General features: G+C 25.9%; 21 protein-coding genes across 35 annotated transcripts; 7 read left to right on the top strand and 14 right to left on the bottom strand.

The window, feature by feature from the left end:
* Positions 1–7774: 7774 nt before the first annotated feature.
* LOC129607396 (uncharacterized) lies at positions 7775–9997 on the bottom strand. 2 transcript variants are annotated; one of them, XM_055518393.1, is made up of 6 exons: positions 9908–9982; positions 9780–9817; positions 9439–9718; positions 9233–9360; positions 8856–8970; positions 7775–8215 (listed from the first exon to the last, which is right to left on the bottom strand). In XM_055518393.1, the coding sequence occupies exons 2-6, from the start codon at positions 9786–9788 to the stop codon at positions 8070–8072; spliced, it is 678 nt and encodes a 225-aa protein (XP_055374368.1). In that variant the 5' UTR covers positions 9789–9817; positions 9908–9982; the 3' UTR covers positions 7775–8069. The 2 variants fall into 2 exon arrangements, with proteins under 2 accessions (XP_055374368.1, XP_055374367.1); XM_055518392.1 differs by having other exon boundaries at positions 7776–8215; positions 9780–9997.
* Positions 9998–11079: 1082 nt separating this feature from the next.
* LOC129607353 (pyruvate dehydrogenase E1 component subunit beta, mitochondrial) lies at positions 11080–12839 on the bottom strand. Its single transcript, XM_055518308.1, has 6 exons — positions 12501–12839; positions 12177–12338; positions 11707–12118; positions 11529–11648; positions 11395–11475; positions 11080–11284 (listed from the first exon to the last, which is right to left on the bottom strand). The coding sequence occupies exons 1-6, from the start codon at positions 12678–12680 to the stop codon at positions 11181–11183; spliced, it is 1059 nt and encodes a 352-aa protein (XP_055374283.1). The 5' UTR covers positions 12681–12839; the 3' UTR covers positions 11080–11180.
* A 1524-nt stretch (positions 12840–14363) lies between these two features.
* LOC129607358 (GTP-binding protein SAR1b) lies at positions 14364–17634 on the bottom strand. Its single transcript, XM_055518318.1, has 6 exons — positions 17528–17634; positions 17226–17336; positions 16357–16476; positions 16204–16269; positions 15034–15269; positions 14364–14719 (listed from the first exon to the last, which is right to left on the bottom strand). The coding sequence occupies exons 2-6, from the start codon at positions 17266–17268 to the stop codon at positions 14603–14605; spliced, it is 582 nt and encodes a 193-aa protein (XP_055374293.1). The 5' UTR covers positions 17269–17336; positions 17528–17634; the 3' UTR covers positions 14364–14602.
* A 928-nt stretch (positions 17635–18562) lies between these two features.
* Positions 18563–21485, bottom strand: LOC129607339 (microprocessor complex subunit DGCR8). The gene is made up of 8 exons (XM_055518286.1): positions 21133–21485; positions 20931–21080; positions 20736–20878; positions 20596–20674; positions 20282–20519; positions 19758–20217; positions 19443–19700; positions 18563–19390 (listed from the first exon to the last, which is right to left on the bottom strand). Exons 1-8 carry the CDS (start codon positions 21359–21361, stop codon positions 19109–19111), a joined length of 1839 nt encoding a protein of 612 aa, XP_055374261.1. The 5' UTR covers positions 21362–21485; the 3' UTR covers positions 18563–19108.
* A 689-nt stretch (positions 21486–22174) lies between these two features.
* Positions 22175–25825, bottom strand: LOC129607333 (integrator complex subunit 4). Its single transcript, XM_055518272.1, has 8 exons — positions 25686–25825; positions 24945–25633; positions 24058–24890; positions 23454–23898; positions 23043–23227; positions 22842–22984; positions 22460–22700; positions 22175–22411 (listed from the first exon to the last, which is right to left on the bottom strand). Exons 1-8 carry the CDS (start codon positions 25734–25736, stop codon positions 22245–22247), a joined length of 2754 nt encoding a protein of 917 aa, XP_055374247.1. The 5' UTR covers positions 25737–25825; the 3' UTR covers positions 22175–22244.
* Positions 25826–26260: 435 nt separating this feature from the next.
* LOC129607280 (BLOC-1-related complex subunit 5) lies at positions 26261–31134 on the bottom strand. The gene is made up of 4 exons (XM_055518166.1): positions 30710–31134; positions 30476–30645; positions 26667–26855; positions 26261–26593 (listed from the first exon to the last, which is right to left on the bottom strand). The coding sequence occupies exons 1-4, from the start codon at positions 30936–30938 to the stop codon at positions 26375–26377; spliced, it is 807 nt and encodes a 268-aa protein (XP_055374141.1). The 5' UTR covers positions 30939–31134; the 3' UTR covers positions 26261–26374.
* Positions 27099–30134, top strand: LOC129607279 (GATA zinc finger domain-containing protein 14). The gene has a single exon (XM_055518165.1). It carries the CDS (start codon positions 28876–28878, stop codon positions 29929–29931), a length of 1056 nt encoding a protein of 351 aa, XP_055374140.1. The 5' UTR covers positions 27099–28875; the 3' UTR covers positions 29932–30134.
* A 1024-nt stretch (positions 31135–32158) lies between the features above and the next one.
* Positions 32159–33292, top strand: LOC129607335 (40S ribosomal protein S8). Its single transcript, XM_055518275.1, has 4 exons — positions 32159–32195; positions 32346–32452; positions 32507–32915; positions 33132–33292. The coding sequence occupies exons 1-4, from the start codon at positions 32192–32194 to the stop codon at positions 33239–33241; spliced, it is 630 nt and encodes a 209-aa protein (XP_055374250.1). The 5' UTR covers positions 32159–32191; the 3' UTR covers positions 33242–33292.
* Positions 33293–34321: 1029 nt separating this feature from the next.
* Positions 34322–47607, bottom strand: LOC129607499 (uncharacterized). The gene is made up of 28 exons (XM_055518528.1): positions 47519–47607; positions 46892–47031; positions 46581–46805; positions 46349–46512; positions 46129–46287; positions 45923–46060; positions 45686–45754; positions 45197–45285; positions 44847–45130; positions 44523–44739; positions 42440–42543; positions 42127–42351; positions 41900–42063; positions 41527–41685; positions 41315–41452; positions 39474–39542; positions 38943–39031; positions 38591–38874; positions 38261–38477; positions 36905–36945; positions 36599–36823; positions 36342–36505; positions 35967–36125; positions 35761–35898; positions 35369–35437; positions 34943–35031; positions 34604–34887; positions 34322–34542 (listed from the first exon to the last, which is right to left on the bottom strand). The coding sequence occupies exons 2-28, from the start codon at positions 47019–47021 to the stop codon at positions 34322–34324; spliced, it is 4314 nt and encodes a 1437-aa protein (XP_055374503.1). The 5' UTR covers positions 47022–47031; positions 47519–47607.
* A 5561-nt stretch (positions 47608–53168) lies between these two features.
* On the bottom strand, positions 53169–60109 carry LOC129607414 (protein Skeletor, isoforms B/C). Of its 2 annotated transcripts, none has more exons than XM_055518431.1 (13): positions 59830–60109; positions 57787–57863; positions 57578–57729; positions 57336–57447; positions 56856–57071; positions 56577–56780; positions 56493–56513; positions 56099–56432; positions 55824–56035; positions 55505–55767; positions 55132–55262; positions 54912–55072; positions 53169–54566 (listed from the first exon to the last, which is right to left on the bottom strand). In XM_055518431.1, exons 1-13 carry the CDS (start codon positions 59933–59935, stop codon positions 54426–54428), a joined length of 2130 nt encoding a protein of 709 aa, XP_055374406.1. In that variant the 5' UTR covers positions 59936–60109; the 3' UTR covers positions 53169–54425. The 2 variants fall into 2 exon arrangements, with proteins under 2 accessions (XP_055374406.1, XP_055374407.1); XM_055518432.1 differs by having other exon boundaries at positions 60054–60077.
* A 770-nt stretch (positions 60110–60879) lies between these two features.
* Positions 60880–61834, top strand: LOC129607541 (uncharacterized). 2 transcript variants are annotated; one of them, XR_008696817.1, is made up of 3 exons: positions 60880–61051; positions 61111–61216; positions 61272–61834. XR_008696817.1 is itself a non-coding variant. In XM_055518587.1 (3 exons), the coding sequence occupies exons 1-3, from the start codon at positions 60951–60953 to the stop codon at positions 61543–61545; spliced, it is 477 nt and encodes a 158-aa protein (XP_055374562.1). In that variant the 5' UTR covers positions 60880–60950; the 3' UTR covers positions 61546–61833. The 2 variants fall into 2 exon arrangements, 1 of the variants encoding a protein (XP_055374562.1); XM_055518587.1 differs by having other exon boundaries at positions 61111–61212; positions 61272–61833.
* A 1137-nt stretch (positions 61835–62971) lies between these two features.
* LOC129607430 (arfaptin-2) lies at positions 62972–66268 on the top strand. 2 transcript variants are annotated; one of them, XR_008696813.1, is made up of 7 exons: positions 62972–63143; positions 63195–63266; positions 63323–63815; positions 63879–64023; positions 65069–65212; positions 65401–65508; positions 65993–66022. XR_008696813.1 is itself a non-coding variant. In XM_055518453.1 (6 exons), the coding sequence occupies exons 1-6, from the start codon at positions 63119–63121 to the stop codon at positions 66032–66034; spliced, it is 885 nt and encodes a 294-aa protein (XP_055374428.1). In that variant the 5' UTR covers positions 62972–63118; the 3' UTR covers positions 66035–66268. The 2 variants fall into 2 exon arrangements, 1 of the variants encoding a protein (XP_055374428.1); XM_055518453.1 differs by lacking the exon at positions 65069–65212 and having other exon boundaries at positions 65993–66268.
* A 1189-nt stretch (positions 66269–67457) lies between these two features.
* LOC129607324 (SH2B adapter protein 2) lies at positions 67458–72063 on the top strand. Of its 5 annotated transcripts, XM_055518250.1 has the most exons (6): positions 68125–68248; positions 69538–69751; positions 69809–70116; positions 70294–70416; positions 70479–70730; positions 71028–72063. In XM_055518250.1, exons 1-6 carry the CDS (start codon positions 68216–68218, stop codon positions 71916–71918), a joined length of 1821 nt encoding a protein of 606 aa, XP_055374225.1. In that variant the 5' UTR covers positions 68125–68215; the 3' UTR covers positions 71919–72063. The 5 variants fall into 5 exon arrangements, with proteins under 5 accessions (XP_055374223.1, XP_055374224.1, XP_055374225.1 ...); XM_055518248.1 differs by lacking the exon at positions 68125–68248 and adding an exon at positions 67458–67575 and having other exon boundaries at positions 69538–70116; XM_055518249.1 differs by lacking the exon at positions 68125–68248 and adding an exon at positions 67726–67886 and having other exon boundaries at positions 69538–70116.
* Positions 72064–72313: 250 nt separating this feature from the next.
* On the bottom strand, positions 72314–80415 carry LOC129607214 (uncharacterized). 5 transcript variants are annotated; one of them, XM_055518019.1, is made up of 11 exons: positions 80301–80415; positions 78760–78846; positions 78296–78387; positions 76436–76456; positions 76265–76374; positions 74534–74688; positions 73822–74204; positions 73432–73767; positions 73175–73375; positions 72631–72744; positions 72314–72549 (listed from the first exon to the last, which is right to left on the bottom strand). In XM_055518019.1, the coding sequence occupies exons 2-11, from the start codon at positions 78839–78841 to the stop codon at positions 72427–72429; spliced, it is 1617 nt and encodes a 538-aa protein (XP_055373994.1). In that variant the 5' UTR covers positions 78842–78846; positions 80301–80415; the 3' UTR covers positions 72314–72426. The 5 variants fall into 5 exon arrangements, with proteins under 5 accessions (XP_055373994.1, XP_055373996.1, XP_055373995.1 ...); XM_055518021.1 differs by lacking the exon at positions 80301–80415 and adding an exon at positions 80166–80183; XM_055518020.1 differs by lacking the exon at positions 80301–80415 and adding an exon at positions 78907–79043.
* A 566-nt stretch (positions 80416–80981) lies between these two features.
* On the top strand, positions 80982–82748 carry LOC129607346 (cyclin-H). Its single transcript, XM_055518299.1, has 7 exons — positions 80982–81302; positions 81366–81562; positions 81620–81821; positions 81895–81999; positions 82055–82178; positions 82242–82353; positions 82447–82748. Exons 1-7 carry the CDS (start codon positions 81180–81182, stop codon positions 82511–82513), a joined length of 930 nt encoding a protein of 309 aa, XP_055374274.1. The 5' UTR covers positions 80982–81179; the 3' UTR covers positions 82514–82748.
* LOC129607347 (leptin receptor gene-related protein) lies at positions 82688–83702 on the bottom strand. Its single transcript, XM_055518300.1, has 4 exons — positions 83588–83702; positions 83295–83527; positions 83210–83241; positions 82688–82877 (listed from the first exon to the last, which is right to left on the bottom strand). Exons 2-4 carry the CDS (start codon positions 83491–83493, stop codon positions 82767–82769), a joined length of 342 nt encoding a protein of 113 aa, XP_055374275.1. The 5' UTR covers positions 83494–83527; positions 83588–83702; the 3' UTR covers positions 82688–82766.
* A 1278-nt stretch (positions 83703–84980) lies between these two features.
* Positions 84981–88360, bottom strand: LOC129607334 (ATP-dependent Clp protease ATP-binding subunit clpX-like, mitochondrial). Of its 2 annotated transcripts, none has more exons than XM_055518273.1 (7): positions 88204–88360; positions 87637–87750; positions 86517–87408; positions 85964–86240; positions 85746–85895; positions 85448–85669; positions 84981–85387 (listed from the first exon to the last, which is right to left on the bottom strand). In XM_055518273.1, exons 2-7 carry the CDS (start codon positions 87713–87715, stop codon positions 85166–85168), a joined length of 1842 nt encoding a protein of 613 aa, XP_055374248.1. In that variant the 5' UTR covers positions 87716–87750; positions 88204–88360; the 3' UTR covers positions 84981–85165. The 2 variants fall into 2 exon arrangements, with proteins under 2 accessions (XP_055374248.1, XP_055374249.1); XM_055518274.1 differs by lacking the exon at positions 88204–88360 and adding an exon at positions 87806–88141.
* A 1668-nt stretch (positions 88361–90028) lies between these two features.
* LOC129607229 (E3 ubiquitin-protein ligase RNF220) lies at positions 90029–92167 on the top strand. Its single transcript, XM_055518054.1, has 2 exons — positions 90029–90537; positions 90835–92167. The coding sequence occupies exons 1-2, from the start codon at positions 90244–90246 to the stop codon at positions 91693–91695; spliced, it is 1155 nt and encodes a 384-aa protein (XP_055374029.1). The 5' UTR covers positions 90029–90243; the 3' UTR covers positions 91696–92167.
* A 147-nt stretch (positions 92168–92314) lies between these two features.
* Positions 92315–94386, bottom strand: LOC129607230 (protein jagunal). The gene is made up of 3 exons (XM_055518055.1): positions 94116–94386; positions 93229–93601; positions 92315–92953 (listed from the first exon to the last, which is right to left on the bottom strand). The coding sequence occupies exons 1-3, from the start codon at positions 94202–94204 to the stop codon at positions 92822–92824; spliced, it is 594 nt and encodes a 197-aa protein (XP_055374030.1). The 5' UTR covers positions 94205–94386; the 3' UTR covers positions 92315–92821.
* A 1965-nt stretch (positions 94387–96351) lies between these two features.
* LOC129607411 (E3 ubiquitin-protein ligase Iruka) lies at positions 96352–101769 on the bottom strand. 2 transcript variants are annotated; one of them, XM_055518426.1, is made up of 6 exons: positions 101639–101769; positions 101446–101574; positions 101270–101374; positions 100534–101127; positions 100370–100478; positions 96352–99637 (listed from the first exon to the last, which is right to left on the bottom strand). In XM_055518426.1, exons 2-6 carry the CDS (start codon positions 101524–101526, stop codon positions 98991–98993), a joined length of 1536 nt encoding a protein of 511 aa, XP_055374401.1. In that variant the 5' UTR covers positions 101527–101574; positions 101639–101769; the 3' UTR covers positions 96352–98990. The 2 variants fall into 2 exon arrangements, with proteins under 2 accessions (XP_055374401.1, XP_055374402.1); XM_055518427.1 differs by having other exon boundaries at positions 100534–100940; positions 100998–101127; positions 101446–101748.
* Positions 101770–103603: 1834 nt separating this feature from the next.
* LOC129607456 (NADH dehydrogenase [ubiquinone] 1 alpha subcomplex subunit 2) lies at positions 103604–104324 on the bottom strand. The gene is made up of 3 exons (XM_055518487.1): positions 104110–104324; positions 103949–104055; positions 103604–103782 (listed from the first exon to the last, which is right to left on the bottom strand). The coding sequence occupies exons 1-3, from the start codon at positions 104205–104207 to the stop codon at positions 103706–103708; spliced, it is 282 nt and encodes a 93-aa protein (XP_055374462.1). The 5' UTR covers positions 104208–104324; the 3' UTR covers positions 103604–103705.
* Positions 104325–105196: the final 872 nt, after the last annotated feature.

The following is a 105196-nucleotide window of genomic DNA, read 5'->3' on the forward strand; positions in this document are numbered from 1 at the left end:
AGAAAATGTAGTACACCTCTGGGAGAAATTAAATGTTTAAATATGTATGGATATGTACATGCATACAGAATATATATGTATGTATGTATGGTAGTATGCATGTGAACTTTGAAAAATGAAGGAAAAAAACGCTAATATTGTATTAAAAATATTCAATTATAAATTGGAAAATGCAAAAAAAAAAAAAAAAATTCAAAAAAAAAATACAAAACTGACATATTAACCTGCTTAATTCGTATCGAGTATGTGTGTAAATAATTAAAGCTCTGTTTCTACATATAAGGTACGAGTACATAAGTACAAACATAAATAAATAGTAAATTTTTTTTTTATTGAAGTTGTTTTCATTTTTTTTTTCTTTTTTTTGTAAATTACTGATTTTCCTTTTAAAAATTTGAAAAAAGAAACCAAACGCATAAAATACATATTTTTTGTTTTTTTTTTTTTTTGTAAATATATTCAAACATACGTATTAATATTTTACAGAAGATAATCTTAATGAAGTTGTGATAATTTTTAATGCGCTTTTAATTTTAATTTACTTATTTTATATCCATACATACATATATGAATATCATAATTATGTATGTGAGATATTATATGTGCATAATTATAAAAACTGTAAATTTTAGGTACACACAAACATACAAATGTATATATAAGTAACAATTTAATTTTTAAATATAATTTCGTCTTTTTATTATTATTAATTAATAAATATAAATTTAATGTACAATTATGTATATCATGTATATATATATATATATAAAGTATATATTGAAATAAGAAATCTGAATTTTGTAAAACAAGAACTATATTTTTTAATAACGGTAAAAATTGGAATATTCATGATTCCTAATTAAGATTCTGTTATAATAACATATTATGTATATCTATATGTATACAATTTAATTTGTTCTTTCTCAAAAGCTAAAATTACATAATTGATAACGAATATGATAATTTACCGTCAGATTCTCTTATTTTGAATTTATTATAACAATTTTCAAATTATATGTTTGCATAATTACTTACACAATATGTATGTACATATTATATTAATTCTAATTATCAATATTAGAAGTAACTATACGAACAGTAAAAACAAAAAATGTACTACCAAATTTTGTTCATATAATTCAGAGTTATACTAGCTATTATAGTAATATTAATATCAAAAATTCACTAAAATCAAATTAATCAAAATAAAATAAAAAAATAAATGCATTCATTTAAATCTAAAAACAAAAATTAATTAATTAAAAATTTTCGTAGTATGAAAAGTTTATTATTTAGAGATATTACTGTGCATATACAATGCTAATAACACGCAATAATAATATAATGTTAAACTAACTAACCTTGTATTACATTGTAATATATATTAAACTGATACAAATTACGATACGCTGCGTTCATGCCCAAACTATACTTATTATGAGTAGTAAAGACTGAGCACAATTTCAAGATAGTTATACTTTATCTGCGCAGCTATACGTTATTTTGATTTGTTTTTGAACGCATTATTTTTGATTTATACAACAAATATAAATTTGGGTATTTAATTAAATTGACATTTGAACAAGAAAACAAAATTCCCAAAAAAATTAAGGTTATATTTTATTAATAACCGAATACTACGCATACCACGCATACATGACGGATCTATAACTGATTTTAAACGATAATAATTAGTATTACAAAAATTGTTTATAATAGTCATCGGCAGCTTAGGGTTAAAATTTTTAAATCTGTTCAAAATATTTTATTCTATTTTGTAACAATCATTGTCGTATACATGTATGTACTCGTATTTATATTATTATCCGAACGTGTAAAAAAATGCAATTTTATTTATTAAAAAAACTTTTGACAAAATTCAATTTAAAAAAAAAAGAAACAAAAACAAATTTTTCAATACCATACAATTTATGTGTGATTTATTAATGCGGTTTTAAATTTTTTTTTTTTATAATTTTTTCATTTAATCTCAATGCACACATAAGAATTGTTTATAAGTAAATACAGTAAGTTGCTAATCATTTGCAATCATAAATGTATGTAACTAAGTAACTAAGTAAGAAAGCAAGTAAGTGACATGCATGCTTGGAATGCAAATATTCTATATAAAAGTTGTAAGATAAAAAATTTTTTTGTTTCCTTAAGATTTTTTTGATATTTCCTTTTGTTTTTTGTTTTAAAATGTAATTTAAAATTCACAAAGAAATAGGAAGACATAATTGATTTTCATAAGTTTTTCTACTCTTTTGTTCCTTTTTCTTTTAATATACAGTATTATTTAAAACGTGCAATTAATTAATAAAATTTTTATTGAAAAAATTTATTTAATTTTCTTTTCAATTTTATACCAATAAAATATTGCGGTATTGTTCGAATTATACTAATTTTGAGTTAGAACAAAAGAAATACATATTTGCTAGTGTAAAATTTTGTATATAATGTAATGCAATATGAAAAAAATGTCCTTAGCATCCAAACTGCAGTATATAACATTGAATAGCTGCACGATTAAGCTTATGTGTTCATTGCTGATCTGTTCAGCAATAAAAAGAGTAACAGAAATTTCAGTGTCAAAGTGTGTGTCACAAAAGAAATTTTTCTCAAATTTTTTTTAATTTTATACTGCATAATATACGAGAATGTTATGTAATTTATACAAAGTAAACGATGCATGCAACAACATACATATTTTAAGTTAATTTTCACTACAGAAATACTGCTCGCAGAACGTGAAACCGATTTTTTTTATAATTCCAATATATTTTCCAAGTATATTTTATTTATGAAATCTTAAGAATTACAGAAGTTTTTTATATTACTATAGCATATATTTAGGTGGAAAAATAATGGAACTTTTTGCTAATTAGGTGTGAAAAACACCTGATGATGAACAATGTGGTAATTAAGAGGCGAACGAAAGTAGACTCCTGGAACATCAACAAGGCTATTACTTTAAAGACCTTAGATTATTAGACAGAAGCAGAATGGAATAATATTTATTATGTCATTTACTGTTTTGACATTAAGAGCGCAATTGTATTTAAATAGAATCATGAGTTTTTTTTTTTAAAAAATTCAAAATATTGTCTAACTTTTTTTTGGACTAAATTTTGTCTTAATTTTTACATAGGTTGTAAAAATTACTCATATATTAAAACGTTGAAATTAATTTATTAAACCATAATATTATATGTTAATTTTTTAGAAGCAGCTTAAAACTTCAAAATTTATGTTTCATTATATTTTCGCAGAACAATTTTAATTTCAATTTAATGTTATACTATATCTAATAATTAGTCTTGGGTCATGAAATTAACATTTTAATTAACAATATTCTTATGTGATTTATTATTTTTTTTATATACTAAATTTTTCAAATTTAATTTTTTTGTTTTGTTTTTAATTTTATTAAAAATATACATACATATATACGTACACATATATGTATCTAATTCTATATTTGATTAAATAATTAATGTTTAGATATTTTCACCTTAATTATTCGTATTTAATTGTTAAGTCTTGCGGAAAGATGTTCTATATGCATGACCTCTTCTAACTTAAATTTACATACATATTATATAAGTATGTATTATATTATTATAACACTAATATTATTATCTTTTTTTTCCAACAATAAAATATTTTGAACTATGAAATTTCTGATTCAAGATAATGTTGACTTTTTTCAAAGTTATTTTGTAATTGTACATTAAATCATCATGATAAAAACTTTTCAAATATGTGCATAAGTACATAGTTCAAATGAAATTAAATAATTTTAGTAAAACAAGCTCCTAATAATAACTCTATGTTGTATGGTTCCGAAGTAAGAAACATTTATTTATATGCAGGAAAAGTCCGGTACCTTTTTTTTCAATAGGATGTATGTAGCTCGAGAGCAAGTATATCAGCAACCACCACCTATAAATCCCCCCCTTCCCCACCTATACAATTTTTTTTTCAGGAAATTGATCAAAGAATCATCCCTGAAATTATTTTCCACCCTATGCGATACACCTTGTTTGCATTTTTTTATAAAAATTTCGATATTTACCATTTTTGGAATGCTCTTCTTTTATTGGATTAAATTGGAAATTGTAGTTGTAACCATTGTACAATATCAAATCAATTTAAAAATTACTGTATGCGTTTTATTCCTATGAATGTTAGGTATACTTGAGGTATGAGAATTGTAATGTAACAATATAAATATAATATTTATAAAAGCGCTTATAGAATTTAAACTATAAAAATATATTTACTTATAGAACCTACATAGAATTAAGTAAATTTTTCTTTGAATTGCGTAGAAAATAAATCGAACGAATTAAATTGTTAAAAAAATTACATTTTAGAATACAATTTGGTATTCTAATACGAAAAACAAAATAATATGTATACCTATGTATATGTACTCGTATGTATATAATGATTTTTATGTTGGTACGTATATAATTTTTAAAACGTAAGTAGGTACAAAAAGTTCTTCCAGATTTTAATTATTTTCATTTTATTTATTTTTGTGTATATATAAAATTTTTGAATAATCGCTTACTGTAACGCTTAAATAAAATTTTTTTTAATAAGTTTTTTTTTTTGCAACACGTACAATTGCAATAAATAAATTTTGTAGATTAAAGTAAAATAAAAAAAAATGAAAGAACATTATCCTTTTTAAACATCAATACATTTTACATTTAAATGTATACATATATACATATAAAATCATGTTATGATTCAATTACTTACCATTCAATTTGTCATTAAACTTAGTAATAATAATTATTGTATATGATTCATTTGCATTTCGTATTTAATACACAACCTTCGTCCCACAATATACTTTTTATTATAAGAATAAAATTGGAAAAAAAAGAAACGGAAATTTCGAAAAATTCAATAAAAGGTAAAGGTAAAATATTTCTGGATAAATGCGAGAGAAACACTTTAATTAATAATTCTTCTTTAACATTCATACATACATATATGGGATCTTTGACATATTTTTATTCTGACTATAACTAAAATTTAGAAATCAAAAAGTCTTGTAAAAAATATTGAAAAACAAATTCAAGTAAAGTACAATATATTGAATATACAGATTTTGAATTTGTAATAATAGCGGACGGAAATTACTTGCATTACTTTGAAAAAAAAAAAACGAAATATAAAAAAATTTCATTTGCTTTTTAAAATATCAAAGGCTTGAGGGCGTTCTATCCAACATAACAAAAAATTTTGAAAATATTTTGCAATTGCAGGAAAAGCTTCCTAATTCATATTACCGCAATACTACTATATAGAAAGACGTGCAATACTATTAAATACAATAAAATTTAAATTTTTTTAATTGAAAATCTATATGCATATATGTATGCATATTTGCAATGAATATTATAATAGAGAAATATTTTCGACTTTTTCCACATTATTTCACAATTTTTGAGATATTGGATAGAGGGTTTTCCTCATAAGTTCTCGACGTTTTAACAATATTATTAAGATTACTAAAAGAGAGCTCGTTTCTTTCACTCAGCATCTATACTTATGCCATATTGCCATTGTTTATATACTGTCTATTCGGTTCGCTATAAATGCTTGCTGAAATGTCTGTGACGCTGATTTAATCCAGTATAAAGTGCTGACAAATCTTAATACAATTTTATAATAATATGTTCTCCCAATTACTGAATATAATGAGTGTAAGCATGTTGACTAAATCTACCTTTTCATTATACATAGTTCTATAAAACCAAATTTGTATTCCTAAATCAAATTAATTTCAGAATAAATTACAACAAATGAATACCGTATGGATCTCGGTGCAATTAATTAAAAAAGGAAACAGAAAAATAATATTAAAAAAAATACAAAAAAAAAAAAAAAAACGTAATAAGCAAAATTATGTGAGATGTTTTTTTTATTAACTGTCGCTTATTTTTTAATTTATAGAGCAATTTTTTGTTTTCTTTATTTTTGAAAAATTACAATTTTTTCTCAATTAAAATAAAATAAAATTATTACAAAGATCGTAGTAAAATATCAACTTTTTTTTGTATAAAAAATTATATTACATAAAGAATTCGACGTCATTACCGCTAAAATCATCTAAAAGTAACATTTAATAATTAGAAGATTAAGCCATTGAATCTTAAACAAATGCGTACATACTTATGTATTTATGTATATAAGTTTGTATATAAAAACATTGAATATTTTATAAACCTTGAAAATTATATGGTAATCAAATCCATGAATTAAATTCGCTTAATTTTTAAAAAACATAAAACTAACACTTTAAACTAAATGTTAAGTTAAACATAACAAAAAAAAAGCTTTTTCGTTTAATAAAATATTCAAATTAAACAAATTTTTATTTTATTACAAATATTATTGTACGCTTAATAAATTTGTTAGCAAGTTTAATAACTTCATTGTAAGTGAAATTTTTTGTAATTACAATCAATAAAATAAAATTTATGAAGTTAAAAACTTTAAAAGGCCATTGAATTATATTGAATAGCAAAATATTTTCGAAAATGTGGCAATATATGAACAGTGGTTGAAACGAAAAAATCAACAATGTTAATATTGCAAATCAAAATTAAAAAATTTTTTATATTTGTTCAAGCATGAAATAGTTGAAATTAAAAAATTTAAAATTTAGCTAGTAAGCTATAAGATTACAACTATTAAAAATTGCAATCATGTAGAAAAATTGAATAAAATTCTAAGGAAAATATAAGATTATTATGAAAATTTATGATACTGTAATGTTTAGCTACATACATGGGTACGTAAGTATTATTTTATTTTAAAATAAGCTTAAGCTAATATATTTAATTTTTAATAAAAGTTTAAGGTGTCTTTATAAAACTTTTTGAAAGTTTGAAATTTTCTTTAAGATACTTTGTAAACTATAGACAGATAACCCGAAACATTTCAAATTAATTTAACAATAACATAAGCTTATTTAATAGATTTCAAATTAGAAAATCTGTAAGCTATAATTAAAATGAATATACAAATTAAATGCATATACATATTTTAATATTAGCAATAATAAAGTGAAAAAGTACTTTTCTTTTTAAAAGGAATTTTTCAGCAAATTATCAACTGATTTTATAAAATTCTTTATAATCAATAGAATTTCTTTATGACTTGGTATATTGTGATATCATTAGTAAATTACTGGTCAATGAGTCAATACAATAATTAATGAGTTGTAAAGATTTTAAGTTGCTGTGGTATTTTATAGGAGAATTTTATAAGGAAGAAAAATATTCTTCTTTATTCTTCTGAAAGAGGAGACAATGGCAAAACTATTAGCGAAATTATTAATTAAGATCTTTTTTAAGACTTACACCTCCTATAATCATTTTTTCTGTGTAGAAAAAAAGCGTTTATCTTGATGTAGGAATACAGAATACACTTGCTATGTATAAAAACACTCCAGAGTTTGAACCATCATCATTAATTTGTCAATTTGGGTAATTTAATAAAGGGTCAAACAGCAACTCCTTTCGCAACATTTTCGGATGTAATTTTAATTTATTACACCAGAATATTTAGAAAAATTTAATTTTAATAAAAAATAATTCAATTCATCTTTAATTCTCATTATCGTCATTTTTACGATTTTTTACGATATTAAGGTCACATTAAAATGAACACCATTGAATTTTTGAAAGCTTTAATATGTGTATAAAAAATGTACATAATAATATTATTTAAAAAACTTTAAAAATTTAAGGCAGCAACAAATATTTCGGCAATATTATAATGTACTTATGTATGTATTTTATTTTACAAAATTTCAGTTTTGTACAATTTATTGTCAATCCTTAATAAAAATTATAATATAAATTTTGGACGGATTATTAAATCACTTAAATCTAATATTAAAAATTATTCTAAACAGTTTAAAATGATTTTACTTAATGTAATAAAAAAGATTCGAAATTACAATTGCATTTTTAAACACGTATAATGTATGTCAAAATTTAATGTATATTATATTTATGCATTAACGTAAAAATGGAATGTTATGCTTTAACTTCCAATCCGAAACCAGTTTGTGATTCGCTAAATTGCCTGCGTTTTACTGTTTGTATCGAAGCTTCCACTAAAAATAGAGATGCTGAAACAAAACACATAACGGTTCCAACTACAGCCAAACCAAAAGAATAACCTGATTAAAAATTAAAAAAATTTAATAGAATTTCTATTTTGAAATTTATTTTTTATAATATTGCAAGTTTAACACAAATAAACGAATAAAAATAATTTTTAAAGAATCGAAACAAATCGTTTTAATTTTTACAAGTTGCGATAAATTTTCAAAATTGTGTTATAAATAAAAATTACTTTTAGTGAGGTTTAGATAATTTAAAAGGAGAAAATTGTAATAAAAATTTTAAAGATATCCAGGTAAGTTTATGCGAGAGATCACAATGTTTAATCAATGTATTTTAGCTCAATAACTATTTAATTATAGTAACCACTATAACGTTAGTTAACATTAGTTATTGTGGTTACTCTAACGAATGACTACTGAAATAATCACAATTATCAAAATTACCTGCGTCATAATTTTTATAAATTTATAAAGTATTGACTAAAGTTAATATCTTATAATGACATTCAATTATTCTGACTTTGCTTTTATAAATTCGAGCTTAGATTATGTATATCAATATGTAATTTATTTTGCCAACAACTGGCTCATATAAACAACAAATTTCAAGAACTTGTATGATTAAAGAAAAATAAAAATGCATATAGCAATATAAAAAACACTTGTTTTTGAAAAAGAAAAAAAATAATCTCACCAAGCCAGTTATTATCGTGTCCAGGCATCCAATCATCTAAATTACCGAAGCAAGCGAAAACTATTACTGCAATTGCTCCACATACACCACTTCCTAGTAAAAGATAACTCAATATCTAAAAAGATTATTTTTTTAAAATAAGTATTCTCGTATCAATTTTTTTAACTGCTTTAAACACTACTCATTATATGTGAATAAATAGGCATTATAAAATTCTCTTTCTTTTTGTGTGTAAGAAATTCCTTTTGTAGTTGTAAAGCCATGGGCTAAACTCTACGGTTTCGTTGTAATTGGTCAAATATTTATTGTAAATATTTACGAGAAATAAAATAAAAAAAAAGAATTTATGCACATATATTGAAATTAAAATGGTTTACCCTAATTAATAGTATAAAATATTTTTGATCAGGTCCAGCACAAAGTAGAAACAACAATGCTAGGCATAAAGACACCAAAACTCCAATAAAACATAATGTATAAAAAAATTGCGTTGTTATCATGAAAGCTACAAATTAACATATTAAAAATCATGTTAATACTCATTATTAAATTTCAACTTAAATCATGGTTTGAATATTTTTACCTGGTAGGAGGAAACCTCTTATTTCATGATATCCGGTAGTAAAAGGATCATAGACCCATCTGCATCCAACAAAAAATCTCCTATTATTATCATCTTGTATATCTGGTAACGAACGAAAACAGTGTACCCATAATCCCAGTTTATCTAGTTTTGCTCCAGTTATTCGATGATCGCTCACAATCCAACTTGGTGTTGTAAATGCTACAAGAGTTGTTACTAAAGCTATTACGAAGATTCCCAATCCACATGTCCCTGCTAAAGTCCTTCGCTTCATCATTAGCTATTGAAATAGTTTTATGATAAATCATAGAAATTCTGCAAAAAAATTTCTTGATACAAACCTCTGCCATAAAAAAATATTTGCCCGAATTTTAGTTTTCTTGAAATTTAAGTGGACAAAAATTGATAAATTTTCGAATTAAACGTCTGAGGAATTCAATTTCGTTTATAGGACCAGGAATCTAATTACCTTCAGATTTTTTTCTTACAATTTAAATCAATTGAGTTTTATTTTTCCCACCCTTACTCATCAGCCATTTAGCACAATTGACATTTTAAAAAAAAATATATCAGCTGTTTTTAAAATAGTAGGATGCGACCCTATTTCCTTCTTGCGGTAGCTCCTCATTAACAGGGTTGTACTTGATCAAAACTTTAGAACGAACGAATAGCTGTGTTTACACATCGATTCTTGAATCAAAAGCTGAAATACATTTCACGTCTGCTTTATGAATTAAAAGAAACGTCAGAAGAACGAATTAAATTAAAAATGGAAAATTTATATACATACATTTTTCTTTTAACCGTTATTAATTGTTTGTCTCAATCATATGGCTTTCTTGGTGTCCGTTTTGAACCATAAATTTTTTGTATTAATATTCATAATATGATAATCTTATATTATAATTGTAATAGATCTTTCGTCTATGTACATATAAAAAAATATTGAATAAATTGAGAGAAATGATCATGTGACACATATTTCTCCTACTTAGGTGCTATCTCATTCTCATCTTGAATGCTTTTCATTACTACAATGAATATGCATAATTGCATTATAGTAATAATGCATAATTGCGTTATACTACAATGAATATGCATAATTGCATTATAGTATTAATGCATAATTGCATTATAAAATGGATATGTTATGAATTATGTATTAATTTTAAATCAACTTGTTATGTAGCACTCAAATCTTTGCAGTTTTGTCTTTCTTTTTTTTTTTGATCAAATACATACGAAATTGATGATAAATATTGATTGAGGTTGAACTAAACAAGAGCAATATCAATTTTTATAATTTGGAAATTTAAATTTTTCAAAGTACAATTCGAATGCGATTTATTATGTAGTAACTTTTCAATAAACTAACTGCAGCTGAACCATTTATGGTTATTTCTATGGCTTGAACTTCTCTTTGAATCGAATTATAGTTATTAACATTAATATGGTCTTAATAATTAATCGCCTTACTTAAAAACAAAATTTTCCAATTGACTAATAAAAGGATTCGATCTATAAGAAGTTCACTTTCTTATGTAGAGAAAACCACTTATAAAACGTTATGTTAAAAAAAATTGTTTAATACTTTCCTGCAAAAACAAGTTTCTATTAAAAACAACATAAATAATACATATGTACGTAATATCATGTAAGTTGAATAATAATATCATTTTATTTAATAAATTAACAGAGAACGGCTGATTTAATCAAACGTTTTAAATTTTATTTAAAAAAATTTATTTTTTTCCTATAACTTTTTCAACAGCTTGGACTACATCCTTTGGTTGTGGTAAGGCATTGATTTCCAAAGTTTTCGTGTATGGCATGGGAACGTCGACACCTTAAATTTATTTTAAATTTATAATTAATTTTTACATTGTTAGAAAAAGATATTTTTACAGGAATATTAAAAAACTTATTATTATATAAAAAAAATTTGGACGGATTTACCTCCCACCCTGAATACCGGAGCATCTAAATGGAAGAAAGTTTCATCTTCTGAAACCCTTGCGCATATTTCAGCACCAACACCTAAAAAGTTATTAAAAATAAAATGGAAATTTATGTATTGAACATATGCATACCATGACAAGGCCATCCATTTTCTACTGTAACTAAATGATGTGTTTTCTTGACAGAATTGAATATACATTGGACATCCAAAGGTCTAATTGAACGTAAGTTGATTACTTCTGCATCAATTCCTAAAGAAAAACAAACAATAAGGCATTCCTTTCATAATTCTGTAATTAAAGCAGTAACCTTTTTTTTCTAATTCCTTTGCCGCTAACAAGGAAGTTTCCACTGCTTTCGAATGCGCTACTATGGTAACATGTTTTCCCGGTTTCATGATTTTAGCTTTTCCAATTGGAAGAACGAAATCTGGTTTCATAATATTTTCGTCCACAGGAAAAGGTACACCATACATAATTTCATTTTCTAAAAACACAACAGGATCAGGATCTCTAATTGCAGCTTTTAATAATCCTCTACAATCTTCAGCATCATATGGAGAAATTACTTTTAATCCTGGGCAGTGCGCATACCATGCAGCGAAACATTGAGAATGTTGTGCAGCAACTCCTGCTGCAGCACCGTTGGGACCACGAAATACTATAGGTACGTTCACAGCGCCCGCTGACATATAAAAGGTTTTTGCTGCTGAATTAATAATCTAAAAATTTTCAAAGATGTTAAAAAAGTTAAAAGTTATAAATCTTTTAAGATGTAACCTGATCAATAGCCTGCATTGCAAAATTGAAAGTCATGAACTCGCATATTGGTTTGAGGCCTGCCATTGCGGCTCCAACTGCTATGCCAGCAAAGCCCATTTCTGTAATTGGAGTATCTATTACACGTTTGTCGCCATATTTTTTCCACAATCCTCTAGTAATCTACGAAAATTATGAAACATGTATAACAATATAACCATAATTGAAAATAAACAATTCATGTCAGGTTTTAAGACGTACATAGGTATTTATTAGATAACCTCTCTTGTTTTGATATTTTTACGTAATCATAAAATAAATAAAACTAAAACTAATTTTAAATACCTTATAAGCGCCGTCGTACTGTGCAACTTCTTCACCCAAGATGAACACCCTTTCATCTTTGGCCATTTCTTCATCCATTGCAGAATTGAGTGCATCTCGAACAGTTAATTGCTTGGCAGCTGCTAAGCTTTTTGGGGCCGTAGAAAATGAACGGCGTACTACTCTTGAAATAATTGACATTTTGTATTTACAATTTTTTATTTATTTTTAACACCGTTTTTTTTTTAAATTAGCGACAAAAATTGTTCAATTCAGGCTATTTGGATCAACTACCACTATGCTAAAACCTTATCACAATAAAAAAAACTACGAAAATCGTACGACATTCATACTTTCTATATTGAAGTTATATTACAGGGTTGAACACTGATTACAATTCAATGTCATGTCACTTATTGCAATAAATATTTTGTTACGGTGGCTCTGTTCGTTTTCTTTTTTTGCCAAAATTTGAAATGATATAAAATATGTGAGATTGGCTATTCGAGAGAAATATAGGAAAAAATACAGTTTTGAGCTAATTCTCAAATTTAAAAAATAATATACAAAAATAAAAATTTCACAGATGTCATCTACATATATTTTATAATTTACAAAGAAAAATTTAAACAATCAGACTTTTGAAAAAAGGATTTCAACTGAATTTGCCCGACTGAACGTCTCACTTTCAAAAACAAAGTGAATAAATTTTGTATTTTTAGAAAAAAACGAGATACGCAATACGGAATAATTCTTTTCGCTTGAAATTATATTATACAAATATATCCTATATTACTCACTTTCTTCTCACTTGGCGAGTAAAATAGCGAGATAGATGATTAGGCTCTTAATTTCGTTATTGATCGGTATTATGTATAATTGTGTTTAAATTTTATTACATAAACGTAAATAAGATATTACATAACGGTTCGAAATGCGACTTCTAGGTGTGGTGAACCAAAAAAGATTTAAAACACTGAAATATATTAACCAGTAGAAAAGTGCAATATTACAACTAAATTACTTTGACATTTTTTTATGATTCTGATTTTAAAAGTACGAAATGTAAATAAAATAATAAATATTATTCGTTTAAATAGTATTATTTATTATGAATGAAAAATTAGTAATTTTCCTCAGGCTTAAATCAGGAAAATTAATTTATCTTGATGTTGCGCCTTCTTGAAATAGAAAAGCAACTGCATACAATTAAGAACAAATAAAAGTTATAATCGTTAGAGACCGGGAAATTCGTTGCATTTATATGTATGTATGTATGTATGTGTTTGCATATGTTATATGTAAATGTGTTTTTAGTGCAATTTGTTACACTTCGTAACTTGAATTACTGCTTTATAAAACAGATCCACATACATATGTATATGTTTGACGTACATACTTATGCTGAAGCAAATTGTTTTTCATACTTTGTTAACCTTAGACCATTCAGGAAATGAAAAAAATTACGTTTCTTGTACCTATATACATATAGATAATTCTAGTATTCTAAATAGATATAGTAAGAAAGTTATAATAAAGAAAACTTGTGACTTGATTTTAGTTTTCAAAATTCAAAGTATTTTACTAGTGTAATGATAATTTATTTGCATGTTAGGGAGTATTGTAATGTACAAAACAAAAATTTTGCATTTAGATGTTTTTTGTTTCTTATTTTTACGGTCTTTCAAAATAAGCAAGTCTTTCTACATTGCGCTTTACGGGAAATGTTTAAATACTTTTTATAAAATTACAAAATTTTCAATAGCAAATCTTTTTATTAATTTTCTCAATTTGATAATTTTATTAGCTTTTTTATACAATAATTTATTAAGTAAATTAAGTATTTAATTAACCTGTTTTAACTAATTAAAAAAATTACAAAAATTTTGCTCATATGTGTTTATTACATTTCAAATTTATAATTATTGATCAATAATTTGAAATAGGTACATTTATAATAACTCAAAAAACACAAAAAGTAAATTAATTTAGTTTATCAAATTTGATGTAAAAAATGTTTTAATTGTTTTATTCTCAACCCTCTTAATTTTCCTTACTCTAAAACAAAAATGTTCTCTTAAATGTCCTTTACATTCAAACACCTTAAAACTGAGAAAATAAATTTAATCGATATACTGAGCTAACCAACGAAATCCTTCACCATAGCCCTGCCTTTTTAATACAGAACACATAAATAATTCCAATGGACGTCCTGGTAGTTCTGATCGCGATGCTTTACCCTATAATTAAACAATATACATATGTATATATTATTATTTTATAAAAATTAATTAATTTATTTTGAGAATTAATAAGCCAGCGAAAATTGAACATACTAAAAAAGCCTAAAAAAAAATACTTCATAAGAAGGTATGGAGAAATACCACAGAAAATTTAAAATTTTAGTAGCGAATTTAGTTAAATTAATTGTAATTTGTGTAATATCAGTAATTCCATGATTTATAGTGAATTTTTCTTATACCGCTTTAAAATTAATTTTATATTAGAGTTGTAAAAGAAGAATTTTTTTTTAGTAAATAAGGCGGTTACTTACTTTTCCGGTAGTTAATTGATAAAGTCCAAATACATTTCTCAAATCCTCTTCACTTGCCGCATTTTGTTTATCAATTTTGTTACCTAATATCAGGACAGGACAATTTGACAGTGCTTCATCTGTTAATAATGAATCCAATTCAATTTTACTTTCTTGGAACCGGCCAACATCCCATGCATCTATTAGAAAAACAATGGCATCAACAGCAGGGAAATAATCTTTCCATACACGACGAGCTAAAAATATAATATTCTTTGAGATGTAGAACGTAATAAATATTTAGGAAAATTATAATAATGTTCAAATTTGCCTTTTGTTACTTTATAACAAACATTTAAATTTTAATAGTGTATAATAATTAAATACGAATAAAAGATTTTTTTTAAAATAACTGTTGTTCATTCAACGCTCTTTAAATTTCTTAGTTAAATATATGAAACACATGGTGTATATATCGGTAGAAAATTTACAAACAAGAGGACAAACAAAGATAAAAACCAAACCAAATACAATTCTCAGAGGGTGATTAAAACAGAAATTATGTTTCGTTGATGCAATTGTTATATTGCAACGTATGATATTAATATTTAAATATGATTTTATACTTTTGTTAATATTGACTCGACTTCTTATTCACGTCGAATTGATCGAAAATGGTAAGACTTTTTACATCTAGCAAATTTGTTTGTTACATAGTTACATTCTTATTTGACTCAGATTTAGAAAAATATTTTGGTGATTTGCAAGGTATCTGCAAAAGAAAAAAGTACGAAAAATTCGTGTTACTGATATAGGTAATTATTTTCTAGTTATTCCTAAAAAGTTCAGAACCTTTGAAAAACGTTGAAAACAGTTAATAGACATTTTTTCATATTCTTTGCAAAATTCTCTAATTTGAATTTTTCTAATTTTTTACAAAGCCAATTTTTTTATTTTTTAAAAATTAAAGTTTTCAAAAATCATAATTTATTTTCAACAATGTTAATAGGTGTACTTCGAGTAGGTGTAAGTAATTCAGAATTAATTACAAATTCACTGTATTACAAATAATACAGAATTGTTAAAAATTTTCATCAATATTTAAAAATTAATAAATTTTTAAATATTAATAAATACAATTAATAGATATGTATGTCATAAATAATTGTATAATAATGTGTTTAATTTTACCTTGAGTGTGACCCCCTAAATCAAAGGTAGTAAATCTCATATTTCCAATTGAAAGTTCTTCAGAAGCTATTGGTGTAATTTATAAAAAATAAAATATATACATATTTTAATTAAATTACAAATTAAAAAATTTTTTATTTCTTGTATTTTTACTTGGATGTAATGTTGGAACATGCTGCGCCAATCTGTCGTCTTTAAGCATGTGCAATAATGTTGTTTTCCCGGCATTATCAAGTCCCAAAAATAATAATTTTCCAGATTTTTTCCACAAACCTAAAATATAAAACAAATATATAAATGGTAAAAAAAAATATCTACATATTTTTATTATAAAAATAATTATAAGTAGGTAGACGGCTGTGTACTTTTTAATAATTTACTTGCCAGAATGAAAAAATTAACATAATTTAGAAAAACATCAGCTATGTATTAGGTTTTGGTTACCTATACGAGTTTATATTTCCATTACCTATACGAGTACCTACTTGTATAGATGGTATCTGTTTTTAAGGTTTTTAGAAAAAATGAATTTTTAATATTTTTATATCATTTCAATAGATCTTCCAACCTCGTAATTTTTGGTCATTTTATAAAATTATGGTTATGTGGATTTTGTAACTCATTTTATCACTTATGTATGTATATTTAAAAAAAAACTTTTGAAAATCAAAGCTATATTTTATTGTATCAAACCTTAACTCCATAAAGAAGTTTCTTTGCAGATAAAATATTTTATAATTAATTAGATGCCTAGATATCAACTATGTACTAAATTTGATATACTCGTAGGTAGGTTACCATATAATTCAAAAAAAATTTTAAATAACATTATTCTCAATTGAAAGATGCAATGTGAAAAAAATGAAATGGAATAAAACCTTTCTGTAATCAATAAACAAGAAAATAATTATTGTAGCAATACTAACAATTTTTAAATACAAATAGCCTTGATCATCTTTTGTGTTAAATATTGCAAAAATTGCTTTGTTGGCATAATTAATATAATAAAAGGGAATACTTACCTAAATATCCTAAAACACCTGTAAACCAATCCCAAATGAACATTTTTTTAAATTATTTGTTGCCTAACTTGATTGTATAAAATTTTCTTAGCACTAATATAGGTCGATAACCTAAAATATTAATTGTAATATTAGTATATTTAATTTATTAATGCTACACAATAGATGCTAAACACTTCGTGAAATTGAAAATTTATTTTCAAATTCAAATTGAAATGTATTACAAATAAAAACAATACACATTCTTCGCTATAATTAATCTAAAATTAATATGTCATTAAATTTGGTAATAAAACATTTACCCTGTTTTTTTTTTATTGAAAAATGTTGGACTTTAAACAAATTCTACACAGAAAACTCAAATCAGAAATGAAACGTCACGTCGTCTTGAATATTGTTTTATTTTGACAAACCTTTGATGAATTGTTTAAATTAACTCACATAGTCTGTTCATTTCATTATGTATATAAAATTGGATTTTGACGTGTTGTTTTGGTTGATTTAAATGCTACGTCTGTTCAAAATATATTAATTTTTTTCATTATCAATTTTATTTATTTGCAATTATTTTTTTTTTAATTTACATTCATATCTGATAATTATAGGTCTGTCTGGTATAAAACTTGAAAAAAACTTTAAAAAGAGAAACAATGACGTAATTTTAAAAGAAAAAAATTCTCACAGAAAAGTTCAGAAAACTTTTAAAAACTTTATAAATAGTGAAAAACGTCAATATTCAAAATATTTATCAAACATAAACAAATATTTTTTGGTTATGTAAAAAAGAGAAAATTTTGGTTTTGGAATATAGAAGAGTGAAACTTAGAAAAAACCATTGGTGAATCCTTTTAATTTATTAATTAAAAAGTTTTTAAAAAAAAGTTATTGTTGATGAAAAAAATTTTTTTTGGAAGTATAAAACTTTTTGACATAACCAAGAAAAACAACTGTTTTGCCAGTTTTGAATTTTAAAAGTTTTTAAAACACTAAATTTTCCTTTACAAAACTTGAAAAAACTTTAAACATTCAGAAAATGAGAATGTCATCATTTTCTCTCATTTTTGTTCAAAAACTTTCACTGTACATATTCTGGTTTGTATAGTTTGACTATACTCTTTTTTTGTAACGGCTGAAATTTTTGTTAAGCTTTATATCGCAATGCGCACTCATGCATGTAGGTACACTTACTAAAAAGGATACTCCTGCGAATGCTTCAAAGCGAGCTTCACCGTTTTGTTATATGTATATGAGGCGATTTCAAAATTTTAATATAGAAATTGAAGTTTTTGATCCCAATTTGCATGATGTATAAACAAACCAAGTAAAAGACGGTTAAATACAATTCAACTGATATATTTACAATTCATGAAATGAATCTATAAACAAATAAAAACAGTTCAATCTCTATTGCGGTGCGGCATATAATTTCATTTTAGTTTTTGTCTTAGTTCAGCTAGGCCAACAATTTTTGATTGATAAAAATGGCATCAATAAGAGTATAAACTTCATCAAGTTTAATTTCACTGTAATACAATATGTTCAATTCAAATATGTACATATATGTATATTAGGTTCACAAGAATTGAGTGAAGAATAAGTAGTTTTAACACAGACTTTCCATTCTTTTTCTCCACAGACTTATATTTGTGGTCTGTTAAAACATGTGTACATACATAATGTATATGCGAGTAATTTTTTCACTGAACCAATAAATGTCATTGATTTGTCTACTACGTTGAGCGAAATTCATATCTAATTAGAACATAAAAAGCTAACTGGGATCGAAAAAATTGAATAGCTTAAATTTATTAAATAATACTGTTTCATATGTCCAATATTTGTTTTGATTTATAAGTAAAAATCCTATTGTTTCGTGTCGTTTTTTAAAGTTCTATATTATTCAAGTTAGTTTTTGCTAAAATAGTTACATCACATGGCGGAGTAAAGGTCCCCAGTGATTTCATAGCTTTTTGAGATTCAGCAAGCTTTGTCATCTCTTTTTTTAATTTATTTAAAATGGCATAATTTGGTTGATTTATAGCAGCTTTACTTTGCAAGGCTGTAATTTCTTGTTCTTCCTGCTTTTTCTCCTTGAAACTTTTTACAGAATTATTTCCATAAAGCCTTAGTAAAGAGCCCCAAGTTTTTAAGTGTGGATGTAACATCTAAAATTTAAGATTTTATTATAAGATTTTTATTCAAATTTTATGATTTAACCTGCAGTATAGCTTGTGATGCTAGTTGTTTTCCTTCCTTTTTATTTTTACAATTTACAGTTGCAGAATGTTTCCCAACAGTCATTGTGAATTCGTTTTTTTTATGTTTTGTTGTATTAATTTCATAATTTATTTGAACGTCACCAAACCCAAAATTTCTTTGCAAACATGTCAAAAGAATAGCATGGGGAGATGGCTCTGTAGTTTTATTACAAAATTCTGCCACTCTAGGATCCTCTATTTTTATATCATCAAATATCTTAAATATACGCATTACGAATTAAACTATTTGCCAATTTAAACAAAATATACCTACAGAAAGATCTTTATATAAATTGCATTTATTTGTACTTGTTGTTTGCTTTTCTCCAGTAATTTTGTCTTTCATTTCTGGTATTAATATTTCCAAGGTCTCTCGGGCTGCTTCAGATTTAGCTTGCTTCTTACTTGTGCCATATCCAGTTCCATACTTTAAAGAATTTATCGCAACTGTAGCGCAATAAGGGGTCGCAGAATTCTCTAATTCTTTAAATTCATATGTGGGCTGTTTTTTTAGAGCATGTTGAACATATTCGTGTAAAATGCATACGTAGCTTTTGCCATTTGGGTTCATAATCCATTCTTTCCGACAACGCCCAAGAGAAGTATTAGGTTGATTCTGATCTCCCGAAAGAATTGGAAATTTAATTAGTTTAGTACCATCTGGTAATGTTGGACGTTGAAAAATTTTAATGTTTTTCCGATTTTTCGTAAATTTTCTTCTAGCTGACCACGATCTAAAACATATTGAATTAAAAAGATGTATACATATATAGTAACAAAATTTAATACTCAGTTTACCTAAATCGCATTACACGAATTGTTTTAAATTTAAATAATCTTTTACAATATTCTGTTATACTTTCTGGCGATAGAGACTGAGATTCTATATTTTCTTTAGCAGTTTCAATACAGGCATTAGGAATTTTTTGAACAAAAGTTTTTGGAACAGCAATATTTTGCTCACCATCATTAGGTTGTGCGGAAATTTCCCCCATATCTTGATTATTTTTTTCGTTTCCATTCATTTGTAGTTTATCTGTACATCGTAAAAACAATTTCAAATATCCAATGTATCTATGTAAACGTCATAGCAACAAGTTTATGTATTTTACCTTTATTAATTTCCGCTTCTTTTTCCAATGCTTTACGGTAACTTAAACATGGTATGGAAGTTAGGGGTACTTCGTGTTTCTACAAGTATTAAAGATTTTAATTTAAAAAATTCATATATAAGATACTAATAAAAAATTACTCTTGCACTACCAGGACCAAGAAAGTATGGCTTTGAAACGGAGCAAACTCTTGTTTGTTTATGCAGATAGATTGGCATACCACTGTTATGAGTAACCTCTACCCAACCTTCTGGTAATACTTCAAAATGATTATGACCTTTTACTGTATTATACAAAGAGTTAAATAAAATGTAAAGAAAATGGTTAATTCCTACCATCTAAAACTGTTTTAAATTTTTCTTCGTATTGGCATTGCTTCTTCTTGTTCTTTATTTCATCAGGCAAAGCTTCATCTAATAAATTTTCTATTTCACTTTCGTCTATATCGAGGCTCGAAGAATACTCATTGTTAGAATTTAACGCATCTAAAAGAAAATTTTTAGAATTTTAATTTGAAAGGACAAGCAAATTATTTACCATCGTCTTCCTCTGAATTTGATCCTTGAACTTCATCAAGAAGCTGAAACTCTTTGATACTGTCATTAAGTTCAATTCCTGGCTCTTCAACTTTTGTTCTTTTTAGCACTCTTTCAAATTTGGAATAATTAGATTCAGTTTGTAAATTAATTCCCTCAGAATGTTGGGATACAGTTTCATTTTTGGAGTCTTCCAGTCTTATTCTTTTTTCAGGATGTTCATAATCCATCTTCTAGGTTTTACTTTATTAATTTTGATTAATAAATTTAACGGCACGCATTCAATATAAATTACAAAACTACAAATTATATGCAAATCTCACATTGTTTTGTTTCTTAGTATCACTTTGTGCATATTCGTCACAGTATGTCAAAACTGTCAACGCTATTATCACTTTGAAAATCAGCAGGTCAATGGGCCTTGTATACAACATGTCAAAAAAATGTTTGTGCTTCAAGGCCTTGTTCAATAACTACTCTAAAAATCTCATGATGAACATAATGACAATTCGAATTGCTCGATAAACATAATGACAACTCAAATTGCTTTCAGGAGAAAAAAAATCTGTGTATGCATAATGAACAATTATTGTCAAAATTTTAACCATTTTAAATAATACATACATACATATGTATGTAATTTTTTAAAAAATTTCCTAACAAAAGCAATATGATCTATTTTCTTATTATATAAAATTGAAAATAAATCTTTTCAATACAAATTTAACTGATTGACTACTGACTTAATTGCCAACTGATTTAGCCAAATAATCAACAACTTAAAATTTTGAATATGTCAAAAATGCAAATATCACCTCAATTTTTACCAATTTTATCAATTTAAGGGCGGCTGAAAGAATTTTTGTAATGTCAACTAAATTTTGATTAAATATACCGTCACCCCAGAACCTAAGGGTCGTATAAGCATTTTTTTATTATTGGCATTTCCAATTTAAAATGTAACCGTGATAATAATTATACTTTAACTAAGATTATTAGATTATTAATATAATCCGATTTTTTTCAGCAAACAAACAAATATGTAGTTAAAAATTTCGTAGAAAACTATTTCTTTATTTCAAAGTTTCCTAAATTAAAAAAAAAAATGAATTTTTAAAATCCTCTCCGAACAGGTTTTGGAGAAAATAAGATTTTGATTGGTTTACTTAGTTCCAATTCTGTAGGACGAACAAATAAACATAAAGTAATTTCCACAAATGAGGATTCGGTCCAGACGCCGTGAGAAAGTAGGACAGTAGTTCGCAAACGCCAATGATTTTCTAAAATAGGAACCTGTAATATTTTTTATTAATGATATTAAAGTTTACTTTTGATTTCCCCAGTTTCGCTTAAAGTTCGTTTCAAGTCAGCCGTTCTAGGTGAAACGATGTGGACATTTTGATCAGGATATTTTATTTTCAATCTTAAATCTTCCCTTTGCGCTTCTTCAAGATTTTCGATTTCAGCAACTAAATTAAAGGCCGCAATCAAACCAGCTGTTACTTTGAGGATGTTTTCCATTGAAGCTGCTGTCGAAGGCTCAGTAATCCTGGCCTTACACATTCTAATCTAAAATTAAAATATCATATTGCAATTAGGTAATTGATTTCAAACGAATTTAAGTCGAAAATGAAATTTTAAATTTTCAAATTTGTCGTTAAGAATTATTATAAACAAATAATTCAAAAATTTTAAATTAGTTGTAATTACATCTATATTGATCTTTGGAGTGACAATTGGGGACGCATTTTGAACTATTGGACAAATTTCTCTAAAAACACGACCTGGTTTTGGGTCGTTGATATTAGATAGTTTATTCAGTAGTACCGTTGTCAAATTGTCTGGTGTCTTACCTAAACGAAATAAATTAGTAAGTATTCTGCTAAATATTTTTTTTAAGGAAATACATACTCGTATTCAAATGCAGAAAATTTCGTATATCAGATGCAATATGAAGTAACAATTGACATGAACTCAAAGCACTTTGAGATCTATCTTTTACAACTAGAATCAAATGAATTGCACTCGCTCGAAGACTTATTTCTTTAACGTGTAGCAAATCATCTACCGAAAGGCCCGAAAACAGATTTTGTAACCTTAAAATAAATATTTTTAATTTATTTTAATAATGTTAAATTTGAAATATAATATAATTAAAACATTAAATTTCGTTAAATTTATATAAGCTCAATGTAAGTTTACTGGTTATTAATTAAACTTCTATGAAATCCTTCTATATGTAATACTTAAAAAAGAACCAAATATGTCATATACAGAAATATGTATTATTAAATTAGTGCCGATTAATCGTTTTGTATTTACTTTAAGCAATTTTTCATAAGTTGTGACAATGAGCTTTTAGAAGGTACCCTGCTTTGATGATTAAGCGCACACATTCGTAATTGTTCTATCAATAATTGTGCTTCCAAAAATGTTGCTGTGAAAAGAGCTGCTCCTGACATTAAATAATCAATTTCAGCTAATCTACTTAATTTATCTAAAGTAGCTTTTAAAAGAGTTGACCTTGCTTTTGAAGTTTTGCAAAACGCATGAATACTGTTGGAAATTGTTTCTAAAAACTGACTTGAACCCGTTAATGTTGTTAATAAAATTGGGGATGATATTCCTTCAATTGGTAAATGAGGAACTAAATTTGGCATCGTATCTCTCAAATAAAAGTAATGTTTGATGGTTACATCAGGAAATAAATTTAACATTGCCGTTTTATGCACTGCAGCGTTAAACAACATTATTAAAATGCAAATGTCTAAAATAGTAAGATAGGTTATTATAAGTTAGAGAATAAAAATTTTAAAAATTTGAAAACTGAAATTAGCTTATACAAGTACAGACATTAAATATAGTTTCTTATACATATAAAATAATATGTTGTACTTATATAACTATATTTATGCCACTATATTACATGATGGATCCTCAACATCTCTTTCGGCGCAATCAAAGCACGGATGATCCAATAATAACTGCGGCGTTAATGTCATGCATATTTCAGAATGTTTTTCACCAATTTTCTGCATACAACCGTAAGCTGAAAATTTATCTTCAGGATATTGCGAAAGAACACTTAAAACTTTATGAACTACCATTAATAAGCATGTATGTGTTGAAACTTTACAAGACCCGAGCATTAAATGAAGACCTTCGCGAATATCTGTGGAATGATCTTCTAAAGAACTGAGCATTATTTCCAATTGATCTTCACGCAACATTATGTGATTTGATATAATAATTAAACTGTATATAGCTTTCAATCGAACATCTTCTATTTCATCATTAAACATATCCACCAAAAAATCTAAGGATTGCATTGCGAACTCTGGATTTATCAGCGCTAATTTACACATGGAGTCTACCGAAGCAGTTCTTACTTCAACGAATTCGTCCTCTAATCCGTGAACGAGTGCCCCACAGGCACCAGAAGCAATCAAAGAAACTGTGTTAGCCTCAACTTGTTCTTTGGGTGCATCATCCATCCATTTTTTACCAGTTGACCATTCCCCTTTAGCGAAATTTTCTGAACATCTTTCGTGTAAACTTTTCTTTCTCTTCAAATTACTCATAAGTTTTTTATCCAAAGTTTGATGAAGAAATTCTTGACTAACTTGAGTCATTTTACCCAAAAGTTCTGCAGCCAGAATACGCACTTGCAAAGAAAAGTCACATAAAGCAGAACAAACTTTTTCAAAAGCTGCATCAATCAGACGAATGTCACTATCTGTATCGGGTAACGTAATCATCCTAAAAATAATTATTCACAAAAATTTATTTAAATTAATAATAAAAATAAATTACGCTTCTGGATGTCTTGAAGCTATTTCAAATAACAAATGCAATGCTTCTTTTCTAACACATTCGCAGTCATCAGCCAAGCCATTACAGCATCTAGTAAACAGAGATGTTGGTAATAAGACCCCATTTCGACCAAGATTTAGTAATGAATTAAAAGCCTGTGTTCGAACTCGTGAATCTTGAGAATCGGTATACTGACCTACTAGATTTAAAATCGTGCTTTCAGCATAAGATATCTCTGACAGCGCTCCTAATATTAATAAAGAATGCCTTTGAATATTGTGGCTTTCGCATAATAACCTTTCTTGTGCAAACGCTGTTATTTTATTCAAATAGGGTTTAGAAAGTCCTTGCAGTTTTCCAATCTTGTACAAGCTATTCAAACCTTGACAAATAACTTTTGTTGATTTTTCCTCCTTCATTAGAGAAACAATTTCGTCCACAGCGTTGCACGGGTCAAATAATCTATTCAAGCAAAATTCACTGAAAATGGACAAAACTTTAACGCGTACAACTGACTCTTCTTCATTACGAAAGTGTTCGCTAAGTGTTTTAATTGACAAATTATCTGTATTTTCTCCATCTATTGTATTGATCAGAAGTTTTAAAGCCTGTTTACTCGATGTGATATTTTCTAATATAAGACTTTTTGAAGTAATTCTAATTTTCTTCAAAGGATTTTCTGTTTGTTGCTGCAATAATAATAAAATTATATTTCTGCTATGGTTAAAAAAAATTTACAACATTTATCTGCACAGTTTGGGTATCATGATGTAGAAAACGCTTCATAGCCATTTTTAGAAAAAATGTTTATTAAATTTTTCTACAAAGTTTTCATATTTCAAGAATTCAAGCTATTTGCTAATGAAATGAAATGTGAACAATTTGACAATTTTTGCTTTTTTGACAGTTACTGTCTAAGAATGTTCAAAATTTATAAAGCCTATTCTGGAATTATGACTTTCATCATTTATAAGGAATATGACATCATTGGGAAGACAAACAAATTCTTTCTCCCCCCCAAGCAAATTTCTCCCGATGACGTCACGTTTCCAAACATCAATACTGTTGAGTGAAGCCTACAAATTTTTTGACCGTCCTGTGTTAACCATTATCGATAGCATTAATTATAATCATGGTTAATTAATTATGTTAAATTTATTCAGCTCTGAAAAACCTATTGACTCGTTGAAAATTAAGATGGCACTTGACGATGAAGTTCTTACAAGCATATTTGTATATAAATAAATGATAAAGAATTTTAGGGAAATTTAATAAAAAATAATAAACAATATTTTTAGCATGTAAGTACATACATACATATGTACATACATATATTTTGCTCTAAATTTTATTACTTAAATTTATTTATAACCGTACTTTAAAATATTTTAAAATGAAAGTTGGAAAACTTCAGCTTTTTATATTTTTGTCTAATTACTTGTTTGCCAAACAAAAGGTTCCATTCGGTCTTTAATTTCTAAAACATTATTTAATTGTTCTAAACTTGCAATATTGTGGTTAAGAAAAGTGTTACATCGACTTAATTGCTGCGAGATTAATTTGGTTTTAGAAAACACTTCAGCATAAGTTGAATATGCTTTCTGAAGCTCAACAAAATTTAAAAACAATTTACTAATTTTCTTATCAACCTAAAAATATATAAAATATTTTTAAATATTTAATTTAAAGTTACATATGTATGTACATAGTTCTTAGGCTTACCTTTTTAATTTTTTTTACAATATGATTTTGTTCGTTTGTAACGTAACAAGAAGATATATGAAAGTGTGTTTGCATTCTGCAACACATGTTTTGCAAATGAACTGGTTGCAATCTGTCTAATATTTCTGGATCTCTTTTTAGTGGTACCGAAAGGCTGCCTCGCATTACTGGCAAAAACATAGGAATGCTCTGAAAGTATATGTATGTATGTATGTATGTATATACATATGTATTTTGTCTATTTGTAAATCAACCTTATAATAATATGTTTTATGGTTAGTTATCAGGTAATTGAACAATTTTGTGCAATAATTGTAAATTTTTTTAACATTCTTAATTTATATAATTAATTCAATGGAAAAGTTAAAAATATGATAATGCAGTTCATGTAATTTTTGCATTTTAATCAGGAAAACAACAAACATACTAACGTTAATTTCTTGAAAAGTTGAAACTATCGAAAAATTTAATTTAGAATGAAGTAATTTATCCTAATGGAAAATTGCATGCATATGTATGTATGTATGTATTTATATGAAACATCGATGAAACCCAGTCAAAATAATAGGGGCATAGGTACTTACACAAGAAAATAATGAAATATTTTAATCAAAATTTAATGGAATTACTTAAAATCATATCACGTAGTAAACAATAATCAAGAAGAGCAAAAATTGCTTAAGATTAAAATTACAATGCAATTTATTGTAAATAATTTAAATATGACAAAGCTTTATTAATTAACTTAACAGTTAAGTTAATAAATTGCTTTCATTTTTGAAAACTGTCCAAGTATTTATTTTCGTTTAAAATCTCCTCTAATTGGTAATTAAAGCTTTTTAGCAAATACGTATGTATGGATACATAGACTATACATAATATTGAGTTTCAAATTTCACTATTAATAAAATAACAACAACATTACTAAAAACAATATTTAATATTCTTTTGAGTACAAATTTTTAGTTGAAACAGGTTTACAGATGTAAGAAAAACTAACACAATACACTTAAAGCTCGAATGTACATTAGCTTATTAGCTATTACAATACACCAAACACATATTATGTACAAAGCTATATTTAAGTCTCGGATATAAACAAAAATTTAACTGTAGTATTCTACCTTGGAATAAATATGATATAGATTTTTTTTTAACTGAAAAGTTGATACATACATACATAAAAGTTTATGTATTTGAAAAGAGCTTTATCGAGGTACCCGTCAAAAGCTATTTAGATAAAATCCAGTAACAGAAAAATTAGGAAAAAATCTGAGTTTCATAACAAAAAGAAAAACCAACAAAAGATTTAGATTTTCCAATAAGTTCACCAAAATCAAATTATGGTCGATCGTGCTTATTATGTCTTATTTCGAATAGCTCTATATTTTATTTACAGTATCTAAAATATTCAAATAAAACAAAGCTAAAATTTTACATTGCTTGTATTATAAATTTGTCAAATAAATTAATTTTATTCTAATAATTCTTACAAAGTTTTACACACAAATTTTTCTAATAAATTTTTATTCGATCAACTAGTCATTTGGTATTTTTCTTTCAGATATTTAGACAAGGCCCCTTTTTTTGTTCAAATTATTGATCAATGATCATCATGATAACAAATCTTTTGCAATTTTTTGACAATCTTTCAGAAATACATATACCTTTCTTCAAAATTATAACAAATTTTCCTACTTCAATTTTACAATTTATAACAGAAAAGCTTAAATTTTCATTAAGAGTTTAAAATCAGTTCACGTGAATCTGTTGAAAACTTTACTACGTTGTTAATTCTTTTCCAAACTTTTATTTTTATAGTGTATTGTTTTTAATTTTTTTAAATCATTTTTGGTTTACACACTATAGCACCATAAATACGTGGGTGAAAAAATCGAGTTGTTAGCCTTGATGATGTCCGATATTTGTATTCAATTTCATCTATACATCTAAACAAAAACAGAAAATATAAGTTGGCGGAAACTTTATTTTCTTTTTTGACTAAAACCAGACACTTCCACTTAAGACTTAAACAAGTTACAAATTAAAATTATTTTAAGGTTAATGTGAATTAAAAGCTCGTATGTACATATAAACTAAAGAAAAAAATCTAAAAACTCGCAAGCACCTACTCACTTTTTAGTACAAATTAAAAACTCAACATATTCAGACGAATTTACCGAATTCTTAAATAATAAATTTCCAAAGAATGTTAAACGGGAAATTTTTCACTGGATTACCTCCAGGAATGATGAATAAATCTAACGCCAATAATAGACAGAAAACAAATTTCTTTTGGCCAAATGATTCCGATTTTGGTACTCTGAAAGATGATATAAAAGTGGAAAAAAATTTATCCAATAATAATATTACATATGCATCAGGAACAAGTAATAATCCAGAATACGAACCAGAAAACTTGTTAAAAAAACAACTTTCTTCTAGTATTAAATTTTACGATGACGTTGATAAGGAAGATTATCAACGGTCTACCCGAAATAACCGGAAAAAAATATTTGATTTACCAAAACAAGATACAGAACTCAATGACCAAATTGATTTTAAAGCTAAAAGTGCAGAAACATTTTGTTCAAAAATTCAATTTTATGATTTTCCAGATAACTCAAATGGTGCGTCAAAATCACCTCAGAAGGAAAGGAACAACGAAAGTCAAAATGAAAGTAAAAACAGTGTTAGGGATGCGAATTTAATGAACAAACCAAACCAGGAAGATGAAATTGTTTTGAATAGATTGAATAATTTTAGTAATTTGAATCTTAAAACTAAGCTTGTTAATAAATCGACAGGCAACATACCTCAAATATTTGATAAAAAAACTGATTCGAAAACGATTTGGAACAAAGAAACTGGTATTGAAACTAAAAATTCATGGAAGGGACAAAACCATGAAGCAACTTTAGAAGAAAACGAAAATTTGCAAGGATTAAGAATAGAGAAAAAACGAAAAAATAACAAAAAGCAAAATGAAAGATTAAAAAATATTGAAAGCACCAATTCGAATGAGGAAGTACTTCTTTGTAAAGTGCCAAACAATATAGGAGAACAAAAAGTTAATTATAATACAGACTATCAAAATAATGATAAGCTAAATGATAAAAATATAAATAACAAACAAGAAAATGATAGTTTGAGGCACTTGAAAAGTAGCTTTTCTTTCGATGCAGATGATGATGCAGCTAACATACAAAGAAGGAAAATTAGAAGCAGAGCCTTCACTAGGGTCACAGTTGGCTTGCCTGATTAAATTTCCACATAAATTAGTGCTTGGGATTTGATAAACTAAATGGTAAAAACTGAAATAAAATTTCAATGGATTGCATGCTCAGAAGTTAGAAGTAATTTTAACACCTCTGAAGAGAAATCAGCAGATTGACATTAACGATAGTTTGTTATATTTTAATTATTAATGATTATGTAATAAAGTTATTGAAAACTTTTAATTCTGTACATCCAATGTTTTTACCTTTGCAGTAATATGCATTTGTACATAGTCCATGTTGATATCATAATATAACTAAACATTTTTCACATTTTTCAATTTTTCAAATTTTTTCTTTTCAATTGAAAAATTTAAATTTTTTATTCCTTTCCATTTACCTATATACATACATACGTAAGTACATAGCTTTAAATGAATTTACATAAAATACAAAACGAGAATTCTCCGTCTCTCACTTTAAACATATTTTTATAAACCGAAAAATTGTTTATGGAAATAATATGATAAAGAACAAAAAATGAAAAGTATGAATACCTATTAAAATTATTTGCAAATAAAATTAACTAACTTGCAATTTCATGAAATCAGGATCCATTTCCAAATTAAACTCTTTTGCTGCAGATTTTACTACAACAATGTTATGTGTGCCAGGTAATTTTTCTTTTCTATATTTATTTTTTAATGCAGCTTGCTTTGAGTTTGTCTTTATTTGATGCTTACTTCTAATTTTTGGTGAGTCTGTTATAATTAATATTGTAGATTAAAAAATATTTTGAATGAGAATAATATGAAATTTTCCTACCACTTATTTGAATACGATCCGTATATGAAATATATGGCAAATCAGAATCAGAACAAACACTAATAGGTGGTGAATTGGGACGATTTTCCATTCGATTACCATATCCTACATCTCCTTGCACTGTATATCTTTTTTGTAATCTATTAGTTTTGCTTTCCGGAACCATGCTAGTGTCTCCAGTACCTTTTGATCTCCCATCACCATTTGCACTTGAATGCTCTGCTCCCATCCTTCTTTGTATTAATTATCTGTATTTGATTTTTGACTAAACCAATGTCAATAAATATCTACGAATTGTTCTAACTTTACAGATTTGAGCATCAAACCTTAACAAAAAAAAACTAAAATTTCTTTTGTCCGCAAAACGTTTTTAGTTATTGATTGTAAACTTTCAAAATAAAAAAAACTATGATAAAGTCAAGTCGCTATCAGGTGAGTTTAATTTGCATAAAGTCATTTTAAAACTTTAGTATGACAGTTTGTTTTGAACTTACTCTAAACACAACAACGGACAACTCAAATAATTTATGTTTACAGAAGCAAAACAAGTAGTTTAAGTATAAATAATTAACTGCTGCGTCACTTATTTCTTTCAGGTTTTTATATGACATAATTTTAATTGACAGACAAAATTCTACATTTTTTAGTCAAAATTGTGTTTTCTTTACAAGCTCCAATAAATATTATAAACAAGCTCCAATAAATATTATGAAATGTCTACTTGTTCTTAATCGCCATCAACTGTTTGGTATAATCATATTACCTTTTTTATATATATTATGTTGATCAAATTGAGAAAGAAATGATCACGTGACATATTTCTCTCAATTTTGTATTGTGATATTTCTATCTTGAACGTTTTTCATTATGATGCATGAAACTTATCTTGGACACATCTATTATTTAAATTTTTGACAAATTTTACCAATTTTAACATATACTAGCTTGGACAAACCTATTATTTAATTTTTTGACCACTTTTATAAAATTATTATTTACACTGACGTTGCCAAGGGCTAAGTACAAAATTAATTAATAGTTATTTAATATTCGTTCTTTTATTCCATTTATGTGAAAATATAGTATAATTTTTCATAAAATTTGTTTTTGTAATTTTTTTGAACGGAATGAAAATTTAGTTTTAAAATTCAATTGAGTCATATTTTACTTTTCATCTCGGCCTGAAACAAATAAAGTTTAAAAAAATTAAAAATAATCTTTACGTTGTACTTTGAATAGATTATTAAACATATCGAAATAACTAAAGAAAATTGAAGATGAATCTTTCTTCTTTTGAATATTATAAGAAAATGCTTTGAAAGTATGTAACTTAAACATAAAATCACTACCGTCAAAAAAATTTATAAAATGACACTTTACACAAAAACAGAGCCTAGTTAAACATATGACTTTGAAATTTGTTAATGTTTTTGACAAAAGGAAAAGGGTTTGTTAAAACTTTCTTTCCGGTTTTAAATCAAAATGGGTAGGATATATTTTTTATTTGAAGTAAATTAATATTAATTCATCGAGTTAAAATCATTAAAAATTTGTTTTGAATAATTAAGAAATTGAAATTTTGTTTATTTATTTATAATTCTTGCTAATATTACTATATTTATGAAATAAATTTTAGGTATTAGTCGGGACAATTTCCACAAAAGACGTGCCACGGGTGGTAAGCGCAAACCTTTAAGAAAGAAGAGGAAGTTTGAGTTAGGTAGACCTGCTGCCAATACAAAGGTATTATAAAGTAAATTTCTATTATTTAGAACTACATATAAATATTTTTTTCAGTTAGGGGCTTTAAGAATTCACCCTGTGAGAACTCGTGGAGGAAATACAAAACACCGGGCACTTCGTTTAGAAAATGGAAATTTTGCTTGGGCTTCAGAAGGTTGTGCTCGGAAAACACGTATTATTGATGTTGTTTACAATGCTTCCAATAATGAGCTTGTCCGTACTAAAACATTAGTAAAAAATGCTATTGTTGTTATTGATGCAACGCCATTCCGTCAATGGTTTGAAGCCCACTACATATTGCCTTTGGGTCGAAAACGTGATCCAAAGCATGCGCAAAAAGATGAAAATGATGTTTTAACTAAAAAGCGCAGTGAAAAAGTAATGAAAAAATACTTGTTGAGACAAAAATATGCTAAAGTTGAGCAAGCTTTGGAAGAACAATTTTCATCAGGTCGTCTGTTAGGTAAGTTGACATAAAATTTGGATATATGTTTTTGTTCAATATGATGAAAACATGCGTTGGATTTGTCGATTTATGAGAGAATATTCGTTTTGAATTGATCCTCTTGACAAAAATGTCTGTCGCAGTCATAGTTACTCTGATTACTTCAAAAACACTATGTACATTTATATGTAAGTTACCTTTATTTCTTAGAATGAACTATAATTTTTATTTTAGCTTGTGTTTCATCACGTCCAGGACAATGCGGTCGGGCTGATGGATATATCCTTGAGGGCAAGGAATTAGAGTTTTACATGAGAAAAATAAAATCTAAAAAAACAAAGTAATCTAAACATGTAAGGATTAATTAATATGAAATAAAACAAAAAAATTAAAAATTATGAAGTTTTGAAATTGAAGATATCATAAGTTGTTATACATATACAAAAGCATGTTTCTTGACAGGGAGCAACTACTTAAAGACGATAGAATGCTTTTTAAGTATGTTCTTTTGGGTGAGGTTATTATTACCCAATTAAATTTATATTAAAAACTTTAAACTATTTTACATTACATATGTACATATTTGTTATTGAGTTACGTGTGTTTGTATAGCCGACTTCAATATAACGACAGCTATCGAGACTAGCATTTAGTTGTAAGCAATTGTGAACAGAAATTCAATTAGCTGCGGATTGAAAGTTTACGAGGAAGTGGAGGAGTAAAAGTAAATATAAATGATCTACTCAGTTGTTTTGAAAATCACAACTTTTTAGTTTTCAAAGACGAAACCAAAACAGATTTTAGAGAATGAATTTAGAACGATTTTAGAGAATCCCGACACAGTTATGATAGGCCTGAAAAAACGTGCTTAGTTATATTAAAACGAAGCATGATGATTCAATTTAGGATTATCACAATCTGCTATAAGAATAGTTAGTTCTAAGCAAAATTAGTAATAATTGGACTTTTAATTGGTATATGGTAGTTATATCATGTGATAATAAAACTTTTACTTTTGTTTATTCTCTTGCGTTTCTTTTAGAATTAGGTAGGTACTAAAGAAGTGCTACTAATGCTGAATATTTTTAATCCCATAAGATAAACGGTTTAATTTTAAAGAAGAAGTTAAAGTTTCCATTTTAACAAAAACAAAATTTGGAATGGAGGGAATTATAATACTCAAATATTTTTGTTTCAAATTTATATATGAATGTATAAATAAAACTACATCGATTTTTTACCATTTCGTACATAATGTAAGTATGTATGTACATTTTAAATTATTTTTAGTTTAAAACACAAACTCATAAAGTTTTAAACTAATTAATACAACAATAAATAATTGAAACATGGTTTGTATCCAGACTATTCTAAAAGTTGAAAATTCAAATTAGCAATAAAATTAAAAAAAAAAAAGAAAAATTTCACCTTGCCAGTTTTTTTCTTGAACTGACCATGCTATCATCTTCATCTTTCAAAATAAATTTGCGGATACCGATCATATAATTTCGTATATAGTCATCATAATCTAGCTTTTCAATGTTGCAGTTAAATTCTTTCCCATCCGTAGCACCATTAATTTTATCAGAAAGCTTCCTTTGATTTTTATTATCAAAAACCCAGTCACGTAAGGTAACATAACTTCCTTTTCAATATATAAGAAATTTCTCAATTCAAATTTCAAATTAAAAAGACGTTAAAATCACCTGCACGTAAAGCAATCTGGAGTTTTCTCGCTGTTTTCATGAAAATAGGCTGATTTCCTTGTAATTTCAACATAAGATCAATAACTATGGCTGGAATGTAATGTAGTAATATTACCATTATATAATGCACAATAGGGTATTTGGTATAACGGAAACGTGGATAAAATACTAAATATTTTGTTGGATTTTTTCGGGCCCATTTTGTTATGTATATTCTTAAATTTTTCCAAGTAAGAGGTTGTATTTGGCCAGATGTGCAATTGAAAATTTTAACTGAATTCAAGCTATAGGAATAATTATTAAAAATCTTACTTATAAAAGTTTATTTAAAATACACACTTTGATTGTCCAACATCCCATGCTGCTCCTATCATACTGTTCACCACAATATCAATTGGTATTATATCACATAGAACGTTTTCATCTGCCTGCATTATAAATTTAATTACGTTATAAAAAATTCCCACAAGTGTAAAATTAAAATAAATCATTTTTAAAATATATATCTATCTTTTATTATATAGCAAATTATTTTATTATATGTATTTAAATTGTAATATGAAACAATTTGAATAATTATTTTAAATCGAAACTACAAGAATACAAGCTTAATAGTTGATATTAAAATATAAAGCTTTCAATGTAAACATTTAGCCTAAGCCCTAAATAATTTAAAACTTGCAAGACTAAATAATGCAAGTGAAAAATTCTTATCACGTACGGCGGAAATATTTTGACCAAAGACAATTATTTAATCTTACTTACCAACATAGTCGAAATTGTGCCACGACCAATTTCCATCATTATGCCGGTTAACGCTTGAACATTGTCGACCTAAAAAAAAATAATTTTTGGAACCATATTAGATATTTAGCTTTTACACTCAAATATATAACGAATTCTATATTATAATACATTTTCTAAATTAAAAAAAAAATGCAATTTCTAAAGGATTATAATATCTTTGGAAATTAAACCTTTTAATTAATTTATTAATGAAAAACTATTCGTGTTACAAAATTTTACTTTCCCATTGTTTATTTTAGAATTTTGTTCTTAAATTTGAAAATACTGCCGGATTTTTCCATTTTATTTTAAAAAAATAAATAAAATTAAATACGTATTCACCATGAATAAAATATAATTTTAAAACTTACCCATCCTGGGAAAGGTTCTTTTATAGCAGCTGTAATAATTGAAGGACGAATTATTCCTATAGGAAATTGGCAACAATATTCATTCACAATTTCTTCAGCTAATAATTTAGTGAAAGTGTATGTGTTGGGATGAAGTCCCTGAAAAATATATTTACATAATATCACAAGTATAAGATGTTATGGCAATGAAAAAATGAAAACCGTACTTTTAATTGACTGTTAGTAAAATTTAGAACTTCATCAGATAGAATTTTTGTACATTTCATCAAAGAATTTTTATCAAGAAATGAATTTAAATGATAAATAGACTCGCCAACATATTTTCTCTCTGGAAAACAAAATGCAGTTGATACATGAATGAAAACCTAAAAAAAAATATTTACAAACATATTTATTTTTGTTTTGAAATGAAGGTAATCAACTGCGGTAAATGACCTCTAGTAATTATTTGATATGATGTAAGATGTAAATTTAGTGTTTAGTTGGCTTGTGTTTTGCAATAAATAGTAAATGAAATAATATATTTATTTAACTATATAAATTAAGTTAATGAAAAATAAATAGTAAAATAAATTACTTGCTTTTAATTTATGCATTTTTGAACAAATTTCTAGTAAGCCAAATGTTCCACATGCATTTAGATTTGTCGCAGTTTTTAAATTTTCTGTAACTTTTATAGTTGCTGCACTGTGAAAAACTATATTTACGTTTCGTATTACAGTTTCCATATCATTCTTCGATAATCCTTATTGTGATGCACATACATATATACATACATATATAAATTTCTATTGTTTAAAAAAGTAGTAATGTAATTAATTGAACTATATTAAAATACCTAAACCAATTTTACTAATATCTCCTGAAAGATATTTGATTTTATTTAATAAAGAAGGTTTCCATTGTATTATTCGGTTAAAAACATGATGTTCTAAAAATTGTTTGTATCTTTGCTCTAAAGTCATTTCTCGTTTTGGACGTAACAATATATAAATTATTTTAATGTCGGGACATGATCTCAGAAGCTTTTCTACTAATGATTTTCCAACAAAACCAGTTCCTCCTAAGTATATAACATGAAATATTTAAATTAAAATTTTAAGATCTTCGGCAAAATTATTTTTTTTTTAAAATTTGCAATTACCAGTGATCAGGATTACAGAATTTTTATAAAACTCTTTAATACTATTAGCAGTTCCATAATTTTTATTATTATTATCAAAGTGGCGGCTTTCAAAAATTAAATCGTTTGCCATATTTGAACGAGTTATAAATGTGATTGCCAAAAGATTTATATATAATTTCTTTTGAAAAATAGTTTTCTGTATAAGTGTATAACTTTCGAAAAATTAAATTAATTAATTAAGTTTAGAAGTGATTGTTTCTTTTTATGTATGAACTTTGATATAGAAATCAAGAGGAATCACTTTCAGATTTAATTTATAATTAATGTACTTTTCACTATTAGAAAATATTTTTTTATTTTAATTTTAATATTTTACTTAAAATGAAAGTGCGCAAAACATATTGATAGTAGTTACTTTTATTGGTTTTTAAAATTTGCAGAACGTTATTACGGATTTGGAAAATTTTAGAAAACCAGTTTACAAAAATCACTAATAAAAACTCGAATTTTTCTTTGTTTTTTAATGAAATCATTTTTGGAAAAATTATTTCATTACTTCAAAAATCTTGTACATACATGTATGTATGAACATATTTATTTCATTTTTCGTTCATTATTGAACAGCTCTTTAAGACTTTTTTAATATTTTTAGCTCTTAAAAATCGATCATTGGTCGCAAAGAAATTGATAATAATTAGAATAATATGGGTAAAAAGAAAAGGTTTAGCTCAAAAAAGGCTTTGTGTATACTCTCTTTAAAGAAAAGCGCTCAAGTACGGAGTAGAGCGGGAAAAAAAGTAAATCAACATGTAGTTCCAAATTGGGATTCACAAATTTTTTCGTTTTACCTGTTGGATTTGCAAGTAATTTTAAATGAATTGGTTATACCTGTTTAGAGATTTGTCTCCTGCAAGTTATTTTAATTTTAAACATTACAAAAGTTAAATTTATTGTGTAACGTTTCATTTTTGTGGCCTTGCATTTGAGCCGTATCTGAATTGCGAATACCTATATAAAAATATTTTCACCGAATCGCTTTCTGTTGTCGTCTTATAGTTATTATGACACATTACTACAAAAAATGTGTCGGTATTAGAAAAAACAAACTTTTAGCCTTAGAAAACTGAATTTTAATTATATTTTATTTCATACGTACATATACAGTTTTGTATAAAAAAAGACTTGTGTATGCGTACAAATTTTTACCATGTTTACATGTATGTAAAAAATTGGATAAGTTTTTAATAAAGCTTCAAAAACTTGTAGCAAATTACACCAAAAATGAATAATTGAAAAATAATTTGAATCCAAAATATTCTGAAAACTAATTGCATTAAAAATATCAGTAATGTTTTTAATCTAACAAACTCTTACATTGTGAGCTTTCTTCTTGCGCTTGGAATACTATCATCTTCATCTTTCAAAATAAATTTCCGAATACCCATCATATAATTTAGCATGTAGTTATCGTAATTTAGTGTTTCAATGCTACAATTGAATTCTTCGCCATCAGTAGCAACATTCATTTGTTCACAAAGTTTTCTTTGATTTTTGTTGTCAAAAATCCAATCCCTTAAGGAAACATAGCTTCCTTTTGAATACATTAAAAATATAATTGCTTACATACTTAAAAATGTCGGTTTCGGATAAAAGTTTAAAAAAGTAAATAAGCAAAATGTCTGTATGTATATACGAGTATATTACCTTTAAGTAATGCGCCTTCAATTTGCTTTGCTATTTTCATAGAAACTGGTTTATAACCTTGCAGTAGTGATATTAAATCTGTTATAATTGCTGGAATATAATGTAGTACTATTAAAATGATGTAATGAAAAACTAGATTTTTTGTATAGTGAAAACGTGGATATAAAATCAAAAACTTGGTTGGATTAATTCGAGCCCATTTGATTGTGTAATTTCTTAAAGTTTTCCATGTTATTGGTTGTATTTGGCCAGATGTGCAATTAAATACTTTAGTTGAACTTAAACTTACAATAAAAATAAAATATAGGTTAAAAATTGTTATAGAATTCTTTGTCCAATTTAATTTACATACTTCGATTGTCCAATATCCCATGCTGCGCCTATCATACTCTTTACAACAATATCAACTGGGATTATATCACATATGAGATTTTCATTTGCCTATAAATACATATTTGTCTGTTATGTATTACATGCATATGTACATACATATATTATTTTAATATGAATAATGATGATGATTACGAATATTACAAATGATTTACATATGAATCTGTGGTTGCAAGCAAAAACGGACTAAGTTGACCTTTGAATTTAATTATAAATTTTTCCATAGAAATGTTTTTTGAATATCTTATAAAATTTTTATAATTTAAATTACATATATTAATTTACCATGAATTAATTTTACAATTTGTGTTATAATTTTACGTATTGAATTTGACTTTATCAAAAATCTTAATTGGTTTCCGTTTTGACGAAAATTTAAAACAATTATTTTGAAAAATTTCTCTTTAAATTTGAAGCCGTGTATGTGCATATCCAGTTAGGTACCTACATTTAAAACTTATTTAAATCAAATTCTTTGTAGTTTATTATTTACCAATACTGTTGAAATTGTTCCACGACCAATTTCCATTAATATTCCTGTTAGACCTTGAATATTATCAACCTAAAAAAGAAATTCAATTCTTAAATCAATTACAATTTTATTTACCATTATTGAATTTAATAATAGATTTTTGTAGTAACATAAACTATACACGTAGAACTTCATGTTTGTACACCAAAAAACAAAAACACTATGAATTCTAGTTAATAACTGGTAGAGGGCAAAATTTCAAATGAGTATTCTAAATATTCTAGAATTTTTCCGTTTATAGAAAATAATAGAAGGTACTGTTATAATAAAGAAGCTGATTTATCATATCCTTTATTATGATTAAAATAGACATAAAGTCTTATTATTAGGTCTTGACTACTCTCATTAAAAAACTAGCTAAAGTTATTTTTAATCCGATGACGGTCTTTTATTAATTTTGTTTTCCTTTTCTGCTCCCTTTGGGAGCATAGGGCATCTACAAATCTTCGCCATCTGACTCTGTTCTGCACCATTTCTTTTATTTCGGATCATGTTTTGCGGGCGCCCCTCACTTCTTTTTCTACTGAACTGCGCCATGTTTCTTAGGGCCTACCTACTCTCCTTTTATCCTGTGGATTCCATTCAAGGCCCCTTCGCGGAATGCTGCTTACTGGCCTCCGAAGTGTGTGGCCTACCCAGCCCCACTTCCTTCTTCTGATCTGGGCGTATACTGGTCCCTGCCCTGTTAGTTCTCAGAGATCTTTATTGCTTATAGTTCTCGGCCAGAATATTCCGCATATTATTCGTAGGCATCTATTTATGAAGGTCTGCACCTTATCTATTTAGCTCTTCCTCACTAACCAGGTTTCGCTGCCGTACACCGATTTGACGCACGCGTCGAAGATTCTTATTTTTGCGCCCCTTGCTAAGTGACGCTGCTTCCAAACCGCCCATAGTTTTCCGAATGCCCTCCTAGCAAGTCTAAGTCTGTTCTCTATGTCTCCTTCAGCGCCCCCATCTGTAGTAACTATACTACCCAGGTAACAGAACTCGGAGACATTCTCTATGTTCTTGTTATTTATCTACAGAGGGATCGTTGTTCCTTCATTAATTCTTAGGCATTTTGTCTTGCTTGTGTTTATACTAAGACCTACTTCCGCTCTATCAGAGGTCGCATGCCACTTGATTAAGCTTTTGTTTAGCCGTTCAGATATTATTAGTCCAACTCCGCCTTCGGTGTTGTTATACCTGCAGTATATTAGAGTATTTCCTTCTAAAGTTATCATTTCTCCAGTGCCAGGCCATCTCATTTCGCTCATCCCAAGAATTTCAACCCCGTAGCTTGACATTTCTCTTTCAACTTGCGCTAGTCTTGCTGCTTCTTTTAGTGTTCTTACATTCCCGTCTCATATTTATTTTTTTTTTTTTTCCTTTGTTCACTCCTAGAAGGAGCATAGGGCTAGTGCATGATTTCTCATGCACTAGTTTCATAGCGTCATAGGGTTTAACTAGGTAGGTGACTAGCCTGCCGTAGTTTTAATTTATATATTAATTATTTGAGGTTATTATTTACTGTTTATTTTTCTTAGTTTTTTTTTTTTTTTTTTTTTTAATATCGAATATTAGGAATATTTGAAAATTACTTGTATAATATTTTTATTAGTATTGTATATTAAGTTATAATAATATTGAATATAATTTTTATAGTGACCTGACCAGGGTTTGAACCCGAGACCCTTCGGTTAAAGGACCGGTGCCATAACCACTGCACCAATGGTCAGATGTCTCATATTTATACAAGATAAAAATTCATCTTACATAATATTATTAAAAAATTATACAAAATTAATTTTTTGACTTACCCACCCTGGAGTAGGTTCTTCGACAGCAGCTGTTATAATTGAAGGACGAATTATTCCTATCGGAAATTTACAACTGTATTCATTTACAATTTGTTCAGCGATTGATTTAGCGAAAGTGTAAGTATTTGGATGAAGTTCCTAAAAGTATGTACAATATTATTATGATTTTATTATTGCTTAATAATTTAGTACTAAAAATACGAAAATCGTACTTTTAATTCATTGTCATCAAAGTTTGGAACTTCATCCCATAGGATGTTTGTGCATTTCATCAATGAATTTTTATCAAGAACCGAATTAAAATTATAAACAGACTCTTCAACATATTTTCTCTCTGGAAAGCAAAAAGCAGTTGATACGTGAATGAAAACCTAAAAAATATTTACAAACATATTTATTATTATTTTGAAATGAAGGTAATCAACTGCGGAAAATGACCTCTTTAGTAATTATTTGATATGATGTAAGATATAAATTTAGTGTTTAGTTGGCTTGTGTTTTGTAATAAATGGTAAATTATATAATATATTTATTTAACTCTATAAATTGATTTAATGAAAAAAAATAGTAAAATAAATCACTTGCTTTCAATTTATGCATTTTTGAACAAATTTCCAGTAAGCGTAATGTTCCACATACATTCGAGTTGATAGAATTTTTCAAACTTTCTTTAAGATTTACAGTAGCCGCACTATGAAAAACTATATTTACGGTTTGAATTATAGTTTCCATATCTTTTTCAGATAATCCTATTAATGGTAATAATAAAATTGTTTTACCTCTCAGCGTAACGCATATATGATTATACTTACCTAAGCTATTTTCACTAATGTCTCCCGAGACGTATTTGATTTTATTTAATAAAGAAGGTTTCCATTGTATTATTCGGTTAAAAACATGATGCTCTAAGAATTGTTGATATCTTCGCTCTGGAGCAATTCCTCGTTTTGATCGTAATAAAATGTAAATTGTTTGAATATCTGGACACGATCTTAGCAGTTTTTCTACCAACGCTTTCCCGATAAACCCAGTTGCTCCTTTATATAATATATAAATAGAGATGTGTACATAATATTATATTAATATTTAAAAGCTAAACATATTTCTTGAAATTAATTATTATACCAGTAATTAGAATGACAGAATTTTTATAAAATTCTTGGATGCTGTTGACTTTGCCATGATCATTATCAAAGTTTTTGCTTTGAAAATTAAGATTTCTTGTCATTTTTTACTGCAAAAATATAGTCGTATATATACATTATACATATGAACGTATGTAGGTACATGAAAGTAATAAAATATCTTCTTATATGAATAAATGTATACATATATATATAGTTGTATATGTATTAATACAAAATGCAATACTCGTACTTACCTACTAAATTTTTAATAATTAAAAATTATTTTAATTTTTCACAAAATTTTTTTCGCTAACTAAATATTTGGTATTAATAGCTTTAGTTATTATTATGAACTGCTTTTCAAATTAAAAAGTATTAAACTTTATTTTGCAATATTATAAAAAAAAAATTGTATTTAGCTCGTGAAAATACAAAACCGGATTTTCAAAAAAATTATTTCTGCTTGTTGATATTGAATCAAATTATTAATAGTTATTGAATTTTAATTAACAAATTTAAAAAATTAATTTGCATTTTCATCGCTATTAAGGACCTAACGTCAATTCGAATATAAAAATCGCTCATCATTTTCATTTCATACTTTTTTTCATATATATTTTTTACATGTAGCTGCATTGTACCATAGCTGTACAATGCAGTTGAAGTAATATTGACCCTCTCCGCACTATTCATCTTCTTCATTTTAAGCAATTTTCAAAAAAAAAAAATTGAAAAAAAAGTATTAGTTTACAGTACGTCCGTCCACCTATTATCGGTGAATCTGTTCATAAAACTTCTGCACTTAAGCTGACATTTTGTATACAAATAGAATAAAAGTATAAATCTTTAAAAAAAAAAACTAATTTCACTAGAAGAAAATTTTGAAGTATCTGCAAACGCAGAAAAGTAGTAACTGGTTAGTATGCTGTTGAAGTTAATCGTTATCTCAAGCAAGTTTTTTTTTCAAATTTCCGATATTGATTTTCTAGCAGTTTTTAAACTCTAATAAATAGTTTATTTTTTTTTTCCTTTTCTACTCTCTTTGGGAGCATAGGGCATCTACAAATTTTCGCCATCTGACTCTGTTCTGCGCCATTTCTTTTATATTTTAGATCACACCATGTTATCTAAAATATATATTCTAACCATGGATATATTACACTATATGGACAGTGAGTTGTAGAAATTTTTTGAGGCCAGTATAGAATATAATTTATATGTTGTAACATAAAAAGTGGTTGCGAGCGTAAGCGTAATATGCATGTAGATTGTTTTTAAATGCATTATTTTCACTTGTTCAAGAAAAGCTGCTGGCTTACAAACCATTGATTTGATTCAATTTTATTCTTTCTTCATTTAAATATCGTTTCTGTTAAAGTAGATTCTTTTTGTATGTAAATATACGTGTTTTTGAAGTTAAATTTTAGAATATAAGAAAAAATGGGTACAATATTGTCAAGTTTCATTTAGTTAATAACTTGAGTTCTTTTAACTCTCTTTTTTCTCATAACAAGCATTTTGGGAAGTGAATTTCTTAAATTCTCACAAAGAATAGGAGAAAAGATTCTTTTGACACCATCGTATCGGTATTACAAACCTAACGACATTATTTTGTGCTCATAACGTAATTTACATAAATTTAATATGCAAAATTTAGTATAATAAAACCGCAATGAAAAAATCTGAAATTTTGTCAATTTGCATTTTTCTACTATCTTATAAATTTAAACAAACTTTAGTGCTACATTAAAAAAAAAAAAACAAAAATATACTATTAAAAAATTTATTTTTTTGCTGATTAATTATCAAGATTTCGCGGCTTTTTTCTTTGCTTTGAAAGACAAAATATAATTATGAAATTTAATTCACTTTACATGATCTTAGATCTATATTTAAAATAAATTTTGTAGGGATATAAAAAAAATTTAAGCTAAGTTTGTTTTAAAAAAAGTCTCAAAAAACTTTAAGCATATTAAAATTACAATGAAAAATTGGAAGATAGTTTGTATCCAAAGTATTCTAAAAGCACAAAAAAAAATTTACATTTTATACAATTTTTAACAAAAACAGAAAAATTTTACCTTGCCAGTTTTTTTCTTGCACTTGACATGCTATCATCTTCATCTTTCAAAATAAATTTCCGAATACCCATCATATAATTTCGTATATAGTCATCGTAATTTAGTTTTTCAATGTTACAATTGAATTCTTCGCCATCAGTAGCAGCACTAATTGTTTCACAAAGTTTTCTTTGATTTTCATTATCAAAAATCCATTCCCGTAAAGAAAAGAAGCTTCCTTTTTTATATACACATTTATATTATATTACAAAAGTTAAGTTCTCAATTAAAAATATTATAAAAAGTATGTTAAAAATTACAAGTTAAAATGAAAAATATCATCACCTGTGAGTAAAGCAGCTTGCAACTTTTTTGCTATTTTGAAGGAAATAGGTTTATAACCTTGCAGTCTCAGTATAAGATCTATACTTATTGCTGGAATATAATGTAGCAGTATTAACATTGTATGATGAATAAAAATGTTCCTACTGTAACGAAAACGTGGATACAATACTAAATATTTTGTTGGATTCATTCGTGCCCATTTGGTTGTGTATATTCCTAATCTTTTCCATGTAATTGGCTGTATTTGACCAGATGTGCAATTAAAAATTTTTACTGAATTTAAACTTACAAAAAATATAAAACAGAAAAAAAATTATTAAAATATTATGAATAAACTTTCATTTATATACTTTGATTTTCCAACATCCCATGCTGCACCTATCATACTGTTAACAACAATATCAATTGGGATTATATCACATATCAGATTTTCATCACCCTAAATTGAAAAAATATACGAAATTTTGTTTTGAAATTGCTAAGATAGAAAGACATCTGAAAAGATTGCATGCATAAAAGAAAGATTTCATGAATTAATTATTATTTTTTTCTTTAAAAGCACCAAATATTTTTTTGATCAACAAAAGATCATGCTAATGCTTTCATGAAATCACAATAACTAATTAAATTAAACATAATCCCTAAATTTGAATTTTTTTATTTTCTTAGGATATTGACATCGCTCTGAGAAAAAAATGGGATTGGAGTACGCTAAGATGTTAAAACTTCATTTAATCTAATTTCGAATTTTAAAGCTTATAACATTCATTGACCAGTATAAAAATTTTAATGAAATTTATTATCAACCTTAATGTGAAGTAAGGTTTCCAATTATTTACCAATATCGTTGAAATCGTTCCTCGCCCAATTTCCATCATTATGCCAGTTATTCCTTGAATATTATCAACCTTAAAAAATAATTTTTGAATCATCTTCATATAATATCATATCACAAAAAGTTAATTAAGCTAATTTATCAAACAAAATTTTAAAATGATAAGTTCTGGAAGTTTGTAATATGCAAACATAAAAAATAATTAAGTTTTAGTAAAACATATACTCGTAATTGCATTTACCCATCCAGGTGATGGTTCTTCGACAGCAGCCGTTATAATTGAAGGCCGAATTATTCCTATAGGAAAACGGCAACTATATTCACTTACAATTTGTTCAGCAATTGATTTAGTGAAAGTATATGTATTTGGATGAGGTCCCTAATAGATAAAGGTATAATGAATGTAATATAATTAATTTTATTTAAAAATACAAATATTAATTGTACTTTTAACTGATTTTCAGTGAAATCAAGAACCTCATTTGGTAGAATACTTATGCATTTCATAAAAGAATTTTTATCAAGAAATGAATTTAAAGAATATACTGACTCGCCGACATATTTTCTTCCAGGATTGCAATATGCAGTTGATACATGGATAAAAACCTGAAATTTAATAAAATGAAATTATAAAATTCCTACAATTACTAAGGTAAATATAATTTACTTTTAGTTGAGGCATTTGTGAACAAATTTCCATTAAACGTAAAGTTCCATACGCATTTAAATTTCCTGCATTTTTTAAACTTTCAGTAAATTTCACAGTTGCAGCACTATGAAAAACTATATTTACATTTCGAATTATTGTTTTCATGTCATTTTCTGACAATCCTAAAATTATAATTAAATTTTCTTTACACTAAAATTAAAAAACATAAGCATCTATACCAATAAATTACCTAATCCATTTTTTGTAATATCTCCAGGTAGACATTTAATTTTATTCAACAAATTATGTTTCGATTTCTTTAATTTATCAAAAACATGATGCTCTAAGAATTCTTTATGCCTTTGATCTGTAGATAATCCACGTTTTGGACGTAATAGAATATAAATAGTTTGAATATCTGAACATGATCTTAAAAGTTTCTCCAGTAATGCCTTTCCTAAAAAACCAGTTCCGCCTAAAATATAAATATTATATGTATATATAAATGTTAATAAACATAATTAATAATTTAAATTAATTAATTTAATTGTTTTTAATTACCCGTAATTAAAATTACAGAATTTTTATAAAATTCCTTGATATTATTAATACTACGGCAATTATTATTATCATTATGTAATTTTTCGTTTTGAAAACATGTTTTACAAATTGATTCTGCACAAGTTGTCATATCAGAAGGACTAAAACAATGAATATATTTTTAAATATTATTATAATAATTAATTTGCATACAAATACAATAGAATAAACAATACAGAATTAGAAGAAGGAATATGATTCAGAATATTAATTTTTCGTAATTGCATAACTATGAGCGCTTAATATTAATTTTCGAAATTATACACATACAAATACACATTAAATTGACTATTTCATATTCTTCTTAAAATTATTACTCGAGCAATAAATATAAAAATAACCAATGAATATTTCATAACAATTTTTTTTTCGTTTTTTTTTTATTTATTACATAAAAATGCTGTGTTACGTATTCCTTATTGCAATTTTGTAAAATTTTTTAAGTACAATTTTCAAATTCAGTGATTTAACTCCCATAATATTTTTAAATATTTGAATGAAATATGAATTTTATTGCAATTTCAATTAAATTATATACAACTTCTTTAATTTTAATAATATTTATATGAAATTCTAAATTTTACTTACAAACTAGTACAAAAAGAAAACTAAAATAAATAAGTTTTGTAATAAAATTATTGATTTTGAATTTTCCTTTCACCGATAGTGGATGTTACAACTCTACTGAATCCATTGATTTAATTCACCATTAGAAAGTTTATTTTTTTTAAGCAAAATATTAATTGGTATCTAAATGAAACTTGCATTTTGAAACCTGATCATATTTATTTACAATTTTCATTGCACTCTCGCATTTGCATTATTTATTTTAACATTTATATACATATATTGCACACACAATTAAGGCATATATATATATATATGTATGTCTGCATCATGAGTATGTATATACATATATTTTTCGCATTATTAGAAAAGTCGAGAAAATTTTACTATTTACTATTTTTGGAGAAAAGAAGTATATATGTATGTATGGCTTTATATGTATACACTTGTATTTTCTTTTTACTATTGCAAGGTGGTTTTTCCATATGGTATTTCAAATTTGTTTAATCGTTTATAAACCCGATTAACTTTGTTCAATCATTTATAAATATTTATTTTTTTTTATTAAAAAAAGAAATTAAAATATTTTTGTTTAATAAAATAAACTTTAATAAAAATGAAAATTGCGAAAATAAATTTGCTATTGCTTTTTTTTGTACCCCGAGAACAGCCATGCTGTCGGGCAAAATATAGATCTTGCGTCCTTCTTATACATCTACAAGCACATTTTTCTATGATATTTTCTTTGAAACTTTTCTATGAAATTTTCAAGATTTTAAGTAAATCAAGATTTTTATTAATCTTCAAATTTTTAGTAAATTTTTTTTTTTTTTGAATTTTAACACAAAGCCTATTTTAGTCGGGCAGTCTAACTAAAAATTTCCTCATGATTATGATATATTAAAGAAAATTATTTAATATTAAGTAAATCTAATTCAAAATAGTTTACAATATTATAGTTTCATATTATACACATATGCATAGTTGAAATGTGAATGTATAAGTGTACTTATACATATGGGAGAGTAATTTGTTATATTCACGCTACTTACTCTTTATTTGTGATTCCATAACTTCAAAGATCTTTAAACACCGCGGTTATTTCATTGAAAAATTTTGCAAGAGAAAAACAAGCTTGAAAATTTCATGCTATCTTAATAAAGAAAAAAAAATTATTATAAAATTTTATATATGATTGCGGCGCAATAGCTTTTATAAAAATTTATTAATGAGGAAATGATAAAAATTTGTTTTATAAAAGGTAAAAAAAATTGAAATTCAAAATAATATGGCAATTCCATAAGTTTTAGTAAATTTTTATTTTATTGTACATACATACATCTATTAGTAAATTTCCCACCAAACTAGAAAATAAAAACATTTAAATTACTTTAAGAATAAAAATTTCATTTAAATTAAATGTAAATATATGTGTGTGCATATATGTCTGGAATACAATTATAAATTCCCAAGTCCTGCCGGTTGGCCCGAGTGATTTTTATGCCCAAAATAGGTAATATGGACTTGACACCTAAGTCATTCAGGCCAATCAGTCTCAAGTCATTTGACTATTGAAAGCGATGGTCTGCAAATGATCCACGACAAAAGTGATACGCTTCACTAGGAGAAGAATGTTCGGCCACTTGCGTGCGATCCGTGTACATGCAGAGGAGGTGTGAATCAAGAATGAAGTAAAATGCCTAGAAGTTATAATAGTTTATAATAAGAAGAATGTAGTACGATTCTTACCTTGACTTACGAGGCGTAGGCATGGAGCGAAAGACCTCCCTCAAGACTACCAGGAGGGTTTTAGCAAGTTTCAGACTTGCCGTTTTCCCAAAGACGGTATGATTAAGAGTTACAGCTTTGAGAAAAATTTTACCTTAAAACTGCGGACAATAGGACGGGGGGGGGCCTGGAGGAGTGAATCCTTACAATATCTGATGGGGTCGCATGCCACAAAGTGGTATTGATGCGTCGAGATAGGTTTCTCTGAATATTCATAAATACATATAATATGTATCAACATGTGCACATACATATATCATATATACCAACATGGTAAATATGGTAAAAATTTACTGCTATATGAAAATAATGAATAAAAACAAACTTCTTTAGTAGATAATACAACTAAAATTTGAACTTTATTGAATTATTTATAATACAATTATATTTTTTTTTATTATCTTAATTTTATGTTGCTGCAATGAATGTCCAAAAGCGGTTAACTTATAATTATATATGTATATACATATATATATATATATATATATATATATATATATAATATATATATAATATATAATAATATATATATATTATATATATATTATAATATATATATATATATATATATATATATATATATATATATTATATACATATATATTATACGAAGTTATTTAAGTAAATTTATTATTTATTAAAACAAAAAATATTGACTTAGGTAATTTTGTAATGTGCATTGAAATTTCATTATAATAATATTTTTTTTAATATATTTTTTTTTTTTTTGCAAAAATGAAACACTTTAATTTATTTTGAATAAAAGTAAGATTAATTTCTTTATATTAATTGCTCCAAATAATGAAATTTTTATTTATTTTTTGGGGTAATTTACATCATATAAAATCGAATTAGGAGATCTTAAAAAATTAAAAGTTATTCAATTTTATCGCGATAATAACGGAAGTTTATTTAACATATTAAAAGATTCATAAATTCTTTTGGAATATTTTAAATATTTTTCAAATCTAAAAAATTGTAAAAACTCCAGTTTTTTTTTTGTTTGGAAGAGGCTAAAATTAAAAGCATGATAACTGTGTAAAGTTTATTTTATATAAATTCACGCTTTCCATTTTAATATTTTTTTATTTATAATGTTACTGATTTTTTTTCATATTCAAATAAAGGGCGTCTACCAAAATTCAGATGTAATGTCAACTTGGCTTATCCAAGAATACTGTTTCGATTAATGAATAAGTCAATTTCACGTTAGATCTGGATTTTTGTAGGTACCCTAATTTAATTTTACTCATAAATTTCATTTGTTATTTTTAAATTATTTTATTTTGTAAACCAATTTAGTATAGATATGTATATGCAGACACTCATTTTATGTGTTTAGTTTTTAACTAAAAATACTTATATGTATATTTTATATAATAACATCTGTTTTGTTTCTCTATACATCATTTTTTGAAACAGTTATATAATATAATGTAATTTCAAAAATTAAATTATAATAAATAATTTTTTATTATTGTCATATTTAAATATTATAATAAATTTGTGTGTATTATAACAACATAAATAAAATAAACAAGTTTAATTATTATTATAATTTTTAAAATAATTTTTATATAAATTTTATAGTGACATCTATATTATTATAAACGTATTTATTGATTTGCATATTTATAATAATAATAATTAAATAAATAAATTATCAATGAAAGTAATTTTAACACTTTGATCTTTTATATAAGAATAACGTAATTTTAGCACATTTGAACGAATCACCTTTTCAATCATGTAAATATAGTAATAAAATAATATTTAATGATATTTATTAATCATACATTTTTAACAGATTTAAAAAAATTTATTTAATTCATAAATATTTTATTAAATTAAAAGAAAGAATCAAATACGGATGTTATGTTATTTTCTTTACAATATTTATTTTTTTCATAATATAATTGTGCTATGTAAGCATAAAGCTTTCTAGATAGATACCCTGAGATATAGCAATTCCAGTATATTTTGATACACAATTCAATTCATAAATGGTAATTCTTGAATTGTGTATGTATATAATAATAAAATATTGCTGGCATTACAATTTTGAGGACTCATACATATTATATGTACATTTTTCTATTTTTGATGATATGTCATTTTATGATATTTTCATTTTATATTTGATATGTGCAGACGAACCTTTACTTGTTCTCTATATAACTAGAGACATTTCATCATTTATTTTTCAATATAAAAAATACGTATGTATGTATATTTTTTTTAATTTTTATTATATATTTATATATATTGAAGTGAAATTAATTCAAATAATTTTGAAAAAAAATTTTTATCATTTAATAAAAAGTAAATGATATGCATGTTTTTATAGAAAATTTAATAAATGTAGAAAGAATAATAAATTGTTATACAATGTAAATAAAATGTAAAAGTTAAATATTATTATTAGTTTTCAAAAATTAAAAATTCTTTAACAAAGCCAAAACTCTAGAAATGGTAAATTGAAACAATTATTTATAAATTTAACAATATTATTTAAAATTCTTACTAGTAATTTGCGGAATAGGATCTTTTCTATATTCATACGTTCGTTATTATCAATTATTGTTTATAATTTTTTAAAACAATTGATATTTTGTCAAAATAACAAGCCTCAGCTCTATGCAATATTTAAATTAAAAGTAGGACAGCCTCAAGGGAAAAAATGTTAAAAAAACACGAAATTTCATTTTATAATTTAATTTTTACATATGATAAATTATTTTTGTTTTAAAGAGAAATTTTATTACCTCAGAACTAATGTCAATATTCTAAATCCGAAAACGAATTCGAAATACCTCAAAAATAGTACATGCCCAAGCTTAAAAATAAAATATTTATTATTTAAACACGAATGTAATTGTTTCTATTGAATGCTAAGTGTTGCAGTCATAAGATTTGCCAATCAAAGCAACGAACGCATGTTAAAATCTAAGTAAATTGTAAAACACGGTTGTATTGTTCTCTCAATTCAAGAATTAATTGCACTATAAGCAGTTAGTACGTTTTATATATTTATTCTATAATGTTATCTAAAATTTTAATTGACTATTTTTTTTTTTTCAAATATTTTATAACGTTGTTAATTATTATTTACTTAAAACTAAAAATTTATCAAGATTATTGTCTTTTTTTTATTATTTTTAAATTATATTTATGTATATGTAGTCTTGATAAAATTGTAATAAATTGTGGATAACTTTTATTGGTATGTTTAACAAAATCTTTCCTATTAAATAATTTCTTATACTTTTAAAAATTAACAAAATGTTCATCTCAATAATCTGTTATAAATACTCCTAGTTTTATTTATATAAAAACATATTTATAAATTTAATATAACACGATAAGTGTCAATTAAACAATGTTATACTAAATTTAATTTAAATTTAAAGAATAAATTAAAACTTCAACAAATTAAAATTTGGACGAAAAATACAAAAAAATTATTTTTTTTATTTATTGTTTTTATGATGACTTTACAATATCGCCAGTAATAATCTTATTGTCTTTATTTTTCATTGACAATTCTTCATTTTTATTGGCAATTACAATGAAAAATAAAAGCCTATACGGTCATTATCTAAATTTTTACAACATAATGTATAAATAATTTTTAAACATAGTTTTGTATGTTGTTGAGAAAATTATAATTCTAATTTGATTATGTGTTTAATTACACGATATGTGCTTTATGCATTTAATCATTAAGCGTTCAATAATTTAATAACAAAGAATTAAAAAAAAAATTAACCTATTTATATACATATATAGTTTTTTTACCTGTAAATTAAAATATATAAATGCTATGTAAATATCACGTTTAATAGATTTAAACTAACTTATTTTTTTTTATAACATCAATTTATCAAATTTCAATGTGAGTTTTATATTAATTTAATTTGTTAATTATTAACAGTCAAGAATTTTTCATCAATCAAATCAACAGTTTCCATAAAATTTTCTTTCTCGGTTTGAGTTTATTCAAAAAATATAAAAAATTAAGTGCACAAAATGCAACGTAAAAGTATTAACCTTTTGACTAATCTAAAATTCTATTATTTTGTGGTTTTTAGCAGAGTATTACTATTTGTAAGGTGAGTATAATCAATTGGTAATGATAAAAAATAAATAACCAAAAATTATATTCAAACGTAAATAGGTATGCATATAATTTCGTTAAAAATATTTCTATTTTAATTTTTAAAATTCGATTTAATTCCTTTTTAATCCAGTTTGCAATACATGAAGTCTATCTAATGCCAACTTAACTTATTCTGCAATAGATTTTGAATTGCTGAATATCCTAAATTGTTATTAAATTTCAAAATATCTATCCTATTTAATGAATAGCGTCATAACCATGTAAAAAAAAAACAATTGGAATAAATTTATTAATACTCGTATTACTTGAAAAATTTGTGCAATTTATTCTACGACACCCTACAGTCATACTGAAAAAAAAAACATAATGTATAAAAATATCTATGAAATTTTTGTTTTTAATAATTCACTTAATATCTAAATTTTGATACTGTTTATAGTTTTTAGAAATTTCAATGCACTTGAATTCAAATGAATATGTAGCTAGGCCTAATATTTCTTCAGATGTTTTTTTTTGTTTTTATTATTTGCTTAAAGTTTTTATTGTTTTCTTTCGATAAAACTTATAATCTAAAATTACAATTACAATATTTTTGACAGTAAAAATTTTCTTTTTTTTTCTAGTTTCAATTTTTAAAATATCAATAAATTTATTGTCATTTTTGTTCGTTATATGTATAAGAGTTGATATTTTCATTTTATTTATTTTTTTTTTTTTATTGTCTAATATTTTTGTGCTTTTATTAATTGTTTTTAATAGTATAATTAACAAAATATAAATTATTGTCATTTTCACAATGTCTTCTTAATTTATCATGTAATAATTCTAAATTTCCTATAAATAACGATTTTATTGTCATTGTTATCCATAATTAATTATTATCATGCAAAAATTTATCCATATAGAATTCTTATTTAAGAAATGAAAAAAATTTCAAAAGAGAAAATTATGTTAAATATTTAAGTATGTATAACAAAAAAAAAGTTATTATCTTATTCTCTATTTCATGTTTTTGATTTTTTAGATATTTGGGCAGAATAAAAGTATACTCAAAATCATAATGAATAAATTTTGGTTACTTATGTTTTTATATGCAAAATCAGTTAAAAATGTTTGATTTATCACCGTAATCTGCCATCCCATGTTTTTTTCTGAAAAACACTTGTAATAAAAAAATTTTTTTTTAATATTTTCATAAAAATTCATGTTTTGGGAATGAATATTTTAATGGATTATGTGTCTAGCTACCATTGAGAAAAATATAAAAAATTTATACTTTATATATGTATGTATGTAGCAATATTGTACAAATAGTTAATTATATTTCTACTTTTAAGTTCAGTCTATAATTCTGAAAAAGTTGCAAATGCCTGATTTAAACTGTGTCTATAACAGTATTTCATTCTATAGTTAAATGTATGTAAATACTTAAATTTATTTTCAAATTTGACGAACTAAATGTGAAATAAAATTTTCATACTTAAAATTAAATATTAATCTTATTACCTGATAATAAAGTAAATCTGGTGCATCTAAAGGAACTGTCCAATTTAAAATACCTGGTTGTCCTTCTTCACAATCTTCTTTAAGGGACGATTTTAATTCATTCTTTGACAAATCTTGTAATTGTATATCAAAATCTACTGTATATATGCAAAATTGGCCAACTATAAATATAATAAATTGAATTTTATTAATATTAAAAAAAAAAAAATAAATTTCTTACCTCCAGTTGGTATTAAATAACCTTCAGGACTGGTTTCAATACCCAAGTAAAATACATGATTTTTCAATTCATCAGGTAATTTGTATTTTATATTGCCCTCTGGGGAATTTGTGATATAAAATGGATAATACCTATAATAATCAAAAAACAAAAACAATTTTTTCAGTTCGGAAATGACCCAATAAAAATTAAAATAATTTTTTTGCGTAATAAGATTTGACAAATTAAGTGACTTCATTGAGAATTATTTGAATTTAATAGTATCTTTGACTTTGACATTCTTAATTTTAGTTGTACTCAAAATTTCATATTAAATATTTATACTAGAAATACGAGATTACATTTTTAATTTTTTTAAACTTTTCGAGCTAACCTTTTTGATACTTCCTCATCAAATCCAGTTTCAATGACAAAAGTATATGTTTTTCCTCTTTCAACGACTATTTCAGGTGCCATTAATCCATTTATATAATAGACAACCTCTAGAGACCACCGACCATAAAGTATTTTATTTCTTTTATCCAAATTCGGTCCAACTCTAACATAAAATGTATCAACATCTTGTAATATATTATCAGGCCATATTGGAATCTCTTCGGTGATAGTGTATAAATTAACACGACAGTCATCGTCATACTAAAATGGCAAACATAAATTATTATGGTAAAAGAAATTTTTGTTTTCTTTTTTACAGCTTGTGAGAAATTTATCTTGATTGCTCTTTGAATTGCTTCTACAAAACTGGTCGAAAATTTAGGTTTCTGAGTTGAATCTAACATTCCAATAAATCCAAATACCGTCATATGGCTATTTATCATAAAATCTTCATCAGCAAATGGTTCGTTCGTTTGAAGTAATCTCTTGAATTTTATTATTGTAGTACTATTTTTCCGATCACCAGTTACTTTTAAAGAAATTTAAAATTATAATCAACAATTTGAAATATATACTAAGAAAACCGAATTACATAGCATTATATCATTTTTTCCACCATAGTACGAGTCCTGACAAAGTCCATGCTTTCCATCACATTCACTAAATTGTGATATAAAGTAGTCCTCTACAACGAAATTATTTAATTGAACATCAAAATAAGCGATTACTATATCTGCCCCATTTTCTTCTACATTAGATGATTTTGAAAAACCCAATAGCATGAACTGGTCATCAAGAATTCGTCCTAATAACTCAATTTCAATGTAAGTGCTTCCAATTTCCCACTTTATTTGCATTCGTTTAGGTAAGAGAGTGCGACAGTTTTTAACTTTCGGTGATGACGTTGTAGACGTTGTTGTGGTAGTCTAAAATTTTAATATTAAACCTTTTTTCATTTAACCATTTAAAACAAAAATATTTCTTACCGGTTTGTACCACCATGGTGGCTAAAATACAAAATAAATAAAAGGTTTCAATAAAAATTTTAGATTAAATACAAGATCAGTTACAGTTAATTTTGTTTGTCCTAAAGCCGGGGGAACATCCAATAAATCTTTTGGTATCAGAACGTGTCCAAAGTTTTGTCTATAACTAATTGACCAAATTGATATCCAATCAATATTGTGAACAGTTAGCGAACCTGGCAATTGAATTTCAATGTCTTCCCCTTGATAAGCTCTCAAAGAATCATAAAGACCCATTTCGTTTGGGACCTTTGTTATATTTAATATAGAAAATATTGGTATAGAACTTTATATTTTTAATCAAGTCATTTATGAAAAATTTACTTTTATTCCCATAATATTTGGTTCAGATCCGTTTCCGGCCCAGAAGTAAGACTCAATTTCTCCATCAAAGTGAAAATTAGGAACATAGAAAGTTTTCGCATCAAGGACACTTACGTTACTAGAACGAACACCATGTGCTAGACGTTTGAATTCTTGAAGAACCCTAGGTTTTGGAACATCCAAACCTACAGGAATAAAAACTTCGCCCAAATCAAACTGAAACAAATAACACGAGAAAAATTTTAAATTGCAATCACAACTTCTTGCATTAATGCATTAACAAAAATGAAAATAAATATGTGCCATAAGAAACTTGACTAGAAAATTTAGTTTTAAATTGTTATGCAGGGTGTGTCGCATACGGTGGCATAAAAATAATTTCTGAAATAATTGAAAAACAGATTCTGAAATTTTTTGCCACTATATGCGATACACCTATATAATTTTTAAGCTTAACGGAAATATTCATAGTAAAATTACCGTAAATCTTGGACACCAGATAGCCAACCATCTTATATCTTTTATACGTTTTCCCATCGGAAGTCTAAGAATAATATTGGTTTTATTGTGGGCTTGAAGAGTAGGCGGATTCCTAAAAGAAAAAAAATCAATATTACTACAAATATTTTCGGCATAATTAAATATTAATTTCGATTGTTTGAATTAAGATTATAAAAATATTAATAATTCTTTCATTAAAATTCAAAATTAGGATAACTTACAGTCCATTGTATTCTTCAGGGTAAGGAATAATATAACCTTCTGGGCTAGGACGCGCAGTTTTTCCTACCCAAAAGTATGCATCTGGTCCTGTTCCATCATATTCAAAACCTTTGATAAATATCGTTGATTCATCTACTGCGTAAACTGAGCCCTAAATAAAAAAAAATATATTAAAAATACCATTTTCATGTTTTTTAGTTTAAAATACCTTAATCCCGTGGTCATACTGATTCAACTTTCCAATGAATTTACCATAATATGGAGATGGTGGGGCAAGCGTAAAAGCTTTAAAATATATGATTGAATAATATAATAAATATGTGCATAAATTTAATAAGAAATCAAAAATTTAAAAAAATATTTTAATTTTAAAAGTAAATTAAAATTTATTTTTAAAAGTTAAGTGTTTTTAGGTTTTTAATAATTTAACAATGTCTTAATTTTACGTATTTCGCACAGTTTTAGTTTTTTTAAGTAAGTTGAAAGCTTAATTGTAAAAATTTTGGAAAATACAACAAAAAGCCGTTTTTTCACAAATTAAATGGTGGAGTTTACGCTTGTTCTTCAAACTTTAATTTCTTTTCTGGATTTTGTTTTTAATGAAACCTAATGTTATATTAACTATTTTACGCAACATTTTGATGCCAGTTTCTACATACAATCTATTAATCCTACAATCCTACCTACATACATGTGTATTAGCGGCTCGACAGAACTGATAGGCACATACTAACAAACTCATATTGCATTAAAAGACAAAAATTAAAAAAAATGCAGAATTCACGCAAATTACAAAATATCTAATTCTTGTTGATGGAAAAATATTGCATAGTTTTGGGATTAGTTCTTATCAAAAATTTTTTTATAAAAATTAAAACAGTTTGATGCTCTAGTACAAAATTATTTATCAAATTTCAAATTCTCCAAAACTCCAAAAAATTATGGAACAAAGTTAACTGCTTTTAGCATCTGAAGCTATACAGTTGAAGCAATTGGATATTAGAATAATGTTAAAAATTTAGATATGCGACAAAAATATTTTAGATAAATAAAAATTTAGCTTTATCATTTAACTACATAGCTACATTTTCAATTTAGCTACATAGCAAATTCTTGTTTTACCGTTTACCCTTTAAATGTGTAAATTTTTTTGCATAAACACAGGATGTACATAAATAATTAAGCAGCCAAGAAATTCAAATATTATATTTTAATTTATAGATTAAAAACATTGAAACTTAATAAATATTTACAAATCTAGATTTAAAAATTTCAATGTCCCTGAAAACTAAATTTTCATTCACTATATAGCTCACGTTCCATATTAAGGTTGTAAAACTGGAAATTTGGAATTTTTAAGATTTAAATTACTTGCATCTATTAGAATATGATTTTTAGAATCTTATTTTTAATATTATTTTTAATTCACCTTCACTTATTGATTTGTCCAAAATTTTTTTTTAAAAATCACCTAAGTATAGAACAAACCTCATCAAAAATTAACGTTTTTAACAAAACTATTTCGTGAGTAAGTATATATAAGTGTATGTTCAACATGTTAATGACTACATAGTTACAAAGAAGATCTTCAATAATTATAAGTTTTTTATATATAATCTTCAAAGCATCAATACAAATTGTAAAATTTATTTGATTTAAATATTTATTATTTATGATATGTGAATGTGTTTGCCAAATGTTATTTATACAGAAATTCATTTAAAATTTGATGTTGATAGTGAAAATTGTTGCGGTTGATAATCTCGTGTTTTTGAAATAAATATTTCACCTAGTGGCCCATAAAATATGTAAATAATTCTTAAATTTATTTTTCTCAACAAAGGAAAAGCTTGTATAAGGTAAATTACAAATTTAGAATTATATGTACATATGTATGTATATATAATATATAATTTATATTGTGTACAAGTATTCCAGAATTTTGAAAAATAATATAATATTATAATGTATGTTATGTAGATATGAAGGAAATAAGAAAAATTGACTGCGCATTATATAAAAAAATTATATAGGTATATTATATGTATGGATGTGTATATACTTAGATACCTACATAAATACATGATTGCTCTATATAACTTTGCTTTTATGAAAATTAGTTTAAATAATCAAAAAAAGAAAAAAACTCGAAAAAAAAACAATGAAAGAAACTTATAAATTAAAATTTTAATGTAAAATTCAAAATGTATTATATTTTATTTAAACTACAATAATTTATGTAAGCTCATACCTTCTCTAATGGTAAAATGAAGTACTAACTGTATAAAACATGTGAAATTTATTTTACTTTTAAGAAATGAAATAAGATAAAAAAACAAAAAATACAAATGACTCATCACTTAAAAAATTTCTAATGTATTCTATAACTATTTTTATTATTATTAATTAATTATATACTATCAAAAATTTATATTTTCTCAAATATTTAAACAAATATAAAATATATAAATTCACAGTTTTATATTAAACAAATCATTAGAAAAATTCAAACCACTCTATGACCAAGGATACCCCGCAACTGAAGAATGTTTGCTTCAAAAAATTTAATTTTACATTTAAAGCGCAACTCAAAAATGAATACATTTTAATAAAATCCTCTTAGGCATACATACATAATGTATACTTGCAATCAGTGTAGCCAAATTAAACAAAATACGATAAAAATATTGCAAACTAAAGAGCATCTAAATTCTGAGTTAGATTTTAATTTAGAAAATTTTCAATTTTCTATTAAAATTAATTAAAAATAAAAATACTTTAAACTATCCATGTTTATTCCATATTTTTAAGAAGAAAAAAAAAATTAATTCTCTAAATGCACGATCAGAATCAATCAATGGGGCGCTTATTCAGAATATCGAATCACTAAGCTATAGTATTGATACTAAAGATTCAAGTCCATAATAAAATTTTTTAAATTTTTAAGATAAATTTCAGTATTACTTAATGTATCGATATTCAGAATAAACACCAATGTATTCTTATAGAACAATATTATGGTTCTTGACGAGGCCGAATTCAGTTAACTTAGTAAAATATGATGAGCATTAACTTAATAAAATATGAAGTAGCGTTTAAATGAGCTCAAAATCCGTTTGAAGTCGACTCCACACCTGCATACAAACTCAATAAATATAACCTCAAAATTATATCACGATTCATATTATATAGCATCTACGATTTTTTTTTTTTGACATCCTATATATATTCAACCAATTAACTACTTTAACCAGTAAACGGTAATACTTATAATGAGTATTTTGATAGGTTCAAACTTCAATATTTTGTGTTGATTTTGGTTTACTTTTAATTTAAAATTAAATTTCCATGTAAAAATCTCCAAGTGGCAAAATGTTAGTTAAAGACTTTTTAAATGATTTAAAAGAAAATATTGATAAAGATTCTATTGATCGCTTGTGGATTTTAAACCGCGAAATACTTAATTTGGAAGAGTAAGAAATAAAAAATATTCTTAATAGATAGGTACTTAATATTAATGTTGTTTTATCAGAACTCTAGGTTTGGAATGTGAATGGCAAGATTTTTCTAATCGTGTATATTGTGAACTCTTGGAAAAGTACAAATTTAACATCAGCCAAATGAATATGTCGATGTATGTAGGTATTTGAATATTTTGTTTTCTTTATGTACTCTACTGAACCAATTTTCCAGTGATTCTTCATTCTCTTCCATAAAAAATTTATCCATAAAAATTGATCAAGAAGCCGATCCAGAGTTAGCTTGGGACTTTTTGAAATATTATGAAAACATATTAATACAACGAAAAATTTTACTGATTTCAGTGAAAAATAATTGCCCAGGTGCTCTTCAAAAATATAAAAAATTGATCGCAGAACAAAATTCAAACGACGATGTTGGAAAACAACTTGGATTAAACATTTATCAGGAATTTTTGCTAAAAAATTCAGCAATAACTTTTAAATGAAAGTAGAACAAGTAAAAGGTATAAAGGAAAATGTCGATTAAAACATTGATTATTAAATATTAAAGATGTATTGAAAGGGATGAAATTCGAATATTTTTTATTTTATTCGAGTCTTTCCGTTTAGTGTATTAAAACATAAACTCCTATAATATACAAAGATGTCTGTGATCAAAATTACAAAATGTGTTATTGCCGTGATATGTACTTGAAATAGAAATTTGTTAACAACCTGATGAAATAAAATTTAATAAAAAGTCTTGTTCTATTAAACATTTAATATGTATGTATGTATGTTCTGTTGAGTTTGCAGTGATCGTTAAGCGAACCATAAAAGATACAATTAATTGCACAACATGTTGATCAAAGTCTTTATTGCACCAGTCATACACCATATTGCCTGTAACATACAGAAAATTTGAGCCAATTCATTATCCGCATGCTATTCGCGAGGTTAATATATATATTTGTATATATCCACATGTACATACACTTACTTCGAAAAAGTTCTTTCCCACCGTAGTTTAATATATTAGTTCAAATTTATATAGACATATTCGTTTACTTCAAATGCGTACATATGTATATACAACCCCGGAAAGTGAGGTGTTATTACAATATTGATTGTAATATTGATTCAATTTAAATTTGAAAATTTTTATATAAAATAATTTTGCAATCTTTTTGCTTAACGTAGCTTAAAAATTAATTCAGTAATTTTAATTACAATCTTGATTCATCATAATTATGTAGATATATATATATATATATATGGATATGTAAAACTTGATTTGTACAAAACGTAAAATACTGCATTGTAGAATTTTTAAACTGAAAATTGAAGAAAAGATTTTACTCTACCAGTAAGTAAGAGTTGCAATATAAAAATTGCCTCATCAAACTTCAACAAGAACACGTAAAGGATTGGAATGATAATTTTTTCCTTTGATGATCTGTCACTCTTTCGGTGTACAAGTCTTTATATTTTTTTTTCTTATATTCGCTTAAGAATTTATTTGGTCATTTGATTTAATATCTTTAAAAAAATTTTGCCTTCGATTTCAAAAACCATTCTTGAAATCGTGAAGGCGATAGCGAGATCGCCACTTATTTATTTTCAACTGCACCTTAATTTTTTTAATCCGATATTTCCATAATAGCCCGTTTTTGAAAATTTAAAAGAACTTCATAATTGAAAAAAAGTAACGAAACAACTTAAAATATAAGAATATTTATAAATAAAGAACAGCTTAAAAATAAGGAATAAAATAAAAATTCCATAATGAAACTCTTAAAGTTGTCAAATTTATAATATCAAAATGAACATGTATTATACACATTATACATTATTACCAGTTAATCCAAAAAGGAAAAGTGACACTGTAGTAATAACACTGCATTCCTATGAAGCTGTTCTCACAATAGTGTAGTGTGTTGTTGTAAGAAAGAAAAAATTGATTAATTCAAGGTAGTCTATTCGGATTTACAAATTTTACAAATAAAAAGTGAATTTCATGATAAATTTATTAAAATTACTAAAAGTGTTTTACTAAAATTACAATAAAGTAGATTTAAAATGACAAGCGAAAGAACCATTCATGGTAAAAAAACATATAATAAAAAAATTAATAATCAAAATATGTATTTTGTAGAACTTTTGAAAGATACCCCAAGTTCAGCTAGTGCCATTCAAAGTGGATTAGCTTTGAAATCAAACAACTCAGGTGATAGTTCAACACTACCATAAAAATTTTTCAACGTTACAATTCTTTCTTTATAGCTCCAACAAGTCCAGATTTGGAAAAGTATGCGAATGAATTAACATATGTAAAGAATTACTCAACTACATCAAAAATTGATTCACTTAAAAATTGGAGCATATCTACATATAAATGCACACGACAATTGATGTTAGAAAAACTTGGAAAATCTCAGCGAACAATAGATTCTGATTTAGAGGGACAAATTGAACAATTACGAGAAACCCAAAGAAAATATTTGTCTGTATTACGATTAACTAGAGCATTTACATCGCACTTTCAAAATATTGTGCTGACTCAACATGTTTTAGCAGAATGTTTTTCTGATCTAGCACAAAAAAGTCCTGAATTACAACAAGAATTTACGTGTAATTCAGATACTCAAAAAAATTTAATAAAAAATGGTGAACTATTATTAAATGCATTGAATTGCTTCACTTCTTCAATAAACACTCTGTGCAATAAAACGATTGATGACACATTAATAACTGTTCGTCAATATGAAAATGCTAGGTAAAAATCTTAAAAAATTAAATTTCACTTAGTAAGTCGACATATAATGTTTTATTATTGTAGAATCGAATATGATGCATACCGCTTGGACGTGGAAAGTAATAAAGACGGTCAGGACATTCATCAAAATTATATTAAACATAAAGAACAGTATGAAAAATTACGCAACGATGTTACTGTTAAAATGAAGTTTTTAAAAGAAAATAGGGTGAGTATTTCCTTTTTTTAAGTAATGTGTAACAACGTTTACATTGCACACATAAATTTGGTTTCTGTAATAATAATTTACAAACGTAATTAAAATTTTAAAGTATAAGTGTAAAATGCAACAAAAGGTATTGCAGAAATTGCCTCAAAGATCAATATACAAATTTTCAAGTGTATTAATAACAATTTTCGTCATCACAAATTTTCGATGATAATCATTACATAAAATGAAAAAATTTATATTAATTAATACTGATATATAATAAATTTATTTTAAGATTTTAATATCAAAGCAAATCTTGAAACAATTTATGGAATAATATTTTGCATATTATTATCCTGAATATTATACTAATACAATATCTTCATCTCAGATCAATGTCTCAAATATGTCAATTTCGGATTCTAAAGCAAAAACTTTATAAACCCTTATAAAATAAATAAATGTAGCACAAATAATAGATATCTTGACTACATTTATTATTTTCTAATAAAATTTATGGAGTACCAATTCTAAACAATTTTCCTTTACGCAGTATATGGCCATATCGTTTATTAACAAGTGTTTACGGTACTTATTTCAAAAATCGGAATCACCAAATATTTTTATTGCAAATCTTTAACAGTAGGATAAATCTTTACTTAGATTATCAGATCTAAGATAAATCAGATGCATTCTATGTAGAGAGCTGAAATTCGCTCCTCGTTTATAATCCATTATAAAAACTCATGGACGAATGACTCACAACTGTCCAACAATTTGAATTAAAACTATCTATAATTCTGCTATATCCCCTTTTGAAAACATAGTATCCAATTGCAGTATTTATGTTAGAAAAATTTTAATTGCAGTATTTATGTTAGAAACTGTAAATTACTTTCTGACACAATTTTAGATATTTAGAAACTATATATTTATTTTTACTTATTTTTATATGTATCTTCCAATTTTTTATTTTAAGCATTTAATTTTGTTTAATATTATTTATTTACCTAACTTTTATTTGATTTTTATTTTTGGTTTTTCTTTTTATTCTCTAATTTAGTTTACATTTGTTTAAAAACTGTGCATTTGTTTTTCAACCCAAGAAACTGTTCAAATTTTATTTTAAAGTGGCATTAGGATAAAATCACAATATAAAGTTCGCTATTAAATTTGGAATCAGTATTTAATAGGGGAAAATTTAAAGGTAAAACAAATCTTATTCATATATCACTTATTACTTATAAGTGATGATGCTTTACATAGCATAAGAATATTTTTACCCATTAATTGAGAATTATCGAAACGCCAAATTTTGAACAGAATCTAAACTTAAATATTAATGATATTTAAAACAGAATTTTTTAACCCGTAATTTGTTTCCGTTTTTTTCAGGTGAAAGTAATGCATAAGCAACTGATTTTATTGCACAACGCTATTGCAGCATATTTTTCTGGTAATGCAATAGCGCTAGAATCAACAGTAAAACAGTTTAATATCAAGGTAATTAAAGTAATTTTAAGAGTTTTAACAAATTTTCTTTTTTTAAATAAAAAATCTTGAATGCTTTTCAAATATAATACAGATCGTTGCACGTACAATATGCAAAAACCGTGACATTAGTAATGTATATTAATATAAAACCACATTCAAATACATACATATTACTATTTTTAATGCTCGCCTTAAATTTTCAAATACATATCAAGTAAGATTTAAGGCAAATTTTTAGTATCGATTGTGGGCAAGTTTGGTTTTTGTTCTGTAAAAAAGATTTACCATTTTAATTGATCATTAGAGCTTTTGTATAAAACGTTGCGCTAAAAAAAAAAATTTCTAATTAAAAAAATTACTTAAGCTAATTCCGCGTTAGAGAGCACAAAATTATTTAATAAAAGTGAAAACAAAATTAATTTTTTGAATTACGTGCAGCTATGTGTGTTCCTTTATGTGTAATTAATTATTTTTAATACTTTTATTTTTGCAGTTAAAAACAACGTTATCTGGAGGGTCTTGGTTAGAAAATTAGTTATAGGATCATCTGAAAAATTTACCATATATCGAAACTAAAACAAATTCAACCGATTCATAGTTTTCATTTAAACAAAATTCTTTTTATCAACCTCAAATTAGTCCATTAAAAAATGAAATTGAATAATAACCAAGAATATTTTAGATATTAAAGTTTATTTAACTAATTGTATCACGTATTACATTGACGAAATAAAAGTTGAATTATCTCGCAAATGTTTTATAATCTAAGTCAATTAGTGTTAAACTTTTGCGTTACCAAACAGTTTTTTAATTTTTTATCATAAATTATAATCAAACTGAGAAAAAAAGTTAAAACGTAAGAAGATAAGACGTTTTGACTTTTGAGAATTTTTAGATCATTTGCATTCCATTAAAATTTAATGAAAATACGAGTATCAACGAAATATGAACTTGCATAATAAAATCTGTGTGTAGGTAGGTCCCAAATAAATTCGCAAGATATTGTATCATACAGTCACAATCAGCTAAATTAAAATCATCATTTGAAAATTAAAACTCCAAATCGTCGTTTTGGTTTAGAGTTTATATTTCTTAAGCATTTAAGAATAACGGAAGGAATCTAGTTTAGCAGAAACTTAATTAATCTGGTTTTCGCATTATAAAAATGATTTGAGCATTCATTAGGATAAAACTTTTTAGTGAAATCTACATACCTGCATATACCTTAATATGTAATAATAATTTTTATGTAATGTGTAATATTTTTACTGTTAATAAACTTTCAAATCAGAATCTCAGTATTTTCTAACAAATATTTTACTTTTCCAATAAGATTGCTTTTTTTTCAATTGGAATTTTGTGTTTTTTCCCAAATTATCGACTGAACGTCTCACTTTCAAAAACAAAGTGAATAAATTTTGTATGCATTTTAGAAAACAATGACATACGCAATACCAAAACATTTTTCTCACTACCAGGCCCTTAAGAACCTTAATGAAATAGCCAACAAACAATTTTTTTGACTTTTGTTTTTTTCTTTCTGAATTAATTGAATAAAAATAAATAATGTAAAATAACTCACAAAAATTTTTTTGAAAGTTTGCAATATTTAATTTAAGTGTAAGTATAAACAAATGAAATTATTTAGAAGAAGTTAAATACTATTAATTTTTCTTTAATTTAATATGTAAGGATTAATAATTAATATAATAAAAATATATTCCTTATTTGCCTTATTTTCCACATATATAGAATGTGCTTCCTGACTAAATCCATCTTCATACCAATTTGTTGAATATTCGCACCATTTCCGTCGTTGCGTTCTAATCGCAACTTGAATTGAACGATTTGACAACGTAAATATGTATTGCAAAATACCAATATTTTGTACGAAGCCATTTTTGTACATACAACATTTGCTACCTTGTGCTCGATATGTAAAATTGTATTTCCCACCACTAGTATGTCTGATGTTTGTCAAATAGTTAAATTTGATAAAAAAAGCAATAAACTTAATTGAAAAAGTGTCGGAAAAAACAGTATAAATTTATTTTTTTTTCGTTTTGTAAATATTGGGTATGTATGTAACTTTATTAATAAAATTATGATTCAATATAAAATTTAAATATAATGGAGTACACTTTTATGCAATATTAGAATGCTTATACTAATTATTATAAAGCATACATAGAATAGTACTTTATCTGAAAGGTTATAAATTTTAAAAGTCAAAGTGAAAAAATAAAAAAGTAGCTAGGTACTGTGGAAATTCTTAAGCTGCTCAAACAAAAAATAGTTTTGTTTTAGGATATGATTAACTTAGTAAACATATAATATAAATAAAAATTGGAATTTTTAATTATTTTTCAAAAACTAAAAAAAAATAGGTAGGCACAAGCATAATGGTGTCGTATTTAAAAATCAGATACATAATGTACTTGGTAAAAACAGCAACAAATTAAACAACAACAATAATTTAATGTGCACTAAGAAACTTCTTATACCTACGTATATTATGTATGTGTTAACATACATACAAATTATTATATTTTATAATGCATTTATTGATTATGGTACAATAAATCAAAATTGAAATATTCATTTAAACCATTAACAAGCATAACTATTAAATATGTATTATTCAGTTAGAGAAATATGTATTGTTATAAAAGTTTATGACTGAGAAAATGTGAAACTATGTGAATGTGATGTATTTATGATCTATGCAGATACGAGTATACATATGTATGTAAGTATGTATTTACCAAACTCAAACAATTTTCATTAAGTCTACTGATGAGACTATTTTTCAGAATCTAGTTTTATTTTCACATTTAGATTTGATAAATTAGATATAGATTGGGGTGAATCGCCACTATATTAAAATGTAGAATTGTTCGCTAATATCTATAGAGATATACAGAGATTCAACAATTAATAATTGCTACAAAAAAGTTGAACTAAGTTATATTTGAAATGATTTAAAAAAAAATAATACCTACATACTTTAAAAAATAGTTAAAATACTATAAAAAAACCTTTGCGATCCACCTTAATACATAATCTTTTATGCTTCTCTATTAAAAGCTCAAATCAATTTATTGTTTAATCATGTCTGCCGAACATATTGTTTGCTGAGAATCCGAATCATACATTATATTTTTCCTTGAAATACATACACATCTATATATGTACATATTTTTAAATAAAAGGTTATAAAAGTTCTAGGTTAGCTTAAAGCCTCATAAGCAAAACGAAGTAACGGCATGGAGGACTAAGTTTTAATAAATACAATTTTACATCACTTACATACATAGTAGGTTACTTACATATGACATACAAATATTTTTACGGTAAGTGCCGCACGAAATTTACAGCGTGTTTATCCTTAAAAAATTGCAATAGTCGATAATCAGTCGCTTGGTAAATAATTTTATTAATATGTAATACGTAGTTGACCAATATTTCAATGCTAATGAATTAAATTTCTTGCAATTATCTGGAATAGGGTGCAACAATTAATATTCGTGTACATTTGTGTATATTGGCATTCATGACTTGCGACAAGATTCTTTTAGAATATATAAAAATATTTAGATACTTTCAATAGATAAAACAAGAACAACGTAGTAGATTACTTATGTCTTAAAGAAATAAGGTGTATTTTTAATAAAAATAACTTTTTTAATTAATTATGAATTAATTCGTATACGAAAATATTTCTAAATTCAAATCAATATTTAGTAATAAAGAGAAATCTAGTTTTTTAAAAAATCTGAATAATGTTATTTAAAAGAAAGGACGGAAATAGAAGAGTGAGTCTCATATCTCATTTTGTTCTATGTTTTAAACTATAAAAACGTAAATTTTATGCCTTAAAAATAGCTAGAAACAGTTTAGTTTCTTTTCCAATCTGTTTATTAATATTTAGATGTAAGTATGTTCAACTACTAATTTAGCTGTAAATTAGATAAAGAAATATATTTTCTAACATTAAATATGCTTTACAATATAAAATTCTACCTATTTTTTTTTTAGAAAACTGTTATGTCTATGTCATCTATAAATTCTGATGAAAACGTAACAATTTTAAACTCAAATACAAATGCGGAAATGACTTCGTCTTCAACTTCCAGTACCCTTAATCTTAATGGAAAATCTGACAAAAATAATACCAATTCAAAAACAAATATGCCTACAAATTCCAGTGAAACAACTGAACTTGGAAAAAATAAAAATGAATCAACACAAAGTAAATGTACCTCTGATAGAAATAATACAAAAGCTAAAAAATCTATTCATGGTACAGAAAATTCTAAAGAGCATGGAGGTGAAACAGCTGGCCTTTATTTAGGTACTTCTAGTTTGAATCCTGTAACAGCTAGTGGACCCAGTAACAATATTGCACTAATTGATAAAGATTGGCAAGAATTTTGTGAAAGACATGCGAAAGCTTCTGCATCCGATTTTGCAAAGTCATGTTTACAATACACAAATACTAATATGTCTAGTGATATTAAAGATCAAATAACCCATGGAGATTTTATGAAGAAATTTTTAGAATTTTTTGAAGAACATTTTGAATCCGAATATATACGCCGAAAGAATAGTCAAAAAGTAAGTTTTAAAAAAAAAATTTAATAACAATTTAAAATAACTTAATCTATTTGAAATTGATTTTAAGTTAACACATGATCAATGAAAAAAATTAAATTAGATACGATTTTAATTTAAAAAGTTAATCAATTATCTTTTTAATATAATCTGTGTATATATTTTATTTCTTAAAATAAGCTTTCAAATGGTGCAACAACTTTATATGAAGAAAACGATTTCGTTGAGAATACGGCTTCTCCAAAATTATTTCATAAACCGTTTTTTAGAAGAATATCTTTTAAAGGATTACGTAATGGAAAGGTACAATTTTTTGATTTCGTATACATATAAAAATAATAGTAATATGATTTTATTGCTGGAAGTTTCTTTCATTTCAGGCATTATTTCATAAGCAGCAAAACGATGGCTCTGATTTACATTCAGAACGACAAAACAAAACTAAACTAGCAAAAATTATAGTTGAATGTCGTAAAGAAGGTATTGTCAATTATTTAACGCCAGAAAGTTTAGATCAACCGTCAGGTCCTCAAAGATGGGAAAGATGTCGGTTAGCATTAGTTAAAGCTGTTGGAGGTTATATGCTGGAATTTTATTCGCCTCCAAAATCACAAAAGGTTAGTAATCTTTAGGTTTTATTTATTATAATAAAACCAGATTTTACGTAAAATTTTTAAAAAAGAAAACGAAACCTGGATTGAATGTAATCAGAATTATATTGGAGTCGATTCTATATAACATAAAAATAGGATTATATTTTTTTTTTAATGAAACTTTAAAACATTTTTCAATTGCTGGATATGATTTCAGGTGTTTAACTAAGAACAGCTGATTTTCAGTTGTTAAAATTGGTGTAAATTTATAAGACAATTATCCTGGAAAAATATTTTAACACATTTTTGTTTTTGTTTCAGCCCCGAAGTGGTGTTTTTTGTTTCCTGATATCAGAAGCTCGTGAGGCGACCGCTTTAGAAATGCCAGATCATGAAAATACTTTTGTTTTAAAAGCTGATAATAATATGGAATATGTTATTGAAACACATGATTCCGATGACATGCGAAGCTGGCTAGCAACTATACGATATTGTATGCGTAGCTTACCAACACAGCAACCAGTTCCTGTGGATAATGCCATTGAAGCACAATCTACTTTACATAATAATAATGAGCACTATAATTCCCGTCCACAGACCCTTTCTACAAATGATGTATTTCCCAGTTCAACCACTCAATCTGCAACATTGAAATCAAATTCAGCTGCATCGACAACACTCAGTGATGTAAATAATGTTAACTCAGAAGTTTCGCAGTGGCCAGTAAATTCTGTTGGAGCAAATGATTCGGAACAACGATTGTCAGTTTCAAGTGCTTTTGATTTATGTGAGAATGATGTAGACAGCGACCACAATATTGGAGATCTCGTGGCGCTGATGCGAGAATATCCTTGGTTTCATGGAACTTTGCCACGTTGTGAAGCCGCGAGACTGGTTTTGCATTCAGAAGCTGCTGGTCATGGAATATTTTTAGTTCGACAAAGTGAAACGCGCAAAGGAGAATTCGTTCTGACATTTAACTTTCAGGGGAGAGCAAAACATTTAAGAATGACTTTAAGTGACACCGGTCAATGTCGTGTTCAACATTTGTGGTTTCCTAGTATTTCAGAAATGTTAGAGCATTTTAGAAAAAACCCAATACCATTAGAGTCTGGAGGTTCAGCTGACGTTACATTAACACAGTTTGTCATTAACCAAAACGAAGGTTGCAATTCTCAACAACAGAATTCGTCAGCAAGACATATAAGATAGCCAAAATTCTGTTGTCAGTTAAACATTAACAATAGCTTGGTGTTTTATTATTTTTAGTATTATCGTTATTATAATTCTAATTTTTAATGTTATAATATTTTATTTTTATTTTATTGTTAATAAAACTTTTATATTTATTACTATATATTTTACTAAATTTTTTAAAACTTCCTATATAGTAGGGAAAAAAATAAATTGAAATGAATATTAAAGTAAAAAATTGCTCCCGTATGAAACCATTTTTGGCAATTTTCGATTAGGCTCAAGATTAAAATGGAAGGATAGCATTGTAAAACAAATCTCGATAAAATGTTTTATATATGATCTTTCAGATTGCCTTTAGAAACGTTTTATTGTAATTTAAGACAATTTTATTGTAAAATTTCAAACTAGAATTTCGCCCCAAACACATACTTTTATTAAAAAGCTTTTACGCTTTTTCAAATCATTTTTCAACACAGTGTTATAAAAAATGCAACAAATATTAAAACAAAAAATATTTAACAAATTAGGGAACTGGCACCTTTTTAGTAATTTCAGTAACAAGTTCATCTACTCTTTTACTGCTTCCTTTGAATATAACAGGATGTGGTCCAATCATTTGAACAAATTGACCAACATCGGGAGAAGTCTAAAATAAAAAAATTATTGAATTACAATTCATGTATGGAAATGTAAATTTTAACACTTAATATACATGTAAAATACAGACCATTACAAAACGATGAAGAGCTTTTAACGTTCTAAAAATTTGTTCTTCTTCCGCTTTAGAATTAAAAAATTGCAGAATCGCCATTGTAAGTTCCACTGCGACATCATCGAAAACCTTTAAACACAGAAAATTTTACTTATAGTTTACTTAAATATCTATAGTTTTCAGCTTTTTTTATACTTATTAGGTTTATTTGCATTACATTTTTCTAATGTAGTGTACATTAGGATATTACATTATCCTAATTTATTTTTATTTTAACTGCTATATATAAGATAACAAGAAAAAATAGTTCGCTATCGTTCAGAAACAACTAAATTTTTCTTAAAGAGCTCCAATGTACAAATGATTGTACGTATTTTTCTTAGTTTTAAAAGTAGTAATGTATGTCACCACCAAACCAATATTTTAAATATATTTTGTTACTTAACGTTAATTAGTGCCAGAAAGTAAATCACTCTCACAAAATGTAACAAATTGCACAACATTTTAAGCAAATATTTTATTGCTGCTTTTTTATTTTCAGAAACAAACCAATACTCACCACTGTTTTGACTTCCATTATTCCTAAATTATGCATAATGCTACTTCCAATATCTTGTAAAGTTTTGTCTGCAGCAAGTAGACAATGGACAGCAACTTTAGTTGTAGCACGTATATTAGATATTTGTTGATTATTATAAGCCCATTCAGAAATATACAAAAGCCATTCAGAAGAACTTACATTTTCAAAGAGATTGCATATCTAGAATAATGACAATACAAGTTTTAAGAACATATAAAATATTAAAAAGTATTTACAAATAAACCCCAGGCTTGTTGTTCCTCCAACGTATGTTTATCAATATCTTGTGAATAATTCGTTAACACATGATCTCTTCTATCTTGATGAAGTAACAAAACTATGTCATCTTTAAGTGCAGCACAAGCCAGCACTCTTATTAAACGTACTTTTGAATCTTGAGCTAAAGATGGATCTTCTAGTACTCGTTTAACAAACACCAGAAAATTATCACTTAACGTCCAGCTACCTTCGTCTTCAATTAAATATTGATGTAATTCTTCGACTGAGCCTTCTTCTTCTTTAGATATTTTTCCATCAAGTAACCTTACTAATTCGTCTAGTTCAACTTTTGGCTGCAATTTACATTTATTTTACGACATGAAAAAAAAATATGAACAAACACTTACATCAATATCTTTAAAAACGACGGGAGGTTCACGGTGCTTTCTTTCTTCTTCAAAACTTTCTCTAGCAGCGTTATCTAAAATTTCATCTGATATATTTCCATTGTTCCCATTTCGGGGAATTTCAGAACCGTTATTTTGCTCTGACATATTTGAATTCGAATCGTCAGGAGTTGATAAATTTTTTTGTTTTTTAGACTTTTTTTCCTTTTTTTCTTTTTTTGCAATCTTTTCTTGAATTTTTCTTCGTTGCTCGTCTAAAGCCAAAGAATGAAGACGCGCTTCTTCTATTTGGTTATTCAAATCTTCTAAATCCGGACTCGTGTCTCTGCCTGATTCAACTCGCGGCTCAAACGCAAAATGTTCAGAATTGTTATATAAACTATCTGTATTTAAAAGAAACGAATTGTTAAATATTTGCCGATTTGATGGGAATGAAAATTTTTAAGCTAATCGTTTAATAAGAAAATCAATATTTTAATTTAAATAGGTTTAATTAAAAAATTTAAATGAAAACAATAACTCTTAAGTAACTAACAACAAAGATAAAATTGCACAAATTCAATGGCAAATAATTATTAACCCCTAATTTTATAATTTTCATATAAAAATTTTGTATGTTATAAAAATAGTATTGCAGCAAAATACACTCTGTTAATAATTGAAACAAAGCTGTTGCTTTTCTTGTCTCAAATATGAGTTCGTGTTCACTTACCTAAAAGTGGAGAAAAAGCTTGTCCTATTGGAGTAGAAAGAATATTTTGTGGCAAATCTATGATATACTTTGGTATTCCAATTCCACATAAAAATTGACTTAGATCTTCAGAGAAAGTATTGCAATTATGTTGCAAAAGATTATATCTTGATCCCCTGTAAATAAATGAAATTACATTTTTAAAATTTAAAATATTTTGAAATACATACATATTTTTTAATTATTAATTTCATACTTTTATCAATTCATAAGATTTTAAAATATATAATATGAAAAAGAAATCAGTTTTTATCACATTGCATATTTTAAAAAGATGTCACAAACCGAACAAAGAAATGCAATTTTAACTATCTTACACTTAATTGCAGAATTTAACAAAAAGTTCAAAGCAAAACAAAATTTAACTAATAAAAAATTGTATACATATATGGTATCAAAACTCACAAAAATTTTTTTCAAATAATTATTTATAATTTACTTGTATGTGCATACTTAATCTTTTTGAATAATGTTGAAATGTTCAACCCTGCCTTAAAATTATGAATTTTATCGCTTTAACATTTTTAAGGTTTTACGATGAAGTTGAAATTATTATTATCAACCTTGCCAGAGAATCTTTATTTTTGTTAAATACTAATTTAAGAAATTTTAGTTATTTTAAGTAATATGTACAAATAATAATTGATGGAAAAGATTGAAAAATGAACAAAACAAAAATAAGCGTTCCTTTCTTTTTATACACAAATCGATGCACTGTTTTTATATTTGCAATAAATGCCGAATCATTATTTGGTATTTACGTATTATTTATTCATTTTATTTAGCAATCTTTATAATCGCCGACAACGTTTCAACTTATTTATGTATTCGTGTATTCCTACATATAAAAACAAAAACTTTTTTGAACAAAAATATTAATTTACAACATAGCCTATTTAAGTAAAAAATTTCAGAATTGAAATAATTATTTAATTCCCGAAATTTGAATTCTTTAAAATGGTAACCCCAAATATTTCAAAATATCACAAACATTTATTCAATTTTGCAGAATCCACTATATACACAAATGTTTATCACTAACTATAATATATTATACGTTCCTACATACGTATGTATAAATGTGTATAATTTTTATGTTATATGAAACTTTGTTTTAAATTTCTATTTTTATATGGCATATAAATAATATATGTATGTATGTACATATCAAAAGAAGCTTCAATTTATATGCCGAATTTGTATGAATTTTGTTTAAAAAAAAAAACAAAGAAAAAATACGTGAATATTTTATATACAAGATTTTTAAAAATCTTAAATTACAAGAAAAAGGTATTTATATATAAATATATACATACTTATGCCGTTAAAATGTAACATAAACTTTATTTAAAATAAAATTTTTATCGGTATCTTTTATTACTTATAAATAAATCGACCCAAATTCAATTTGGTTATAATATCTCTAAAAATTTGAATTTGTGTTTTTTTTTTATTAAAACAAATGAAGATAATAGTTAGGAATATAAGAAAAAATTAAAAAAAAAACATTTCTTACTTTAATTTTAGTAGGCTGCCTTTTGTATCATATTACCCCATTTTCATTACATAAAAAAAAATTCTAATTACAGTCAATATAACTGTATGCATTAAAAAATTTTATTAATTTTATCATTAAATATCTTTAATATTCATTTATTATTCATTAGTCCAGTTATTAAGAACTTGACTTACTTAAACGTACTATCCGATAATCCACGTAAATAATCCTTAAATATTCCGTAAGGTACAGAAGTATCCCCAAGTTTTTCAATTTTTAATGGTTGTCCTAACACAGTACCCCCCTAAAATAAAAATTTTTATTTTCTAATAATTACACATATTTTCAAAATATAAACAAGTTACTTCTATTTTGTGTGTGTTTTTCTTCAAATTAATAATTAATTATATTTATTATTACAAAAAAAAAAAAACTCAGTGCGTGTTCCACCGATTCATGTTCAATTGAATTATTTTAAAGAATTACGGAATGAATTAGAATTTTTAGTACATTTCAAAAAAAAGAAAATAAATACAAAATTATTTTAATATTCTATAAATAAATATTTTATTCAGATTTTAAATAAAAACAAAAAAAAAAACGCGACAAATTTATCAAAAAAAGCTTTTCTTTTAAAAAGCTCTACAAACTTCACTATTGCCAGCCGAAAATATAATTTTATTTTAAAAAATAAAAAAAAATTAAATAAATTTTCAAAGCAATTTTATACATACATATATAAGCAAACATAAGTATGTATATTTTTTATATTTATATAATGACCAAAAATAGATCCAAATAAATCCAAAATTCAAATATGAAAATTTTTCAGTGATGCAGATTTATTTTTAATATTTTTTTTTGTATAAATATATATAACATATTTGCGTTTGTAAATATATTGGTATATCAAAGGTAAGAAAATTATATTCAAAATATTTTGTTAAGTTAAAAAAATAACAACATTTCATTTAACTAACAATGCTACCTGTCTCTTTAATTTAAATATATATATATATATATATATATATATATATATATATATTACTAATTTATATAACCAAATATATTGTTTTCTTTTTCTTTCTATTTAATTTTTCAATTATTTATTTTAAATTTAATTTTTAAATAAAATTTCGAAATAAAAATATTTCGGAATAAAAAATTCGGAATTATATGTCATTCAATTTGCAATATATTGGTAATCCTAGAAATCAAAATATTGAATAAAATGTGAAACATGTATATAAAATATTTAATTTATAAAATATAACGATGTATAAGAAAACAAAATTCTTTTGGGAACAACTGCTGTGGAACAGATCAACCAGTGTTTGCAGACAAAATATTGTTTGTCTGTTTTAAATATCTTTATATATAATATACTTATTAGTGAATTTATTAATGATTTTCTTTCTTTTTTAAACAATATATATTGTTGTCTTTTTTCATAGCAGAACGGCGATTTCTAAAAATTAACAGGGATATACAAAAACTTTTCTGTTAAACTTAATATTGCAAATCTTACAGTGATGACAAATCTGTATCAAAAATACATTAATAATATATCACAAAAATATTTAAATTTTGCAATAGTTAGTATTATTAATATTAATTATTTCATAATATGTTAATGGTTAAGATTTTTAGTAAATTGTTATGAATTTTATTTCATATTTTCGAAAGTTTTTTAACAGTTTTAGATAATTTTATTTATTATATCAGCAATTTTATTTTTCGGTGGCTATAAATATTGTTACTAAATAACGAATATGAATGTTGTGTTACTATAAAAAAGATTAAAGGAGAAAAAACTAAATAAAGCAAGACAGATATTAAAACTTTATTAGTTTTTAATCATTTCCGTATATGTTATTTAATGATTTCTTATCAAATCCTTATTCTTTCCATGACAGTAATTTTGTAATTCACTATTATTAAACACCATTAAGATGCAGTAAAATCCATTATGTTGAAATTTTTTAACAAAACCATCAAAAATATTTTTAATTCATCAAAATACATTATGTGTATTACAGACGCCATAAAATAATAAATTCAATAAAATGAAACGTTTTAAATTGCTGATTAAATGAATTTGAAGTAAAGCAATAAATTGTATTGAAATTAGAAAAATTGATTGAGGGGAACAAAATCTAATCAGTTCATTTAATCAGCCAAACGACTAATTTGAATACTTTTTTTCAAATAAAATGCATACATACCGGTTCACAAAATTGAATACCCGTTGCACCATAAAAATATTCTTTTCCAAAAACAACAACCGCTGTGTGCCAAATTCCTTCTATGTGGTGTCCTACATAAAAATATTTGAAAAAAAAAAATATCATAAATCTTACAACAAACTTAAAAAAATATAAAAAAATTATTTAATTCAAACATTTTAATTAATCTAAAATATACATATGTATTATAACTTGAAATTAATATACATAATAGTTAACATTAAACAATATTGAATTTTAAAAAATAAAATTTAAAATAATATTTTCAAAAAAAAAAGTTATTATACAAAATTGTATAGATTTTTTAAAAAAATTATTAAAAAATTCTTTACTTATTCTTGCCACAATTTAATACCCAAAATTTCTATACTTATATCTAATGTATTTTTTATTTATTATAAAATTTATTTTATTTCATAAATTCATTAAAAACATAACCTTACCTAAGAGCGCAGCAGACATTAAATTTGCCATCCCTTGAGATAAATCATATATATAAAGTTTAACATCATTTTTATCTTCCATTTGTGCTAAAAAAAAATAATAATTCTAAATACCTTTTATAAATGTACATACATTCTTAAGCCTACGTAAGTGTAGCAAACAAAATTTCACGTTACTCTTAATTTGTGGGTAAAATATTCCTCGAATTATAATTAATGCTGTTTTTAATTGGTCAAACGTCACTTTGTTCTTGCATGAGCAATATGATCCTAATTATTTTACCATTTTAAAAAATATGAAATTTTGAATTTATTTAAAACTGTACATTATTCCGTTCTATTAGAGAAAGAACCATTTAAAATGATTAGCTTCCTACTAATTGAAAAAACAATGTTATACCTATCCAATTGGGTTTCTACCTAGGTCCACTATTCTATCAACATAATTAAATATTTTTTGTATTTTTATCTTGGATTTTGAATATTTCGTGCAGCAAAGTTTTACATTTTATTTCAAAATTTTAATTAAAAAATTTTTAACTATTTAATATGTTTTATTGCAAAATTAAATTTATTGCAAAATTAAATTTATACGTAGATCATTTCATTGTAGTTTACCTAAAGGAATATAGAGTTTGGGATCTACCTACCCAGAAACTCATCTCTTGGTTTTGGATCTATGCATTAAATTATAAGATTATACATTTAAAATTTCAAAATTCTATTGATATAGGTAAAATCAAGGCCATTGACCAAGTTTTTTTTAAATGTGCTTAAAAATATAGTTTGTACAAATTTAGAAAATTTTTTTTTTGCTATTATAATTTCATTTTTTGTGTTATTTAAAGATGGATCCATTGGTATAACGAAATACCTTTTCACGTTTAATATTAAGTATATTTTGGACTTTCATACTATTTTTACTTTTCCATTATTATTTATGAAATTGTCATACAGTTATTTCCTTATTCCTATCAGAATCTAACAAATACCTATATACATACATTGCGCATATAAAAATTTATTTTGTAAATATTACACAGGTATAAGATAGATAAATATGTATGTATCCATATACGTATTCGAGTATATATGTATATCAGTACATATTTATAAATGTGAGCACCTACATAATATGTATTTATGTACACATGTATATACTGACACATTATATTATTTATATTTTATGATGTTTAAAAATGTTAAGACAAAACAATGAACCTGAAAATATCTACCTACATTTAATATTTTAAACGTAAAATTTTTTTATTATCAATTTTCAAATAAAAATTATTCTCACTAACACAAAATTAATTTTTTAATTTCTACAGCTTTTGCTAAACATTGCAGACCTACCTGCAATAAAAAAATTAAAAAATTTTAATAACTAATTCAAAAACTCCTACCTCATAGATGAATTTCAAATATTTGAGAAACAAAATTATTCATAGGTATTTGTTTATAAATTTAAAAATAAAATTATTAACACTCTTATTTTCACGCTTTAGATAACGAACCTTATCTATAAGCAATTTACTTACAATTTTGTATTATTATTTTTAAATTTAATTTTAATTTTCAAAATATTTTAATTAAGACTTATTTAGGTTATTAACAAAAATACTTTTAATTCCTTATTGACAATTCATAATAAAATTCATTCCAAAAACTGACCTGCCGTCAATGTTATCGCTGAATTTTTTAAATAAGGAGTTTTGCCATAAATAATAAATATAATTAATAAGAATACAATTGAATCCACTATAAATAGATTACTTAAGTAACAAGTTTTTGCGAGTGACCTAGCCAGAAATTCAACTAAAAAACCTTCTAAGAACAGTAATTTCGGTTATATTAGACCTACATACGGTGAAAATATAATACGAAATTTTTTTAGTCGATAATTTCTTAATTACAAAGTAAGTTTTATAATCATATAACAAAACTAAATTTTATTACTCAAAATTATAAAATTTGTAGGAAGAAAGAAAAAGTAAATAGAATTATTATGAAATATCTATTAATAATAAATTTTAATAAAAGATAATTGAAAAATATAAAGAAATATTCACTAATTGGAGTCAAACAACTGTAAATGTAAATGCAACAATTTGATGGATAATTATTTAATATGTACGGTACAGCTACAGATATCAGTCACCAGAAGTTTGGTAATATTTTACCTATCAGGGCAACACTGCAAATCGCCGTAATTGTCAATATGGATTTTGACATTATAAGTGGTTGTTGATTTTTTTTTTTGTTCGAAAAATACATTTTACATCGGAAATGGTATTTGAATTTTGAATTAATATTTAGAAGTTTCCGCACAAAATCGGCTGAGGTGATTAGATTAGAGATTTCTTTAATTTCATTGGCTCAAATTTAAGATTCTACGTTCATGAAGCAAAATTTTTAAAATGTATCCATTTAGTTCACAAAAAAATTATTGGACTTTTGAATCTGAACATAAGTTAAATTTGCTACGCCAGAATGCAAATAGTGATTTTATAGAGAAAAATTCACAAAAATTCAATATTGATGTAAATAAAAAATTTTTATGTTTATACATAATTACTAGTTACTTAAATAGTTACCAATTTTAGATGCAGAATGTGTACGATTTTTTTTTATCGCCAGAAGAGGAACGTTTACTTTTAAAACAATATGAAATGCAAATGAGAGAATTTTGCAAACGCTTTGAGCCACCAATGCCAAGAACAATTATTGGAACAGCACATCATTACTTTAAAAGATTTTACTTGTACAATTCACCAATGGATTATCATCCGAAAGAAATATTGTTTGATAACCTTATTGAATATAAAAGTAAAAAAAATTAATATTTTTGTCATTCTAGGGCTACCTGTGTTTATCTGGCATGTAAAGTTGAAGAGTTTAATGTGTCTATAGGGCAGTTTGTAAATAACATTAAGGGTGATAGATTGAAGGCTACTGATATAATCCTTTCGAATGAATTGTTACTTATGAGGCAACTTAACTATTATCTTACAATTCATAATCCGTACAGGCCAATCGAAGGTTTCCTAATAGATATTAAAGTAAAATTTTGAGTTTGTAATCGTAATTTGTAATAGTCACGTATTATAAATCATAAAGTTCTAAAAATTTTAGACAAGGACTGCAATGGTTAATCCAGAAAGATTGAGATTAGGAATAGATGAATTTGTTGATAGAACATTTTTAACAGAAGCACTTTTACTTTATTCCCCCTCACAGGTACGTATAAAGGAACATGAGTAGGTATTCTTACTTCTGTTGTATTACATTTTAGATTGGTTTAGCAGCAGTGTTACATGCAGCTAGTAAAGAACAAGAAAACTTGGACAGCTACGTTACAGAAAATTTATTTATGAATGCAAAAGATAAATTGCCAGTTTTAATTGAGGCAGTCAGAAGTAGATAAAAATTCATTTGCTTATTTTAAATAAAAAAATTGATAGATTTTCAATCAATTTTAGAAATTAGGGGCATGGTTAAAAATTTAGAATTCCCTGCCCGAGATCAAGTTAAATTAATTGAGAAAAAGTTGGAAAAATGTAGAAATCAGGAGAATAATCCAGATAGTGAAATGTAATTAATCATTGAAATGTTTAAATTTTTTATCTCCACAATAATTATCCAAACTACGTAATTATAAAAATAACCCTTTTTTCTATTTTAAAGATACAAACAGAAAATGAAAAAACTATTGGAGGATGATGATGTCGATATAATTGAGTCATCCAATTAGACGTGAAATTCTAAAAGTAAACTGTAACCAACTTTTCAAACGAAACTTCTAATAAGGTTTGCTTTATATTCCTAAGAAATACAAATACATATGTACATATACCTGAAGGAAAAAGGAAAACAAATGATTAAAACTTGCAGGCAAAACATTCTTTACAAAAAAAAACAAAAAATGTTTCAATATATTGTACGAATCTTTTTTATTATGTGTTTAAATTAAATTTAACAAAAAATTACATTTAAATGGTTTTAAATTAAAACATTCCTCCGTAACCTTCATCAACTTCTCGCATTGCATGTCCAAATATTGTTATATAAATAACCAAACTTCCAGCTATTGTCAAATAACTTGCCATTGGAATAATCTGGAACCATAATGAAATTATGTATACTTTTTTTCCCGGAACAAAATATAATAATAAATATTCGAATTTTTGTTTTGATGCAAATTAAGAAAAAAATAGATAAAATTATGGAATCACTCATAAGATTTCAACGAGCTAGATATGTGATTATTATCTAGATATGTACTTACTCTTTACAAAGTATCGATGTGTAAGTACGTAAGCGAACAAAACAAAAAAATGTAAATGCAAAAGTATTATGTAGATATATAAATCTAGATATATACAAACTACATTTCCTTATTTTAAAGCTAGATTTATTATGTATGAGTAAGCAATAAAAAAATACTTACTACTCCAGCTTTAGCCAATACTATTGGAAAGGCTGAAAAAATATTTTATTAATACTTGTCCCAAAATTTTAATTTTAAAGCTCACCAAATGTACTTAAGACGATACCAGCTGTAAGAAACAACGCGAACTCATAGCACGCATTTGGCGCCGATCCTGTTGAGTCGGAGCCTCTACGTATTGCTAAGTAAATTGGAATCACCGAAAACATATGAAATAGAACAACAAAGAACGGCCAAAAAACTTTTTGCTGTGGAACCGCACATGCTAATATTATTAAAGTCATTGCAAGGCACACAAGCAATGCCGATATCAACAGACTAAAATTGCAATTATTTATACTTAAACTTGAATTTAAATAAATTTTAACAAATACTTACACTTTATAATTTGTTCAATAAACATCGATGAAATCATAAATTCATGAAAAGAAATATAGAATAATATACGAACGTATGTATATGTATGTATGAAGATTCAAAAATAAGAAAATCAAAGAAATATATAAATTTTGTGAAAATATGAATATAAATTTTTTGAAATACTTAAAAGAAAGTATATCAGAATTGTTTTTTGTACCTTTTTGTGAAGCCATAATAAAAATTATTGTTTTTATGAAAAATTGTTGTAAACAATGATGAAAATGAAGATCGTATTAATAAGTGAATAATACTTGCAGGGATGTTAAGAGATCAATTTGACGTTATAAACTTCACATCAAATTACGATAAAATAATCTTTCAAGAGTATGTTTACATTTTTTCATATGCTCTATTTTTAAATTAATTACATTATAAAACAAAAATTTATTTAAATAGAAATGAAAGTTTTGTGAGAGGCCTGCATTGAGTGTCTACTTTGATAAAATATCGATACAGCGACATTTTTACTATGTCAGCATGAAAATGGTTAGCTATTACATTTTAAGTCATTATTAACATTTCAAGTCAACTATGCAAAATTTTTCGCTTGACTTAACTGAAGCCGATAATCAAGCAACATTTACATGGACATGAAACAGGCTTCAAGTGGTAGATGACTGATTATTAATATCTGTTATCTGCTTGTGGGGAAAGAAAATGAAATGTATATCAACCATTGATTCTTAAATTGTCGGAGAAAAACAGGTTACAATAGATGCTTTTTGACGTTACAAAATGTAAAATGTTCTTTTAATGAAGAAGTAAGTGGATTAGTCAGAATCCCCACAAGGGACTTTTGAGTTAAACCAAAATGGTCACCATATACAGTTGGTCCATATATGAAGAAATCCATTTTTTAAAACTAAATTATTTTAATTTCCTTCAAAACTTTATTTTTTGTATTAATCTGTTTCCACTTGTTAGGTATATGAATTATGACATAACACGTTTTTTTGAAGTTTATTTAAACATTAATGAAATTGAAATTGCTTTTAATGGTTTAAGGGAATTTAAATCTGGTCAGATTATTAGTGTTTTGCTGTAGATATTTTACTGTATTAGATCTACAACTGGATTTAGTATAAAGTTCAGACCGCTGTAGAAATTCATTTGGATCTATCAGTCATTTTTCTGACTTCCTGTCAATTTTCATATGAATTTCATTTATTTCAATTAATTCAAATAGAAAAAGATAAAACTTCTATATAGAACTGCAAACGGAATGAAAACGTTTTGCCACTTTCGAATTTCTTTTAAAATTTATTTTTCATTATGACTAATTTTATTTTCATTTAATTTAATAAAGTAGAACTTATAGATGATTACATTACCACAATAAAACTACTTTTAAAATATATATCATTTATTACAATAATTTCACCCATCTATTTTACAAAATGAAATCGAAATTTCCATACCATATGGCTTGGAAAAGAGATAGAATTTATTTAAAGAAATTTTTATACCTTGTGCATAAAGTTAAATCCAAATTATGATCAATAAAAACGAAATCTTTTTAATTGTCTTTGATAATTCTTACTGGGTGAGTCGAACTTTAGCATTATTTTCTTCATCTTCTGTTTGAAGATTACCGTTCGCACCAAAAGTATTTGACTTTGTGTAATTATTTTTGCTATATTCAACCAAACGCCTTTCAAATTTAGGTGTTTCTTTCCCTCGTACACAATCTCCATCAATTAAAATCGACATAACATCAGAGCCAGGTACTTCATACATTGGATCTAAAAGTAAATTTTCCTGCAAGAAAAAAAAAAAATAAAAAAAATTCTCTTCAAATTCATGACTAGCAAGATATACCATAATAGCTCTTAAACCTCTAGCGCCTGTTTGCCTTTCCATGGCTAATGTTGCAATCGCCTGCAAAGCATCATCTGTGAATTGTAATTCTACTTGATCCATTCTTAATAATGCTTTGTACTGAGATACAAGCGCATTTTTTGGTTCCGTTAAAATTCGAACTAACATATTAATATCTAAACTATGAAAAGGTACAAGCACTGGAAAGCGACCAACGAATTCCTTATAGGATTACGTTTGAAATTTATATTTTAAAAAATGAATTATGAAAAGTTATTTATTGAAAAGTTGCACTCACAGGAATCATTCCAAATTCAACTAGATCTCTAGCTTGAACTTTTTGTAGACAGAGATCCCGTTCCTCTTGGTCTGGATCCATTGGTGATGCGGTCGCTTGAGCAGCCCTTCTCCCTTGTGATTTAGCTGACGGCATACCGAATCCTAAGTACTGCAATAAGCCAGAAATATTTATATAGTGTATCAATCAAATTATCATATTTATTATCAAAATATTACTTTCTCATTTACTCTTCGGCCTATTAGTCTATCGAGACCTGTATACGCCCCTGATGCAATAAATAAAATATTTGTAGTATCTACTTGTACAGTCTCACCACGCAATTTTCGGGGGGAATTTCTTTCAGGTACATTAACTATAGTCCCTTCCAACATTTTAAGCATGCCTTGCTGAACTCCCTCTCCACCAACATCTCGTAACTGATGAATACCTGGAACAGCTCCAATTTTATCTACTTCATCCAAAAACACTATTCCTGTTTGAGCTCGCTCAACACTTACATAAAAAAAGAGTAATAATATCATATTAGTAAAAAATTTTTCATTTTAATTTTAAAATAATTGTGTAATCTAAAGTTGTGATATTTCACTTTAAACAAAATGAATTTTTTTTTTAATTTTGGTATTTTATTTTTTTTGTAGAGAATTTATTCAATAAATTACGATTAGAGAAGCATTTATTAAATGACTAGACATAATGTATATAAAAAGTAATTACTCTCCTAATATTATATTCTAGTACAGGGAATAAAAAGTAAAGATTTTTTCTTACTTATAATTTGCATCTTGTAGCAATTTGGCAATAACACTCTCAATATCTTCTCCAACGTATCCCGCTTGTGTTAAAGTTGTACAATCACAAATTGCAAATGGAACATCTAAACATTTTGCAATAGTTTGAGCTATTAGTGTCTTACCAGACCCTGTTGGTCCTAGCATTAATATATTGCTTTTTTCTAATTTAAGTTCATGTGTTTTTTTATCTAAAATATCTGAACCAATGTGAGATTGATGTTGAGGATTTGGAGGAGTTCTTGGCACTTCAGATGGCGGTGAGCTCATTATCGTGTGACCGATACCGGAAATATGCAATAAATCTAACCTACCCATCCCATCTGCTTGATGAGTGCTCGTAGAAGTTTGTGTTGGCGGTAAATTATGATAAATTCTTTTATAATGATTATAAACGGCAACAGATAATACTTTCTTAGCTAAATCTTGCCCAACTACGTGTTGATTTAAATATTCCATTATCTTTTTGGGGGGAGGTGGCGGTTTCCTTTGGCCTTTTTGTTCCTCTTTTACAGTTTTCTTCGAATCAACTTCACTAAGAACAACAAAGAAATGATGACATTTTTCACATTTTACGAAACGCGTTGAGCTAACAAATGTTTCAACATGAGTGCAAGGATCTCCGCATTTTGGACAGGATAAAGAATTTTTTTTTGGAGGTTCTTTTCCGCCACCTCCACTGTTGCTACTTGAACCACCAGAAGAGGCGGTAGTGCTACCAGAACTCCCACCAGCAGTTGTAGTTCCCGAAGTGGCTGATGGCGAATTTGAAGAATCATTTGATTTATCACAGACTGTTGATATATAAGATCTACGTAGTGTTAGATTGCTGGTTATTTTAGGTATTTGCTCCGAATTGCTATGATCGACAGCTAAAAAAAAAAAAAACAAAAAATGTTTACACACATGTATATAAGTATCTCTAGATTTTAAGCATAAAATTTGATCGCTCTTGAAAACGTTAAATATTCGAGAAAAATGTACATGGGTATAAGTGTATACACATATATGTAGATATATATATGTATGCATGTACATAAATATTATATTATTTTTTTTATTTGTTGAGTTTCTAAATTTATTTAAGTTTTCTTGCCTACCTGTCCTTAAAAAATTATTCCTTAATGAATAGGACGAAGCCAATCTGCCCAAACTGAGACCATTTCGCACAACTCTCATCTTTAGATTTCAATTTTTCCCAACTATGTATGTAACTGAAATAACATGTATGTGTATATAAGTTTTTTTAATAATTTGATTAACTATTACCGAGAAATATTCGATTAACTATTTTCAAGAAATACAAAAAGAATACTTTAAACTAATTTTAAATCTATTTTTCACTTATGTAAGACTGATATGAAGATACGTATTTATAATAAAAACAATGTAAGATTTAATCAATGGAGCTAGAAAAAAATATTTAGATTTAAGTTGTATTGAAAAATCGACACATTATCGGATGATTATACAGCTGTTTACGACAAATATACTCCAAATATATTTTTTAATGATCTACGATATTATTTTGCGTCTAAATAAAACATTTACTTTATTATGTAGGTAAAAACGTCATTCAAATTAAAAACTTAACTTCACCAATTATATTTTTACAAAGTCTACTAAAAATTTATATATCTATTGCGAACGAAATTATAAAAACTTACGAAATTTAATTAAATTTACTAAAGCAGATAATTTTTATTTCAGCATCAATAATACGAATATTTTTAAAATATCCTACGTTTTGTTTTATTCACTTGTAATTTTAAAATTGATGTGTGTTGTATACGTGATTGTATATTATTGTCCATTGTACATGATAAATCAATTTTTTTGGCATGACTTTGTGATTGACTTTTCAAACAAAGTTGTCGTTACACTTAGATTCGATTTTCAACAATATAAGTATTACATTATATTTTTTTTTTTTTTTTTAAAATATTCTAAAAAAATCTGCAACTTAAAAATTTGTTGAAGAATAAGTTCTAAAATTGCTTTGGTACGTACCTTGCATCTTTTAAAATATATGAGTGGAATTTAATCAAATACATAGAGCTTATTGGTAATAAGTTGTATGTCAAAATAAGTTGTTCTTAACATCCTAACAACCTTCCATATGTCCTATATTCTTATGTAGTTTTGTAAATAAACATGAATCTGTGTTAAAACTGCAAAAATTTTAATCTAAGGTTTTTAGTTTCAAAATGAGTTAAAATATTTATAAAATAAAATTTCATAGATAGGAAAGTATACGAATAAATTCAGTTTTTTTATAACTTTGATATAATAATGTAAATTTTTTGTAATTTTATAAAAATTTAATATAATAATATACACATTTACATAATACTGAAAGATGATAATACTAATTTGAAATTTTATAGTTTGATTTAGAGTAGAAAATAAATTAATTTTGTTATCAGCGCTTTTATTTTGTTCGTTATAAAAATTGGACAGAATTTAAATTGTATAAATATCATATAACAAGCACCTTCAATTCACTTTTTTTTAATGAGCCCAATCGTCCTGAAAACCCTATTTAACAACCTAATCCTGTATCTCACTTTCTTATCTCAGTTTTTCTTTCCATTTCAAATCAGAATTCTAGGTTTTTCTAATGCATATTTCATTTTTCTAATAAGATTACATATTTTTTAAATTCGATTTTTGAATTTTTCCTGAAATTATCGAGTGAACGTCTTACTTTCAAAAACAAAATGAATAAATTTTGTATACATCTAAGAAAAAAACGAGAAACGCTTTACGAAATAATTCTTCTCACTCGAAAATTACATTATGCAAATATATGATAGTTATCTCACTTGGCGAGTAAAATAGTGAGATAGAATAGACGATTAGGCTTTAAAGGTACAAATCTGACATACTAGATTAACATTACAAGTAATAGATTGTGATAAGGCACAAATATAAATAAAAATCAATCATATTATATAAAGCAGTTAAAAAATAAGCAAAATTTTTATTTTCCCAATTTCATAGCCTTTAAAATGCCAGACATTCAATTTCGCAAGAGTTCTTGATTGTAAAATCGATGTTCGTACATCTAAACAACTAAATCATTCCGATTATTTAAATCGGTTGTGCTAATTAAAAATTGTAATCAGTTTGTAAGAAATTAAACTTGCTTAATTATATGCCATCATACAATTGCATGATTGTGTGCTTACTTGAATATAAACCAAATAAGCAATCAAACCTTGACATAACAAAAATATCATTAATAATTCATGTCAAATTACCGAGAATTTAGAAGACAAAACTTCATAATCAAAATCACAAAATAAAAGCTTAAATAACTAACTTTATTTTAAACTAATATTAAATAATCCTGAAAAGTAATTGCAACCCAAATTATAATTAATTGCACGAGCTTACTTGTGAAACTCGTAACTTTTAAGGTATAGGTGTACCTTAAATTTAAGCAAAATTTTTTATAGCGAAGAAATTGACATTTGAAAGAAATAATTTTTGAGTGGTAATAAAGTTTATTTTTTTTGTACATAAATACGGCTGGTTATAAAAAATGTTGAAAGATTGTTAACAGTAACAAATAATCATATAATGTTCTTTTTTTCATACATCTTCCCAACATATTATAAATGTGTATTATTTAAAAACCCTATTTTATTCGATAAATTTTATTCAATATTTCCGAAAACAATACATCAAACTTTTAAGTAAAGATGGAGGATATTGAGATTGACAGAGGTCTTAGACGCAAAAATAAATCTTGTGAAGTAATATGCCCAGTATGTGACGTTACTATACTACCAGGTGATATAGAACAGCACTATGAGCTGGAAGTTGATCGTCTAATTAAAATACAAATAAATTCTAAATTAAGAAAAACATCACATGTTCATCTAAATAATCAAGAACCAATAGCTGGATGTTCTACAAAATCTAAAGAAGATACTTGTCTGTGTCCTTGGGTATCTTTTCAAAAAATTCGTAATAATAGGCATTCACGATTAAAAGTAAGTGCACCCTACTTATATTTACATTCATATTTTCTAGAAATTAATTAATGAAAAACACAAATATTTAATAGCAACACTACAGTTTAGTTTTAATTAAAAGTAAATGCAAATTTATATTGAACTATTCAATAAAATACCTATGTACATAGTGTAGCAACAAAATATTTGTTTAATGTTTAAATTTATATTTAAACATTAAACAAATTTTTTATACAATTTAAAATATTTGGTTGAATACATCCTGATATAATTTCAAATATTTTGTACACATAATGTTATTTTTAAATATTTAAGGTAAAAAATAAAAAGCGTAAATTTGGTGATACCGTATGCCCAGTGTGCAATGAATACCCAAATGAAGACATTAATATTCATGTCGAAAAATGTCTTAAGAATGACAATAAAAATGAAAATGAAAACAGGTCTGATGACGAGGAGGATATTGATATAGAATGTGAAAATTTTGAGGAATATGAATGGGCTGGCCAAAAAAGGGTAAGGGCATCTAGTTTTTTAGAGGGTGGTTATTCAGGAGCTGGATCATTTGTGAGAAATACAAAGGAGGACACTTGTGACGAAGAATTAAACGTTGATGGGGACGATACGCAGTTATACGGACCACCACAATATCTAGAGAAACATATAATCGTTCCATTTGCGCATGAAAATGACAAAGAATCTAATGCCAACATGTATTTAAGACAATTAGTTTGCGTTCAAGAAACTTCGTTGGATCGTGTCAAAAATGGTCAAGAGCAACACTATGAGCTCAATGAGAATTTAACTCAAATAGAAAAGGAAAATAGAAATAATTTTTTAGACGGAAACATTTGCGGAAATAGTATAAGTATGAATAACCGAGCTCATGAGCAGGATACTACTTTGCAAGCCGAAAGAAATTCAGAAAATGAAAAACGCAATGTAAATCAAATTATTGAATCACTTAAAATGAAAATACGAGAGTACGAAAATCAAACAACTACAAAAAACAAGTGCTTAATTTGTATGGATGTTTATTTTAAACCTGCTGTCTCTATCTGTTGTTGGCATGTTCATTGTGAAACATGTTGGCTCCGAACTTTGGGTGCCAGAAAACTTTGTCCCCAATGTAATATGATAACATCCCCCACCGATTTAAGAAGGATATACTTGTGATGTAACTTTGTAACAAGAAAGAGACATTAAATTTTTTCAATTGACTAGCATTAATAAAATTGTGATTTGACTAAAGGTGAATGTTTTGAAACGAATGTTTTAACTTTTCTATTAACTATTCTAAGCTTTTTATAAAGTACTTTTACATATCTTTTCATGTCCATTTGATACGAGTGGTATAAACATGATTCGATAAATTAAAATTTATTTTAAAAATATACAAATAGAATCTCGGTTGAATATAAATTTTGTAATTCATCAACATTACTGCAGAAATTTCTAAATATATATTAAAAGCAGTTTTTGATCTACTTTACACTGCAAAAATATATATATGTATATATTTTTTTCTTTTTGTATACGTGTTTAAAACTTTCTTAAAAGACAATAGAAAACCTAGAAAATTTAAGGCCGAAATAAAAAGTAAATTAGTTTCTCATAATAGATAATATATTTTTGTCTTTAATTTGTATTAAATTAAGCAGTTAAAATATCTGTTGTTGCTACATTTACGTAACAAATTTTAAAAAATTTTCAATATGTATAGACACTTCTATCATACAACCAAGGAAAAATTTTGTGTACAATGTGTGAATAATGTATCAAATAGTAATATTAATTAAAATGTTTTCATTAAATTTATTGCAATTATTTAAATTCCAAAAACAAACAAATAGTATATAATAATCCTCAACACAATTAAACCTAATGAAAATTAAGATAAAAGTAAATTATTTTTAAACACTTGCGCTTGTCATAGCGTAGTGAAATAGAAACATTTTTATTTTGATATAATGTTATTTTACCTCCTTTTCTTCTTTTTGTATTAAAAGGGTTTGTTGTACACTAACCCAATCAAAGTCATTTAACAAAACAACGCTTAAAAATTAAAATATTTTAATAATAGTTTTTTTTACAATTAACTTTCAGCTTTATATAATTAAACAAGTAAAAACGAATACACTTTAAATTTTCATATATCTAACTATTTTTAATTTATCAAAAAGAAAAACAAAAAAGTGTTCGCATTGCTGGAAATTTTTCTTTTGGCATTTGAAATTTTATTTTTATTCCATATTTTATGTATTTGATGTCTTTGTTTCTTTTATGATGATAAAGCTCATTTTTACTGAATTTTGCGATTCTGATATCTGGCGTTCCATGCTTGAACTAAATTCCAACCAAAAAATAAAGTGAAGCCATGAATTTGAAACCCAACCAGGCAAAAAGCAAACCACAAAAGTCCATATGGCATTTTCTGAAAAAAATATTTGATTAATTTTCAGCAGTTACTGAGATTAGATATTAAAAGTGTTTAGATATTTTTTCATCACTAAAAGAAGCATCTACCCATCTATTTATTTAAGACTAATTCATATTAACAAAAAATTATTGGCGCATGGAATAATTGTGACTATTTTTCTTAATTAATATATACGGGCACTTACCCCTTCATTCACATATACGTATAAAAGGCATATTTAATTTAAATGTTTGAATTGAATTTGTTTAACTTTAATTTGTTTTTCTTACCCGCCAAATATGTATGTCAGTTTCATCAATATCTGCGTCTTCTTCCATCATAGTATATTCCCAAATATCCCCAATATAATAAAGAAAACAATAAACAAGTGGTAATACGCCGAATGCGATAATTCCAATTAAATATTTTTGCATTTTGCTAATTATATTCCCACGTGCTGCCGATAATCCAAAAAATGAAAAAAATATTGAAATACACCATAAGTATTCCCACAATAGTGGCTTTGGTATTTCTAATTCTTCTAGTTCCAAAATAAAAATATCTAGACGATCTAAAATATCTGCAGATAATTTTGCCAACATTACAAAAAATAGTAAAGCATGAAAGAATATACACCACTTTAATCGTGACTTATTCAAAACACTAAAAGTGAATTATAAAATTTATTAGTTATGGTTTAAATTATGTATAAAAATAAAAAATAGGAAATAATTTTTCTGTACTAAAGATTTTCATCATTTTTGCTAAATTGTTTAATTTAGATAGATACATATATTGTACTAAGCCGTTTTTAATTCATAGGAAAATTCAAAACAAATTCATAGGTTGCAAGTTGTTTTAAAAATATCGACAATTACGACGAGTCGCTTTTTGTCTTTATTGCAATAAATTATGTACATACATATGTACATAATTATGACAAGTTGTTTTTTTTCTTCAACGTATCCTGACAGAAAATTAACCTGTTTGTTAGAAAAACGTTTTTTTTAGTTATAAATCAAATTTGGCTTTGCTCCAATTGGAATATAAAAATGTTTGTCTAAATATTAAAACATTTAAATATAACCATAAAATTAACGTATGTATCTATTATTTTATGTGAAAATTTAAAATTAAACCGGATGTTCATTTTTTAATTTTCATGTAAAAGTTTTACCTTATATGATGATGTGCAGCCACTTTTTGTCTATATTCGTAATCCAACCCATCAGTCCCAGGTACCATGGGAGCTCCTCGTGTAGCCATTTTCAGCAACGATAATTAATTTTTAATATGCTCTAGATCGCAAACAACAGTTTATCTGCCAATTTTGCATTGCAAAAAAATAAATATATATATTTTTTTTTAAAAATTACGAACGTGTCATCGCGAAAAATAAAAATAAAAGAAATTGATTTCAAATGACATTTCCAGCTGCTAAATGAAGTTAATTTAAAATAGTAATTAGTGCTGCTCATACATCTGCAATAGGAGTAAATTTGCTACTTTTGTTACTTTGATGTCAATGAATTTATAATTTTCTGATGTCAATTTTCTATTTTTAGATTGTAATATAAAGATATTATGTTAAAAATAGAAATAGAGAGAAATTTTATAATTAATAAAAATAAATCAAATTCATTGAAAATAAAGTATCTATCACTCCTTTAATTTACAATCTACATATTTTTGAATTAAATTCTAGAAAAACAGTACATATTTTCGAATTTTTCAAATTATTTCAAAATTTTTAAAACCCTCGATATTAAATATAAATTTTTATTATAAACACGACTCATTTGTGTGGTTGGGTTTAAATTTACATTGAAAATATCGAGCCCTTTACGATGAAAATTACTGTCAATTTGTAAATAAATTACGGCAGACAACAGTACTTCTGCAGTCTTGCCAATCGTGGAATAGTTAGTTGCTCAGAAGAATGTTTGATGGTCACTTTAAACAAAAATAGCATTTAGCCCAATATTTTTGTTCACCACATTTTAACATTTACTAATCCAAACTTTTAGCTAATAAACATATAATTCCTGTTTTTTAACAAGTTATGGGATTTTTATTAATAAAGTTCATGAATGAATGTATCATTCTGTAAATATAAGGTCTAAAATGATTTTTCATTATTTAAATTGTATTTAATTTATGCTAAATATAAGTTATTTTTCTAGATAACTCATTTCAACAATACAAACTCATAAATATACAGAGTGTAATCATTATTGTACTCAGTACTTAGTTAAGATAAAAGTAGGTACTTAGTTTTGCAGTTAAATTGATAATCTTTGGTACTTATTGGAAAATTAAAAATATTAAGCAAACTTTTCAAACAAAGGATATAAAAAATGTAAAGTATAATGTATTTCATTTCGATAATTTTTTCATTTATTATTTTATATTTTAAATGTAATTTAATTTAACGCTATTGTATATGAAATATATTTTTTAATTTTTTGTTTTAAATGTAATTTTTTAATAAACCATGATCTTAAAAAGCTTTAGTTGCCACAAAATTTACAAACAGTATTTTTTTTTAAATATTTATTATTTACGTTCAATTAGTTTTTTTATACTCGTACCAAGAAATAATAGCGTCTTTAAGCGAAGATTTTCTGTATGTATTCATACATATATATACATACGTAATTGTTTTAAATTAAATAATTATATATGTATACACTTCCAAGTACATACTTTCCAAATTACAAGTATTCAATGATACAGCCAAAATAGGTAAATGTTAATATTTCAAATTTGCTTTAAAACTTTAAGAGATGAAGACATTGTTAAAAATCCTTTCTAATTTAAATTTTCAATTTAAAAATTTTAAACACAAATTAATGCACGGTGCACGGTATATTACTAATTAAATAATTATATGTAAATATAATGTTAATACTCTTGTTGAAATTCTGTTTTAAACAAATGAATAGTCTATTAAAAAATCTTTTTTGGGTAAAAGTTAAATAATTTAATTGCTGCTCAGTTGTATTTATATGTATTCATTTTGCTATATTCATTTACTTGTGATTTTTTTGTTACGCTTTTATATGAAACATACTTTTAAAATTTAAAATGGAAGTGAAAAAAAGCAAAGTTTCATTGAATCTAGTCTTCAATTTTAATAGCTATTTAAATAGTAAAAATAAAAGGAAATGTTGAACCGATAAGTGAAAAATTTCAAATTGAATTTATTTAAGTATGCAAATACACGCATAATTTCAGCATTCAACAATTTATATTTCTTTCCAAATTTTTTTTTACCAAGTACTAATATCACAAACTATAATTTATGGGTTGTCCCAAAAGAAATTAGCGTTTTCACGTACAGATGGTTCTGCCAACACTTTTGTTTGATTTCTGTCAACGCCGTGATTTTTTCACTTTATCTTTAAGCTTGCTATTTTCGCATCGATTTGTTAACGATGATTGTTGGTTTGGCATCAGTTTTAATATTGAATCAAAAGGGAGCATTTTCGACATATTTTGCTTTTTTATTTCCGTAAATGAAAAAAACGGAGCACAAGCTATTAAAATTCGACGATATCATGACTGTGCGTGAGATTGGAGCGAAGTTAAATATACCGAAGTCAACCATTGATAATCATATAACATGTCTTGATCTTGTAAAAAAACTTTATATTGGGGTACCACATGAATGAAAGAAATTCATTTAGGCAAGCATATAAGTGCTGTTGATTTGCATTGGAAACACGTTGAATTCGATCCATTTTTTAAGCGAGTCGTCACTGGTAGTAAAAAATGGATTGTTTACAATAACGTGAATCGAAAACTATCAAGGTACAAACACGACACGCCACGACAAACAATTCAAAGGTTGATAAATGCAGATTTTACTGCCACTTTGTTGGCATTGGGGGAGTGTTGTATGTTTTAAACTCCTCAAACGCAACTAAACGAGGTGTTATTTTTTATCATGAGAACCCTAGACCACACACATCTTTAATCCCTCGTCAAAAATTATTAGAGCTTGATTGGGAAGCCATGTCACATCCACCATATATTCCTGATCTTATCCCATCTGATTGCCATTTATGTCGATTTGAATGGTAAAACTTTCGATAATAATTATAATTATAAATTCGCACTTGGTTCACTTTTTTTCTAATAAAAACAAGAAGTCTTACGAATTTAGACTCACGAGCTTACCAGGAAGATGGCAAGAGATTGCGCAAAAAAGAACATTATAATTGATCAATGTTCAGTTTTTGTATTAAAAATTAAGTTTTCAAAATGCATGAAAAAATCACTAATTTCTTTTAGGACTACCGAAATTTAAAAAATACATAAAATATAAATTCAAATTTAAAAAATACATAAAATATAGAATCATATTAAATTACAATAGTAAACAGAAATTTCTCATTTAAAAATTTATATTAAAATTTCTTGCACCTAACACAATTACATATGTACATAAGTACATGCTTATGGAAACCATGTACTAATTGAATAGTTTATAGGTAATTTGTCTAGCCTATTGAAAAATGTGTTATTCAAATAGATTTCGTAAGAATTACTAAATTTGAAAGCACGTGCACTTCCAAAATGTACAATTACTTTTCATCACAATTTTTAGTTGAAAATTACTCTGAATGAATTATTGAAAAATTTGCTTACATAGATTTAAAACTTTAAATTCACAATATTTGAACTTAGTCAAAGCCTGTCAAAATTTTATTTTAAAATAACAAGTTTTACTTTAGCAATTTAGAAACATGTTCAATGAAAAATACATATTATGTTTTATTGTAATGTTAACTTCTGTTATAAAACATAATTCACGTAGGCTTGAGAATTTGTATTCTAAAAAGGAATACATATGTATCAAAATTTTGGTTTTAAAAAATTTAAAATTGCAAATTTATAATGTATGAATAATACATGTAAGTAGTTATGTTTTGTAAACAATTATTGTTATCTTAAAAAAAGCATAATCATTCAATTTTTTGAAGACGAAGAGAAAATTTTTATTTGCCATGGTGGATCACGTAACCATTCTTAATTTGGGATTGGTAAAATTTTTCTGAAAATTTCTCCAAATGATTTCTTTCAAGATTTATAAAAATCGAATGCAAAATACCGTGTTAATTACAAAAATTTAGATAAAAATAAACTTCGAACATGCCTAGACTAAAGTAGTTTTGTCCTAATGAAAAACGAATTTGTTCTCAAAATATGTAAAATCGCATAATAATTGAAAAATATTATTTTACGAATTGGACATTCCAAAAAATAATCCTAATTATTTCTAAACTTGAATTTTTGTCGTTTTTGTAACATGCATTTTTCGAGTTTTATTTTTTAAGACCATAATTCGTGTACTAATATAAAATTTAATAAATAGTTACATACATACTCTTTTTACAATTTTATAAGTGGCAAAATTGTCCGTTCCCAAAAAACAAATTTTCTAGTTTTTTTTTAAATTTGAAAATACATTTTTGGAAAATCAATTCTTTGTCAGAAATTTAAACAAGCCCCACTTTCTTTTAACTTTTCTCGATTATGAAAAAGGAAAAAGAAATGATTTCATATACCTATTGGTGAACCTCATCGTTTTAAAATACTTTGAGCTTTTAAAATTCCTTTGCAAAGAATTTTTTCCAAATTGCATATTTATATTATTATATCTCTATAATGACATATATTTTTGTATGTAATATATAATATAATATAATATATTTTGTATATGACATGTATCCATAAGAAATATGTCAATATGATATATTATATATATAACCATGTTGATATAATTATGTAAATTAATATTTAAATATAGACATAATTATATGTGCATAAACCTAATGCACATACATAAATATTTTATAAATAGAGATATAAATATATAAATACATTCATAAATATTCGGTCACTGTTTCACTACATTTTATTTTGAAAATATATATACGTGTATTTACATTTTCATGTATGCATTTAAATATATATTAATTTCAAATTTCAATTTAAGATATTTTATGTTGATTTTGAATTTTAATTTATGCATACATAATTCCGTTTAATCAAATTCATAATCTACTTGACCATCATCAAATTTATAAATATCATTTTGTGGTGCAGAATTTGAAGTTGATGTAGCTGGCGTTATACTTGTAGATGTTGTTGCTGTATGATTAGAATTGCAATTTCCTTCAGCATTCAAATTAATGGATGTCTCTTTACTTTTGAGTAAATTATTAACACTTCCACTGTTATTAGTATTACTGCTATCATTCTGACCTTTATTACTAGTACTTGAAGATGAACCGGAAACTTTATTGTAATTATCTTGTTCTATACCAAATGAAGACGTTGAAGGAGTCGATGTCCTCCTTGATTGCATTTCGTTTGTAATAGTTTCTGGCCGCGTAATACTTCCGTTTGGGTTACTATTGTTGGTTTGCGTATTATTGACGGACAAATCATAATTAAATGAGTTTGGAGCTGATCGATTGGCGTCTGATTGACCGAATAATGTAAACCTCGGCAACGAAATATGTAATCTCCTAGATCCACTACTATTTATACTACCTGCATTGTTTCTGTTATTGCCAGTTGCATTTGATATTAACGATAATTCCACCGCGTTGCTATTAGAATCTGCACTATTACCTTCTGCAGATTCTCTACCACCCAACAAATTTGAATTTTCAGAAGAAGCGCCTCCTGCTCGAAGTAAAAAAAAAATGCATAACAAATAGAATGAGGTATATATGTATAAAATATAAAAATTTGTAAAATTTATTTAGTTTTAAAATATACCGAGTAAACACATATTTAAAATATGCTAATTTATTCCCAATTATATGTAACATAAATGAATTCAAGAAGTTCAAGTGAAAAACTTTTATGCACATTTTGATTTCAAATACTGCGAACTCATACAATGAAATAAAATGAGTTCAATAAAGAGTTGTCAACGTATCTAAAATTTATTCTAGTTCTTAAATTTAAATGAACTTAAAACCATTTTTTAAAACAGAAGCAAAAATTTTTTGTTATTGTTCCTGTTAAATTTTTAATGTATGAAAAAATAAATACGTATTTGTCTCCTTGAACGAGATGTAAATATTTTAATGTTTCACAATTTTATCAATCAAAAACTAATGTGGCAAACATTTTTATTAATCCTAATTTCGTTTTCTAACTTCCACACTTATTTATCAATATTTGAATTTAGATATTATATAAATATATTACATATATGGAATATATTTGTTTTAATGGTACATCATATGGTATTTTCAGTATTATAATAATAGAGCAGATTAATGTTAAGGTGATAACATTAATTAGGTACATAAAACTAAATTGTTGTTAAACAGTCCAACATCCTTAATTTTCAATTAAATTATTCGTTCCCTATTTTCTTTGGCATACGAAAAAATATTCACTCACTTGCATTAGAACCCATATCCTTTGTTTCATGAGTTAAACTTTTACGGCATATAGGACATGTTCCATGTAACTCCAACCAAGGTACAATACAATTCTCGTGATACAAGTGCTTAAAAAGCAAATAATTCATTTTTTGTCAAATAATTGTGTTAAACTTTACTTACAAGACAAGGTAATTTTCGAACAATTTCTTCTAATTTAAAATCTTCCCAACATACAGAACATTGCAGTTTTATGTTTACTTGTTCTTTTGTTACTTCAACCTTTGGTATTTCATCTATTTTCTCTTTTGGTAGCGGAGGAGGACCCGTTGTATCCATTTGGTTCAACAATTGCGTTACTATTGTATCGATTCCTTCCCTTCCCCAAGCATAATCTCCAGGATTACCCATAAAAAACATTGATGCATTACCAAGAGACCCATCACTTCCTCCAGACAATGTATGTAATATTTCTAATAGAACGTTATCAAACCTCTCAAAATTCGGTAGTCTTCCCCGTCTCGGTCTTCGTCCAGTTCCAGTTGTATAATCATTGTTAATATTACCTCTGCCATGTCGAGTCCATGATCCTGAACCAAAAGAATTAGAGTTACCAACTATACTATTTCCAACTTCATTATTAGAACCGTTTGCTGTCGAAGTATTTCCAGAATTACTAAAAAAATTTGTTGTACTATCGTCCGTATTCACTGCATCTGGAGGACGACCGCCATCTCGAGCCAGAAATGATGATAATGTGGCCAAAAAATCCAAATCCTAAAATTATATTGAATTTTAAATAATTATCAAATATTGGATTTCTTTGTTGAAATCCATTTTTGTTTTAGTTGAAAATTGTTAATGAAATCAATTTGCTTGAATTCATAAATTTCAAACATGTTTGAATAATGATTCTTACATCCATTTCTATATCATTTGATGAAGAATTTTCTGCTGAAGTGGTTGCAGCAGCTGCAGGCAGTTCTTCTATAAATCCACCTGAACACAGGGGACAGGTATATTCCTTTTTTGATAAATTGCCAGAAAGTTAATTAAGATCACATTTATAGAAAATATTTATTATTTACAACTTACTGAACTGACTGACTGCACTTCTACGTCACAAACATGGCAAAAAAATCTTAAAGGTCTGTCCTCAACAGCAGCTTCAGCCATTTTTTGTTATTTTTCTTTATCCAATCGATTAAATATATCGAAGTTTTGCTATGTTTTATAGAGCGATAAAAGTCATTAGATCAATTTTTTACTTTTCGAAGACAAATATTACCGTCAAATAACCTGTTTTGAATTACAAAATGGCAATAAAATTATATCAGACACTTCTCACGATTTAAAAGAACCTTGCTAACTTTTTATTGACTATATTTTAAATTGACATCTCCCTTGATTACTCATTTAATGTCAATCTAGAAATATCAAATGTTACTCGTTTCGTTTTTCCACTTGTCCTACAAAAAAATTTGACAGTTCAGTATCAAAGTTTCACAATGAGATAAGAAGTTTTGAAAACTTTGTTCGAAATATTGCTGTCAAAAAATATAATAGACGAAAATGAAATTTTATTTGCAAATTTTCTGGCCATAAAAAATTTTTTGGAGAAAGTTTAGCTTAATTAAAATTATTTTCGCGGAATTAAAATATTTTCAAGTGGCTATTTTGACATTGTTTTGTGCAGAGAACAACATGACGAACATAATTTTCAAGTAGCTATTTTGACATTGTTTTGTGCAGAGAACAACATGACGAACATAATTTTCGATAAAATTTTTCCCTGATTCGGAAAAAATATATTACTTGGGTTAATACAAATACATTTGTATTTCGTGGGGGTATTCCATCGTTCAAACTAATTTTGTAAAATTTCCCATTTTTATCCTAAACAAATAAATATAACTTAATCAATTTTAATTAAATTATTTTAAAACTAGCCTCGAAACTTTTTTTAAAGAGTTATTTTTCATTAATTTTTTTGTTTCATTTGTTGGAATTTGTTGCCAATTTTTTTTTTTGTAATTCTCAGATAGGTTGAAAATAATATAAACCTTCATAAAAAAAGGAAATGGCAATTGATTGCTGAAAACTAAAATTTTACCCCAACATTATTTATTATTTGAGTCGTAAGTGTTATAGTTTTGTGGAGTAAAAAGTTATCAGAGGTCTTACAATGTAATTCGATTTTAATGAAACGAGTTTCGTATTCGGAAAAATGAAAAGGTAGTATGTACTTATCAATTTTTATAGAACTACCTTTCCTTTTCTGCAAATACGAAAATCGAATTACATAGTAAGGCCACAGATTTCGAATAAATTTTAGTCATGTTTCATTCGGTAATAGGAATAGAAAAATATGGGTTTTTTTGATAATGCCGCATGAGCAAGCACTTTATCGTTAAACATACTACACATTTAATTTTAAGTTAGAACTGAATTATCAAAAACACATATAATTTATTGTAGGTAATTGGAACTTGGGAAAAATGTTAAACATGAATGTTATATTAGAATGCTAGCTAAATTCTGGAATATTATACAAATTCTTATGATAATTACGAAAAATTATTTTAAAATAATTTATATTTTAAAAAAGTTAATTATCGATTATTAAGTAATATAACTTTTTCATTTAGCTTAAATAAAACAAACTTCTAAATGTGTCAAATTTAATACCGTACATATTATCTACATTCTTTTAAGGAATGTGTCAAGTAGTTTCTTTTCTAATTTTTATTTTACCAAAATAATTAATAGTCAAAACAATAAGTCCCCAAATTATATTTGGAAAATGGGTAAATAGAAAGTTCTGAAACAGAAAAGTAAAAATTCTCTACTGCCAGTCTTTTAATTTACTATGTCTATGTTAATAACTACATATATGTTACAAGGCACGAAATGATAATTTCATGGTTTAGATTTTATGATTTCTTTCAAATTAAAGGAAAAGATTATTAGAAACTGAAAAAAGTGCTTACATCAATTAGGAAATTTAATGAATTTAAAGAGATTTGATGAATTAGTCCATCAAATTTCTCCTGTAACATGCGAAAAGTATTAATTTTTGTTCGTGATCATGGGCAAAAATCATTATTATGAAAATTAACAGAATATTTTAGTAACAAAATTTATGTATGTAACTGGTTTTATTAGCAATTAAATAAAAACTAAATTTATCCACATTTACGCTACACCAAGCTTTAGAAATATTTTTTTTTTTTTGAAAATAAAAATGATAAAGTGGATTAAAGAAACTAAATTGTTATTGAATTATTAATAACTTGATCAATTTATTTTTTTGCTAACTGGAGTTTTTTTTTTAATGATTCTCATGTTTTAAGAATCAAAGTTTATTTATATGCTGCGCTATTTCACTCGCAGACAAATTGGTAAGAGACAGTGATGTTTCCTTTCCTTTTTCTGAAAAAAAAAACAAATTTAAGTAGGAGTATAATTAATGTTCTCTTTTTAATTTTAGGGAATACTAAATACATACATTTATATTTAATTTTTTGAACATTTAAAATTTCCATTTAAAAATATGTACCTACATATAAGCAAATAGTTATGCAATATTTTCACATACCATATCTGGCCCAAACAATAGGCTGAATTCCTCCACATTCCCTAATTAAAACTGGAACACTGGGGTTTTTAGACTTGATATCTCCATAAGATTTCGCCACATATTCCCTAGAAATTAAAACCTTGATTTTGTGTCTCAAATACTTAACCATAACTTCTCACCTTACTCCTTCTGAGGCCTTTCCTTTTGGGCACAGGTGAATTCTAATTTCTTTTAAATTAGGCGAAAATTGAGCGAATCTTTGAAAAAACAACCGCATTTTTATAGAAAATCAATTTCCTTCTGTGGTTGTTAAAACTTATAGGTTTCTTCAGTTGCAATGTACCAAATTAATAATACTTAATATGAAATATACATATAGTAGTTTATATATTATAAATTATAATATATATATATGTACATATCTTGACAATTGACACAACAAAACAATCATTATTTCAGTATTTCTGTCAGCCGTGGCCGCAGCATTCCTATATTGCCAGATTTATCTGATTTTTCGGATCTTTGAAAGGTCTGGCAGATTTCTTACCAAAAATGCTAGATTGTTCGTTGGTTAGGAAGTGCGCGGGCGGTAAATCCAGGAGCGTCTGACCTAGAATAGGCGGCTGCCTGATCTGCGTCTGATCCTTGAGGGACGGCACTTTTTGAATCCTGGCAGTAGGTATAAAATGCAAAAATTAATCATTTGTGCAATGGAGAAAACAAAAGGATTTAGTACCCCAGGTGGTAATCCAACTACGTTGGAGAATCCACCCTCTTCGGAGGTCAGCTCTACGGATTCTGGGGAGAGCCGTTTATTGCATTTGATTGATCCTTTCAGGAGGAACGCGAAAACCCGACGTTCACCATCTACATCTGATGTGCGGATTAAAAAAAGAAAAGCGGAATCATCTCCGGAAGTGGTCCAGGTGACGATCAACGCTGAGAAAGTGAATGGTCCTGATTCTAAAAGTCGAGGCAATGTCACGAAAAACTCTAGGCTACCTCCAGTGGTCATAAGTAATGTGCTTGGCTATAATCAAATAGAGTCAACATTATAAAATAAGGACATCAATTACAAGGTTAAAATGATGAATAACAATCAATTTAAGCTTGTTGTAAATTCCGAAATGGATTACGGGAATCTTAGTAGGGCCATAAATGGATCTGGATTAGAATGGCATACCTATTAAAACAAGCAGGCCAGACCAATAAAAGTCATGGTACGAAATCTTCACCCCCGTTGTAAACCGGAAGATATAAAAGAAG

The sequence above is a fragment of the Condylostylus longicornis genome, unplaced genomic scaffold (genome assembly GCF_029603195.1).
Source record: "Condylostylus longicornis isolate FDR11 unplaced genomic scaffold, ASM2960319v2 ptg000027l, whole genome shotgun sequence".
Classification (NCBI taxonomy): domain Eukaryota; kingdom Metazoa; phylum Arthropoda; class Insecta; order Diptera; family Dolichopodidae; genus Condylostylus; species Condylostylus longicornis.

What these genes read in the sequence shown, in the direction of transcription:
- LOC129607279 (XM_055518165.1), top strand. Translation starts at nt 28,876, where the DNA reads ATGTTAAACGGGAAATTTTTCACTGGATTACCTCCAGGAATGATGAAT.
- LOC129607324 (XM_055518246.1), top strand. Translation starts at nt 68,216, where the DNA reads ATGATCTATGCAGATACGAGTATACATATGTAT. An exon ending in AAGGATTACGTAATGGAAAG is followed by an intron (nt 70,417 to 70,478) that starts GTACAATTTTTT and finishes TATTGCTGGAAG; the next exon opens with TTTCTTTCATTTCAGGCATT. An exon ending in CGCCTCCAAAATCACAAAAG is followed by an intron (nt 70,731 to 71,027) that starts GTTAGTAATCTT and finishes TTTTTGTTTCAG; the next exon opens with CCCCGAAGTGGTGTTTTTTG.
- LOC129607411 (XM_055518426.1), bottom strand. Translation starts at nt 101,526, where the DNA reads ATGGCTGAAGCTGCTGTTGAGGACAGACCTTTAAGATTTTTTTGCCAT. An exon ending in CAAATGATATAGAAATGGAT is followed by an intron (nt 101,128 to 101,269) that starts GTAAGAATCATT and finishes ATATAATTTTAG; the next exon opens with GATTTGGATTTTTTGGCCAC. An exon ending in GGATATGGGTTCTAATGCAA is followed by an intron (nt 99,638 to 100,369) that starts GTGAGTGAATAT and finishes TACTTCGAGCAG; the next exon opens with GAGGCGCTTCTTCTGAAAAT.
- LOC129607456 (XM_055518487.1), bottom strand. Translation starts at nt 104,207, where the DNA reads ATGCGGTTGTTTTTTCAAAGATTCGCTCAATTTTCGCCTAATTTAAAA. An exon ending in AAGGCCTCAGAAGGAGTAAG is followed by an intron (nt 104,056 to 104,109) that starts GTGAGAAGTTAT and finishes TTTAATTTCTAG; the next exon opens with GGAATATGTGGCGAAATCTT. An exon ending in TATTGTTTGGGCCAGATATG is followed by an intron (nt 103,783 to 103,948) that starts GTATGTGAAAAT and finishes TTTTTTTTTCAG; the next exon opens with AAAAAGGAAAGGAAACATCA.
- LOC129607335 (XM_055518275.1), top strand. An exon ending in GACCTGCTGCCAATACAAAG is followed by an intron (nt 32,453 to 32,506) that starts GTATTATAAAGT and finishes TATTTTTTTCAG; the next exon opens with TTAGGGGCTTTAAGAATTCA. An exon ending in TTCATCAGGTCGTCTGTTAG is followed by an intron (nt 32,916 to 33,131) that starts GTAAGTTGACAT and finishes TTTTTATTTTAG; the next exon opens with CTTGTGTTTCATCACGTCCA.
- LOC129607230 (XM_055518055.1), bottom strand. Translation starts at nt 94,204, where the DNA reads ATGGCTACACGAGGAGCTCCCATGGTACCTGGGACTGATGGGTTGGAT. An exon ending in GCTGCACATCATCATATAAG is followed by an intron (nt 93,602 to 94,115) that starts GTAAAACTTTTA and finishes ATTCACTTTTAG; the next exon opens with TGTTTTGAATAAGTCACGAT. An exon ending in CTGACATACATATTTGGCGG is followed by an intron (nt 92,954 to 93,228) that starts GTAAGAAAAACA and finishes TATTTTTTTCAG; the next exon opens with AAAATGCCATATGGACTTTT.
- LOC129607414 (XM_055518431.1), bottom strand. Translation starts at nt 59,935, where the DNA reads ATGAGTCATTTGTATTTTTTGTTTTTTTATCTTATTTCATTTCTTAAA. An exon ending in CAAATATTATGGGAATAAAA is followed by an intron (nt 56,781 to 56,855) that starts GTAAATTTTTCA and finishes AATATAACAAAG; the next exon opens with GTCCCAAACGAAATGGGTCT. An exon ending in AGATAAATTTCTCACAAGCT is followed by an intron (nt 55,768 to 55,823) that starts GTAAAAAAGAAA and finishes TTGCCATTTTAG; the next exon opens with TATGACGATGACTGTCGTGT.
- LOC129607358 (XM_055518318.1), bottom strand. Translation starts at nt 17,268, where the DNA reads ATGTTCATTTGGGATTGGTTTACAGGTGTTTTAGGATATTTAG. An exon ending in AGGTGTTTTAGGATATTTAG is followed by an intron (nt 16,477 to 17,225) that starts GTAAGTATTCCC and finishes TTTATATTTTAG; the next exon opens with GTTTGTGGAAAAAATCTGGA. An exon ending in TGTTCCAACATTACATCCAA is followed by an intron (nt 16,270 to 16,356) that starts GTAAAAATACAA and finishes TTACACCAATAG; the next exon opens with CTTCTGAAGAACTTTCAATT.
- LOC129607346 (XM_055518299.1), top strand. Translation starts at nt 81,180, where the DNA reads ATGTATCCATTTAGTTCACAAAAAAATTATTGGACTTTTGAATCTGAA. An exon ending in CACAAAAATTCAATATTGAT is followed by an intron (nt 81,303 to 81,365) that starts GTAAATAAAAAA and finishes TACCAATTTTAG; the next exon opens with ATGCAGAATGTGTACGATTT. An exon ending in TACTTTATTCCCCCTCACAG is followed by an intron (nt 82,000 to 82,054) that starts GTACGTATAAAG and finishes ATTACATTTTAG; the next exon opens with ATTGGTTTAGCAGCAGTGTT.
- LOC129607339 (XM_055518286.1), bottom strand. Translation starts at nt 21,361, where the DNA reads ATGGATTATGAACATCCTGAAAAAAGAATAAGACTGGAAGACTCCAAA. An exon ending in TTGGTCCTGGTAGTGCAAGA is followed by an intron (nt 20,675 to 20,735) that starts GTAATTTTTTAT and finishes TAATACTTGTAG; the next exon opens with AAACACGAAGTACCCCTAAC. An exon ending in ATTTATATAAAGATCTTTCT is followed by an intron (nt 19,701 to 19,757) that starts GTAGGTATATTT and finishes CGTATATTTAAG; the next exon opens with ATATTTGATGATATAAAAAT.
- LOC129607334 (XM_055518273.1), bottom strand. Translation starts at nt 87,715, where the DNA reads ATGAGAGTTGTGCGAAATGGTCTCAGTTTGGGCAGATTGGCTTCGTCC. An exon ending in GCCGAAGAGTAAATGAGAAA is followed by an intron (nt 85,896 to 85,963) that starts GTAATATTTTGA and finishes GGCTTATTGCAG; the next exon opens with TACTTAGGATTCGGTATGCC. An exon ending in GAGGTTTAAGAGCTATTATG is followed by an intron (nt 85,388 to 85,447) that starts GTATATCTTGCT and finishes TTTTTCTTGCAG; the next exon opens with GAAAATTTACTTTTAGATCC.
- LOC129607333 (XM_055518272.1), bottom strand. Translation starts at nt 25,736, where the DNA reads ATGGCTATGAAGCGTTTTCTACATCATGATACCCAAACTGTGCAGATA. An exon ending in GCTTCAAGACATCCAGAAGC is followed by an intron (nt 24,891 to 24,944) that starts GTAATTTATTTT and finishes AATTATTTTTAG; the next exon opens with GATGATTACGTTACCCGATA. An exon ending in CTCCAAAGATCAATATAGAT is followed by an intron (nt 22,701 to 22,841) that starts GTAATTACAACT and finishes TTTTAATTTTAG; the next exon opens with ATTAGAATGTGTAAGGCCAG.
- LOC129607499 (XM_055518528.1), bottom strand. Translation starts at nt 47,021, where the DNA reads ATGACAACTTGTGCAGAATCAATTTGTAAAACATGTTTTCAAAACGAA. An exon ending in CACAAATGCCTCAACTAAAA is followed by an intron (nt 46,288 to 46,348) that starts GTAAATTATATT and finishes ATTAAATTTCAG; the next exon opens with GTTTTTATCCATGTATCAAC. An exon ending in TGGGATGTTGGACAATCAAA is followed by an intron (nt 34,888 to 34,942) that starts GTGTGTATTTTA and finishes TTATTCCTATAG; the next exon opens with CTTGAATTCAGTTAAAATTT.
- LOC129607541 (XM_055518587.1), top strand. Translation starts at nt 60,951, where the DNA reads ATGTTAGTTAAAGACTTTTTAAATGATTTAAAAGAAAATATTGATAAA. An exon ending in GAAATACTTAATTTGGAAGA is followed by an intron (nt 61,052 to 61,110) that starts GTAAGAAATAAA and finishes TTGTTTTATCAG; the next exon opens with AACTCTAGGTTTGGAATGTG. An exon ending in AGCCAAATGAATATGTCGAT is followed by an intron (nt 61,213 to 61,271) that starts GTATGTAGGTAT and finishes CCAATTTTCCAG; the next exon opens with TGATTCTTCATTCTCTTCCA.
- LOC129607396 (XM_055518393.1), bottom strand. An exon ending in AAGAGGTTTCCTCCTACCAG is followed by an intron (nt 9,361 to 9,438) that starts GTAAAAATATTC and finishes GTTAATTTGTAG; the next exon opens with CTTTCATGATAACAACGCAA. An exon ending in ATTTTATACTATTAATTAGG is followed by an intron (nt 8,971 to 9,232) that starts GTAAACCATTTT and finishes TAATCTTTTTAG; the next exon opens with ATATTGAGTTATCTTTTACT.
- LOC129607280 (XM_055518166.1), bottom strand. Translation starts at nt 30,938, where the DNA reads ATGGGAGCAGAGCATTCAAGTGCAAATGGTGATGGGAGATCAAAAGGT. An exon ending in GGATCGTATTCAAATAAGTG is followed by an intron (nt 30,646 to 30,709) that starts GTAGGAAAATTT and finishes TAATTATAACAG; the next exon opens with ACTCACCAAAAATTAGAAGT. An exon ending in TTGTAAAAAAAATTAAAAAG is followed by an intron (nt 26,594 to 26,666) that starts GTAAGCCTAAGA and finishes ATATATTTTTAG; the next exon opens with GTTGATAAGAAAATTAGTAA.
- LOC129607214 (XM_055518019.1), bottom strand. Translation starts at nt 78,841, where the DNA reads ATGGAAGATAAAAATGATGTTAAACTTTATATATATGATTTATCTCAA. An exon ending in TTATCGGATAGTACGTTTAA is followed by an intron (nt 74,689 to 76,264) that starts GTAAGTCAAGTT and finishes ATTTATTTACAG; the next exon opens with GGGATCAAGATATAATCTTT. An exon ending in TCGTTTTTAAAGATATTGAT is followed by an intron (nt 73,768 to 73,821) that starts GTAAGTGTTTGT and finishes TGTAAATTGCAG; the next exon opens with CCAAAAGTTGAACTAGACGA.
- LOC129607347 (XM_055518300.1), bottom strand. Translation starts at nt 83,493, where the DNA reads ATGACTTTAATAATATTAGCATGTGCGGTTCCACAGCAAAAAGTTTTT. An exon ending in TATCGTCTTAAGTACATTTG is followed by an intron (nt 83,242 to 83,294) that starts GTGAGCTTTAAA and finishes ATATTTTTTCAG; the next exon opens with CCTTTCCAATAGTATTGGCT. An exon ending in TATTGGCTAAAGCTGGAGTA is followed by an intron (nt 82,878 to 83,209) that starts GTAAGTATTTTT and finishes TTATGGTTCCAG; the next exon opens with ATTATTCCAATGGCAAGTTA.
- LOC129607430 (XM_055518453.1), top strand. Translation starts at nt 63,119, where the DNA reads ATGACAAGCGAAAGAACCATTCATG. An exon ending in AAGCGAAAGAACCATTCATG is followed by an intron (nt 63,144 to 63,194) that starts GTAAAAAAACAT and finishes TGTATTTTGTAG; the next exon opens with AACTTTTGAAAGATACCCCA. An exon ending in TAAAACAGTTTAATATCAAG is followed by an intron (nt 65,509 to 65,992) that starts GTAATTAAAGTA and finishes TTATTTTTGCAG; the next exon opens with TTAAAAACAACGTTATCTGG.
- LOC129607353 (XM_055518308.1), bottom strand. Translation starts at nt 12,680, where the DNA reads ATGTCAATTATTTCAAGAGTAGTACGCCGTTCATTTTCTACGGCCCCA. An exon ending in CAATGCAGGCTATTGATCAG is followed by an intron (nt 12,119 to 12,176) that starts GTTACATCTTAA and finishes GAAAATTTTTAG; the next exon opens with ATTATTAATTCAGCAGCAAA. An exon ending in AAATGGATGGCCTTGTCATG is followed by an intron (nt 11,476 to 11,528) that starts GTATGCATATGT and finishes ATAACTTTTTAG; the next exon opens with GTGTTGGTGCTGAAATATGC.
- LOC129607229 (XM_055518054.1), top strand. Translation starts at nt 90,244, where the DNA reads ATGGAGGATATTGAGATTGACAGAGGTCTTAGACGCAAAAATAAATCT. An exon ending in ATAGGCATTCACGATTAAAA is followed by an intron (nt 90,538 to 90,834) that starts GTAAGTGCACCC and finishes TAAATATTTAAG; the next exon opens with GTAAAAAATAAAAAGCGTAA.